This window comes from Coregonus lavaretus, assembly GCF_964263955.1.
Source record: "Coregonus lavaretus genome assembly, chromosome: 26".
In the NCBI taxonomy this organism is placed as follows: Eukaryota; Metazoa; Chordata; class Actinopteri; order Salmoniformes; family Salmonidae; genus Coregonus; species Coregonus lavaretus.
This window is the reverse complement of record NC_140013.1, coordinates 22,543,795-22,666,413: the sequence shown is the minus strand read 5'-3', so window position 1 is coordinate 22,666,413 and position 122,619 is coordinate 22,543,795. Positions and strand designations below refer to the sequence as shown.

The 122,619-nt window shown below is 42.5% G+C and overlaps 7 protein-coding genes across 8 annotated transcripts; all 7 read right to left on the bottom strand.

Annotated features, from left to right (window-relative positions):
* Window positions 1–10,433: 10,433 nt before the first annotated feature.
* Window positions 10,434–11,604, bottom strand: LOC311101944 (heat shock protein beta-1-like; the record flags this gene model as incomplete). The annotated part of the gene is made up of 3 exons (XM_084143185.1): window positions 10,434–10,584; window positions 10,816–10,879; window positions 11,262–11,604. 3 exons carry the CDS (start codon window positions 11,602–11,604, stop codon window positions 10,434–10,436), a joined length of 558 nt encoding a protein of 185 aa, XP_083999311.1.
* Window positions 11,605–17,669: 6,065 nt separating this feature from the next.
* LOC311101279 (calcium/calmodulin-dependent protein kinase kinase 1-like) lies at window positions 17,670–42,133 on the bottom strand (the record flags this gene model as incomplete). Its single annotated transcript, XM_084142409.1, has 16 exons — window positions 17,670–17,754; window positions 22,815–22,859; window positions 37,140–37,243; window positions 37,656–37,784; window positions 37,949–38,036; window positions 38,273–38,346; window positions 38,598–38,651; window positions 38,825–39,024; window positions 39,419–39,507; window positions 39,907–39,928; window positions 40,096–40,132; window positions 40,224–40,357; window positions 41,204–41,255; window positions 41,401–41,454; window positions 41,613–41,660; window positions 41,879–42,133. The coding sequence occupies 16 exons, from the start codon at window positions 42,131–42,133 to the stop codon at window positions 17,670–17,672; spliced, it is 1,470 nt and encodes a 489-aa protein (XP_083998535.1).
* A 17,988-nt stretch (window positions 42,134–60,121) lies between these two features.
* Window positions 60,122–62,862, bottom strand: LOC311101402 (dicarboxylate carrier UCP2-like). The gene is made up of 8 exons (XM_084142535.1): window positions 62,764–62,862; window positions 62,417–62,532; window positions 62,085–62,302; window positions 61,595–61,802; window positions 61,219–61,422; window positions 61,000–61,101; window positions 60,693–60,873; window positions 60,122–60,547 (listed from the first exon to the last, which is right to left on the bottom strand). Exons 3-8 carry the CDS (start codon window positions 62,208–62,210, stop codon window positions 60,433–60,435), a joined length of 936 nt encoding a protein of 311 aa, XP_083998661.1. The 5' UTR covers window positions 62,211–62,302; window positions 62,417–62,532; window positions 62,764–62,862; the 3' UTR covers window positions 60,122–60,432.
* Window positions 62,863–63,049: 187 nt separating this feature from the next.
* c2cd3 (C2 domain containing 3 centriole elongation regulator) lies at window positions 63,050–87,320 on the bottom strand. Its single transcript, XM_084143092.1, has 35 exons — window positions 87,166–87,320; window positions 86,338–86,607; window positions 86,074–86,231; window positions 85,720–85,922; window positions 85,453–85,619; window positions 85,204–85,336; window positions 84,805–84,957; window positions 84,017–84,155; window positions 83,674–83,789; window positions 83,350–83,553; window positions 82,839–82,948; window positions 82,517–82,635; window positions 79,272–79,403; window positions 78,788–79,031; window positions 78,431–78,675; window positions 77,897–78,048; window positions 77,509–77,752; window positions 77,167–77,350; window positions 75,206–75,389; window positions 74,705–74,877; window positions 74,426–74,558; window positions 73,477–73,651; window positions 73,280–73,373; window positions 72,883–72,963; window positions 72,125–72,772; window positions 71,541–71,882; window positions 71,184–71,322; window positions 70,436–70,500; window positions 70,104–70,309; window positions 69,748–69,881; window positions 69,318–69,464; window positions 68,958–69,154; window positions 67,821–68,721; window positions 67,543–67,651; window positions 63,050–64,299 (listed from the first exon to the last, which is right to left on the bottom strand). Exons 1-35 carry the CDS (start codon window positions 87,215–87,217, stop codon window positions 64,165–64,167), a joined length of 6,888 nt encoding a protein of 2,295 aa, XP_083999218.1. The 5' UTR covers window positions 87,218–87,320; the 3' UTR covers window positions 63,050–64,164.
* A 1,895-nt stretch (window positions 87,321–89,215) lies between these two features.
* LOC311101809 (prolyl 4-hydroxylase subunit alpha-3-like) lies at window positions 89,216–100,402 on the bottom strand. Its single transcript, XM_084143009.1, has 13 exons — window positions 99,688–100,402; window positions 99,040–99,194; window positions 98,670–98,899; window positions 97,043–97,192; window positions 96,833–96,884; window positions 96,166–96,329; window positions 95,659–95,835; window positions 93,815–93,879; window positions 93,165–93,324; window positions 92,648–92,710; window positions 92,259–92,327; window positions 91,305–91,401; window positions 89,216–90,831 (listed from the first exon to the last, which is right to left on the bottom strand). The coding sequence occupies exons 1-13, from the start codon at window positions 99,876–99,878 to the stop codon at window positions 90,761–90,763; spliced, it is 1,644 nt and encodes a 547-aa protein (XP_083999135.1). The 5' UTR covers window positions 99,879–100,402; the 3' UTR covers window positions 89,216–90,760.
* Window positions 100,403–100,638: 236 nt separating this feature from the next.
* Window positions 100,639–103,226, bottom strand: or95a1 (odorant receptor, family 95, subfamily A, member 1). Of its 2 annotated transcripts, none has more exons than XM_084143008.1 (2): window positions 101,642–101,718; window positions 100,639–101,564 (listed from the first exon to the last, which is right to left on the bottom strand). In XM_084143008.1, exon 2 carries the CDS (start codon window positions 101,522–101,524, stop codon window positions 100,745–100,747), a length of 780 nt encoding a protein of 259 aa, XP_083999134.1. In that variant the 5' UTR covers window positions 101,525–101,564; window positions 101,642–101,718; the 3' UTR covers window positions 100,639–100,744. The 2 variants fall into 2 exon arrangements, with proteins under 2 accessions (XP_083999134.1, XP_083999133.1); XM_084143007.1 differs by adding an exon at window positions 102,987–103,226 and having other exon boundaries at window positions 100,640–101,753.
* Window positions 103,227–103,663: 437 nt separating this feature from the next.
* LOC311101296 (odorant receptor 131-2-like) lies at window positions 103,664–105,719 on the bottom strand. Its single transcript, XM_084142424.1, has 2 exons — window positions 105,275–105,719; window positions 103,664–105,088 (listed from the first exon to the last, which is right to left on the bottom strand). The coding sequence occupies exon 2, from the start codon at window positions 105,078–105,080 to the stop codon at window positions 104,073–104,075; it is 1,008 nt and encodes a 335-aa protein (XP_083998550.1). The 5' UTR covers window positions 105,081–105,088; window positions 105,275–105,719; the 3' UTR covers window positions 103,664–104,072.
* Window positions 105,720–122,619: the final 16,900 nt, after the last annotated feature.

The following is a 122,619-nucleotide window of genomic DNA, read 5'->3' as shown; positions in this document are numbered from 1 at the left end:
GAGTGCCTCACAAAAATAGCTTGCAATGGTTCCAGTACTAGCTTAAAGGGCAACTCCGCCACTTTTCAACCTCATATTCATTATCTCCAGCACCAAACCAGTGTCTACATATGTGAAAACAGCGCGTTTCTATGATCTGTGGTCATACTACTAAAGGTCCTACAAAATGCTTCTCTGTGACATCACAGGGTAGTTTTAAAAGTAAGAAAAACTGATTTTCAAAACCTGCAACGAGTTTCTAGCAGGAGGGAGGGTATTTTCTTGCTCCCCACGTCACCGCAAATCTCATAGTGTTTGAAAATCACTGTTTTAAAATGTTTGAACTTTTGTAGACATTGGTTTGGTGCTGGAGATAATTAATATGAGGTTGAAAAGTTGCAGAGTTGCCCTTTATGATATATAATATCACTCACTCTTGAAGGGAGTGCAGGAAAGCCAAGAAAACACAAATAGTATTAATCTCACCAAATCGACTAGGAAAAGTAAAATGCAGATGTTTTGTTAAAATGTTGGATGTTTATTGTAAAGTTAATGCCAATCATGGCAATGAGGTAAGGAGAAAATACTGTTATCAATTTCCTCTTTCACACGACTTCTAGTTTTAGGTATATTCGGCGTTAAATCCAATTTGACTGTCCTCTGACTGCTCTAAATATGATACTGGAACCATAGACTCTATTGGAGGTTAAGCTATCTAAAGGCAGAGACTCTATTGGAGGTTAAGCTATCTAAAGGCAGAGACTCTATTGGAGGTTAAGCTATCTAAAGGCAGAGACTCTATTGGAGGTTAAGCTATCTAAAGGCAGAGACTCTATTGGAGGTTAAGCTATCTAAAGGCAGAGACTCTATTGGAGGTTAAGCTATCTAAAGGCAGAGACTCTATTGGAGGTTAAGCTATCTAAAGGCAGAGACTCTATTGGAGGTTAAGCTATCTAAAGGCAGAGACTCTATTGGAGGTTAAGCTATCTAAAGGCAGAGACTCTATTGGAGGTTAAGCTATCTAAAGGCAGAGACTCTATTGGAGGTTAAGCTATCTAAAGGCAGAGACTCTATTGGAGGTTAAGCTATCTAAAGGCAGAGACTCTATTGGAGGTTAAGCTATCTAAAGGCAGAGACTCTACTGGAGGTTAAGCTATCTAAAGGCAGAGACTCTATTGGAGGTTAAGCTATCTAAAGGCAGAGACTCTACTGGAGGTTAAGCTATCTAAAGGCAGAGACTCTATTGGAGGTTAAGCTATCTAAAGGCAGAGACTCTATTGGAGGTTAAGCTATCTAAAGGCAGAGACTCTATTGGAGGTTAAGCTATCTAAAGGCAGAGACTCTATTGGAGGTTAAGCTATCTAAAGGCAGAGACTCTATTGGAGGTTAAGCTATCTAAAGGCAGAGACTCTATTGGAGGTTAAGCTATCTAAAGGCAGAGACTCTATTGGAGGTTAAGCTATCTAAAGGCAGAGACTCTATTGGAGGTTAAGCTATCTAAAGGCAGAGACTCTATTGGAGGTTAAGCTATCTAAAGGCAGAGACTCTATTGGAGGTTAAGCTATCTAAAGGCAGAGACTCTATTGGAGGTTAAGCTATCTAAAGGCAGAGACTTTGTTTAAAACAGAGAAATTATCTTAAAGCAGCTTCAGAGTTTGTGGTTTACTTCTGTGTTTGTTTTATTAAATGCACTTGCCTACTATACTGTTTCTTCAGTGTAAGATGATTACTACAATAATATCGATTATTCAATATTGTGCATGCTTGTGATGTATTGAAACATACAGTAGCTTGACTTTATTAACTTATACTGTGGGTGTTAAGTATTCATATGATTGAGAAAACATAGGCTTTGTCTGATTATTTCTTATTTATAACTTATTCTTATTTTGTTTATATTTGCTATACCAAAATGGTAATCGTAAAAAAAAAATGTTAACGTTATGAGCATTGCTATAGTGGCATGCAATATGTATATTTAATTTGTTAATGGAAGAAAAAATTTGGGGAAATACACACCAGTGATTGCTAAATCTTACCTGCTGGTGTTTGTCATGTTAAATTATAATAATGGCTTTGTCACATTAAATTATAATAATGGCATTGTAAAACAAATACTTTGTTCTTTGAACTATATTTGAGTACTTCTTTTGTCATGTTATTAACCAGTTTGAACAATGGTGAAGTTTTCAGAATCAGTGTTTCTGTTATGAATTCACAACATGGACCACAATTTATTTCTGACAGTATAATTTTTTTTGTTTGTTTTTGTACCTTTTAGCTGTTCCTGAGTGACAAATATCTTGAATGTGAGTTATTATGTAGGAGTTGCACAAGAAACGAGATAACTATGATAATAAAAAGATAATATGACAAAATGGTAAATGCACCATTTCCACGGTGGTCGAGTGTATTGTTGTGATGTCACTAATAAGTCAACTTTTGCTTTTTAAAGAAAAGTTTTTAAGATAGAATGTTGTAACCTCTTGTTGTGTGCTGCTAATATTCTATTATTGTGTGTGCCTCCTTTGCCACTTGAAATAGTTGATTCAGCGTCCTCCATAGGCATCCTCCATAACCATGTATGCAAAAAGAGAATCATAACTATAGTAAAAACCCACTTGTGCTTTTAGATCTACACAAACTTGTATGACATGTCTGCTCATGCAATATAATGCAAATGGTAGTCAAATAATAGCTGGCGATTAGGACTTCAGGTTGAAGTAAACAGGGAGAGTAATTTGTCATTGTTAACATCATTTACCACAGAGGGCTGAATGTCCCAACTGAATGATTCCCACGAGGACAAAATAATGGATCTAAATGATCTAGGACTTTAACAGCGTCCCAAATGCCACCCTATTCCCTATATAGTGCACTACCTTTGACCAGAGCCCTATGGGCCTTGGTCAAAAGTAATGCACTATAGGTAATAGGGTGGCATTTGGGACGCCACTCTGCCATTTGGGACGCCACTCTGCCACTTGGGACGCCACTCTGCCATTTGGGACGCCACTCTGCCATTTGGGACGCCACTCTGCCATTTGGGACGCCACTCTGCCACTTGGGACGCCACTCTGCCATTTGGGACGCCACTCTGCCACTTGGGACGCCACTCTGCCATTTGGGACGCCACTCTGCCACTTGGGACGCCACTCTGCCATTTGGGACGCCACTCTGCCATTTGGGACGCCACTCTACCATTTGGGACGCCACTTTAACCCACTCTGTACATCTCACATCCTCTGAGCTAACCATGTATGCAAATATATATTGCTGAGGATGTTGTTCTCCATCTTGCTGCAATGCTTTCTAGATTTTATTAGATGTATTATCTTGATCGTAATGGGCTAAAACTTAGCAAATTGTATTTTGGGGTCTCAGATATTATCACTTGCCCTGGCAAATCTTGAGGTGTGTCAGATTTAGATATGTATATTCTTAAGCATAGGGCGTTACTTTTTGCCATTCATCTAGTGCCATCACCAGAGAGACACTGTTATACGTTACATTTTTGCCATGCTAATCTAAGAGCAGTTAACACATGTCATTTAGTAAGTACAGTTAACACATGTAATTAAACCTGGTCCTTCATTAATATACATAGTCCCTTCTGAGACACAAGGCCACTGTATGTTACTTTTTCCATCTGTATGTCAACGTAGGTAGCGAGAGTGAACGATTCAGATGACTTTGCATCTGAAATAAACTTTAAACTCTTTTATCATTTGTTTTGTTTTGTTTTTTGGACACATATCAGAAGGGATGGTTCATTCATTAAGAACAGTTCATTCATTGTTTTGATATACAGTAATGCTTGATTTTATTTCGTTTTTTTGGGCTGTTTTGTTTGTGTTTATTTATTTAATTTTCAATTTGTTTGACACAGATCCTTGTGTCTGTGAGTCTATGTAGAACACTACTGTAACATGTATGCTCTCTTTGCTCTGAAATGGAATTCAACTTAAATTGAATCAAGTAAAGGGTTGGCACCATGGTTATACAACATAAAAAATTTAGACTGAAGGCGCATAATCTTATCAACAAATCGATTACCATTACAATTTAGGATAAAAATGGGTTTAATGAATCACGTACAGTATGTTTTTAGGACATTTTGTTGCCATCTGTTGCTCATTCAAGCTATTTGTTTGTTAGTATATACAGTAGATGATTTATTACAGTATATATCTATTATTGTCATTCTGAACTACCAGCTCATTCACTATACTTCATCCTATAAACTCAATGCTACAATGTTTCCTGTCCTCTCCAGTATTTTACTCAGTGCTACAATGTTTCCAGTATTTTACTCATAGACATTTAAAAAAGGAAGAGTGTAGTGCACCATAGACATTTAAAAAATGAGTGTAGTGCACCATTGGACAGTGTGACAAAGAAAGCCATTTGGGACACTGTGCTCTCATTTGAAACACTCATGTGCTGTTCATGTCCTGGGTCAGAGATGCTGGGTCAGAGGTCATAGTTCAAACATGTTGTAGGTATCTGTGGAAACTGTGTATACAGTGGGGAAAAAAAGAATTTAGTCAGCCACCAATTGTGCAAGTTCTCCCACTTAAAAAGATGAGAGAGGCCTGTAATTTTCATCATAGGTACACGTCAACTATGACAGACAAAATGAGAAAAAAATTCCAGAAAATCACATTGTAGGATTTTTAATGAATTTATTTGCAAATTATGGTGGAAAATTAGTATTTGGTCAATAACAAAAGTTTCTCAATACTTTGTTATATACCCTTTGTTGGCAATGACACAGGTCAAACGTTTTCTGTAAGTCTTCACAAGGTTTTCACACACTGTTGCTGGTATTTTGGCCCATTCCTCCATGCAGATCTCATCTAGAGCAGTGATGTTTTGGGGCTGTCGCTGGGCAACACGGACTTTCAACTCCCTCCAAAGATTTTCTATGGGGTTGAGATCTGGAGACTGGCTAGGCCACTCCAGGACCTTGAAATGCTTCTTACGAAGCCACTCCTTCGTTGCCCGGGCGGTGTGTTTGGGATCACTGTCATGCTGAAAGACCCAGCCACGTTTCACCTTCAATGCCCTTGCTGATGGAAGGAGGTTTTCACTCAAAATCTCATGATACATGGCCCCATTCATTCTTTCCTTTACACGGATCAGTCGTCCTGGTCACTTTGCAGAAAAACAGCCCCAAAGCATGATGTTTCCACCCCCATGCTTCGCAGTAGGTATGGTGTTCTTTGGATGCAACTCAGCATTCTTTGTCCTCCAAACACGACGAGTTGAGTTTTTACCAAAAAGTTATATTTTGGTTTCATCTGACCATATGACATGGTCCTCTGTAGCTCAGCTGGTAGAGCACGGCGCTTGTAACGCCAAGGTAGTGGGTTCGATCCCCGGGACCACCCATACACAAAAAATGTATGCACACATGACTGTAAGTCGCTTTGGATAAAAGCGTCTGCTAAATGGCATATTATTATTATTATTATTATTATTATTATATTATTATTTACTGGCTTAAGCAGGGGGACACGTCTGGCACTGCAGGATTTGAGTCCCTGGCGGCGTAGTGTGTTACTGATGGTAGGCTTTGTTACTTTGGTCCCAGCTCTCTGCAGGTCATTCACTAGGTCCCCCCGTGTGGTTCTGGGATTTTTGCTCACCGTTCTTGTGATCATTTTGACCCCACGGGGTGAGATCTTGCGTGGAGCCCCAGATCGAGGGAGATTATCAGTGGTCTTGTATGTCTTCCATTTCCTAATAATTGCTCCCACAGTTGATTTCTTCAAACCAAGCTGCTTACCTATTGCAGATTCAGTCTTCCCAGCCTGGTGCAGGTCTACAATTTTGTTTCTGGTGTCCTTTGACAGCTCTTTGGTCTTGGCCATAGTGGGGTTTGGAGTGTGACTGTTTGAGGTTGTGGACAGGTGTCTTTTATAATGATAACAAGTTCAAACAGGTGCCATTAATACAGGTAACGAGTGGAGGACAGAGGAGCCTCTTAAAGAAGAAGTTACAGGTCTGTGAGAGCCATAAATCTTGCTTGTTTGTAGGTGACCAAATACTAATTTTCCACCATAATTTGCAAATAAATTCATTAAAAATCCTACAATGTGATTTTCTGGATTTTTTTTCCTTAATTTGTCTGTCATAGTTGACGTGTACGTATGATGAAAATTACAGGCCTCTCTCATCTTTTTAAGTGGGAGAACTTGCACAATTGGTGGCTGACTAAATACTTTTTTTCCCCACTGTATGTGCATGTGCGTGTGTATGAGAGAAAGAGTGAGAGAGAGAGACAGAGAGCGAGATAAGGTGCTTTGCACATCATCATCTACAAAATCACCATATGGATCAAAGCATACTTCTAGGCTATAACAATTTGTAAATCGCTCTGGATAAGAGAGTCTGCTAAATGACTTAAATGTAAATAACAATAGAGACCACATATACTGTACTCTCTTCCTATGGGTGAAATATAGTATTCTTACTCAAAACCTCAATTTCATTCATATCATTTGAAAGAAACTGATAAGCTTGTTGGACAATAAATCTCTGTCATGTGGATGCTATAAGCCAATGCTATCTGCCATTCCCCGACAGTAGTTTCACACACACACACACACACACACACACACACACACACACACACAAATTATTCACGTGGATCTGTTTATTCCAATATGGAAACAGAACCCCACACTGACTGATAAACTGAAGTGGCATGCTGTTGGATCCCCCAACCCTAGACTGCAGTCTCTTGCTGTAGCCTGCTGTACTGAAGCTTTCATGAGATGAATTTCTGTGCTTGGAACGATCTCCCTTGCCAGCCAATAGCTGATAGGCTTACCCTGCGCAGCCACCAATCCCGTTCCTGTTGCTAGGGCTATAATAAGCCTCCCGTTATTAGCCCCTGTTCCTTGCTGCACTGCTCAGACACCTATAGCATCCTGCAAAAAAATATGAAAGCTCAAGCAGCAGAGGAAGCATTAGAATTCAGCAGCACCAACCTGTCCCCCATGCTGTGTTGTAGTGCACTACATTATCTGTGCCAAGGATGACAAGACCAACATTCATACAGTGTACAATAGATTGCGAAAGTATCTATGAAGCAATGACAAAATCGTCAAGGAAACACATTGTTGCAAAATGATTTATCTGCTGACATTGGTCTTTTTTTCTGACCTTCTGAGCATCTGATGGTTTCCTGGATTGTGGCAACATAAACTAGACAGCAGTCAACTACGATACTACAGTATAATCAAGTTAACCAGATACGTTCTCTCTATGTATAAATCACTGATAAATCATGTCAAACCTATTCTATCGTCTCTATTCACATGGTAACACTTTAAAGGGTTTATATTGCATTTACAAATGATTAAATAACCAATAACGTAATTATAAACCTTTAAGAGGATGTAAGGTCAGTGTTCTTCCTCTGGTCAAAGTGTAGTAACAAGGTCTGGGGTTTTAAAGCAGCCCACTGACAGCCTCAAGCCGGAGTTAAAACATTGCTAGCCAATATCCGAGCTAAAAGGCTCTCAGACCCCTCCCTGTTTTGTGTGTCTGATATTGAGCCCATTGAGATGTTGTAGAGCTGTTTTCTTTCATCAAACTCACAGGGGGGTTGTTAAAGGGCTGGAAACACAGGACAGGAGTGGAAGCTCCATAGGTGGACACTGGATGGCCCTTTGAAAAATGTTTGCACTCACTAAAACTGTAAGTCGCTCTGGATAAGAGCATCTGTTAAATGACTAAAATGTAAATGTATGATGGGCGACCAACCGGAGGTCTACAGTACTGTTGTCAAATGAGACACTGATGAAATTGCATCACTCACAGACTCCAACTCTCTGATTTACAAACGTGAATCAAGTACTTGTTCGACCTCTCTATGTTTCTTTGATGAATGATCAGATCAAATTGAAGAAGAAATATGTGTAATCTGTTTCAATTGGTAGATTTTCCAGACCAACCAATCAGAATCACCTTTATTCGCCAAGTACATTTACATGTACCAGGGATTTCTGGTGGGATTTGTCCTGGTGAAATGGTGCTGACAACAATAAACTTCTCGACCATCTATAATAATATATAATATGCCATTTAGCAGACGCTTTTATCCAAAGCGACTTACAGTCATGTGTGCATACATTGTTACATATGGGTGGTCGCGGGGATCGAACCCACTACCCTGGCGTTACAAGCACCATGCTCTACCAATTGAGCAGGAAGAGGACCACATCTAGTTTGGAGTTTAGTTTCAAAGGCAGGCCTGCTAAAGGTGTTGACAGATAATAAAGGAAAATAATGTATGATTCATTACCTGAAAAAATACCAAAGCTACAGTAATAACCAAGCCATATATAAACTTAATTCAAGACAATACATGTTTGTGTTTTCATTCATCCCTGACAAACAGTTGTGTGTATATAGAGAGGAAATCTCATGGGCACGATCTGAACCATGCACTACATGTGTTAACAGTCTTTGACAGAATGAATCATGCTATTGTATTCTTTTTTATTTTTCTCCCCAATTTCAATCTTATCTCATCGCTGCAACTCCCCAACGGGCTCGGGAGGCGAAGGTCGAGTCATGCGTCCTCCGAAACATGACCCGCCAAACCGCGCTTCTTAACACCTGCCTGCTTAACCCAGAAGCCAGCCACACCAATGTGTCAGAGGAAACACTGTTCAACTGACAACCGAGGTCAGCCTGCAGGCGCCCGGCCCGCCACAAGGAGTCGCTAGAGCGCGATGAGCCAAGTAAAGTCCCCTATGGGACTCCCCATCACGATACAGCCCGGGATCGAACCCGGGTCTGTAGTGACGCCTCTAGCACTGCGATGAAGTGCCTTAGACCACTGCACCACTCGGGTAGGCCCAGTGCTATTGTATTCTATTCTTACAGTAATGTTATAATTATTACATAATTTGCCTGCTATGTCCACAGTGGAATCTGAAGCAAGCCTGCTGTGCTACAAAGGATTTCTTTATAGTGTAAATGACTATCATAACTTAGCCGGGACAGAGGGAGATGGTGTGCTAAATTTGGCTCAGAGTTTTTTGCTTGTTATGCAAGAGTATGTTGATCTCTGATGCACTGACTACACAGTAGCTGAGTCTCTGTGGTGGGCTGTCACATTGATGTACCCATTCTACTCAGTGTCTACTCACAGGCTGCAGGAAGAGAGTACTATTATTAGAACTGTCTGTGTACTCAGCTTCTACAGTACTACTAGCTTTTTAATAGGATGATATTTCTGGAGATCCACTGGGGGGGGGGGGGGGGGGGGTTTGGGGGTGATCATGAATAACAAAATGCATGGTGATCTAATGCATCTACTTGTCTTCCGGCATCTTTTACATACAGTAAGTTACGAGTTCCAAAGTTACGAGTACACAAGTATTATGTAAGTTAGGAGTACCAAAACAAAGTAGCTTCATAGTTCCATGTTGGTATACACATAACCACATCTTGCAGGGTTGGCAAGGCACTGTATCAAAAGAACCAGAATGTTCAGCGGAAGGTTTTAAGAAACCTCCCATAAGTCCAACCGCACAGAGAACTATCCTTAGCCACTCCTCTTCCTATAATTCACTGGAAATGTCCACTACATTGAAAATACATTTTAAAAAGCACTGTACAGTATTTCGATTTGAAATCAGAAGATTGAAACATGAGACTGCAGAAATACTGATTTCCAGGTGGAAACGTATCTCCCAACTCACTTGCATACAGCATCAAGTGTACAGACATGGTCAGTTACAGTATATAATAAAAAGGGTCTCACACTTTATTTGGATAGTCTATCTGTAGATGATCTACAGATGGTCATGCTATCAATGAACTATCTTTTGATAAGCAACTGACTATCTGTTTATAAGCAACTGTTTCTAAGGTTACAGTTAGGGTTGGGGTAAGGTTTAGAATAAGGGTTCGGGTAAGGGTTAGGGCTAGCGTAAGGGTTAAGTTTAGGGTTAGGATAAATGTTAAGGTTAGGGTTAGTAGATAGTTAGTTGAAATGTTACTAATAGTCTGTGAGTGCTTCTGTCCAGTTGACCAATATCTACTGCAGATGATCTGTACGCTTGACTCTTCTTGCTATGATTGGTTGTTAGCTATTAGTCGCTAGTCACAAACATCATCCCTGTTAATTAAAAATAACATATTAGATGTCTGTCAGTTCTCCTGTCAGTTTTTCAAAGTCAACCACTAGAGGGAATAGAGAAAGGGTTGGCGCTACAGGACCAATAAAATATATAAAAATGCAATTTTGCAGAAACAGGCAGTACATTCAACGAGTTGATTGACAGTGACTACAAGAAGTGACACTAACAATGCAATTTAAGGTATAAAATACAAGCCACTGAAGAAGATGTCAAGTATTATCCATGAATTGCACTTCAGAACTGGTGCCTGCAAAATTACACAATGTTGGAAGCTTACTCATGAGGAGTTTACCTCTTGCTGATGGCCATGGAGTGGCCTCCTTCCTGGATGGCTGGCATGGGCAGTGGGGCCTCGACATTGAGCACACCCTCTGGAGAAAGAGAGGAGGTCACCTTCTCAGCCAGAAGACAGAATAAGTTTGTATCAGAGGAGAGTACTCTCATGTGGCAGAAGTTATTATTGTCCAAATCGGCATCCCAAATTGCACCCTATTCCCTCTATACTGTAGTGTGCTTCTTTTGACCAAGGTCTAAGGGGCTCTGGTCAAAAGTTGTGCACCATATAAGGAATAGTGTGCCATTTGGGACGTATCATTGCAATCAACACCCAAGGGATGTTACTTTAGATTTACAGTTTTATAACTATTGACATTTTCTGCTTTGTACTCACGTGTACTTCCTGGTGAAGTTTCTGGACACGTAGCAGTGTTCATCTCTTCTCTCCTCATGCTTTCCTGTTGATATTACAGACACATTGGGGTTAGGAGTGTATCTTCAGTGTGTACAGTATGTGTATGACTCTCAGTACACAGATTGAGTTCCGTCTACAGTATATGCTGTAGAGTGCACCTGGCTGTAGTATATTGTATGGGTATTGGGTTGCTATTTTGAAAGACTCCCTCCTGAAGCTGCTCTGGGATACAATGTTTACCAACAAAGATTTGGCATTGACCCTTAACTATAGGCTGACTAAGAAATGTAGCATATCTTCTAGCTTTGTCTATCCAGTAGGTAAGCAACTTTTTTTTATTATACAAGAAAGATCAATCTTGATTGCATGAGAATTGAGAGAGAAATACTGAATCATGTATATCATCTAATTCAAGGAATACTCACCGATAATCTCTATCACTCCGCCCTTAGCCTTGACCACCAGCTCCTCAGAGGCGAACTGGTTGACGTCCAGGCTGATCCTCCAGGAGTCATGGGTCTGCTTCCTCTCAGACAGGCCAGATCTGAGCTGGCGGGACATTGTGCAGGCGTAGGGTTTGCCCATCAGGCAGGGGAAGTAGAAGCCTACATCCACGGAGGAGCCTGGGGGGCGCATGTAGCCGGGCCAGTGGGTGCCTGGCCAGTGGGACCACTCGTCTGGGATCTGGGGCATCCCGAAGGACTGGTCGAAGAGCCGTGTGTCGTGGTGCCAGTTGCAGAAGGGGTCAAAGTCTGGCTCCCGGAGCATAGTAAAAGGGACATGGTTTCAGTTAGAGGTTCTCCTCGTTCTCTCTGAACTGGAGGATGCTTGAGGGTTTAGACTTTATAAACCTCTCCATCCTCCAAATGATAAAGGCATTCTCAAGGAAACTTAAATGTACAGATCAACTATTTTCTTGGACTGTTAGGAAACAAAGACAAGCTCATGTGTCCAAAGACATATATATGAGATATACTGTACCAACCACCCACCCCGGGAAAAATGACAAGTAGCAGGACCATGGACATTAGAGGTAATCTCCCTCTGCTGGGTGTGACATATTGAGGGCCCACATAGCAGGAACTTAAATAACATACAGTACCTACTGCACAGACCTCATGGTACAAAAGCAACAGCAAACACGCCCATAGGATTACACTGTAAAACACAGCGGTAGCAACAAAGTCTCGTCATTTTATTTTCTGTTGTTGCACTTTTTGATCATGTAAATCATGCACTTTTTGATTGAAACGTGTAATTGTGTATTTCTTGTTTTGCTATCTATTGTTGGTTCTGGTTGGTTAGTATCCACGTACTGAGGGAGAGACAGAGAGAGAGACAGAGAGCAGACCCAACAGAGACAGTATACAGCTGTGGAGATTTGTCAAGACCTTGCAAATGAAAACAGATACTTTGAGAAGACTGTCTGTGTAATCTGCAGTTATTCACATTGAGTTTCAAAAACAATTCCACGTAACGTTTTTTTATTAAGAATCATGAAGAGGGACTGTGAAAACAGTCTACCAATGAGTATACCCGAGAGATGAGCTCTCTGCCACATTGGCAGTTCTGAAAGTGATTGTTTAATTTGTTGGTTTAGGACTTGATTGCATGTCAGTGACACCAGCATGGTCTTTGTGTGAAAATCAACCGGGACCTTAACGTGTGTCTAGGCCAGGTTTTGCAAACCAGTCAGTTATATAAAGCTCAGAGAGAAAGAGACATGGGCAACATGACTGCTAGCATGATGGAGTTGTGAGTGACTTGGAACAGACTGACAGAGTTGGGGATGGGAAATGGACTCTGAGAAAACCAAGCCTATGATGAAGCTGACTGGGTTGTAACAGCTGTAGTGGGTTTAGCTGGGCCGGGGGAGTCCCGCTGGGCCTCTGCATTGGCCTGGCTGGCTTAGCCTGTTGCTGAGGCTGTCATGGCAGATGTCGCTGACAAGGGAGCAGAGAATGATCAGCTATACAGCATACAGTTCTCCCAAAGAACACAGGCTGTGCTGGAGGGTTGGTGGTCTCTGGAGCACACAGGGGAGGTGTGCTCTACCATACACAGGTATGTACTTCACACTGGCTTAGGGAGCTCGTTTTTTTATCAGTTACAATACAACACATTTTCTGTTTCCTGTGCAGCCTATTTTATGTAAGGAATCATAACAATCTATTTTTAACTGAATTTTACCCCTATCAATAGACCAATGGATATTTATATATAATGTGGAGAAACAAGTCAGTTTTATGCATTCCATTTCTAAGGTGTGGTCTGATCAAAAACAGAGCACTATTATGCTGTTGCTTGGCAACTGTTTCCACAGTAACCTTTGCTCAGAAACATTCCACTGTGGATTTCGAGGAGTGCCATGTACAGCAATGGGAAAACAAACTGATCACAAAAAAGCCAACTAACATGAAGAATGATTAAATATGGTCCAAAGTGATGTGCATGTTTCAATAAATTCATGGACATGTAATGAACATGCCTTTTTTTATTTAGTTACAGCTCACATGGAGGCTGTGCATTTAGCATGTACCCCTAACACCTGTGCAGTAAGTCACTCACTTCAGTATAGGGAAACTTAACTCCTGGAGTGTTTCTTTTAGATAAAGGGACTGTGTGTAATTCCAAATCCCCTTTCATAACACATATGACTGCCCCTTGAGATAAATGGCTCTATAGTACTCAGTCACAGGATAAACACACCTATTTGTACCTCCTCTTGCTGAGGAGTGCATTACTTTCTTATCAAGAGTGGGCACACCTTTACATGCATTGTGTGACAATAAAGCATTCCTTGACTATTGAAAGAAAAAAAGCATGGGACAAATGGCATGATGTTTCATTGTGGATGTTGGCAAGTGGTATTAGATCATTCTACAGAAATACACTATAATATGTCTGAAGCAAGCCTAATGTAGCCTCTGTATGAAGAACAATGGATTTTAAAAAAACGGACCTGAGGCACAATAGATTATACAGTTAGACACAAGGGTGCCATCTAGTGGTATTTTTACAAAGAAACAGGGACATTGAACATTAGGTCTATGACTATTTGTCTGTCAATTTTGAATAAACAAACACTGATAATCAAAGTAAACACATACCTTAGTACAATTGACCACACCCCAAACATTTCTTCAAAACAGCATGGTTCTCAAAATGGTTCTCAGACACAGTCTCCATCAACATCAGGTACAAAATCTCTTACCTAAACACATCATAGGGGCGCTTTGATACTTATGACCTGTCCCATCCTAATTAAGGTCCCAGGGGAAACTGTCACGCTCGTCGGGAACAGAGGAGGACCAAGGCGCAGCGTTGCAGGCAAACATACTCTTTATTTAGCGATATTACGACAAAATAAACAAACGATAACGTGACAGATAACGTGACAGGGAAAACAGCCTCTATAAGTATGGCTCCCAATCAGAGACAACCAGCCACAGCTGACACTCGTTGCCTCCGATTGGGAACCACTCTGGCCAACACAGAAATATAATACATAGATCTACACACCCTGGCTCAACATAACAGTGTCCCCAGAGCCAGGGCGTGACAGTACCCCCCCCCCTAAAGGCGTGGACTCCGACCGCGTCAACCAAATACCACAGGGGAGGGACCGGGTGGGCACTCCGCCTAGGCGGCGGATCCGGCTCCGGGCCTGATCCCCGCTCCCTCTCCAACCCCCCAAAGTACCCCTGGTCCGGTCTGACCCCGCTGGCCGGAGCTGGACTGCACACTGGTGGAGCGGATTGCTCTAGCTCCGGCGTGAAGCATCTGATCTGTGCCGGACCAGGCACCGGTGGAACAGGCACGGGACGTGCCGGACTGACGACGCACACCACTGGCTTGGTGTGGGGAGCAGGAGCGGGCCGGACCGGGCTGGCGACGCGCCCCATTGGCTTGGTGCGGGGAGCAGGAGCGGGCCGGACCGGGCTGGCGACGCGCACCATTGGCTTGGTGCGGGGAGCAGGAAAGGGCCGGACCGGGCTGGCGACGCGCACCATTGGCTTGGTGCGGGGAGCAGGAAAGGGCCGGACCGGGCTGGCGACGCGCACCATTGACCTGGTGCGGAGAGCAGGAACAGAACGGGCCGGGCTGGCGACGCGCACCATTGGCCTGGTGCGGGGAACAGGACGGGCCGGGCTGGCGACGCGCACCATTGGCCTGGTGCGGGGAGCAGGAACAGGCCGGGCCGGGCTGGCGACGCGCACCATAGGCTTGGTGCGGGGAGCAGGAACAGGCCGGGCCGACGACACGCACCACAGGCTCGATGCGAGGAACAGGGACAGGCCGGACCGTACTGGGGACACACACCACTGGCCCTATGCAGGGATCAGGAACGGGCCGGACCGGACTGGTAACACACCCCAGTACCTCTCGCCGTGCCTCCACACTTTCCTTCCCCTTTAACACCAGTGGCCCCCGTAACCTGGCGGCCTCCTCTGTCAACCCGCTGGACCGCTCTATCGCGGCCTCCTGCTGCCCCGACGTCCACGTCGTGAGCCCCCCCCTAAAAAAATTCTGGGTGTCTCTCCTCCCCGTGGACCAGGCCTCCCTAGTTCTCGCCAGACTCTCACCCCACTGCTCCAAAGTCCAACCACTCTGCTCTTCACTTGGCTTGGCCCAGTCGAGACTCTTAATCCATTGCTCCATAGACCAGCCTCTCTGCTCTTCACTTGGCTGGGCCCAGTCGAGACTCCTACTCCACTGATCCCAGGTCCATCCTCTCTCCTCTTCACGCTGCTTGGTCCTGTCTTGGTGGGATCTTCTGTCACGCTCGTCGGGAACAGAGGAGGACGAAGGCGCAGCGTTGCAGGCAAACATACTCTTTATTTAGCGATATTACGACAAAATAAACAAACGATAACGTGACAGTTCACGGTCTAACACAAACCACCTAGAAACAAGATCCCACAACTAATGTGGGAAAACAGCCTCTATAAGTATGGCTCCCAATCAGAGACAACCAGCCACAGCTGACACTCGTTGCCTCTGATTGGGAACCACTCTGGCCAACACAGAAATATAATACATAGATCTACACACCCTGGCTCAACATAACAGTGTCCCCAGAGCCAGGGCGTGACAGAAACACTGACCAGGGCCCAGATTCACAAAACACTTATTACGCAAAAACTTAAGAAGCTTCTTAAGAAAGTTCTTAAGTGCAATTCTTCAACAATATCTTAAGATTTAAGGATTTTCTTATGAACTTCTCAAATATCTTCTTACAAATCTTCTTAAGATGTTTGTTGCTAGGCAACCGTTTTAGGTAGCTATCTAGCTAGCAAAGGTAATCATGTTAGCATATTTCTTACTGAGATTACTGTTCTAAAACATGTTCTTGGGTTTAAAATAATCAATACTGAAACTTTCAGATGACGTTTGTGAGTGAATTAAACATGTTCAATTGCTTTCATGAGCTTTTTCTCTCACTGCCCTGAGTTTAAGACAAGGTTGAGCTATCTTGAAATTAAGAACATTTCCAATAACTTTCTTTTCAAGAATCTAATTTCTTCTTACATAAGAAAACATAAGAAAATAGGGCAATAAATTTTCCAATGACCGTTTTGAGGAATAGGAACTTTGCTTAACTTTCTTCTTAAGTCTACATTTAAGGGAAAAAATGGCAGTTATGAAGGCATTTCTTCTTAAGAAGGTTTTGTGAATCTGGGCCCAGGTTCCTACCCTGTCACAATAATATACTGTTATTCCAGTTAGTTTTTTACAAACATATGTGGATGGTGTCAGAGAGCCATACTTGAATAGCCTACTGGGCTGTGACATGAGGGAATATCAATATGAACTATTGAACAAATAGGTGGCCATATTGTTGAAAAGTACGTGGTATACTTCAGCATTTCAGAAATACCCATGAAAAAAGTCAACCGAAAACGAAAACAGGGGATTGTTTTTTGTCTTATTCAAGTGTTTACATTGTGATATTATATGACTTCAAACTTTCATGTCAGCTGAGATGATTCAGAATAAGCTACACTTTTTAGATCCTCCAATGCAGACTTTGTGTCGACACAACTTGTTTTTCCCTCTTAAGTCTGTATGTTGTCCTAAAAGCTGTGGTCAGGCTATTCTGACATGTTCCAGAAGTCCATTTGACATCTTGATGGAGTTCTAAATGTGATATCACTCACTTCAATTTGTAAATCAGTAAAACAATTGTAATAAAGCCTTTAGTCCTACTCTTTCGTTTGAAACGGCCCCAGATGAAAGACTGCTTGCACTATAGGACGTTAAAAACACCTGCGTGCAACAGTCAACACATCCTGTTAGAGAGAGCCATACAGAGAACAAACAAGAATGTTAATTTGCTAACTTTAATTATCTTCAACTGTATGAAAGCATTCAAAAATTACTTATTTAGAATGGTACATATTTACATTGTAACAACCACATTTCAGTTCAGCACACAGGTGTAATATTTGGAGAAACACAGAGCTAATAGTACAAAAGGCATGGGCATTCAGACTATTATGAGTAATATAGTACAGTACATCATGAATAGACAATGAAACCCTATGTTAACAACAGACACAAACATCATGCAGATGGGATAAGACAAAAGTTAAAAACCTTACACATGGTTTATACTGTAATTATATGATCTATAAGGTTGATCACACATCTTTCTAAAAGACTGTATCAGGGTGAGCTCTTTCATTTGGATCTCTCTTCAAATACATTACATTAATATTACATATTATGTGAAGATACAGCGAAGAGTTTTCTTTGAACAGGTCTGTCCCTTAATTTAAACAGGTCAATCAGAAAAGAAAAATTGTGTGTGAGCAGGTTAACCAGCAGGCCTATGCAAATGCACCTTCATCTTCATTAAGGTCCTCCAACTCTCCTTCTCCGCTTCCATCCAACTGTCCTTCTCTGCTTGATTTCCTGCGGGCAACACATGTTTTATTGTCCCCCATGATGAAATTGGGGCAAGCGGGACAACTACTGTATGGATCGGTCTCCGTACGTTCGTACATACAGTTGAAGTCGGAAGTTTACATACACTTAGGTTGGAGCCATTAAAACTTGTTTTTCAACCACTCCACAAATTTCTTGTTAACAAACTATAGTTTTCTTTTTTAATCTTCAGCATAGGAATGCTACCAAAAATAATTTACTGAAACTGGTTACAAATGTCACCCATGATTCACCAAATGATATTTTGAAGGAGGAAACAAAGTACTTTAAGCATATGTTTTCGTTTCAGTCGCCTCCATCTCCTCTAACTGAAGCTAATTGTAGAGATTATTTTTTATTGATAATGTAAAATTAACAGCCATACAGAAAGACTCATGTGAAGGTGAAATTACAGAGGATGAAATTCTGGATGCAATTAAAGACTTTAAGTCCGGGAAAACTCCAGATTTGGATGGCATACCAGTCAAGGTATACAAAACCTTTTTTGATATACTCAGAGGACCGTTATTAGCATGTTTTAACCACTCCTATGTAAATTGTAGATTATCAGACACTCAAGAAGAAGGTCTGATCTCATTATTACTGAAACAGGATACAACTGGAAAATACAAAGATCCAGTCCATTTAAAAAAATTGGAGGCCCCTTACACTTCAGTGGCCAACAGATACTTTGTCGGACATTATTCATTCTAATCAGACAGGTTTTTTACATGGAAGATACATTGGAGATAATATAAGGCAAGTACTGGAAACAATAGAACACTATGAAAAATCTGGGAAACCAGGTCTGCTATTCATAGCAGACTTCGAAAAGGCATTTGATAAAGTACGACTGGGGTTTATATATAAATGTCTGGAGCATTTCAATTTTGGAGAATCTCTTATAAAAAATCATGTATTGTAACCCTAGGTGTAAAATAGTAAATAATGGCTATTTCTCAGAAAGTTTTAAACTGTCAAGAGGAGTGAAACAAGGTTGTCCACTATCGGCATATCTATTTATCATGGCCAACGAGATGTTAGCTATTAAAATCAGATCCAACAATAATATCAAAGGATTAGAAATCCAGGGCTTAAAAACAAAGGTGTCATTTGTACGCTGATGATTCATGTTTTCTTTTAAATCCACAACTTGAATCCCTCCACAGCCTCATACAGGATCTAGATACATTTTCTAACCTCTCTGGATTACAACCAAATTATGATAAATGTACTATATTATGTAAAAATGTTACATTACCATGTAGTTTACCAATAAAATGGTCTGATGGTGATGTGGATATACTCGGAATACATATCCCAAATGAAATAAATGATCTCACTCAATAAATGTTAATAGAAAGTTAGCAAAAATAGATAAGATCTTGCTACCATGGAAAGGTAAATACCTGTCAATTTGTGGAAAAATCACCTTGATTAACTCTTTAGTATTATCCCAGTTGACCTATTTGCTTATGGTCTTGCCTACGCCTAGTGAACAGTTTTTTAAATTATATGTAATGAATATGAATTTGGAGGACAGAAATGATTAAATATTAAAGCATTAGACCTATCACTAAAAACTTCAGTCATACAAAAGTTATACTTAAATCCGAACTGGTTCTCTAGCAAATGATTAAGATTGTCTCACCCAATTTTCAAGAATGGCCTTTTTCCCTTTATTCAGATTACAACTTCACACTTTCAGTTATTTGAAAAGGAAATCATCTCCCAAATATCACTATTTCTAAAACAAGCCATAGAAGGTTGGTTGCAATTTCAATTTAATCCTCCAGAAACGACAGAACAAATAATGCAACAAATATTGTGGTTAAACTCAAATATACTAATTGATAAAAAACAAAACAAAATTTAAGTTAAAAAAGGTATAATCTTCGTAAATGATAACATCGGTAGGATTGGTGGAGTTATGTCGCACATGCAGCTAACAAAAACATATGGAAATGTCCCCAAACCATCACACCACAACCACCATGCTTGACCTTTGGTATGATGTTCTTACTGTGGAATGCAGAGTTTGGTTTTCGCCAGGCATTACTGGAACCATGTTGTCCAAAAAGTTATACTTTTGAATCATCTGTCCATAGAACGTTCTTCCAAGAGTATTGATGATCATCCAGGTGCTTTTTGGCAAACTTGAGTCAACTTTTTGGATGAGATGAGTCCCATTATGCCTGGCGAAAACCAAACACTGCATTCCACAGTAAGAACATCATACCAAAGGTCAAGCATGGTGGTGGTGGTGTGATGGTTTGGGGATGCTTTGCTGCCTCAGGACCTGGACGACTTGCCTTAATAGAAGGAACCATGAATTTTGCTCTGTATCAGAGAATTCTACAGGAGAATGTCAGACCATCCGTCTGTGAGCTGAAGCTAAAGCGCAGCTGGGTCATGCAGCAAGACAATGATCCAAAACACACAATCAAGTCTACATGAAAATTGCTAAAAAGCAACAAATTGGAAGTTTTGGAATGGCCTAGTCAAAGTCTAGACCTAATCACAATTGAGATGTTGTGGCAGGACTTGAAACAAGCAGTTTATGCTTGAAACCCCACACGTCACTGAGTTAAAGCAGTGCTGCATGGAAGAGTGGGCCAAAATTCCCCCACAGCGACGTGAGAGACTGATCAACAACTACAGGAAGCATTTGGTTGGAGTCATTGCAGCTAAAGGTGGCACAACCAGTTATTGAGTGTAAGGGGACAATTACTTTTTCACACAGGGGAATTGGGTGTTGCATAACTTTGTTTATGAAATAAATGAAATAAATATGTAATTGTTGTGTTATTTGTTCACTTATGTTCCCTTTATCTAATATTAGGTTTTGGTTGAAGATCTGATAACATTCAGTATCACAAATATGCAAAAGTAGAGAAAATTAGAAAGGGGGAAAATACTTTTTCATAGCACTGTATATATATTTGCGAGAAAAAAACATATGGGGGATTGGAAGTGATGCAGACAATTACATTGATGGAAGTTACAATCTATCTGCAATATTAAAGCTGATCTACCCCCCATTTTTTTTTTTACAATTGTTTACAGAGCTTATTTCACTTATATTTTTCCAACAATTGTTTACAGAGCTTATTTCACTTATAATTTACTGTATCACAATTACAGTGGCTCAGAAGTTTACATACACTAAGTTGACTGTGCCTTTAAACAGCTTGGAAAATTCCAGAAAATGATGTCATGGCTTTAGAAGCTTCTGATAGGCTAATTGACATCATTTGAGTCAATTGGAGGTGTACCTGTGGATGTATTTCAAGGCCTACCTTCAAACTCAGGGCCTCTTTTCTTGACATCATGGGAAAATCAAAAGAAATCAGCCAAGACCTTGTAGACCTCCAAGTCTGATTCATCCTTGGGAGCAATTTCCAAACTCCTGAAGGTACCACGTTCATCTGTACAAACAATAGTACGCAAGTATAAACACCATGGGACCATGCAGCCGTCATACCGCTCAGGAAGGAGACGCATTCTGTCTCCTATATATTAACGTACTTTGGTGCGAAAAATGCAAATCAATCCCAGAACAACAGCAAAGGACCTTGTGAAGATGCTGGAGGAAACAGGTACAAAAGTATCTATATCCACAGTAAAACGAGTCCTGTATCAACATAACCTGAAAGGCCGCTCAGCAAGGAAGAATCCACTGCTCCAAAACCGCCATAAAAAACCCAGACTAAGGTTTGCAACTGCACATGGGGACAAAGATAGTACTTTTTGGAGAAATGTCCTCTGGTCTGATGAAACAAACATAGAACTGTTTGGCCATAATGACCATCGTTATGTTTGGAGGAAAAAGGGGGTAGCTTGCAAGCCGAAGAACACCATCCCAACCGTGAAGCACGGGGGTGGCAGCATCATGCTGTGGGGGTGCTTTGCTGCAGGAGGGACTGGTGCACTTCACAAAATAGATGGCATCATGAGGAAGAAAAATGATGTGGATATATTGAAGCAACATCTCAAGACATCAGTCAGGAAGTTAAAGCTTGCATACTTCCAAAGTTGTGGCAAAATGGCTTAAGGACAACAAAGTCAAGGTATTGGAGTGGCCATCACAAAGCCCGGACCTCAATCCTATAAATAAATTGTGAGCAGAACTGAAAAAGCATGTGCAAGCAATTTAAAGCAATGCTACCAAATACTAATTGAGTGTATGTAAACTTATGACCCACTGGGAATGTGATGAAATAAATAAAAGCTGAAATAAATCATTCTCTCTACTATTATTCTGACATTTCACATTCTTAAAATAAAGTGGTGATCATAACTGACCTAAAACAGGGAATTTTTACTAGGATTAAATGTCAGGAATTGTGAAAAACTGAGTTTAAATGTATATGGCTAAGGTATATGTAAACTTCCGACTTCAACTGTACACTACCGGTCAAAAGTTTTAGAACACCTACTCATTCAAGGGTTTTTCTTTATTTTTACTATTTTCTACTTTGTCCCCCAACAAATTTTGAACAAGCATATCTCCTGTCCCTTTTTATCTACAGTCATGGCATTTTGTACATATATGCATCTCCTCATGATCCTGTTTTATATCAATGCATCTCCCTATGAGGCAGTGGAGTCCATAGTCTGACATCCCGTCCATTGTGAGCTATCAAGTTTGGATTTCCAGCTTTTGTTTTTTATCTTTCTCATTAATCCACAGAACAAAAAAGTGAATAATTGTCACTCATTGGCCCAATGGGGGTGCTGCATCATTTGTGGGGGACAACATGCTTACTGTTGCCATGTTACTGTGTGTTGTTAAAGGCAACTAGAAGGGGGAAGGGTCATGACAAGAACAACAATGCATTAAATGCCATGCATGTCAGGAACAGCATTACCCATCAGGTCCAATACACATCAACTCTCAGCAGTTGAGATAGTACTGAGATCATAGAAATATAATGCCATAGAGTAGAATGACAGTGATCAAACTTCAGAAGAAAACCTGTTAGCACAAGACTGAGATTGCGTCCCAATTTCAAATCGCACCATATTCTCTATATATGGGCACTTACCTCAACGAAGGATGAACCTTGGATTCCAATCGCCCCCAAGAGTCCCTGCAATGGGTAACAGATAGACAAGAAAATGACAATATCAGCAAATATGTGCTTGTTAAAGACTGCACGTCAATGGTAAATAAGCAATTTAATCATACATTTACATTACATGATGGAGATAGATAAACAACCCATATCACAATATTCTAAAATACAATCGTGGGAAAACAGTTTGGAAAGCAAATGACTATTGCTGTAAACAGAAGACAAAGACAATACTTTAATCTGCCTTTTAGTTATAAACATTCTCAACTTAATTGAGAGAACAGTATAGCCTATCTTATTGGCGCCAGCGGAGAGCATCGGCCATATGCGTTGAGACAATGACTTATCAATGACCCAAGCCCAGCCCATTTAATCCCTACCATTGTGTCGCTGAGTTGTCATAATGCTTCAGCAAATGTACATTATCCCAGGGGCGTTGGAAGACACAATGTAAGTAACCTAATTGATGTCCCTCTTACTGCCCTGAATGCCTCTGCTGATTCTACAGCTATTGGATGCAGTAATCATATGCCTATGAACCATAGTTATACTGTTAGCACTGAGGTGGTGTGCCCTAGCAGGAAGTCCACTGTGTGCAGCTCACCCTGCACTAACATAAATAACTTGAGCATGTCTACCTCTGCTAAGCTTCCCAGTAAAGCAAGGAAAACAATCAAGAATCCCAGAAAAGTGTTAAAAATAGCCCACGTTAACATACTGTATGTAGCTTAAGAAACAAGGTTCATGAAATCAATAATTTGTTAGTAACAGATGACGTTCATATTCTGACAATCTCTGAAACTCACTTAGATAATACCTTTGATGATACAGTGGTAGCAATACATGGTTATTAGATCTACAGAAAATACAGAAATGCCAAAGGTGGAGGTGTAGCTGTTTATATTCAGAACCACATTCCAGTAAAGCTTAGAGAGGATCTCATGTTAAATACTGTTGAAGTAATATGGCTACAGGTTCATCTGCCTCACCTAAAGTCCATTCTGGTGGGAAGCTGCTATAGACCACCAAGTGCTAACAGTCAGTATCTGGATAACGTGTGAAATGCTTGATAATGTATGTGATGTCAATAGAGAGGTATATTTTCTGGGTGATTTGAATATTGACTGGCTTTCATCAGGCTGCCCACTCAAGATAACGCTTCAAACTGTAACTAGTGCCTGCAGCCTGGTTCAGGTTATCAATCAACCTACCAGGGTAGTTACAAACAGCACAGGAATGAAATCATCAACATGTCTTGATCACATCCTTACTAATGCTGCAGAAATTAGTTTGAAGGCAGTATCCAAATCCATTGGATGTAGTAGCCATATCTGGGAAAACCAAAGTTCCAAAGGCTCGGCCTAATATAGTGTATAAGAGGTCATACAATAAGTTTTGTAGCGATTCCTATGTTGTTGATGTAAATAATATTTGTTGGACAGTGGTGTGTAATGAGGAGCAACCAGACGCTGCACTTGACACATTTATGAAATTGCTTATCCCAGTTACTAATAAGCATGCACCTATTAAGAAAATGACGTTAAAAACTGTTAAATCCCCGTGGATTGATGAGGATTTGAAAAACTGTGTGGTTGAGAGGGATGAGGCAAAATAAATGGCAAATAGGTCTGGCTGTACGACCAATTGGCAAACGCACTGCAAATTGAGTAATCATGTGACTAAACTGAATCAAAAGAAGAAGAAACTACACTATGAAACAAATATAAATGACATAAAGAATTATGTGAGCACCTTAAATGAAATTTTGGGCAGAAAGGCAAACCCTGCTCCATCATTCATTGAATCAGATGTCTCATTCATCACAAAACCCACTGATATTGCCAACTACTTTAATGATTTTTTCATTGGCAAGATTAGCAAACTTAGGCACAACATGCCAGCAACAAAACGCTGACACTACACATCCAAGTATATCTGACCAAATTCTGAAAGACAAGCATTGGAATTTTGAATTCCGTAAAGTAAGTGTGGAAAAGGTGAAAATATTATTGTTGTCTATCAACAATGACAAGCCACCGGGGTCTGACAACTTGGTTGTAAAATTACTGAGGATAATAGCGGATGATATTGCCACTCCTATTTGCCATGTCTTCAATTTAAGCCTACTAGAAAGTGTGTGCCCTCAGGCCTGGAGGGAAGCAAAAGTTATTCCCCTACCTAAGGATAGTTAAGCCCCCTTTACTGGCTCAAATAGCAGACCAATCAGCCTGTTACCAACCCTTTGTAAACTTTTGGAAAAAATGGTGTTTGACCAGATACAATGCTACTTTACAGTAAACAAATTGACAACAGACTTTCAGCACGCTTATAGGGAAGTACATTCAACAAGCACAGCACTTACACAAATGACTGATGAATTTATAATTTAAAAAAGATTGTGGGGGCTGTTTTGTTAGACCAGTGTGGCTTTTGACATTATCGACCATAGTCTGTTGCTGGAAAAACGTATGTGTTATGGCTTTACACCCCCTACTATAATTGTGGATAAAGAGTTACCTGTCTAACAGAACACAGTGTGTGTTCTTTAATGGAAGTCTCTCCAACAAAATCCAGGTAGAATCACAATTTCTCCAGGGCAGCTATCTAGGCCCCTTACTTTTTTCAATCTTTACTAACGACATGCCGACGCCGCTGGCTTTGAGTAAAGCCAGTGTGTCTATGTATGCGGATGACTCAACACTATTAACGTCAGCTACCACAGCGACTGAAATGACTGCAACACTTAACAAAGAGCTGCAGTTAGTTTCAGAATGGGTGGCAAGGAATAAGTTAGTCCTAAATATTTCAAAAACTAAAAGCATTGTATTTGGGACAAATCATTCACTAAACCCTAAATCTTAACTAAATCTTGTAATGAATAATGTGGGAATTGAGCAAGTTGAGGAGACTAAACTGCTTGGAGTAACCCTGGATTGTAAACTGTCATGGTCAAAACATATTGATACAACAGTAGCTAGGATGGGGAGAAGTCTGTCCATAATAAAGCGCTGTTCTGCATTCTTAACAGCACTATCAACAAGACAGGTCCTACAGGCCCTATTTTTGTCGCACTTGGACTACTGTTCAGTCGTGTGGTCAGGTGCCACAAAGAGGGACTTAGGAAAATTGCAATTGGCTCAGAACAGGGCAGCACGACTGGCCCTTGGATGTACACAGAGAGCAACCATAAATAATATGCATGTCAATCTCTCCTGGCTCAAAGTGGAGGAGAGATTGACTTCATCACTACTTGTATTTGTGAGAGGTATTGACATGTTGAATGCACCGAGCTGTCTCTTTGAACTACTGGCACACAGCTCGGACACCCATGCATACCCCAAAAGACATGCCACCAGAGGCCTCCTCACAGTTCCCATGTCCAGAACAGACTATGGGAAGCGCACTGTACTACATAGAACCATGACTACATGGAACTCTATTCCACATCAAGTAACTCATGCAAGCAGTAAAATTAGATTTAAAAAACAGATAAAAATACACCTCATGGAACAGCGGGGACTGTGAAGCAACACAAACGTAGGCACAGACACATGCAATCAAACACATGATAACATACGCACTATACACACACGCACACGTGGATTTTGTGTTGTGGATATGTGGTAGTAGAGTAGGGGCCTGAGGGCACACACTTAATATGTTGTGAAATCTGTTGTGAATGTATTTTAATGTTTGAAATATGTATAACTGCCTTAATTTTTATGGACCCCAATGGGGATCCATAATAAATACAAATACAAATGAGTGAGCATATTCACTCTTTATCATTGTTGGGTCAGTTTTTGGACAATCATTTTGTCCTCCAGGTTAGATGGACGTCATATTGTATTTGTGTCTCCCCTTGTCATAGGAATATTAGATGGATCAACATCATATTTATTGATCTGTTTGTCAGCGTCAGCAGAGTAGGCTACCCTGTAATTTTTGTTGTATTAAAAAATATGATGCTAATATCTCCAGTCATATAAAGTGTAGAGTTGCATACAGTGAGGGAAAAAAGTATATGATCCCCTGCTGATTTTGTACGTTTGCCCACTGACAAAGACATGATCAGTCTATAATTTTAATGGTAGGTTTATTTCAACAGTGAGAGGCAGAATAACAACAAATAAATCAAGAAAAACACAGGTAAAAAATGTTATAAATTTATTTGCATTTTAATGAGGGAAATAAGTATTTGACCCCTCTGAAAAACATGACTTAGTACTTGGTGGCAAAACCCTTGTTGGCAATCACAGAGGTCAGACGTTTCTTGTAGTTGGCCACAAGGTTTGCACACATCTCAGGAGGGATTTTGTCCCACTCCTCTTTGCAGATCTTCTCCAAGTCATTAAGGTTTCAAGGCTGACGTTTGGCAACTCGAACCTTCAGCTCCCTCCACAGATTTTCTATGGAATTAAGGTCTGGAGACTGGCAAGGCCACTCCAGGACCTTAATGTGCTTTTCTTGAGCCACTCCTTTGTTGCCTTGGCCGTGTGTTTTGGGTCATTGTCATGCTGGAATACCCATCCACGACCCATTTTCAATGCCCTGGCTGAGGGAAGGAGGTTCTCACCCAAGATTTGACGGTACATGGCCCCGTCCATCGTCCCTTTGATGCGGTGAAGTTGTCCTGTCCCCTTAGCAGAAAAACACCCCCAAAGGATAATGTTTCCACCTCCATGTTTGACGGTGGAGATTGTGTTCTTGGGGTCATAGGCAGCATTCCTCCTCCTCCAAACACGGCGAGTTGAGTTGATGCCAAAGAGCTCGATTTTGGTCTCATCTGACCACAACACTTTCACCCAGTTCTCCTCTGAATCATTCAGATGTTCATTGGCAAACTTCAGATGGGCCTGTATATGTGCTTTCTTGAGCAGGGGGACCTTGCGGGTGCTGCAGGATTTCAGTCCTTCACAGCGTCGTGTGTTACAAATTGTTTTCTTGGTGACTATGGTCCCAGCTGCCTTGAGATCATTGACAAGATCCTCCCTTGTAGTTCTGGGCTGATTCCTCACCGTTCTCATGATCATTGCAACTCCACGAGGTGAGATCTTGCATGGAGCCCCAGGCCGAGGGAGATTGACAGTTCTTTTGTGTTTCTTCCATTTGCGAATAATCGCACCAACTGTTGTCACCTTCTCACCAAGCTGCTTGGCGATGGTCTTGTAGCCCATTCCAGCCTTGTGTAGGTCTACAATCTTGTCCCTGACACCTGGGAGCCAGAAATCTTTCTGATTGAGAGGGGGTCAAATACTTATTTCCCTCATTAAAATAAAAAATCAATTTATAACATTTTTGACATTCGTTTTTTCTGGATTTTTTTGTTGTTATTCTGTCTCTCACTGTTCAAATAAACCTACCATTAAAATTATAGACTGATCATGTCTTTGTCAGTGGGTAAACGTACAAAATCAGGAGGGGATCAAATACTTTTTTCCCTCACTGTAAAAGGCAAACATTTTCCAGAGCAAAGAAAGGAGAAGAAACATATCTGATATAGCCTATAGCCTAAGCCTACTCTACGGACTACATGCTCAGCCAAGCATTTAACAGTCCTTTTTGCGAACAGTGACTGAGTTATATTATTAGCATAAATTATGACTATCCAATCTACTCATCACATTAGGAATAATAGGCTCTGACATAAGTCTGCAAATGTGATGATGGATGGAATAATTAATTTAGAATTCAAGGCACACTTAACCAGCATGGCTACCACAGCATTCTGCAGCGATATGCCATCCCATCTGGTTTGGGCTTAGTGGGACTATCATTTGTTTTTCAACAGAACAATGACCCAACACACCTCCAGACTGTGTAAGGGCTATTTTACCAAGAAGGAGAGTGATGGAGTGCTGCATCAGATGACCTGGCCTCCACAATCCCCCGACCTCAACCAAATTGAGATGATTTGGGATGAGTCGGACCGCAGAGTGAAGGAAAATTAGCCAACAAGTGCTAAGCATATGTGGGAACTCCTTCAAGACTGTTGGAAAAGGATTCCAGGTGAAGATGGTTGAGAGAATGCCAAGAGTGTGCAAAGCTGTCATCAAGGCAAAGGGTGGCTATTTGAAGAATCTCAAATATAAAATATATTTTGATTTGTTTAACACTTTTTTGGTTACTACATGATTCCATATGTGTTATTTCATAGTGTTGATGTCTTCACTATTATTATACAATGTAGAAAATAGTAAAAAATAAACAAAAACCCTTGAATGAGTAGGTGTTCTAAAACTTTTGACCAGTAGTGTATGTCTAACTGTCTTAGCTGGCATGCCTACTGGCAAGGTTGGTAGACTTTAGAAAAGCAAGAAATAACTAAATGTACTGAATAAGACTCACATTCCTTTCAATATTTTACCCAGATCTTAACAGAGATGCAGAGAAACAAACAGCTCAAGAGGTATGCTTAGATACAGTTGAAGTTGGAAGTTTACATACACTTAGGTTGGAGTTATTAAAACTCGTTTTTCAACCACTCCACAAATTTCTTGTTAACAAACTATAGTTTTGGCAAGTCGGTTAGGACATCTACTTTGTGCATGACACAAGTAATTTTTCCAATAATTGTTTACAGACAGATTATTTCATTTATAATTCACTGTATCACAATTCCAGTGGGTCAGAAGTTTACATACACTAGGTTGACTGTGCCTTTAAACAGCTTGGAAAATTCCAGAAAATGATGTCATAGCTTTAGAAGCTTCTGATAGGCTAATTTAACCTTGATTTAACCAGGTAAGCTAGTTGAGAACAAGTTCTCATTGACATCATTTGAGTCAATTGGAGGTGTACCTGTGGATGTATTTCAAGGCCTTTCAAACTCAGTGCCTTTTTGCTTGACATCATGGGAAAATCAAAAGAAATCAGCCAAAAAATTGTAGACCTCCAGAAGTCTGGTTCATCTGCCTGAAGGTACCACGTTCATCTGTACCAACAATAGTACGCAAGTATAAACACCATGGGACCACGCAGCCGTCATACCGCTCAGGAAGGAGACGCGTTCTGTCTCCTAGAGATGAACGTACTTTGGTGCGAAAAGTACAACTCAATCCCAGAACAACAACAAAGGACCTTGTGAAGATGCTGGAAGAAACAGGTACAAAAGTATCTATATCCACAGTAAAACGAGTCCTATATCGACATAACCTGAAAGGCCGCTCAGCAAGGAAGAAGCTACTGCTCCAAAACTGCCATGAATAAGCCAAACTATGCTTTGCAACTGCACATGGGGACAAAGATCGTACTTTTTGGAGAAATGTCCTCTGGTCTGATGAAACAAAAATAGAACTGTTTGGCCATAATGACCATCGTTATGTTTGGATGAAAAAGTGGGTACCTTGCAAGCCGAAGAACACCATCCCAACCGTGAAGCACGGGGGTGGCAGCATCATGCTGTGGGGGTGCTTTGCTGCAGGAGGGACTGGTGCACTTCACAAAATAGATAGCATCAGGAGGAAGGAAAATGATGTGGATATATTGAAGCAACATCTCAAGACATCAGTCAGGAAGTTAAAGCTTCGTCGCAAATGGGTCTTCCAAATGGACAATGACCACAAGCATATTTCCAAAGTTGTGGCAAAATGGCTTAAGGACAACAAAATCAAGGTATTGGAGTGGCCATCACAAAGCCCTGACCACAATCCTATAGAAAATGTGTGGGCAGAACTGAAAAGGCGTGTGTGAGCAAGGAGGCCTAGAAACCTGACTCAGTTACACCAGCTCTGTCAGGAGGAATGGGCCAAAATGCACCCAACTTATTGTGGGAAGCTTGTGGAAGGCTACCCAAAACGTTTGACCCAAGTTAAACAATTTAAAGGCAATGCTACCAAATACTAATTGAGTGTATGTACATTTCTGACCTACTGGGAATGTGATGAAAGCTTAAATAAATAATTCTCTCTACTATTATTCTGACATTTCACATTCTTAAAATAAAGTGGTGATCCTAACTGACCTAAGACAGGGAATTTTTACTAGGATTAAATGTCAGGAATGATAAAAAACGTAGTTTAAATGTATTTGGCTAAGGTGTATTTTATTTTTTTATTTCACCTTTATTTAACCAGGTAAGCCAGTTGAGAACAGGTTCTCATTTACAACTGCGACCTGGCCAAGATAAAGCAAAGTAGTGCAATAAAAACAACACAGAGTTACATATGGGGTAAAAAAACATAAAGTCAGAAATACAACAGAAAATATATATACAGTGTGTGCAAATGTAGCAAGTTATGGAGGTAAGGCAATAAATAGGCTATAGTGCAGAATAATTACAATAGTATTAACACTGGAATGCTAGATGTGCAAGAGATTATGTGCAAATAGAGATACTGGGGTGCGAAAGAGCAAAATAAATAACAATATAGGGATGAGGTAGTTGGGTGGGCTAATTTCAGATGGGCTGTGTACAGGTGCAGTGATCGGTAAGGTGCTCTGACAACTGATGCTTAAAGTTATTGAGGGAGATAAGAGTCTCCAGCTTCAGAGATTTTTGCAATTCGTTCCAGTCATTGGCAGCAGAGAACTGGAAGGAATGGCGGCCAAAGGAGGTGTTGGCTTTGGGAATGACCAGTGAGATATACCTGCTGGAGCGCAGACTACGGGTGGGTGCTGCTATGGTGACCAATGAGCTAAGATAAGGCGGGGATTTGCCTAGCAGTGATTTATAGATGGCCTGGAGCCAGTGGGTTTGACGACGAACATATAGTGAGGACCAGCCAACAAGAGCGTACAGGTCACAGTGGTGGGTAGTGTATGGGGCTTTGGAGACAAAACGGATGGCACTGTGATAGACTACATCCAATTTGCTGAGTAGAGTGTTGGAGGCTATTTTGTAAATGACATCGCCGAAGTCAAGGATCGGTAGGATAGTCAGTTTTACGAAGGCATGTTTGGCAGCATGAGTGAAGGAGGCTTTGTTGCGAAATAGGAAGCCGATTCTAGATTTAACTTTGGATTGGAGATTCTTTATGTGAGTCTGGAAGTTGAGTTTACAGTCTAACCAGACACCTAGATATTTGTAGTTGTCCACATACTCTAGGTCAGACCCGTCGAGAGTGGTGATTCTAGTCGGGTGGGCGGGTGTTAGCAGCGTTCGATTGAAAAGCATGCATTTAGTTTTACTAGTGTTTAAGAGCAGTTGAAGGCTACTGAAGGATTGTTGTATGGCATTGAAGCTCGTTTGGAGGTTTGTTAACACAGTGTCCAATGAAGGGCCAGATGTATACAAAATGGTGTCGTCTGCGTAGAGGTGGATCTGAGAGTCACCAGCAGCAAGAGCGACATCATTGATATACACGGAGAAAAGTGTCGGCCCAAGAATTGAACCCTGTGGCACCCCCATAGAGACTGCCATAGGTCCAGACAACAGGCCCTCCGATTTGACACACTGAACTCTATCTGAGAAGTAGTTGGTGAACCAGGCGAGGCAGTCATTTGAGAAACCAAGGCTATTTAGTCTGCCAATAAGAATGCGGTGGTTGACAGAGTCGAAAGCCTTGTCCAGGTCGATGAAGACGGCTGCACAGTACTGTCTATTATCAATCGCGGTTATAATATCGTTTAGGACCTTGAGCGTGGCTGAAGTGCACCCGTGACCAGCTCGGAAACCGGATTGCATAGCGGAGAAGGTACGGTGGTATTCGAAATGGTCGATGATCTGTTTGTTAACTTGGCTTTCGAATACTTTCGAAAGGCAGGGCAGGATGGATATAGGTCTGTAGCAGTTTGGATCTAGAGTGTCACCCCCTTTGAAGAGGGGGATGACCGCGGCAGCTTTCCAATCTCTGGGGATCTCAGACGTTATGAAAGAGAGGTTGAACAGACTAGTAATAGGGGTTGCGACAATTTCGGCGGCTAGTTTTAGAAAGAAAGGGTCCAGATTGTCTAGCCCAGCTGATTTGTAGGGGTCCAGATTTTGCAGCGCTTTCAAAACATCAGCTGTCTGAATTTGTGTGAAGGAGAAGCGGGGGGGGGGGCATGGGCAAGTTGCAGCAGAGGGTGCAGAGTTGGTGGCCGGGTTAGTGGTAGCCAGATGGAAAGCATGGCCAGCTGTAGCAAAATGCTTGTTGAAATTCTCGATTATTGTAGATTTATCGGTGGTGATAGTGTTTCCTAGCCTCAGTGCAGTGGGCAGCTGGGAGGAAGTGCTCTTATTCTCCATGGACTTTACAGTGTCCCAAAACTTTTTGGAGTTAGTGCTACAGGATGCAAATTTCTGTTTGAAAAAGTTAGCCTTTGCTTTCCTGACTGCTTGTGTATATTGGTTCCTAACTTCCCTGAAAAGTTGCATATCGCGGGGGCTATTTGATGCTAATGCTGTACGCCACAGGATGTTTTTGTGCTGGTCAAGGGCAGTCAAGTCTGAGGAGAACCAGGGGCTATATCGGTTCTTAGTTCTGTATTTTTTGAATGGGGCATGTTTATTTAAGATTGAGAGGAAATTACTTTTAAGGAACAACCAGGCATCCTCTACTGACGGAATGAGATCTATATCCATCCAGGATACCTGGGCCAGGTCAATTAGGAAGGCCTCCTCGCTAAAGTGTTTTAGGGAGCGTTTGACAGTGATGAGGGGTGGTCGTTTGACCGCGGACCCGTTACGGACGCAGGCAATAAGGCAGTGATCGCTGAGATCCTGGTTGAAGACAGCTGAGGTGTATTTAGAGGGTATGTTAGTCAGGATGATATCTATGAGGGTACCCATGTTTACGGATTTAGGGTTGTACCTGGTAGGTTCGTTGATAATTTGCGTGAGGTTGAGGGCATCTAGCTTGGATTGTAGGATGGCTGGGGTATTAAGCATATCCCAATTTAGGTCACCAAGCAGTACAAACTCTGAGGATAAATGGGGGGCAATCAATTCACATATGGTGTCCAGGGCACAGCTGGGGGCTGAGGGGGGTCTGTAGCAAGCGGCAACAGTGAGAGACTTATTTCTGGAAAGGTGGATTTTTAGAAGTAGAAGCTCAAACTGTTTGGGCACAGACCTGGATAGTATGATAGAGCTCTGCAGGCTATCTCTACAGTAGATTGCAACTCCACCCCCTTTGGCAGTTCTATCTAGACGGAAAATGTTATAGTTGGGGATGGAAATTTCAGAATTTTTGGTGGCCTTCCTGAGCCAGGATTCAGACACTGCTAGAACATCAGGGTTGGCAGAGTGTGCTAACGCAGTGAATAACTCAAACTTAGGAAGTAGACTTCTGATATTTATGTGCAAGAAACCAAGACTTTTGCGATTACAGAAGTCAACAAATGATAGCTCCTGGGGAGTAGGAGTGATACTGGGGGCTACAGGGCCTGGGTTAGCCTCTACATCACCAGAGGAACAGAGGAGGACTAGAATAAGGATACGGCTAAAGGCTTTAAGAACTGGTCTTCTAGTGCGTTGGGTACATAGAATAAAGGGGGCAGATTTCCGGGTGTTATAGAAAAGATTCAGGGCATTATGTACAGACAAGGATATGGAAGGATATGAGTAAAGTGGAGGTAAACCTAAGCGTTGGGTAACAATGAAAGAGATAGTATCTCTAGAGGCATCAATTGAGTCGGTCTCTGAGTGTATGGGGGGAGGGACAAAGGAGCTATCTAAGGCAGGTTTAGCTAGGCTGGGGGGTCTACAGTGATATAGTACAATTAGAAATAACCGAAACAACAATAAACTAACCATGTTTGGGCTGAGGCTAAACATAAACAGGATGTAGTACCGTAAAAAGGAACAGTCCAGCAGATATCAGCTGTATAGCTGAGTTATCATAAGGTCCGGTGGTGAAGCGCTAGTGAGTAAGAGGCCACGGCTAGCGTGTGCTAACGGGCCAGGGCTAGCAGATGGATGGAATCTTCGTGGTTAACGTCGTAACCACATCAGACGATTTCGTCGGCAGACCAGTCGTGTAGGATCGGCGGGGCTTCGTGTCAACACTAGGTGGTCCCGTCCGGTTGACAGAGAGGTAGATAGCCGGGAGATGGGCCTAGCTCAGGATGATTAGCCAGACCACAGCGTCCGTTTTGTTGTAGCCAGCTGGTAGCGATGAATCCGGAGTTAAAGGTCCAGTGATTCAGTGATTCCGGCGGAAAAACTGATATGTTCTGGGTCGATAACGCGCTGTGCAGACTGGCCGAGTATCCGGTGATCAATGTCCAGTGATTAAAATTAATCCCACTGAAAAAAATCCAATGTTCTGGGTGAAACACCGCTAGCTGTGGCTAATAGCAAGTAGCTAGTTCAGTAGCTAGTTCAGTTTAGTGAGTAAGAGGCCACGGATAGCGTGTGCTAACGGGCCAGGGCTAGCAGATGGATGGAATCTTCGTGGTTAACGTCGTAACCACATCAGACGATTTCGTCGGCAGACCAGTCGTGTAGGAACGGCGGGGCTCCGTGTCAACACTAGGTGGTCCCGTCCGGTTGACAGAGAGGTAGATAGCCGGGAGATGGGCCTAGCTCAGGATGATTAGCCAGACCACAGCGTCCGTTTTGTTGTAGCCAGCTGGTAGCGATGAATCCGGAGTTAAAGGTCCAGTGATTCAGTGATTCCGGCGGAAAAACTGATATGTTCTGGGTCGATAACGCGCTGTGCAGACTGGCCGAATATCTGGTGATCAATGTCCAGTGATTAAAATTAATCCCGCGGAAAAAATCCAATGTTCTGGGTGAAACACCGCTAGCTGTGGCTAATAGCAAGTAGCTAGTTAGCTGGCTAGCTAGTTTCAACTGGAGATTCTAGATTCTAGATAAAAGGTAAGTCAATAATAGAATCCGTTCCACATTGAGTGAGGCGGGTTGCAGGAAAGTATATTTTGTAGAAGGATGAAAAGTCTGATAGGGAAATATGTACGAAAAATACAAAAAACAGGGTATTTACAGGCTATTTACAGACACACGACAGAAACAGGACTGCACTACTTCGCCATCTTGGACAGCATAATCTTGGACAGCATAATCCCAAAAAAAAAATAATAATAATAAAATAAAATAAAAATTGTGCCCCCTAAAATGTTTGGGGTGCATGACGCCCCTGTGTGGTGTGGAATATAGAGATCATATAACTCACAAATGAAGTGAATTAGTAAATATAGGATCTCTATGGTTTGGAAGAAGAGAGCTAACTATACCACAGCGCTACATCACTTCCAGAGCGTTACATGCAACTTGTTGACTCTGCACCTTCCTACAGCCAAGCAGTACGTAACACACTGGACCAGAACTAGCTAATTAGCTCAGAGCTACATCACTTCACAAGGAGGTATAATTAGTTGTTGCAGAGGCACCCCACAGCTCCACGCAGGTCCCAGTGCACTTACTGTACACCCAGCCTGACTTTATGGAAAACAAACACAGCTGGCAGCACACCATTAGCTCTGCTTTCCTCTGGGCTTTCCTCTTAGCTTTTTAGGAGGGGCCAAATGCTTCTGCTACAGAAACAGGTAACTGCCAAAATAAAGGAAACACCAACACACCAAATAAAGGAAACACCAACATAAAGTCTTATTAGGGCATTGGGCCACTACGAGCCGCCAGAACAGCTTCAATGCGCCTTGGCATAGATTCTACAAGTGTCTGGAACTCTATTGGAAGATTGCGACACCATTCTTCTACGAGAAATTCCATAATTTTGTGTTTTGTTGATGGTGGTGGAAAACACTCTCAGGCGCCGCTCCAGAATCTCCCAGAAGTGTTCAATTGGGTTCAGATCTGGTGACTGAGACGGCCATGGCATATGGTTTACATCAGAGTTCCCCAACTGGCGGCCCACGGGTGGTTTTATTTGGCCCACTAAGTTTTCTGAGCAAAACCCTTTTTTAAATTTTCATTGTTGGATATAAAAGACTGTAAAAACATTCATGTTATTTTAATTTTGGAAATCTGTTCCCATTTATTCCCATGCACAATAGAGAGACACATGATCGTATACAAATGTATGCAAGGTTTGAAATTATTATGTTTTAGTCAAATATTAGATCTGTTTGGGCTTCTTGCGGTTAATTTGCAGTCTACAAATTATTTGTAATTATGTTCCTGCTCCCCAACCATCCAATCAAGAAATAATCGGCCCACGGCTGAATCTAGTTGATGATCCCGGGTTTACATCATTTTCATGTTTATCAAACCATCCAGTGACCACTCGTGCCCTGTGGATGGGGGAATTGTCATCCTATGTTAATCCCATTTACAGTAGCCTATATAGCTAACCAACTCTGTGTATTTCTGTCACTTTTATTTTGTTTGTTTCCTAATCCCAAAGTCGGCAGATAGAGAAACCAGATAAGGAGGATTTCTAGGGGACTTACGCAAGGAGACCTCCTGGAGCAGACATGGACCTCTCTGCCCTCCTGTTCTGATACACAAAGGGGTTACTGAAGGACCTCTTCCTTAGCATGGACTTCACCAGGATCTAACGTGGGGAGAGAGAGTGTCACAGGGTGTGTCCCAAATGGCACCATATTGTCTATATAGTGCACTACTTTTGACCAGAGGCCCTGGTCAAAAGTTGTGCACTATATTGGGAATAGAGTGCCATTTAGGACAGAGCAATACAGAGCAATAATCAATCTGCCTTATGACTTAACTTTTCCCTGACCATGTGTCTTGACCTGGAAAACTCTGGGTCCTCAAGTTTTTCCTGGTGTAGGTCCCAGACTTTTTCCCATATTAAGACACAGATGTTCAGGAAAAACTCCTGGCCCTATTTGTGATAGATGAGTAAATAAGTAAGTAAGTAAGTCTTGTCCAAGCCAGAACGGCTCATAGGGCAGGAGCCTATCTCCTGTATATCCCCTGGACAGGACGCTAGTGAACTGACTCACCACAGCAGACAGACTGGGGATGAGCTTGATGGAGTTCTGGACCTCCTCCGCAGTGACCTCCACCACGGTGCAGTGTTCCTCCTCCAGGGGTAGAAGGTCAGTGCCATCCTCCGTCACCCACGGGTGCTCCTGGCAACACACAGGACAGGGAGGACAACAGTCACACAACACACGAGACAGCTCTACTGGGACAACACTACTACTGTAACATTTCATTTGAAGTGTCAAAATGGTTTCATGAAGGATTGGTTTTTTTTAAGCACCATCGAAGGTCTAGCTCTGCCCCCTTTCACCTTGATTTCAGGAATGGTGATCCTTGTATAAGGATTTTTATCCAGCATCCTTACAATAAGCTCCTTCAACTCCTTGCATACTTCAGGCCTGTGGGACCAAAGAGGGACTGAGATGAATACCCACCAAATAGAAAATAACCATCTACAGTACAGTAACTACGGTAGCAGTGAATGGCTAAGAACAATAATACAATACTATTACTATGTTATTATCACGTGCTATAACATGCTATATTGTGAAGTTCTACCCATATTTTAGAGTGGTGCATATAGTCCTGACTAAATATTCAGACATTGCTTTTACTGTCCCTTAGTGGAACTCACGTGTCTGGGAACTCCACAGGCCTGTTCCTGATCTTATTGTGCAGGCCGATGATGTATTCATCGATGAAAGGACACTAAGATAGGAAGAAAAAAACATTAAAATGCTGCTATAAAGAGATAGGCTACATGCATATACATGCTGTCTGTTTCCCACATAAATCATTACATTGGTTTATTTTGAAAGCATTAATATGCGAGATGCAACCTTTGATCAAACAATATTTGTGGTCATCAGCATAATGGACACACTAAATCAGATGAGAAACCAGTGGGCCAAAACAATCCATGGCAGAATACCGTACATTATGATAATAACAGAACCTACCTTCCCATAGACAAAGCAGTACAGGGTGACTCCCATGGCCCACACATCCAAGGCCTAACAAACATGAACATTGACCATTACTTTCCAAAGAGAGCTTGCTGTATATTTTACAGTACAGTAAGTATTTTTGATACCAGTCAATACAATACATTTTCATGGGGTAAATATTATTTCTAGGATATAATCAACGATGATCTGATTAGATAAATTAGCGATTAGTGTCTAACCTTGCCAGTAAAGCTCTGTACATGGTCAGTTATCATCTCTGGGGCCATGAAGGCTGGAGTCCCTGCTGAGCTGGACAGGAGAGCATCACTCCCCTCAAACTGGTTACTGACACCAAAGTCTGCAATCTTCACATGCCCATTGTCTCCCAGCAACAAGTTGGAAGGCTTGATGTCTCTGTGGATGATCTTCTGGTAGTGCACTGGGACAGAGGAAGAGAGAGGGTGACCAGGGAAAAAGGACAGGAGACACTGATTTAGCTCTTTTTTTAGATCAACTTTTATACGTCTATAAACAGCATTGACCGAGTGATTTAGGTCTTGATATTCAGCTGTCAATGCACCAATTGATCCTGTCTTTTCAGAACATATCAGACTAGTGACTTTTAAACCAATGTTTTACTAAAGCGTGAGCAGGGTTAGCAGTATGCTGCAGGTCTCTGAACAGAAGGCTAGTAAGTCCTACGTCCCAAATGACACTCTATTCCCTATTTAGTGCACTACTTTTGACCATGGCCCTTAGGGCTCAGGTCTAAAGTAGTGCACTATATTTGGAATAGAGTGCCATTTGGGACAAAATCCAGGTGGAGGACTCACAGTATTCAATCCCCAGGATGATGTCTCTGAAGTAGAAGCGGGCTTGTTCATCTGTGAAGGGAGTGTCTGAGGGCACCTCCATCACTGGGCTAGGGCCCAGGAAAAGCAACAGAGACAGACAAAGGTAAGCAAGCATCACCACCATAATCTTCCAAACAGTGGTTTTCCTGAACCTTGTCATTGGTATCTTATATCCCTTAAAAATGGATACCTTATATTCACCAAATTCAGTAACTGGATGAGTTATATATAAATAACAAAATTCATCCTTTCAGTGTTATATATAATAAAAATATAAGCCATTTAGCAGACGCTTTTATCCAAAGTGAATTGCAGTCATGCGTGCATACATTTTACATATGGGTGGTCCCGGAAATCAAACCCACTACCCTGGCGTTACAAGCGCCATGCTCTACCAACTGAGCTACAAAGGACCAGCGTTATAATGTAATGTAATACAGTATATTTCAGAAAGGGGTCAAACTTACCCTTTTGGCATTAACTCAAAGGCTAGAAAATAAACAAACAGAGAATGAGTCAGAGCTCACATTAGTTTCTATGTAATAAATTAACTGGACAGACTGTATTATACTCTACTAACTATGGAACTAGTACAAGGAGATACAACAGAAAACATCCATTTACCACGTAACACCACATGATGAATGCATACTTACCCATGTGGAGATTGTCTTCAGCAGGATCATCAAGAACCTACAATTGGAAAGTGTAAATCTATTAAATTAATAAAACTACATGTAATAGACCTTTTAAATCTTCCACTTATGTATGTCAGTGTGTTCACCTCCACCAGATGGACAATGTTAAGGTGATCTAGTTTCTTCAGGATGGCAATCTCTTGGTAGACTCTCTCCAGTGGCCCCAGGGGTTTGGGTGGCAGTCCCTGTTCTGTGCTTGCTCCTCGAGGAGGGGGACGCCCTATAACCAACCGCCATTATATATAGTGGTGATCATCACCAGTTCATGTTCATACCGGTACAAGAACACATACTAAAAACTTCAAAGGAAACATTTCACCTACGAGGAAATCCACACATCTTCATCAGCTTCTTTTTTGAAAAACATTTCATTGCCTATGGGAAGGGTTGGCTAACATGCTAAGTAGTTACAAAGTAGCTAAAAAGTAGTTGCAAAATGTCTAATTAGCTCAAATGCTAAAGTTGTCCATGATGAGATTCAAACACGCAACCTTTGTGTTGCTAGACGATCGCATTATACGCCTACCCATCCACCCCTACCAATCACCATACTTTTGTTTTTGCCTTAAGTAACCTTTTGTCTTATGCACCATGCCAAACATAACATATCATACTAATTTGAGTGTCCCGGATTTTCATTTACTATGTTACGTCTAGTCTATGAGATCAGGCTGCGAAAGACCCTTCCATTGCATTTGTCTCACAGTGCTATGTCATTAATCCAGAGACCGATGTGGATGCATTCTCGATGTGGATGCATTCTCCTGTCACCCATTCCCTGACTGCCTGAGCGGTGAGGTTTGCGATAATCAGATTTAATAACTTGTTGTGACAGCAACATATCAAACTAGAATAGACATGACAAGTTCATTTCCAACAAGCCCAGTCACATTTTGCAATAATTTAAGCTATAGCTATTTACATGTATTATTATTAGTTTTCTTATTCTTAACTGAACTGGTTTAGGCAATACATTATATACTGTACAGTTGTGATCATCACCAGTTCATGTTCATACCGGTACAAGAACTCATACTAAAGACTTAAAAGGAAAAATGTAACCTACGAGGAAATCCACACATCTTCATCAGCTTCTTTTTTGAAAAAACTTTCATTGCCTATGAAAGGAAAGACATGATCAGTTTGCTCCTATGGTATAAGAGTCAATAAGGCCAAAACAAAGAGTTGAGGAACTGTACATTTCTCTGCTCCCACAAAGGAGATGATAAAGAATGGAATGTGCAGAGTTTAAGAGATGCTTACATAGTATTGTTCATCATCTTCATTGTAAGCTAATCTCACCACCCCATATGAGCCCTAGAAGAGAAAAAGAAGAAAGTCTGACAGAATCGTTTTTTACTTATTACACAAGAATGCTTTACGAAATAATGTTTTCTCTTGTCAGACAAATTCAGCATCTAGTTTTGATATACGGTTTTGTACCAGACTGAGTATTCAAACTTTTATTTTCTTACCTTTCCAATCTCATCCTTCAGCTTGTATTGGTTGAGCTGGATACAATCCTAGGGAGAAACAAAGTGAAGGGTATTTGGTGGTGGGATATTGCACATTGACTACACATTATTTAGGCTCATGCCTATTTCTTCCCCCATATTCTGCATCCTGAATGGCACCCTATTCCCCATGGGCCCTTGTCAAAAGTAGTACACTATATAAGGAAGAGGGTGCCATTTGGGACACAGCCCTGGCCTCCATTTGGGACACAGCCTTGACCTCTGACCTGGGAATCTGAGATGGACACCCGCTTGGACTCGATGGTGGGCTGTCGGGCCTCTCGCGGCTGGGTCGATCGCTCCTGCAATGATAGCTTCCTGTCTGACAATGACAGTTTCCGGCGCGCTGGTGCAGGGGGCCTTCGGTGGCCGTTGGGAGGGGTCATCCGGTTGGATGCCACGCTCATGGCGGCCACCATGTCAGCCAGCTCTGCATTGTGCTCAGAGTCCAGCTCTGCCAATCCATCAGTGTCTTCACTCATGGCTGTCCCTGTCCCTGTCCCTGTCCCTGTCCCAGTCCCGGTTCAATCACAGAGAAAGGTCAGAGAAGTCACAGGGGCCAGCTAATTAGATAATTAACATTAAATTGTTACTAGCGTTCTGTACTTGTACAGTGAGGGAAAAATGTATTTGATCCCCTGCTGATTTTGTAAGTTTGCCCACTGACAAAGAAATGATCAGTCTATAATTTTAATGGTAGGTTTATTTGAACAGTGAGAGACAGAATAACAACAAAAAAATCCAGAAAAACACATGTAAAATTTTTTATAAATTGATTTTGCATTTTAATGAGGGAAATAAGTATTTGACCCCCTTTCAATCAGAATGATTTCTGGCTCCCAGGTGTCTTTTATACAGGTAACGAGCTGAGATTAGGAGCACACTCTTAAAGGGAGCGCTCCTAATCTCAGCTTGTTACCTGTATAAAAGACACCTGTCCACAGAAGCAATCAATCAATCAGATTACAAACTCTCCACCATGGCCAAGACCAAAGAGCTCTCCAAGGATGTCAGGGACAAGATTGTAGACCTACACAAGGCTGGAATGGGCTACAAGACCATCGCCAAGCAGCTTGGTGAGAAGGTGACAACAGTTGGTGTGATTATTCGCAAATGGAAGAAACACAAAATAACTGTCAATCTCCCTCGGCCTGGGGCTCCATGCAAGATCTCACCTCGTGGAGTTGCAATGATCATGAGAACGGTGAGGAATCAGCCCAGAACTACACGGGAGGATCTTGTCAATGATCTCAAGGCAGCTGGGACCATAGTCACCAAGAAGACAATTGGTAACACACTACGCCGTGAAGGACTGAAATCCTGCAGCGCCCGCAAGGTCTCCCTGCTCAAGAAAGCACATATACAGGGCCGTCTGAAGTTTGCCAATTAACATCTGAAAGATTCAGAGGAGAACTGGGTGAAAGTGTTGTGGTCAGATGAGACCAAAATCGAGCTCTTTGGCATCAACTCAACTCGCGTGTTTGGAGGAGGAGGAATGCTGCCTATGACCCCAAGATCACCATCCCCACCGTCAAACATGGAGGTGGAAACATTATGCTTTGTGGGTGTTTTTCTGCTAAGGGGACAGGACAACTTCACTGCATCAAAGGGACGATGGACGGGGCCATGTACCGTCAAATCTTGAATGAGAACCTCCTTCCCTCAGCCAGGGCATTGAAAATGGGTCGTGGATGGGTATTCCAGCATGACAATGACCCAAAACACACGGCCAAGGCAACAAAGGAGTGGCTCAAGAAGAAGCACATTAAGGTCCTGGAGTGGCCTAGCCAGTCTCCAGACCTTAATCCCATAGAAAATCTGTGGTGGGAGCTGAAGGTTCGAGTTGCCAAACGTCAGCCTCGAAACCTTAATGACTTGGAGAAGATCTGCAAAGAGGAGTGGAACAAAATCCCTCCTGAGATGTGTGCAAACCTGGTGGCCAACTACAAGAAACGTCTGACCTCTGTGATTGCCAACAAGAGTTTTGCCACCAAGTACTAAGTCATGTTTTGCAGAGGGGTCAAATACTTATTTCCCTCATTAAAATGCAAATCAATTTATAACATTTTTGACATGCGTTTTTCTGGATTTTTGTTGTTGTTATTCTGTCTCTCACTGTTGAAATAAACCTACCATTAAAATTATAGACTGATCATGTCTTTGTCAGTGGGCAAACATACAAAATCAGCAGGGGATCAAATACTTTTTTCCCTCATCAAGCTGCTTCATGCTACAGAAACAGGAGATTCTGCTGTAGAGATTCTGCCCTCAGACAAGGCTTACTTACTTAACCAACATTCAACTGTAACATCTCCCTGATATGGGAGACTACACTAACCTGGCTTTCCAACTTTGAATATTGAAAATATTTTCCAAATGCAATTTTGTAGAATTAAGGCATGCACATGAACTAGAAATAGCTTATTATTTAACAGGGTAAGTCAGAAAAAAAACGGTGGTTATTTGAATTAACTGTAATTGGCTTGTACATTTCTACATGTACAATACAAAACAAAATGACTATGACTTTTATTGGAAATAATAAGTCTAAACGCATCATAGATGACAACTGCCTACCGATTCCTGTCAACACAAACAGCACTAACTGCTAATCCCTCCCAAATCCACCACTAAAACGTTCACACCTACACAAATCAGATTTTCAGCAGCAAATTCATTCAACATAGCAAATTACATAAAGGAAGCATATTCATATTATGGTCATTTTACTTACATACAGCTTGAGGATCCTACATTGCCTGTCAGTGTGGATAAGCTGCATGGTCTGTCCTGCTGATGTTTAAGTGAGAAAACCCCTTTGTGTCTCAGGTCGGGACTTTCACTGCTGAGCCAAAGACTACAGGATTACTCCAGCCTTGAGGATAAACCCTGGCCGTATTTAGCCTCGTTAAGGTTATTCTGAGGGTAGCAATCAGTGTTTACATTGATAAACTTCACCCCTGGGCCAAAGCAACAGGGGAAAAAGGTAAGTGATTGGACATTACGAGTCATGGGGACATTAGGGGTGTGTCCCAAATGGCACCCTATTCCCTACATAGTGCACTACTTTTGACCAAACACCTATGGGCTCTGGTTAAAAGTAGTGCACTATATAGAGAATATGGTACAATTTGGGACACATACTAGGAGTTACGGCCAGGAAACTGTTAGATCTAATGGAGACAGGAGATTGTTAGGAAAACCACTGGAAGGGAAGGAGGAGCAGTGGTTGTGGAACAACCTTCTAATCTGTCTGTGATTTCTCAATGGACAATGCTATAGACATAATGGGAGTTAGCCGAGTTGAGTGTCCCAGTTCTTAAGCTTGCTGTTTACCTCAGAGCAAATTGGCTCAAGTGTTACATAAAACCCCTGGAAAGAAGTTTCCAACACTGAACATAGAATACCAATCAACCAGAAATTGTTGAAGATATTGTTTGTTTGGATAACTTCTAATACAAAACAATAAAATTGTAACAAAATATTTGAAATACAAAATAGCTATTGGATAATTGCAATCAATCCTGTTTATGCCAAAATAAAACTGCAGGTGTAACCTATTCCCAAATACTATATTATCACCATCACAGCCAATGCAATGTTAATCACAGAGTCTACAGGTAACTACAAAGGCAGATGAACCAAAATAACTGACTTTGCTGATAACTACTTAATTGAGGGAAAATATACTTGATACGACTGTGATACGATATGTGGTTCACCCAGCTATCACACATGATTGTGGCTAATGTTAGCAAGGTGGCTAACGTTAGCTAAGTTAGGGTTAGGAGTTACGTTAAAGAGTTAAGGTTAGGGTTAGGGGAAGGGTTGGCTAACATGCTAAGTAGTTACAAAGTAGCTAAAAAGTAGTAAGTAGTTGCAAAATTGCTAATTAGCTCAAATGATAAAGTCCGTGATGAGATTCAAACACGCAACCTTTGTGTTGCTAGACGATCGCGTTATACGCCTACCTATCCACCCCTACCAATCACCATACTTTTGTTTTTGCCTTAAGTAACCTTTTGTCTTATGTACCATACCAAACATAACATATCATACTAATTTGAGTGTCCCGGATTTTTAATTACTATGTTACGTCTAGTCCATGAGACCAGGCTGCAAAATACCCTTCATTTTACATTTAAGTCATTTAGCAGACACCCTTATCCAGAGCGACTTACAGTTAGTGAGTGCATACATTTTTCATACTGGCCCCCAGTGTGAATCGAACCCACAACCCTGGTGTTGCAAGTGCCATGCTCTACCAACTGAGCTACAGGAGGCCCTCCATTGCATTTGTCTTACAGTGCTATGTCATTAATCCAGAGACCGATGTGGATGCATTCTCCTGTCACCCCTTCTCTGATCGACTGCCTGAGCGGTGAGGTTTGCGATAATCAGATTTAATAACTTGTTGTGACAGCAACATATCAAACTAGAATAGACATGACAAGTTCATTTCCAACAAGCCCAGTCACATTTTGCAATAATTTAAGATATAGCTATTTACATGTATTATTATTAGTTTTCTTATTCTTAACTGAACTGGTTTAGGTAATACTGTGTACAGTGTTTTTGTAGTAGGTAGACTGACCTGTGTGAGGCTAGCTACAATAAGGATTAGTCACATTAGTGGAATTTGCTGTTTGCCTTCAAAATAAATGTCCCCCTTTGAAAATGATTCAAACAGATACAACTAGTGGAATCATGCCATATTTGGACTAGATCATGCTAAACAAGGTCGGAATGTTGTTATATAAATTCAACAAAATACAATAATTTGAAAAAATCTGTTGAAATCGCACTGTGGATGTATTAGACTTTATAATTGCATTGGGGGCATACTTACGTGTACTGTACAGCCTTACCTATGGATTGTGGGTCCATGAATTGGGGTATCAGCCTACTCAGTGACACCAACAGATTACAATTCTGAAGAGTTTACACAAATATTAGTGTCGTAGCACTTATTGCGGGACTTTGAAACCGGTCTGAAATGAACCACATTAAGCTCACCAGTCAACCTACTATAGGGATATTGAACATTCATATTGCAATGTACAGCATTACCTATAGATCTTGGGTCCATGAAATGGGTTCTCAGCCTACTTTGTGACAGGATTTAAGATACCCAATAATGACAAATTGCAATTAATCAGTATTTATCTAAAGAAACAATTTTCCAGAGGGAAGCAGAAAACAGCAACCAAATTGAGCCAATATAGGATCAACTGAAAAATTCTTCCCTGATCTCTCTTTAACACGACAACCGAGCAAGCTTCTGGAAAATACACAAATCATTAACAAACTATTTACAAGAAAAAGTAGATTGACCTATCAGGGCAGCCCCCAACCTGATCTTTAAAAACCCCTAAGGTTGATGTCCTTGCCCCCGCGGAAATCTAATTAGCATAATTGGATGCATGTCAATCCATCGCATCCGCCTATATCGCACTGCGGTGAAAGGTGACAGAGCTAGAGTGGTGTTTGTCAGACAATGAGAAAATCGGTCTTCTCTGTTTTGCTCTACGACCCCCACAAGCGTTTTGGGACTCGTCTGAAGTCGGTACAGCCGATCATGTCGGTTGTTTTTCTCTAGGAAGCCCAGGCCTCACAAGACTCGTCTGAAGGTCCCCGTTACCAGTTGAAAAAATTAATGGAAGTATATATGGAGACTGTTTAGTGCCAAAAATAATTAGTTAAATACATGTAAAAAAAAAAAAAAAAAAAAGTTTCCTAATCTTTCTTATATCTCTCTGATATAGGACAGACACTTCAGAACAAACTTCCTTTTGATTTTTTGGGGGGGACTATCTGTTGTTCCATGTCGTGAGTCTGTTATTCAATGCGTTTGTATGGGCTAATAGCAGTAAGGCCCAAAATACTTTTAAATCTTTTACATTTTTTGATACTTCAAGGGTTCTTAAAATTCAAAATCCCCCGGCTTAGACAGGGCTTGAGCCACATGCTGTTCAGGCTTTTGTTACAGACCAGTCCAACCACACCTGATTCTACTACTCTTGGTCATTTTGAGCAATTGATTAATAAAATAGGTGTGGTAGAATGGTGATTGAACAAAAGCCTGCTCATCCTGTGGCTCTGAGAGCAGGGTTAGCCACCCATGACAAATACTGTAAGATATGACATACTGTTAGGAAAATACCAGTCATAAGATGTGCTTATGAATATAAACACTATATTTAAAAGAAGATCAACACAACTTCCACTTTGTTCTCTCTTTGTGATTTCAGCTAATTCCAATGGTGAGGAGCATCACGTCTCAAAGGTTCCAGACTTTCAGCTCCTGAAAGACAAAGTTAAACCTCTGAGATTCAAGCACCATCTAAATGTCATTAGATGACTTCATTCATGTAATGATTCATTCAAAAATGATGATTTCACAACAGGCATATCATGAAATGATATCACTCAGCTAGATCTTTCTAAACAAGTACTTTGTTTTCTGTCAATTTATACACGTTTTTTGAAAACTCTTCAGAATTGTAATCTGTTGGTGTCACTGAGTAAGCTGATACCCCATTTCACGGACCCAATATCCATAGGTAAGGCTGTACAGTGCATATACACTACTGTTCAAAAGTTTGGGGTCACTTAGACATTTCCTTGTTTTCCATGAAAACATACATGAAATGAGTTTGAATAGGAAATATAGTAAAATGCATAGGAAATGTAGTCATTGACAAGGTTATAAATCCTCCATTTGCAGCAATTACAGCCTTGCAGACTTTTGGCATTCTAGTTGTCAATTTGTTGAGGTAATCTGAAGAGATTTCACCCCATGCTTCCTGAAGCACATCACACAAATTGGATTGGCTTGATGTGCACTTCTTACGTATCATACGGTCAAGCTGCTCCCACAACAGCTCAATAGGGTTGAGAGCCGGTGACTGTGCTGGCCACTCCATTATAGACAGAATGCCAGCGGACTGCTTCTTCCCTAAATAGTTATTGCATAGTTTGGAGCTGTGCTTTGGGTCATTTTCCTGTTGTAGGAGGAAATTAGCTCCAATCAAATGCCATCCACAGGGTATGGCAGGGTTCTTCAATTCCGGTCCTGGAGGGCCGAAACACTTCTGTTTTTTATTTCTACCTGGTAGTTAATTGCACTCACCTGGTGTCCCAGGTCTGAATTAGCCCCTGATTAGAAGGAGAGGATGAAAAACAGAGGTGTTTCGGCCCTCCAGGACCGGAATTGAAGAACCCTGGGGTATGGCATGGCGTTGCAAAATGGAGTGATAGCCTTCCTTCTTCAAGATCCCTTTTACCCTGTACAAATCTCCCACTTTACCACCACGAAAGCACCCCCAGACCATCACATTGCCTCCACCATGCTTGACAGATGGCATCAAGCACTCCTCCAGCATCTTTTAATTTGGTCTGCGTCTCACAAATGTTCTTCTTTGTGATCCGAACACCTCAAACTTCGATTTGTCTGTCCATAACACTTTTTTCCAATCTTCCTCTGTCCAGTCTGTGTTCTTTTGCCCATCTTAATCTTTTATTTTTATTGGCCAGTCTGAGATATGGCTTTTTCTTTGCAACTCTGCCTAGAAGGTCAGCATCCCAGAGTCGCCTCTTCACTGTTGACGTTGAGACTGGTGTTTTGCGGGTACTATTTAATGAAGCTGCCAGTTGAGAACCTGTGAGGCGTCTGTTTCTCAAACTAGACACTCTAATGTATTTGTCCTCTTGCTCAGTTGTGCACCGGGGCCTCCCACTCCTCTTTCTATTCTGGCTAGAGCCAGTTTGCGCTGTTCTGTGAAGGGTGTAGTACACAGCGTTGTACGAGATCTTCAGTTTCCTAGCAATTTCTCGCATGGAATAGCCTTCATTTCTCAGAACAAGAATAGACTGACGGGATTCAGAAGAAAGCTATTTGTTTCTGGCCATTTTGTTTCTGTAATTGAACCCACAATTGCTGATGCTCCAGATACTCAACTAGTCTCAAGAAGGCCAGTTGAATTGCTTCTTTAATCAGCACAACAGTATTCAGCTGTGCTAACATAATTGCAAAAGGGTTTTCTAATGATCAATTAGCCTTTTAAAATGATAAACTTGGATTAGCAAACACAACGTGCCATTGGAACACAGGACTGATGGTTGCTGATAATGGGCCTCTGTACGCCTATGTAGATATTCCATTACAAATCAGCCGTTTCCAGCTACAATAGCCATTTACAACATTAACAATGTCTACACTGTATTTCTGATCAATTTGATGATATTTTAATGGACAAAAAAAAATGATTTTCTTTCGAAAACAAGGACATTTCTAAGTGACCCCAAACGTTTGATTGGTAGTGTACAGTGAGGGAAAAAAGTATTTGATCCCCTGCTGATTTTGTACGTTTGCCCACTGACAAAGAAATGATCTGTCTATAATTTTAATGGTAGGTTTATTTGAACAGTTAGAGACAGAATAACAAAAGAATCCAGAAAAACGCATGTCAAAAATGTTATAAATTGATTTGCATTTTAATGAGAGAAATAAGTATTTGACCCCCTCACAATCAGAAAGATTTTGGCTCCCAGGTGTCTTTTATACAGGTAACGAGCTGAGATTAGGAGCACACTCTTGAAGGGAGTGCTCCTAATCTAAGTTTGTTACCTACAGAGGGGGAAAAAAAGTATTTAGTCAGCCACCAATTGTGCAAGTTCTCCCACTTAAAAAGATGAGAGAGGCCTGTAATTTTCATCATAGGTACACGTCAACTATGACAGACAAAATGAGAGAAAAAAAATCCAGAAAATCACATTGTAGGATTTTTTATGAATTTATTTGCAAATTATGGTGGAAAATAAGTATTTGGTCAATAACAAAAGTTTCTCAATACTTTGTTATATACCCTTTGTTGGCAATGACACAGGTCAAACGTTTTCTGTAAGTCTTCACAAGGTTTTCACACACTATTTTGGCCCATTCCTCCATGCAGATCTCCTCTAGAGCAGTGATGTTTTGGGGCTGTCGCTGGGCAACACAGATTTTCAACTCCCTCCAAAGATTTTCTATGGGGTTGAGATCTGGAGACTGGCTAGGCCACTCCAGGACCTTGAAATGCTTCTTACGAAGCCACTCCTTCGTTGCCTGGGCGGTGTGTTTGGGATCATTGTCATGCTGAAAGACCCAGCCACGTTTCATCTTCAATGCCCTTGCTGATGGAAGGAGGTTTTCACTCAAAATCTCACGATACATGGCCCCATTCATTATTTCCTTTACACGGATCAGTCGTCCTGGTCCCTTTGCAGAAAAACAGCCCCAAAGCATGATGTTTACACCCCCATGCTTCACAGTAGGTATGGTGTTCTTTGGATGCAACTCAGCATTCTTTGTCCTCCAAACACGACGAGTTGAGTTTTTACCAAAAAGTTCTATTTTGGTTTCATCTGACCATATAACATTCTCCCAATCCTCTTCTGGATCATCCAAATGCACTCTAGCAAACTTCAGACGGGCCAGGACATGTACTGGCTTAAGCAGGGGGACACGTCTGGAACTGCAGGATTTGAGTCCCTGGCGGCGTAGTGTGTTACTGATGGTAGGCTTTGTTACTTTGGTCCCAGCTCTCTGCAGGTCATTCACTAGGTCCCCCTGTGTGGTTCTGGGATTTTTGCTCACCGTTCTTGTGATCATTTTGACCCCACGGGGTGAGATCTTGCGTGGAGCCCCAGATCGAGGGAGATTATCAGTGGACTTGTATGTCTTCCATTTCCTAATAATTGCTCCCACAGTTGATTTCTTCAAACCAAGCTGCTCACCTATTGCAGATTCAGTCTTCCCAGCCTGGTGCAGGTCTACAATTTTGTTTCTGGTGTCCTTTGACAGCTCTTTGGTCTTGGCCATACTGGAGTTTGGAGTGTGACTGTTTGAGGTTGTGGACAGGTGTCTTTTATACTGATAACAAGTTCAAACAGGTGCTATTAATACAGGTAACGAGTGGAGGACAGAGGAGCCTCTTAAAGAAGAAGTTACAGGTCTGTGAGAGCCAGAAATCTTGCTTGTTTGTAGGTGACCAAATACTTATTTTCCACCATAATTTGCAAATAAATTCATTAAAAATCCTACAGTGTGATTTTCTGGATTTTTTTTTCTTAATTTGTCTGTCATAGTTGACGTGTACCTATGATGAAAATTACAGGCCTCTCTCATCTTTTTAAGTGGGAGAACTTGCACAATTGGTGGCTGACTAAATACTTTTTTTCCCCACTGTATATAAAAGACACCTGTCCACAGAAGCAATCAATCAATCAGATTCCAAACTCTCCACCATGGCCAAGACCAAAGAGCTCTCCAAGGATGTCAGGGACAAGATTGTAGACCTACACAAGGCTGGAATGGGCTACAAGACCATCGCCAAGCAGCTTGGTGAGAAGGTGACAACAGTTGGTGTGATTATTCGCAAATGGAAGAAACACAAATTAACTGTCAATCTCCCTCGGCCTGGGGCTCCATGCAAGATCTCACCTTGTGGAGTTGCAATGATCATGAGAACAGTGAGGAATCAGCCCAGAACTACACGGGAGGATCTTGTCAATGATCTCAAGGCAGCTGGGACCATAGTCACCAAGAAAAACATTTGGTAGCACACTACGCCGTGAAACTGAAATCCTGCAGCGCCCGCAAGGTCCCCCTGCTCAAGAAAGCACATATACAGGGCCGTCTGAAGTTTGCCAATGAACATCTGAATGATTCAGAGGAGAACTGGGTGAAAGTGTTGTGGTCAGATGAGACCAAAATCGAGCTTTTTGGCATCAACTCAACTCGCTGTGTTTGGAGGAGGAGGAGGAATGCTGCCTATGACCCCAAGAACACCATCCCCACCGTCAAACATGGAGGTGGAAACATTATGCTTTGGGGGTGTTTTTCTGCTAAGGGGACAGGACAACTTCACCGCATCAAAGGGACGATGGACGGGGCCATGTACCGTCAAATCTTGGGTGAGAACCTCCTTCCTTCAGCCAGGGCATTGAAAATGGGTCGTGGATGGGTATTCCAGTATGACAATGACCCAAAACACACGGACAAGGCAACAAAGGAGTGGCTCAAGAAGAAGCACATTAAGGTCCTGGAGTGGCCTAGCCAGTCTCCAGACCTTAATCCCATAGAAAATCTGTGGAGGGAGCTGAAGGTTCGAGTTGCCAAACGTCAGTCTCAAAACCTTAATGACTTGGAGAAGATCTGCAAAGAGGAGTGGAACAAAATCCCTCCTGAGATGTGTGCAAACCTGGTGGCCAACTACAAGAAACGTCTGACCTCTGTGATTGCCAACAAGGGTTTTGCCACCAAGTACTAAGTCATGTTTTGCAGAGGGGTCAAATACTTATTTCCCTCATTAAAATGCAAATCAATTTATAACATTTTTGACATGCGTTTTTCTGGATTATTTTGTTGTTATTCTGTCTCTCACTGTTCAAATAAATCTACCATTAAAATTATAGACTGATCATGTCTTTGTCAGTGGGCAAACGTACAAAATCAACAGGGGATCAAATACTTTTTTCCCTCACTGTAAGTATGTGCGATTTCAACTGATTTTGACTTTTATTGTGCCAAATTAACTAATTGTCTTTTGTTTAATTTATATAACAACATTCCAAACTTGTTTAGCATTATCTAATCCAAATATGGCATTATTCCACTATTTGTATCACTTTCAATGGGGACTGCAAATTCCACTACTGTGGTTAGCTTCACACAGCTACACTAAACCCTAACCATTTAAATTGTATTTTTATTTAAACCAGGTATGTTGACTGAGAAAACATTGTAATTTAAAGCAATGACCATGGAAATAATTACAGGGGAGACGAGATGAATGAGCCAATTGGAAGCTGGGGATGATTAGGTGGCCATGATGGTATGAGAGCCAGATTGGAAATTTAGCCAGGACACCAGGGTTAACACCCCTACTCTTACAATAAGTGCCATAGGATCTTTAGTGACCAGAGAGAGTCAGGACACCTGTTCAGCAACCCATTCGAAAGACCCTACACAGAGAAATGTACCCAATCACTGCCCTGGGGCATTGGGATATTTTTTTGGACCAGAGAGAAGAGTGCCTCCTACTGGCCCTCCAAAACAATCTGTTCTCCCATCCAGGGACTGACCAGGACCCACCCTTCTCAGCTTCAGTGGAAAGCCAGCAGTGGGATGCAGGGTGTTATCAACTTCAATGCGGTAGGGATGTCCCAATGATACCGGATAGCATGGACCATATAGGAGACGGAGTGTTCTGATTGGCCCTGACGCCTTCAGAGCGAGTCTGAAAGCTCCCCCTGTAAAAATAGGTGGGGTTTATGACTTTGTGGTAACTAGTGACGACCCTCCCGCGACGTTCCAGTAATACAGTACTCAATATAATCTCAGAAACACGTGTTCTTCTCAAAACCTACAGCAGAGGTCGACACTTTCCATTTTTATTTTAGAGCGTGGTCTATGTTGCTCTTCATTGGAAGGGTAAACTGCAGTTTGATGGTGAAGATAATGACACTGTCATGTCATTACGGGTTACTGGGGTGATGATCGTTCGTAATTAAGCACCCGGTGCGCACCATGGGGACCAAATAAAGGAACATTTCCAGATAAAAAGTATGTTGCTTGGACATGATGCTCAGGCATTGCGACTCAAAGTTGGTATCTGACCAATTAAGGGTTTTGAGAACTGTTGAATTGCGGGAGCTTCTGCAGGATGAGAAAAAAATTAGCCAGATCATCAGATTCAGCCAAAAGGTATTTTCCCTTTATTTACTGAAAATCTTATACACAGTTTGATGTTACTGTGTGTATAACGAGTATTTTGTTTCTTGTTTTTTAGTGATGCAACTTTCTATTCACTTTAGAATGGGTATATTTTGAGGGTCAGCAAATATTGTAATATAGTTATTAGTTCCTGTAAAATATGACAAAATACAGGATATTATTAGGATCATTAGTAAGAAATGACAAAAACTGTTTTTGGGAAAGTCATTATCCTGTCCAGTTTCAGGGGCTTCAGGGGGCAAAGGAGACTGTGTTGGTCTCCAACAGTAGATTGGCAGAGACCAGTCTCTCTCATGAGCCAGAGCTGAGTACTGGTAAGCTATGGTTAGCCAAGAAGTACCAGGAACTGGAGAAACTTACCAATATCATCCAAGCCTAAGAGAACCAACTTGGTGAGTTTGAAAGTCAAATTGTTTAATATTATTTGGGGGAACATCAAAGTTCCAGAATGCTTGTCATTCTCTCCAACTGCTTCTGCAATTTTGTCAGTTAGTCACAACCGTGTTTATGCCCCTTTTATTATACAAATCTACTGTTGCCTTTCTAGTAGTTTTACTAGATAAACGTAGCCTTGACATGGTCCAGTGGCTTCTCCTGAACAAGCTGGCCCACTCTGAAGAAGAATGTGCAGTAAGGCTGGAATAATTGTGTAACACAAAGGATCAATTAAGCAATCATATTCTTATCACAAACCACAAAGGCCCACTGAGAATCACAATAGTAGGGAGCCTCCGTCAGTTGACTTCCCCCTGAGCCCCCCTCCCAATATCTGCCATGTTTTCTATGGCCTCATCCCTGCTATTATTCTGCCTAATGTCTACCACTCCTTCAGCTCTACTCCGGTCACCTGCCGGATAGGACCACATCATCAACAGTGCTCAACTTATGAGGCCTGTAGCCTCACCTTTTGACACTGGCCAGCCTGTAGGCCTTAGAGCGTATGGAAAGGGACATGCTCCCAGGTGGCCAGCCAGGCCTGTACGTCTGCAGTGACTCAACAACATACAGCCCAGACATCATCAGCAGGACACACCGCCGCATTGACACTGTTGGGTAGAAAGGGCATCAACTGTTACTCTCTGGACTATAATGAATTTGTGTACTTTATGATTGTGTCTGTAAAATAGCACCACAGAGTTGAAACAAGTTGATTGACAAAATAAACAAGTTGATTAAGAAGGTTGAATAAACACAACACATTGTGAATTTTGTTTTATATCCAGGCTCCCCTCAAACATGTCATTGTAACATCATACTGTAGGCATCAATGCTTTCTTGGGTTAGGAAAACCCTGATCTCACTGTGCCTCAGTGCAGTAGGTCTCAAGGTGAACTTGAACTCTTCAACTAGCTACACTTGATAGCTCAGATCATCCTCTCTCCACAGAGACTCCTGCTAAGGTCAGCCAAGGACCACGTCTGGAACTGTCAAACTGCGAGCTTCTTCAAGACTCAAAATTACACATTCACTATACTTTTTATTACATCCAAACCTAATGTTGATTAATTGTTCAGAAAATTCATAATAAAAGCACAGCTGCCTGACTCCATTGAATGACAGGAAAATTACTTCTCACTCAACATCTACAAAACAAAGGAGATGATCGTGGACTTCAGGAAACAGGCTGAAGAAATTTGGCTTATCACCTAAAACCCTCACAAACTTTTACAGATGCACAATTGAAAGCATCCTGTCGGGCTGTATCACCGCCTGGTGCGGTAACTGCACTGCCCACAACCGCAGGGCTCTCCAGAGGGTGGTGCGGTCTGCCGTACGCATTACCGGGGGCAAACTACCCGCCCTCCAAGACACATACAGCCAGGGGCGGTGTGTTCAATAGGGCGATATGGGCGACGCACTGCCAAACGGGAAAAGGAAGGGATTTTTTTTCTAATCAATTATATCACGGCAACAGTAGTTATCAGTGTTCTAATCTGATCTGACTGCCACTAAATGTCAAATCAGGCTAAAGTCGTGCTTCAAATGGCCCCGCCCGTTTTTGGGGCGATTTCAGTCATGTTGAAAATCGCCCAGAAGTCTGTCATAGACTCCCATGTAAAATCTATTTTTTTCAAATTTCAAAGCTTTCAATACAATCTCTATGGGTGTCTGTGGGCTTGCACTTACGCGCTTTCGTCATACGTGACGTAACCATGAACGTAACTAAGAAAATAGCGGCTAGCAGCGTCTCTGTTGCGACCTGCAGTGTGGCGTTATCTTATGTTTTTAATTTGTACACTTAGTGGCGTTATTTTATGTTTTTAATTTGTACACTTAGTTTACAAACATTCTGCCAACCATGGATTTCCAGTGGTGGGTTTTGGACTGATCTTGTTGATCGTGTACATACCCGCTACGAACGGACTAAATAATGAAAACGCTGCTGGCAGCGGAATCCAATACAGCTGGGAGACTTGGCTGGATGACAGAGTCCCGGACAGAGAAGTGGAGCCGGCCGGCTTCACCCTGGTCAGAGCGGACCGCGATCTGACACAGTCACAGGGAAAATCGATCCTGGTAAGAGAGCGACTCTGTACCCCCGACATTGAACTGCTTTCTGTGTCACTGCGACCTTACTATCTGCCCCGTGAGTTCCCCCAATTGTTTGTTACCGTTGTGTACTGTTGATAATCACAAGTTTACTGGAGAACTGAGACCAAGTAGAGACTTTGGACAGGGTGGATATGGTATAATAAAGGCAGTTTATTCAGAGGTAAAGATATCTGGAATCGCGTGCACGGACTCGTTCGTCAAACTCTTAGGGAGCTATCTGAAGAGAGCCCCGAAAACATTGTGTGCAGACATTTTATACAATAAATGATGTAGGTTGAATCTAGTAGTTCTGATCTTCTGATTGGTCCTGATGAGTTGGGCGAGGTCCCCTCCACTGTTGCATTGGCTCTGAGTCGGGTTCTCTGTCTTCAAATGTTCAGCCTAAAGAGAGGGGATTTTTTTGTGTGTGTGTGTGTGTGTTTAACAGTGATGATGTGTGTGTGTGTGTGTGTTATCAGTGATGATGTGTGTGTGTGTGTGTGTGTGTGTGTGTGTGTGTGTGTGTGTCCTCAGAGCAAGAACTCGTGAGTTGGAAGAACTGAGAGACCTATGGCGTGGGTGTTGTCCTTGGCCACCTGCTGACAAGGCTGACAAGATAGGACTCTTTTGTCCATTGTTATAGGATAGGAACAGCATTGATTGAAAACAAACGCCCAACACAAAATGGGTCATGCACAAGATTTTAGTCAGACCAAGCTATAACATTATATATTTACTACGACAGTACATTCAACCAAAAGCTAATATAACAAAGGCATCAGAGATTATTTATAATCTGTCACAGAAACTGGAATCCATCTCCCCAGATCAGTCAATAAATGCTTCTGGTATTGACTTATATGCTGCCCCTGTCTTCATGTTGTTGCTGGACATATCTTTTTTTAAATGTGTGTAGGTCACCTAAATCATCAGAAAAATTGCCCCTCCTGAGAATTTTTTCAGGAGCCGCCACTGCATACAGCACCTGATGTCACAGGAAGGCCAAAAATATCATCAAGTACATCAACCACCCGAGCCACTGCCTGTTCACACCACTATCATCCAGAAGGCGAGGTCAGTACAGGTGCATCAAAGCTGGGACCGAGAGAATGAAAAACAGCTTCTATCGCAAGGCCTTCAGACTGTTAAATAGCCATCACTAGCACATTAGAGGCTGCTGCTGCCTGTTGAAATCACTGGCCACTTTAAGAAATGGAACACTAGTCACTTTAATAATGTTTACATATCTTGCATTACTCATCTCATATGTATATACTGCATTCTATTCTATAATATTCTTCTGTATCTTAGTCCATGCCGCTCTGTCATTGCTTGTCCATATGTGAATAAATTCTTAAATCCCATTCCTTACTTTTTTGTGTGTATTGGGTACATGTTGTGAAATTGTTAGATATTACTGCACTGTCGGAGCTAGAAGCACAAGCATTTCGCTATAACATCTGCTAAACACGTGTATGTGACACTAACACTCTGCCTACCGTACTCAATGATGGTCATTTGTTCCCACAGTTATGTGGATCACCAGGCCAAGGATTCATCAGCCATAGGGTTAGCCAGACTGCCATCTAACCTAATCAAGGTCACTGCACTAATTAGCTGTCAGAGAGGCCAGTGAGTTTACAGGAGCTGATTAGTGATGCGGTGGATGTGAAGGCCTTTGTCAGACAGCTTACTTCTGTTACAGCTATGTCAGCAGCCCCTATTGACCTAAGTGGCTCAAATTGGTCAATTTTCTCATCTGTCAGCTAATCATCACGCGCCTGTCATCTCCACATCTCTGCGTCTCTCCTTTCTCGGTTGAAGTTAATGGGCTCCAATTCTTTTATTTCAATAAGTGAGCACTATACAATTTGCAGGCCACAAATGACCCTACAAATGAGTTTGGATTCAATGACACTATCCCATCACTGAAAGGAACCTCAATGCACAGCAATACCAAATAAGGCTATCACTCAGGAATACATCTTCATGAGGGTGTTTATATTTCCTTCCTAGAACAACTAGCTATGAGTATTGGGATTGTGGTGTATCAGTGTCACTATCCGTTGGTATAGTAGGTATTAGGTGACTCTTAGAGGGGTTTAAGAATACATGTGGGACAGCTTTGGCTGACCTAGTTCTGTAAATGTTCTTTAACTAACAAGCGCCTGTGGGTTGCATTCCAAATGGCACCCTATTCCCCATGGGCCCTGGTCAAAAGTAGTGCACCCCTGCACATCAACTCGGCACTGGTACTCCCTGCATTTAGCCATGTTATTTATTTTTTTACTTGTTATTCACTGTGTATTTATTCCTCGTGTCACTATTTCTATTTTAAAAATATATTTTTTTACTCTGCATTGTTGGAAAAGGACCCGTAAGTAAGCATTTCACTGTCAGTCTACATCTGTTATTTTTTTAAAGTTATTTTTTTAAACCTTTATTTAACTAGGCAAGTCAGTTAAGAACAAATTATTATTTACAATGATGGCCTACACCAGCCAAACCTGGACGACGCTGGACCAATTGTGCGCCGCCTTATGGGACTCCCAATCACAGCCGGTTGTGATACAGTCTGGAATCGAACCAGGTCTGTAGTGACGCCTCAAGCACTGAGATGCAGTGCCTTAGACCGCTGCGCCACTCGTTTTCTAAGTATGTGACAAATAAATGTTATTTGAATAGGAAATACGGTGTCATTTGGGACGCACCTCTGAACACTAAACAGAAAAAGGCTACCACAGACAGCCATTCTGAAATTCAGTTATTTTACTAATAATAAATAATATTTTACTTCTAAAATAGCATAACAGGACATAATAAATAACATATTTAGGACATCCTACATTCATAATTCTTTTGGACTCTTCAAGGCTTGGTCCAAAATTGCAGTTACTGCATACCAGCAGTAAAAAAGTAATATCAAACAACTTAAAGTTCTCATACGTTACAAATAGGCATTATAAACAACACAACTTAAATAACATTTGATGGTCACATTATGCAACTTATCGACCAGCGAGGAAGCATAATACAGTATCCCTAACCTAAACGTAAGCTAGATAAACCACTATCACTAGTATATCAGGCCATTCATTCCATTATTGAGTCACAAAGTTGTATCAATAGTCTCTGTGTGTGGCTCATGGTCTCGCTGTCTGGTACAAGGCGACATAGAGTCGCGTGGGGTCACATCCCTGCAGGGGGCGTACTTTCCTGTCCAGAAGTCAGACTCGTAGCCTGAGTGCCAGTCTGTTTGTGCCATCATGCCAACTCCTTGTCACTCATTGTCAAGGCTTGACAAGGACATCAATGGAGTTGGCAAGAGCACAAACAGATCTGGGACCAGGCTAATACTTGTGTGGTTCCTCCTTTAGATGAAGATGTGCTCTGCCTATACAGGCGGTCATGGCTTTGAACATCAAAGTCAGTAGGAGAAATCCACATAGCAGTCAGTCAGGATGAGACAGGTTAGATAGGAGACTCCCAGGACTGCTGTGCTCTCATCACGTGTTTCTTGATTTGCTCATATGTGACAAACATTACAATGTTCCAGGATCCAAGGCGAAGGAAAGAAGGCATGAACCTGGAGGGGAAGGAGAACCAGATTATTTAACCAAGCTGAACGATTTCCTTAATTCACTGTTGATATCTAGGAATGATCTTGATTCAGCCAAAGATTATTTGAAAGCAATTGGAATTTAGAAATGTGGCTTTTCATTACTCCACACCCTTTATAGAAGGCTTTGGGTCCCTCATTTCTCATCATCGTAACAGCACAGTTAATAGCACTGTTGTATTTTCCAGCTGAAGAGTTCATGAACCGGGTCTTCACTACATCTACAGGAGACGCCACAATAGTGGTGATGAAACCGGCACTGAAGGCTGCCGTGAAATGGCAGGGCAGGTTATCTGAAACCCCCCCCCAAAAAAACATAAAACATTGAAATTATTGTATTACTTAATATACACTTCGAAGTACTTGAAACTATTCAAATGTACCCTGTGTGGTGTAAAACAAATCACATGCCTGCTTACCAGTCATTATGTTATACTTAAGGATAAGTTCCTTGATGATGTCATAAGTCACCAGCTCCGAACAGTTCACTATGGCGTTACGAGTTATGTTTGGGCCACAACCTGGAAGAGAAATGATGAATGAAACTGGTCATTACAATTTCAGAATCATCTTTGTATGCATGCAAAGCAAATGTAATGTACCAAATTGGACTGAAATTCAAACTGCATTAGGCCTACCTTTCCAGAGCCCTCTGATGCCCTCAGTCCTGGCGATGGTCCTGTAGGCATCCATGGTGCCGCTATATCTCTTCACCCCCTCCCCTTCTGCTCCCCTGACTTGAGCCTGGAACCGTACTTTCACCACGTCTGTTGGCTGAGCAAAGGCTACTGCCATGGCCCCGGTCGTACAGCCTGCCATCAGCCGACTCCCAATGCCTGCATCTATGAGTAGAGAGGAGTAGCGAGGATGAGAGATGCAGTCATAAAACACCCAAGCCACATTATTTCAGCCACATTCATGATCTTCTACTTCCACTAACTCAGATAAAAATGTGATTGAGAGATAAATAAACAGGTATTTTATACTGAAAATGTCTGTTAGGAGGTAACGTACTGTCTGTGCCCCGGGTGTAGAACTGCTTCATGGAGTCATAGAGGCCGATGCGGACCGAGGCGAAGCTCATCTGTCTCTGGAGACCCGCCACCAGGCCGTTATAGAGGCTCCTGGGCCCCTCTGTTTTCACCATGGTGTTAATGGTGCCAAACACACCTCTGTACTTCACCACCATCTTCCCTTCAGAGGACTTGGACTCGCCCTGGATCTAAGACAAACACAAGTTTTATTAATCTTTGTATTGAAAGTAATCCTAGTAACACAATTCAATCAAGACAGGATACCTTTACATAATCATTATATAAAACATGGCTACATTGCAATGACCATACTAGCATACCACTTAAGAGTACATGGCCAATACGTTGCATCATTCTAAATAGTATACCGTACTAGTGAAGATAATGGAACAAACAATTACTTACTTTTTTAGCATAATCATGGTTACAAAAATCATTGTACTGTATGTAAAGCATGTGCACCCTCTCACCTGCAACCTAACTTTAGCTGTGTCCAAGGGGAAGGTGATCAGGTCAGCAATACAGGCTGCAGTTCCAGCACCAAAGAACTTAACAGCTGCTGTAGGGGCCAAGTCTGTGGGCTTCACTCCAACCATGACTGAGATGGTGCAGATAATCTCCCAAAGAGAGTACTGAAGGTCTTACAAGTACAGTAGATAGACTGTAGTTAAATAAGTTCTGTCCGTTCCTAAAGAGAATAGAGCAAATAGTAAGTAATCAGGATGAATCAAAGAACAAATAAAGACAGCTTTTTGGTCAGTATCAATGAATAATTATTGTAAGCAGCCCAAATCACACTTACTTGGACAGATGCAAGTGATATTCAAGTTTCAGGTATTGGAAAGTTGTCTTTATGAATGTAAGATCCTCTTGTCTTTTGTTGTTCCATAAAATTGCTCCAAAAAAGCATACCACTGCCTGTGAAACATATGAACATGAAACAAACCAATATGAAAAAAATACTTTGGCAAGCCCTATAAGCATGCGTAAAATTAAAATACGCTTTTAAAATTTGTCGTACAATTTAGGCCCGATCTCAAATTCTAAATTAAAGCAGTAGATAAATGTTAAGCAGACATTAGACAGGCAAAATGGATCTTGAACAAACTAGCAATAAAACAACAAATATTGGTATAACATTAGGCTTACCTGATTGGAATAAAAAGTACTGTAATCCAAAATGTGTTCTATAGAGGAGCACTGGTTTGAGAGAGTTAGGATTTGATTTTCACGCCCAGGGGTGGGTGTGGGTTATTATAGCTTGCCCGTCCCTTGTCACACATATTTCCATGACATAAGTTGACCTGAAAAGTATGCGTAAGCCTGTGTCGTACATGAGATATGTTGACACATGGCTGGCTCAATGATTTGTCTAGTATGCGATGACAATGATCCGATTTTGATATCGATTCAAACCAAATGATGAGTCAAGATTCCACACTTTCAACTGCATTTAGTTCCTTTTTTTGGTAAAAAACATTACTCCAAAAATGTATATTCTAATCATGTTAACAAAAGGTTAATATAATCAATGTATCCCTTTTGGGAGTATAAGACATTATGCAACATTATGTCAGTCAGTCTCACAGTTTACAACAGTCAATGTTCTGTTGAACCTTAAAAAAACATGCATTTAATTATATCTGTGGAAAAATGCAAGACTCTTTCATACATCATTTATTATGTAATTGGTCATTTTCAGTAACACTGACCAACCGATATGCAAGATACAGTAGAGTTGTCCTAAACTCAAAAGGTCTCACATCCAATGAATTTCATTGCAGCAGGGAGCCAAGGCAATAAGACTTGTTGAAATAGTGCTGACCTAAATTAGACTATAATAACTATGTAACACTCCATAATTATATATTTTTCTAAAACACCCATGCACCCATCCACTCAGCCAATCCATACATGTCCCTGAGAGGCTGTGTGCCTGAGCTAGTGCATGTTTTCAGTCAGAAGTTCCTACAGTCTCCTGGTTTCAGGAAAATAAGTGTCTCGTGAATAGTGTGTGACTGCCTGGTGACGCAGAGAATAGAACAATGTAGCCCTATTACATACATTTCCTAACACTAGCCCACTAACCCTGACAGCTGCTGAAATCCAAACAAAGGTGACGTCACTAAGAACAAACTGTTCATCACTTTGTTGGAAAAACAAGGACAACTGCTAAATGACTTAAATCTTAAACTGGGCAGGTGTCAACACTTGATACCCTGTTGACTACTTGACAAAATGTTTTCCCCGTGACAATAATCCTTAAAAGGCTATGGGAGTCTCCCACATCAGTGATCATTGGTGCACACAGTAATAATACATTTAAAAAAACATCAGTTACACTGGCAAACCATTTAATTTATAAAAACAATAGAAAAACAGTATTTAAATTAAATGTACATATTCTTTACATAATTAGAAAGCACTGTCCATGAGCTGCCACTTATGTAATCAAGATGTGGTCATTCATAAACCTTTAGAAAACATACACTCAACCTTATATACAGCACGACACACAATATCAAATAGCATTTAGAGAAAGTGCTAATGTTAGTCTTTAAAATGAGATGCAAATATCTTTGCTATTCTCTTGGTCTCTTCTTTCTTCATGGACGACGGTGGTATATTGGGCCTGGGACGAGGAACGCGCCGACAGAGAATCCCATGTCTAAGAGAGCTCTTTTTCTGTAAATATGAGATTCAATCTATTGTTTAGCATAGAAACTGGCATATTGTTCTTAGTTTGCAAGCAAACAACATTCACCATTAAGCTTTAAATGGAGATAAAAAAAACATGATAATGCAAATAATTAAATGTCTACCATTGTGTGTCAATGAGTCAGTCCTTTCTCCATCAAAACGGAACCAGCCCCACATTGGTCAAATACGTACAAATATGTGATCAATCACGCTGAGCTCTACACTTAAAAGGGCTGGTCAGATGTTTGTTTTAATATTAGCACAGAGTGACTAGCAGGAACCAGTTTTCTCTGACATGTCCTGCGAACTCTGTAGTCCCATTGCGTGATAAACAACTGCACCTCCACACCCCCTTCTTGAAACTGGATACATGCCAGTCTGACGCAGGGGCCCGGACAGGCAGGCATACCTCCCTATCACCACAGTTACCCTTTAGTTATTTAAGCTGTTGAACTGAGTTATGAGACAAAACCGAATGATTATTCTCATTAGAACAACAACTCCTGAGCTATTAATGATAAATGTTGATTTCTCACAAATAGTAGACCTAAATCTCCCATAGCCAGACTGCCCAGTGACTGTGACCTCACAGTTAAAGTTCAACACATCGTTGAGACAGAAAGACACTCAGGGGTTCTTGTTTTATGATATTTCAGCCAATGACATGCGGAGCGCCCTGAGTCTCTCCCTCTCTCTAGAGATGAGCCTAATGGTTATTTTCTCCTTAGCTCAATAGCAACGCAAACAATTTGAGAGAGATCCCCCCCACTGCTAAATAGTTGGGTCAATCCTCAGGGCAGAAAGGACAGTTCCTCTCATGATAAAAGCCCCCACCCCAGAACTATATTTTAAGGCAGGCAGTGGCCTCTTATACTATTAGCTGCTGCACTGGCTCAGTTCGTGCAGTCACTAGACTGGTCTAGACTGGCTCAGTTCGTGCAGTCACTAGACTGGCTCAGTTCGTGCAGTCACTAGACTGGCTCAGTTCGTGCAGTCACTAGACTGGCTCAGTTCGTGCAGTCACTAGACTGGCTCAGTTCGTGCAGTCACTAGACTGGCTCAGTTCGTGCAGTCACTAGACTGGCTCAGTTCGTGCAGTCACTAGACTGGCTCAGTTCGTGCAGTCACTAGACTGGTCTAGACTGGCTCAGTTCGTGCAGTCACTAGACTGGTCTAGACTGGTGCACTCTGTGTGACTCCTATACTGGTCCCCTTTACTTGTCTAGAGCCAAGCTGGACGAGGAATGGCACATAGTGACCTACTAGTAACTACACTGCTCAAAAAAATAAAGGGAACACTTAAACAACACAATGTAACTCCAAGTCAATCACATTTCTGTGAAATCAAACTGTCCACTTAGGAAGCAACACTGATTGACAATACATTTTACATGCTGTTGTGCAAATGGAATAGACAACAGGTGGAAATTATAGGCAATTAGCAAGACACCCCCAATAAAGGACTGGTTTCGCAGGTGGTGACCACAGACCACTTCTCAGTTCCTATGCTTCCTGGCTGATGTTTTGGTCACTTTTGAATGCTGGCGGTGCTTTCACTCTAGTGGTAGCATGAGACGGAGTCTACAACCCACACAAGTGGCTCAGGTAGTGCAGCTCATCCAGGATGGCACATCAATGCGAGCTGTGGCAAGAAGGTTTGCTGTGTCTGTCAGCGTAGTGTCCAGAGCATGGAGGCGCTACCAGGAGACAGGCCAGTACATCAGGAGACGTGGAGGAGGCCGTAGGAGGGCAACAACCCAGCAGCAGGACCGCTACATCCGCCTTTGTGCAAGGAGGAGCAGGAGGAGCACTGCCAGAGCCCTGCAAAATGACCTCCAGCAGGCCACAAATGTGCATGTGTCTGCTCAAACGGTCAGAAACAGAGTCCATGAGGGTGGTATGAGGGCCCGACGTCCACAGGTGGGGGTTGTGCTTACAGCCCAACACCGTGCAGGACGTTTGGCATTTGCCAGAGAACACCAAGATTGGCAAATTCGCCACTGGCGCCCTGTGCTCTTCACAGATGAAAGCAGGTTCACACTGAGCACATGTGACAGACGTGACAGAGTCTGGAGACGCCGTGGAGAACGTTCTGCTGCCTGCAACATCCTCCAGCATGACCGGTTTGGCGGTGGGTCAGTCATGGTGTGGGGTGGCATTTCTTTGGGGGGCCGCACAGCCCTCCATGTGCTCGCCAGAGGTAGCCTGACTGCCATTAGGTACCGAGATGAGATCCTCAGACCCCTTGTGAGACCATGTGCTGGTGCGGTTGGCCCTGGGTTCCTCCTAATGCAAGACAATGCTAGACCTCATGTGGCTGGAGTGTGTCAGCAGTTCCTGCAAGAGGAAGGCATTGATGCTATGGACCGCCCGTTCCCCAGACCTGAATCCAATTGAGCACATCTGGGACATCATGTCTCGCTCCATCCACCAACGCCACGTTGCACCACAGACTGTCCAGGAGTTGGCGGATGCTTTAGTCCAGGTCTGGGAGGAGATCCCTCAGGAGACCATCCGCCACCTCATCAGGAGCATGCCCAGGCGTTGTAGGGAGGTCATACAGGCACGTGGAGGCCACACACACTACTGAGCCTCATTTTTACTTGTTTTAAGGACATTACATCAAAGTTGGATCAGCCTGTAGTGTGGTTTTCCACTTTAATTTTGAGGGTGACTCCAAATCCAGACCTCCATGGGTTGATAAATTTGATTTCCATTGATAATTTTTGTGTGATTTTGTTGTCAGCACATTCAACTATGTAAAGAAAAAAGTATTTAATAAAATTATTTCATTCATTCAGATCTAGGATGTGTTATTTTAGTGTTCCCTTTATTTTTTTGAGCAGTGTATGTCCTCCTTTAGCATTGGTATGACAGGATATTAGCACTGGAAGATGATGACTTGGCAATTTCAAGACTGTAGAGCAACGCTGGCAGTTTCCTTATTAGTCAGCAGTGTGCTCCATACACGTGCCTGATAGAATGAATGACTCAATATTCTGTAACCCATGGCTCGAAAATGCAACGAGAGTGAATAAGTCTTACGATCGATCATCTTACAGCATAATTTGCTACTACTCTAAATGTTGATCTGTGTCTCAGTTACTCATGTCTAGACTTGCAAAAACCTGCTATAATAGCATATTCAGGCTCATCCCATAAGCAGAAGAAAAAGGCGATTGAGGCAGAGAGAGAAAGAGGAGGGGAGAGGGCTGGTACTGTACTTACTGGGTCAGAAGAGGCCAGGGGGAAAACGGGTGCTATGCGTAGAGCTCTCATAGAAGCCTCCATGTGGTGAGATGAGAGGAAGAAATTAGGGATCTCCACAGGGTCAGAGCTGGACAAGAGGCAGTTAAGGAACAAGCAAAAACCAAGCATGCACGTACTGTATTTATTCTTGGGTCCATGTTAAAACTGTAAACATTATATCAATGAAACTCAGCTTCAGCTAAACAGTTAGAATAACAAAGAGAGGTAAGAAAACAATGCTGACAATGTAAGGATACTGTTTCGACTTCCTGTTGTCTTCTCTGTGTAGGAATGTTTCTGGCTGATATATGTCAGACATGCCAACGACATGTTCTGTGTCATCTTCTGAGAAAGCAGCTGTGTCGTACAACAACCCGGGGATCTCATCCTCTGACAGAGCATCTCTGTCAACAGGAACCCTGCTAGCAGTCTCTCCACTACACAATAAGGACTGTTCATGTAGAGGAGCAGTGATGGACTCCTGATGTAGTGCTGCCTCATGGTCAGAGGTTTGGAGTGTCCTCTCACCATCATTAACCGTGTCTTCCTCCTCGTCTGTGTCTGGTCCATGAGAGAACTCAGAGTTAACATGTTGATCCCTCTCCTCTAGTCTGCTGCCTATGGGCTCACCAAAGCTCCAAGCCTGCAGGGTGTCAGTCTGCAGACCTAACCTCTCCCTCTCCTGTTGGGTGAGGCTGGGCTGGTAGGAGTAGTCCGAGGCTTGGTGCTCCTCTGGTGCCTCCAGACTCTCCAGAGAGGCTAGGTCTGGGTCTGACAGCAGGCTGGTCCAGGGGCTGGTTCTGTCTGTTAGAGATGTAACCTCATTCAGAGGCCTGGGCTCCACCACTGTCTCCTCATAATCTCCATCCTCCTCCTCCTCTCTGGGACCTCCCCCTTCATCATCTTCAGATGCAGGGGCCTTGTCATCCTCTTCATCAGCCTGAGAATCACTGTGTTCCTGACACGTACATGGTACAGGTGAAGGGACAGGAGACAAGTCCTCCTGGGGGGAGCCGGATGCTTTATGGGAACATGGAGCACTCTGGGGGAATGTTTCAGAGCCCTCAGGCAGAAGGTGGTCATCTGGAACAGGGGGAGTTGTTGAGCTGCTTTGGGGGCTAGAAGGTATTGTCTCCAAGCAATGATGTCCCTGTAGACCTGGAGAAAGGAAAGGGATGTGTTGAGTGGCCTGACTGTAATAATAGTATAATAACAATGTATTAACAAGGCAATCTCCAAGACTTAGACATGAAGGAACATATTTTGGACACCCTTTGAATAGGTATGCAACCCAAATCGGATCCTATTCCCTATATAGTGCACTACTTTTGAACAGAGCCCTATGGGAATAGGGTGCCATTTGGGACCAATCAGGAGAAGTATGAGCATCTCACCACTGATGAGGTTGTTAGCCTCCCCTACCAGGCGGGTGGACTTGAGGAGGAGCTGGGAGGAGTCTGTGTCTGAGTCCCTGTGCTCGTCCAGTCTGGAGCGCTGGCCCTGGCCCTGCTCACTCAGAGAGGGGAAGGTAGGGGTGGACAGTTTACGGCTGAAGTACCTCTGGATATCATCCAACTCACTTAGGTTTTTCCTGGAAAAAACACAACAAGCATATTCCTTATTGAAAAGTTACATTGGTGACACTTTCTGTGTGGGCATACAGTAAACACAGTCCTGCCCTATGGGCCCTGGTCAAAAGTAGTGCACTACATAGGGAATAGGGTGCCAGATTCTTATGGATGGAGGCACAGTACCTGAGTGCTGAGAACAGAACAGAGCTGGAGGGATGGGCGTCCCCTGCAGCAGCACTGGTGGGTCGGCCCACTCCCCCCTCATGAAGACTCTGGTGGTACAGTCGCACCTTGTCCATGTGCACATCATGCCGGTCACCCTCACTGGACCTGAGACATTGGGGAGGAGGGGAAGAGCAGGAGGAGAAGGAGAGCAGGAGGATTAGGGGGAGAGCAGAAAGGGGGAGAGTGGGGGGGAGGAGGAGGAGGAGGGGGATAGCAGGAAGAAAAAAAGGTAACACCATTACATTTGTTGAAGTGGTTCTCCAAAGTGAATTTCAGGTAGGTTTGTATGATACCATACACTTTATGTTGCATCTCATTGAAACTGATTTCTTGCATGTTAAAGAAAGAATTGTGAGGGACAGAGCTAGAGAGACAAGCCCTAGAGTACCTTTCTGACAGCAGCCTGTCTAGACGGTCGGGTGTGGAGTTGATTTTCTGCTCTGTGTAGCGGCTGATGTGGGAGGGGAAGCTGCTGTATGTGGCTGTGGTGTGGTAGTAGAGGGGGAGAGTCTGGAACAGAGCCTGCCAAATAAACACACGCACCACGGCTGTTAAACCCACAAAGATATTGAAGTAGTACAAAACACTGATGCACTCAAATCCTTTTGTGACTGCTATGAGCCATTCTGGCTCAGAGAAGGCTACTTACCTACATACTAAATGCTAAGTTGCTTTAGGAAGAACCTAATACAGTTTTGCTCATCTCAGGGTCAGACTAACAGTAACAGCCACTGCTGTACTCACTGAGGAGTCTTTGTTGCCATCTTCACACACAGCTTGTCTCTGACCCCGCAGCTCCTGGACTCCCTTCAGTGGGGAGACAGACACTTTGAGCTGGCCCTGGCACTGGCCATTGAAGTCAGTGATGTTGTACCAGCCACACACTGACTGGAAGCCTGACAGGAGAGGGGACAGGTCTACTGAGGCAAACCCAATCACCCGCTCCACATCTAACAAGACACAGGACCAATGTAGAAGTGCATTAAACATTAAAACAACACTAACTTTATCCCCTTCAAGAATTGTTGGCTGTTAGCTAGAGTATTACTGTGTGTTACTACATTGCTGCACTGTACCTCCTTTGTGCCAGACTTTGAACACCAGGGACTGTTGTGGATCCAGAAGAAGTTGCTTTGACAGCCTGTGATTATCAAACAGTATATTAGTTCAGCGTGACATGGTCTGACTGAGGGTGTTCTCAACTAAGCATGTTCCAATAATCTCAACAGCACATTTGTTCATAATCATCCAAACAACCATTAATATGGATTGATAACCTTTACATCTTTGGGCCCATTAAGCCTGAATATTACATAAACAGTATGTGTTGCAGGGGTTAAAACAAAAATAAATACCATGAGCAGAGCTGGGCGATATCCCCCCAAAAAATCAATTTTGCGATAAATTGCCTGAATTGATGTGATAATGATAAATAGAACAATACATTTATAACATTAATGTGCACCACAGTTTATTACAATAATCCTTTATTATCGAACTTCACATTTCTCTAGTATAGTCTACTTATCGTAATGAACGATATCAGCTAAATGCCTGCGATAAAGTGATTGGTATGGTTGGTGTTAATCATTTTTGATTTATCGTCCCAGCTCTACCCATGACAAGTCGATCTCAGATCGATTGTCTGAGACCATCAGGGTTTTATGGAAAGAGGATATTTTGTACATGTATTAAACTGAGTTTTGACCAAATGTTTTAAAAGAATCCATATGACGGAAATCCATCTCAGTGACGGAGAACTTTAACCCCTGTGTGTTGTCTAAAACTCTGAAGTAAGCTATAGATGGTACAAAGGTAGTCTACCTGCACTCCTGCTGGTGGTCCCAGACGGGGCAGTGACTGTCTGCTATGAGAGCTGTGGTGACTGGTTCAGCAGAGTCAGCCGTGATGTAGGACACACAACAACTAGGCAGCCCTCCACTACGCTCAGCTAGAGGACAGCCTGCCAAGGAGACAACACAACACTCACAACCATCAGACTCATCAACAAGATGTTAAAGGAAACAATCAAAATGGATGACCCTACTGGAAGGGATGCGTCCCAAATGGCACCCTATTCCCTATATAGTGAACTACTTTTGATCAGAGCCCTACACAATAGTCAAAAGTAGTGCACTAAATAGGGAATAGGATGCCATTTGGGAAGTAGCCTATGTGTACCTTTAAGACTGAGGTGCATGGCTCTGTCCACAGTGATGGTGACAGTGAAAGTGTCCTCCATGCTGACCTCACAGGGCTGTGAAGGCTCTACACTCATGGAGGACTTGGTCTGGTGCCTGCTGGGTGTTCCAGACTGTCTGGACACAGCTGCTGTGGATGAGGGGCCTCCCTGCCCTCCCTCCTCCTCCTCCTCTCTCTGGCTGTCACAGTCCTCCTGGTCCTGGCTGTCCCCTCCTCCAGGTGTCTGCTCCTCTGGGAGGGATCCAGGGGTCAGGGTGATGTGAACCCTCAGAGCAGCTCCACTCAGATCTGGGGCGGAGCGCCTGAACAGGGGGTACACACCTACACAAACAAAACACAGGTGTGTTACTGACGACCCTTATGTAACATTATATTACAACATAGCATTTACAAAGGCTAGATAGTCATTGATTAGTTCGAGGTCGTCATTGACTGTTAGTTATATCAATACTGTGCTATTTAGTACTTTTTTTCTATTTAACTCTGCTAGTGTCCTTGAGTATCTTGAAAGGAGCAAATAAAATGTATTATTTTTTATTAAATGTATTATTAGTATTACGTACCACTGAGATTCAGCTTGTGCCTTGCCATCTTGGCCAGGGAGGAGAGGTCCACAAAGGCTGAGCCCACCAGCCGGTCCATGTCATGAGGCCTAGGTCTCCTGACCTTCCCAAAGGCCACCCACACCTGCACCTCCAGCTTCTCCTCCCGGAGGTACCACAGCAGGGGCTGGCTGCTCCTCAGCTCCACTGTCCTGCTTCCTCTGAAGGCCACCGTGGCCAGGCCCTCCTCCCCTCCACCTCCATCCTCCTCCACAGACAGACCAGGGTGTCTGAGCTGGGAGCAGAAGGCCTCTCCGTCGTAGAGTTTATATCTAAAGTAGCAGTAGGTGGAGCGCTGCAGCTCGCTGTGTCCAGGCAGGAGGAGACAGTGGACAGGCAGCCAGGCTCTGGGCATAGACACGGTGAGGGACACGGTCCTCCGAGTCTCAGCCCACGCCTCTCCCTCGTTGGGTGGCTCCTCTTCCTCCTCCTCCACCCCCTCCTCCCTGCCCACCTCCCAGCCCAGGCCCCGGGCGGCAGTGATGACCCTCTCTCTATCTGCATGGTGGGCAAAGTAGATGGAGACGTCCAGGCCGCCCACGAATATGTGATGTCTGGGAGATGAGGTCAGGTCCTGAGGCAGAGACACTCCAAACCACCCACTGATACCTGGGAATTCACAACACATACTGTACTGTTAAGCAGTCTGTTGGTTGGTAAAGACTGTCCCACTGACCTTATAACAGCACTGACTGACTGTATTACACAGCATACTGGACCTGTTCTTTTATGGATGAGATCAGCCAGCTGAATTCTCACTGTACCCAACAGAGTATTCTTTGATCTTGGGCTGACCATCACTGCAGTAATAAAACAAAATGCATAAATACATAAATCACATTGGATCAAGTTTCCATCAGTGTTACATTAGGAAGATGAGCAAACGGTGAAATTACATTGTATAATAACATTTCCTTGTAACAATTGACGTTAATATACAACTTGTAGGATCGAGTACTTGAGCTGCAGTGAACCAATGATTGTCAATTGGATATATTAATGTCTGATATGGCTTTTGTTTACAATTGCACCCAATAAATACATTTATAAATAAAATAATTCATGCAGACAGTATTCTGATTGTATGACTAAACCCCATTGAAGCTGCTTCCTCACCCTTGCGACTGTCTCTATTCCAGACAGTGAAGACAGCTGTGGCCTCCTGCAGGAGCTCAGCCAGGCTGCAGGTCTCCCCAGAGCCCCTCTGGACCTGCATGAACCAATGAATGAATTCATTCATGTTTTATTGTTCCATAGGAAAACATGTGTGACAACAATACAAGCATTCATCTACATCTTGTGAGCTCCATCACCTGCAGTTCACAGGGGAACTCGGTGTGGTGGTCAAACTCTGGGCAGAAGGTCCTGGCGGACACACGGGTACTGCGCCTCTCACTCTCAGGCAGGAAGGAGAGCTGGGCAGTAACGTACACGTTCACCCCAACATCAGCATAGTACTGGAACATTTCATCTTGCTCTGACAAAGCCCTGTAGGAGTGTATGTTTGTTAGAAACAAATTGAGTGTGAATGCAAATGTATTGTAAAGCACTAGGCCGGGTTACTGTAAAGCACTTTGTGACAACTGCTGATATAAAAAGGGCTTTATAAAACAAATTTGATTGAAATGCAGTGAATATTTATCATAGTGCAGCTCCTACTACTCTTAAACCTTTGGATGCCATCTACCATAGTGCCCTTCGTTTTGTTAAAGGTGACAGTTTTCATACTCATCACTGCATCAAAACGTTGGCTGGACTTACTCCTTTTTTATTTACAAGGCCCTACTTCATAAACTTCCGTCTTATCTAATTTTGCTGTTGAAGTATAGACACTTGAGTTGCCTAACCCATTCACAGGATTGGTTAACTCAAGGTTCCTAGGTTCTCCACTGAGCTAGGAAAATCTGCTTTTAGTTTTAATTCACTGTATTTCTTGAACAAAATTAAAAATACATTTAATCTTGATGGTCTGGTGCCGTTCGGGCAATTTAAAGTATTGATTGTGAACTTATTTGTGGAGGAATGTAACTGTTTTCTGGGTGATTTGTGAAGTTTTATTTGTGCTCACCATGACTGTGTTTTTGTATTTTAATGTGTGTGTGAGGGGGGTATAATGTGTATTTATTTATATTGTATTTAACAGGGCGTACTTGGAAAAGAGACCTAGGTCTCAATACGTCATCCCTGTTTAAAATAAAGTTAAAATTAAACAAAATATTCAGAATAGAGATGATTGGAATAGAGAGGGAGACATGGAGGTACCTTGCTGCTGCCTGTAGTCCTGCTGCCCTGTGCACCTGAACCACCATGGTCACCACCCGAGAGACAACCGCCCCCCTCCTTACATCAGAGCTCAACGGACGTTGTTTGTAATGAACATACACATCAAGCAATCCTTGGAGAGTACATACAACAAAGTTAACTGATCAAATACTGAACAAATGTAAGAAATCTGAAAAGTGTCTTGATTTCAGGTTCTGTAACTACAGTATAGCATTGCCAAAAGGAGTGCCTTTGATAAACGGTGTGCGTGTGTGTTACCTGAGGGCTGAGGTTGGCGTCCAGCAGGGCTGTCAGTCCTGGGCATCAGCGGAAGGGAGAAGACCTGGGCTTCAGTGGGCTGTTGTCTCTGCATGGTCACCATGGCACACAGCTTGGACAGGGGCAGCATCCCTTTAGCCACCAGCTGGTCGCGGACATTTGGGTAATAGTACCTGCAAAGGTGGGTCAAATAAATTATATTAAGCCACCACTAAATTGTGTTAAAGTGTTAAAGTGAAGTCTAAAATAAACAATGGAAGCTTGAGTGCCAATCTGTTTGTGCTATCATGTCAACTTGTCACTCATTGTCATGCCAAACATGGCTTGACAATGACAGCAATTGAGTTGACAAGAACAGAAACAGATCTGGACAAGGCAAAAACAATGTTACATTGTGTATACTGGCCTCTAGTGGTCAGGAAAGACATCACAGATGATGTCCCAAATGGCACACTATTCCTTATATAGTGCACTACTTTTGAACAGGGCTCACAAACTGACCTGCACCACACTTCAAACAGGATGCCTCCTCCGTTGGTCAGTCCCTGGCTGGAGAAGGAGCTGAGGAGCAGTCTCTGGACTGGGACTCCTACAGGAGCCAGCAGCACATGGCTCTCACTGTGGCCAAACACTGGGTCAGGAACACACAGGGTAGTGGTGGTACGGAACTGCCTCAGATTCACACCTAGAGAGGAGAGAAACGGACAGTACATTAGCAGAGGACAAACAGACAACCTCAAACCCTCATGTCAAACGTGATAAATGTGTATTCAAGGCTAGAACAAGAAACATATTAGTGCAGTGCTAACTATTATAACATTGAGACAAAGGGCCCTGGTCAAACGCAGTGCACTATATAGGGTATACAGTGAGGGGAAAAAAGTATTTGATCCCCTGCTGATTTTGTACGTTTGCCCACTGACAAAGAAATGATCAGTCTATAATTTTAATGGTAGGTTTATTTGAACAATGAGAGACAGAATAACAACAAAAAAATCCAGAAAAACGCATGTAAAAAATGTTATAAATTGATTTGCATTTTAATGAGGGAAATAAGTATTTGACCCCCTCTCAATCAGAAAGATTTCTGGCTCCCTGGTGTCTTTTATACAGGTAACGAGCTGAGATTAGGAGCACACTCTTAAAGGGAGTGCTCCTAATCTCACCTTGTTACCTGTATAAAAGACACTTGTCCACAGAAGCAATCAATCAATCAGATTCTTAACTCTCCACCATGGCCAAGACCAAAGAGCTCTCCAAGGATGTCAGGGACAAGATTGTAGACCTACACAAGGCTGGAATGGGCTACAAGACCATCGCCAAGCAGCTTGGTGAGAAGGTGACAACAGTTGGTGCGATTATTCGCAAATGGAAGAAACACAAAATAACTGTCAATCTCCCTCGGCCTGAGGCTCCATGCAAGATCTCACCTCGTGGAGTTGCAATGATCATGAGAACGGTGAGGAATCAGCCCAGAACTACACGGGAGGATCTTGTCAATGATCTCAAGGCAGCTGGGACCATAGTCACCAAGAAAACAATTGGTAACACACTACGCTGTGAAGGACTGAAATCCTGCAGCGCCCGCAAGGTCCCCCTGCTCAAGAAAGCACATATACAGGCCTGTCTGGTTTGCCAATGAACATCTGAATGATTCAGAGGAGAACTGGGTGAAAGTGTTGTGGTCAGATGAGACCAAAATTGAGCTCTTTGGCATCAACTCAACTCGCCGTGTTTGGAGGAGGAGGAATGCTGCCTATGACCCCAAGAACACCATCCCCACCGTCAAACATGGAGGTGGAAACATTATGCTTTGGGGGTGTTTTTCTGCTAAGGGGACAGGACAACTTCACTGCATCAAAGGGACGATGGACGGGGCCATGTACCGTCAAATCTTGGGTGAGAACCTCCTTCCCTCAGCCAGGGCCTTGAAAATGGGTCGTGGATGGGTATTCCAGCATGACAATGACCCAAAACACACGGCCAAGGCAACAAAGGAGTGGCTCAAGAAGAAGCACATTAAGGTCTTTGAGTCTCCAGACCTTAATCCCAGAGTTGCCAAACGTCAGCCTCGAAACCTTAATGACTTGGAGAAGATCTGCAAAGAGGAGTGGGACAAAATCCCTCCTGAGATGTGTGCAAACCTGGTGGCCAACTACAGGAAACGTCTGACCTCTGTGATTGCCAACAAGGGTTTTGCCACCAAGTACTAAGTCATGTTTTGCAGAGGGGTCAAATACTTATTTCCCTCATTAAAATGCAAATTAATTTATAACATTTTTGACATGCGTTTTTTTGCCTCTCACTGTTCAAATAAACCTACCATTAAAATTATAGACTGATCATTTCTTTGTCAGTGGGCAAACGTACAAAATCAGCAGGAGATCAAATACTTTTCCCCCCTCACTGTATGGTGGGACACAGACAAAGACAAGAAATGTAAACATGAGCTATTTGCTTACTGCACTCTAAAAGATTTGGGTCCAGACTTTGAGCAGGAGGCTCCTCCTGAGTAGGGAAGGTGTACTGGACATAACAGTCAGCCTCCCCCCAGACTGTAGACTGTAGTGGTGTCAGCCCCTTCACGCTCTCCACTTTCACCACAAATAGGTGCTCTCTCATAGACTCCTCGGGAGACAGCTTCACCTGGAGGATAACAAGGATCAAACTGTTACAAGGACCTCTGTAATTGAATTTAACCTGAAATCCTGGACTTGTATGAATAACATTGAGCAGCGAAATCCTGAAACAACTTGATTAAAAACAACATTTTAAAGACAAAAAAAAAAAGAATAGTTAATAACATTTTGTTCCTTATGTGGTTGGTGATCCAGCAAATGGGCAGGTCTTGGGAGATGAGACACAGAGTCAAGTTCTTCCTCCCGCATACGCTGCAGAGATACTATTTGGCCAGATAGGCCCATGGCTAGAAGCACCCGGAGGTTGCCCTTGATAATGCCTGAAAACACGTCAATGACTGGCATGTAGCTGTCCACCCCTAACACTGGGTACTGAGCTTGCAGCAGAAGGTGGGAAATCTTGGGGTCTCTGAAAAACAAAGAAGAATGAATCAACCAAAAACACATTGCATTGAGTAGTTGTTTCCATAATAACAGGTATTATATGATTTATTTATATACAGTACAAAGGGTGAGTTATAACAATATATTCTTTTTGAAACCCTTCCCTCACCTGAAGGACATGTAGAACTGGTGGAGGGGTAGTTTGACCAGCCCTAGGAGCCGATCCTGCCCTGAGCTTCCTGCTCTCTGCCAAACCTCAATCACCATCACATTGTTCCTCATCCTATCCAACAGCCTCGAGGTCAAGGCCACAGGAGCCACCTGAGAAACACAGTATTTAAACTCAACATCTAACAAGCAGATAGAATCACATTATAAGGGCACCCTATTCCCTTTATAGTGCACTACTTTTGACTAGGCTGAGGGCCCATTTGGGAGGTGTTTTCATTGCCTGTGTTATAAATACCCTTAGCCAGTGGAGGACGGTAGGAGGAGCTATAGGAGGACGGGCTCACTGTAATGGCTGGAATGGAATCAATGGAACGGTATCAAACATATGGAAACGACATGTTTGACTCCGTTCCATTTAGACCATTCCAGCCATTACAATGAGCCCGTCCTCCTATAGCTCACCCCACCAGCCTCCTCTGCCCTTAGCTGCATCACACTGACAGGGTATAAAATTATCTGTTCCTTCAGTTACCTGTACAAAGTTGAACGAGGGGTTTGTCTGGCCCCAGCTGGTCACTGATCTGGACGTCTCATCCTGGCCAAAGAGCTTACAGTTCAGGTAGACATTAGGAGCCTGCATGGGTCCACAGTTAAAGTCCTTTCCATTAGGCACCATGAGCAAAGCATGCAGCAGCACCTCACTGTCCTCCTCCACCACCACCTGATAGGCCTGAGGTCTGTGAGGAGATGTCTGGAGGCTGGTGAGAGGTGAGGGACCTTGTGGGGAAATAAGAAAAATATTTATGTGACTGATTTTTGGTTCCTAGTACTCCTTTTATTTGTTTACACACGAGGATTTGAGTTGAGCATGTTCTCTTCCTTTACTGACCTTGAGGGGCCACAGGTCTTTTTCCCGTCCTGGAATCTCTATTAGTAACAGTAGATAGAGGGATATCCTCCCCTCTTGTGTCCTGATGCTGAGGCCTAATGGTCGTCATGTCCACCCTGGAGGGGCTAGCATCTCTCTGGGGACTGGTCAGGGCACGGGAGGGGGCTCTGGAACCAGCTCCAGCTGACCTTTGACCATTGGCTGATGAGAAATCTTTGTTGTCTGCAGCCAATTCAAGTGACACCTGGAGAAACAAAGAGGGAGATTTATTGAGATAATGAGTAATATTCCAACACTACACTCAACAACATGTCAACAACCTCCTAAATATGATGAACGTAACAAAGGCAGTGTCCCAAATGGTACCCTATTCCCTATGTAACCCTAATCCCTATGGGCCCTGATCAAAAGTATGGCACTATAAAGGGAATAGGGTGCCATTTGGGATGTACACAAAATGGTGGACAGTGGCAGGCAGGCTCACCTTGAGGGAGCCGATGTCCTGGCTCTCACCAGTCCCCTGCAGACTCTGGACAGGGAGAATGATAGTCTGACTCAGCTGTTCCCTCTGCAGAAGACATCGGAGTGGGAACACAGCCTTGCCAATGGCTATAGGCTACAGAACACAACACAGAACACATCCATGAGCATTCAGGTGCAATATACCATCTATATACTATCTATACATACAGTGCATTCGGAAAGAATTCAGACCCCTTGACATTTTATTACGTTACAGCCTTATTCTAAAATTGATTACATTGTTTGTTTTTTCTCCACATCAATCTACACACAATACCCCATAAAGACAAAGCAAAAACTGTTTTTTAAAGACATTTTTGCTAATGTAATACAAATTAGAAATATCACATTTACATAAGTATTCAGACCCTTTACTCAGTACTTTGTTGAAGCACTTTTGGCAGCGATTACAGCCTCGAGTCTTCTTGGGTATGATGCTACAAGCTTGGCACACCTGTATTTGTGGAGTTTCTCCCATTCTTCTCTGCAGATCCTCTCAAGCTCTGTCAGGTTGGATGGGGAGTGTCGCTGCACAGCTATTTTCAGGTCTCACCAGAGATGTTCAAATCGGGTTCAAGTCCGGGCTCTGGCTGGGCCACTCAAGGACATTCAGAGACTTGTCACGAAGCCACTCCTGCGTTGTCTTGGCTGTGTGCTTAGGGTCATTGTCCTGTTGGAAGGTGAACCTTCGCCCCAGTCTGAGGTGCTGAGTGCTCTGGAGCAGGTTTTCATCAAGGATCCCTCTGTACTTTGCTCCGTTTATCTTTCCTTCGATCCTGATTAGTCTCCCAGTCCCTGCCGCTGAAAAACATCACCACAGCATGATGCTGCCACCACCATGCTTCAATGTAGGGATGGTGCCAGGTTTCCTCCAGACGTGACGCTTGGCATTCAGGCCAAAGAGTTCAATCTTGGTTTCATCAGAACAGAGAATCTTGTTTCTCATGGTCTGTCAGAGTGACCATCGGGCTCTTGGTCACCTCCCTGACCAAGGCCCTTCTCCCCCAATTGCTCAGTTTGGCCGGGAGGCCAGCTCTAGGAAGAGTCTTGGTGGTTCCAAACGTCTTCCATTTAAGAATGATGGAGGCCTCTGTGTTCTTGGGGACCTTCGAAGCTGCAGAAAGTTTTTGGTATCCTTCCCCAGATCTGTGCCTCGACACAATCCTGTCTCGGAGCTCTACGGACAATTCCTTCGACCTCATGGCTTGGTTTTTGCTCTGACATGCACTGTCAACTGTGGGACCTTATATAGACAGGTGTGTGCCTTTCAAAATCTTGTCCAACAAATTGAATTTACCACAGCTAGACTCCAATCAGGTTGTAGAAACATCTCAAGGATGATCAATGGAAACAGGATGCACCTGAGCTCAGTTTCAAGTCTCATAGCAAAGGGTCTGAATACTTATGTAAATAAGGTATTTCTGTTTTGTTTGCAATAATTTCTAAAAAAAAAAAACTGTTCGCTTTGTCATTATGGGGTATTGTGTGTAGATTGATGAGGATATACACTACTGTTCAAAAGTTTGAGGTCACTTAGAAATGTCCTTGTTTTCGAAAGAAAAGCAAATTTGTTGTCCATTAAAATAACATCAAATTGATCCGAAATACAGTGTACACATTGTTAATGTTGTAAATGGCTATTGTAGCTGGAAACGGCTGATTTTTAATGGAATATCTACATAGGAGTAGTTTTTGGTATCTCTGCCTAGGTCAGCATCCTGGAGTCGCCTCTTCACTGTTGACGTTGAGACTGTTGTTTTGCGGGTACTATTTAATGAAGCTGCCAGTTGAGGACCTGTGAGGCATCTGTTTCTCAAACTAGACACTAATGTATTTGTCCTCTCGCTTAGTTGTGCACCGGGGCCTCCCACTCCTCTTTCTATTCTGGTTAGAGACAGTTTGCGCTGTTCTGTGAAGGGAGTAGTACACAGCGTTGTACGAGGCGTTGCATGGCGTTGCAAAATGGAGTGATAGCCTTCCTTCTTCAAGATCCCTTTTACCCTGTACAAATCTCCCACTTTACCACCACGAAAGCACCCCCAGACCATCACATTGCCTCCACCATGCTTGACAGATGGCATCAAGCACTCCTCCAGCATCTTTTCATTTGGTCTGCGTCTCACAAATGTTCTTCTTTGTGATCCGAACACCTCAAACTTCGATTTGTCTGTCCATAACACTTTTTTCCAATCTTCCTCTGTCCAGTCTGTTCTTTTGCCCATCTTAATCTTTTATTTTTATTGGCCAGTCTGAGATATGGCTTTTTCTTTGCAACTCTGCCTAGAAGGTCAGCATCCCAGAGTCGCCTCTTCACTGTTGACGTTGAGACTGGTGTTTTGCGGGTACTATTTAATGAAGCTGCCAGTTGAGGACCTGTGAGGCATCTGTTTCTCAAACTAGACACTAATGTATTTGTCCTCTCGCTCAGTTGTGCACCGGGGCCTCCCACTCCTCTTTCTATTCTGGTTAGAGACAGTTTGCGCTGTTCTGTGAAGGGAGTAGTACACAGCGTTGTACGAGATCTTCAGTTTCTTGGCAATTTCTCGCATGGAATAGCCTTCATTCCTCAAAACAAGAATAGACTGACGAGTTTCAGAAGAAAGTTATTTGTTTCTGGCAATTTTGAGGCTGTAATCGAACCCACAATTGCTGATGCTCCAGATACTCAACTAGTCTCAAGGCGGCCAGTTTTATTGCTTCTTTAAATCAGCACAACAGTTTTCAGCTGTGCTAACATAATTGCAAAAGGGTTTTCTAATGATCAGTTAGCCTTTTAAAATGATAAACTTGGATTAGCAAACAACGTGCCATTGGAACACAGGACTGATGGTTGCTGATAATGGGCCTCTGTAGATAATGGGCCTCTATGTAGATATTCCATTACAAATCAGCCGTTTCCAGCTACAATAGCCATTTACAACATTAACAATGTCTACACTGTATTTCTGATCAATTTGATGTTATTTTAATGGACAAAAAAAATGCTTTTCTTTCGAAAACAAGGACATTTCTAAGTGACCCCAAACTTTTGAATGGTAGTGTATATTTTTTAAATCCATTTTAGAATAAGGCTGTAAAAGTCAAGGGGTCTGAATACCTTCCGAATGCACTGCACATAACTTTGGTAAAGCAGCACAGAGACTTGGTTACTGTACAATAAAACATAAAAGAGAGTCGATTTTTGTTGTCATACAAGTGTCCACATACTTTCTTCTGGGAGCTTTTCCTGGAGTAGATGTTAAATGAGAGTTCTGTTCCCCACCACTGCTTAATAGTTGACCCACTGAAGTGGACAGGAAACACACCTCGCCGCTGGAAGTTCACCACTACAATGCAGAGTGAGACAGACATCTTTAACAAAACCTTCATGTTATCATTCCTAATAATGCACAATACAAAATGTAATATCAAACTCTCTGATAATGCTAAAGAAATGGGCATGCGTCCTAAATGGCACCAAAAGTAGTGCACTATATAGGGAATAGGGTGCCATAAGGGACACAATCTTTGACAATGTGAAAAGTCTTACCTCCTCCTGTAACTTTACTAGAGAAGACTTGTGTCACCTCTGCTGCCATGGCCTGACTAGGATCATGCCTGCTGGAAGCTACGGGGAACAGGTACTCCACAAAATAGGAGCTATGAAAAGAGAGACTGACATGTAGCAGGAGCAGACATAGAATAAAATAAATAAATTGGTCATTTAGCAGACGCTCTTATCCAGAGCGACTTACAGGAGCAATTAGGGTTAAGTGCCTTGCTCAAGGGCACATCGACAGATTTTTCACCTAGTCGGCTCGGGGATTAGAACCAGCGACCTTTCGGTTACTGGCACAACGCTCTTAACCACTAAGCTACCTGCCGCCCCTATTAGGACATAGGACTTCTGTATTATAATGGTAATCAAACAAAAGGCGAGACAAACATATTAAACATTGGGCGTGTTAGCTTTGCATCCTAAAGTGAAATCTCCACTCAGCCAGGGAACCAAGTGATGCAAAACGAATGTGCCCATTGGCATGTTTCATTATGGTGCATACCATTTCTTAGAAGAGAGGGGTCGAGGAGGTTTCCCTTTGCCAGAGATCTTCCTAGGTGTGGTGGTGGTGCTGTCTGGAGGCACAGTCAGGGAGTGGATCACCACTCTGGCCAACCGAACCCCACCTAGGACAGTGAGCTGATCCATACTCAGCCCAGGAAGCATATCCTCAGTCCCTGGATTCTGCACATCTTCTAAGTCCAGGCTGACATAGAAGGTTCATTACTGTACAATGACTTACGACATTTTGAAATCTTCAATATATCTTTAGAAAGTAAAGACAGAGACACCAGTAGAGACAACAGCAGAAATGAGGATAACTGACCCTCCACTTTTCTTTGGACCAGAGTGCCTCAGCTCTTCACCATCACCACTCTTCTTGAGATTCTTCTTTGGAGAAGGACCAGCCTTGTCGTCATCACTTGGACCGTTGTTACACATCTGAAGGACACAGAGGTAAAATAGTGACCCTAAAGGCTACAGTATTGCCAACGTAAACATCTATGGTAATATGTAATATCATATTTTCCATGATCCTGCTTTTTCAAACTTATGCACCTATAACTGACAACATTTTGTATTAAGGACTATAAAAAAGTGCAGATGGCCACCTATTGTTTCCTTGGTAAACAGAGGACTAGCGTTACTGACTAATGGCAGACACTCACAGGAGCTTTGTAGAAGAGGTTCTCTAGCAGGCTCTGGTCATACTGTGGGTCATTGAGTTCACTGTCTCCATACACACTGAGGAAAGAATCAGGAGGAGAGCCCTCTCCATCCCAGATAGGGAGAGCAGATCCGTTCAAACTAACAAGAGGAGAGAGAACACAACACACATAGTTACTTATACAACTATACTGCACAGTTACTTATACAGCTACAACGTATAACCAACTTGATACCAATTAAATCAAATCAAATGTTATTTGCCACAAGCGCCGAATACAACAGGTGTAGACCTTACAGTGAAATGCTTACTTACAAGCCCTTAACCAACAATGCAGTTTTAAGAAAAAAAGTGTTAAGTAAAAAATAGATAAGTAAAAAATAGATAAGTAAAAAATAAAAAATAAAAATAATTGAAGAGCAGCAGTAAATTAAAATAACAGTAGGGAGGCTATATACAGGGGGTACCGGTACAGAGTCAATGTGGTCCTCTGTAGCTCAGCTGGTAGAGCACGGCGCTTGTAACGCCAAGGTAGTGGGTTCGATCCCCGGGACCACCCATACACAAAAAATGTATGCACGCATGACTGTAAGTCGCTTTGGATAAAAGCGTCTGCTAAATGGCATATTATATTATTATTATATTATATTATTATATTATATTATTATATTATAATGTGCGGGGGCACCGGTTAGTCGAGGTAATATGTACATGTGGGTAGAGTTACTAGGTAAAGACACAGTTTTGTTTGTTTCTTCATATGCTAAGATGGGGGTAAGGTAAGGCTACCTGCCCAGCAGCAGATCCACTGCCCTGTTCTCAGTGTCAGCAGCAGTACAGTCTGGGCTGAGGTAGTCTGGGGGACTGTGGGGAGACTGCAGGAGATTGGAGTCAGCATGCAGAATGTTCTGCAGTAGCCTTCCACAGGGAGGAATGGACGGCCTAGAGAAACAAAAACAAGACGAGTTCCCTAAGCCATTCATACATCTATGAGAGAGATTTTTAAAAGGCCTGGAGCCATATGTATCAAGCATCTCAGAGTATGTGCACTGATGTAGGATCAGATCCCCCCTATCCATGTAGTCTCATGCCTTATGATTTAAAGGGCAAAACTGATCTTAAATCAGCACTCCTATGTATTCTGAGAAGCTTGAAACATATGGCCCCTGATCTCAGTTTAATACTAACATTGGTGGTGCTCCTATGTTGTCCTTTGGAAGAGGTAGAGGAGTGTCTTTTAAAGCCAGTTCAGTGTTCATGTCAGACTTTAAAGCTGATACCACCATGGCATTTCTAAGCTTGCTTCCACGCTCTAAAAGAACTAAAACAGGAAAGGATACAGTAGGGATGTTAGCAGAAGATAGACAGTTTCTCTATTGTACAAATATATGATCCCTTTTACAGTATGTACATCCTGATGCTGTAGTAGGCTACAACCTGAGAGTATGTCGTTGGCAGCCTGTCCGTGAGGCGATTCCTGCACTGTGGGATTTGCCACTCCCTGTCCATGTTGAGATCTACTATATGTTGGCTTTTGGTTCTCAAGTGCCACGTCAGTCTTTTTTTCCGTCCTGGCATTTTGGAAGTACAAATGGTCTTTCCCTCTGAAAATATTACAAAAGCATGAAAGCATCACTGAAAAACGAGAGAGAGAAGCTGCTTGAACAGAAAGTAGGTCTATAAGATTAGGTAGACTATGTCTACCTTGGCGTATTGCTCCCTGATTCTTTCCCACTGTTGACAGAGAGTGGTCTGGACAAGGAGGGCACCACCAGAATGTTTGGCTGAGATGCTGGCTTCAATGTGGACCCGAATGCAGACACAGCCGTTTCGATACTCATGTCTGTGGTGGGAACTGAGCAGCTGCTGTCGTATGTTTCAGTCAGGGCCTCCAGAGCAAGCGATACCTGGAAAAAAGGTTAATCAAGAACAATCTGTATATAGACTCATCCAATTCACAGATGCCTTTTAACAGAGAATTTGGGAAACGCAAGATAAACCACAAAGCATCTATCAGAATTAAATAACACATTTTCAATTGGGTTGCTGCCTCCCTACCTGTAATTCTCCAAGCTTCTCAGACGTTGGAGACACCAGAGTGAAGAACCCACTGATGGAGTGTGACAGAGAGAGACGAGAAATCCCAGCAACCTGAGCACGAGCAATTGGCAGGTGTTCTGGCTTTGTCAGCACCTCCAGCACCAGAGAGCCCATATCTGTAATACAGACAACACATTTAGGGAAAATCAACATCAGGTCATTTGAATATTTTGAAGCCAGCTTGGATCACACAATGTGGCATACCATGCATGCAAGAGTTACCTGTTAAGTAGGATGTGAACTGCTTCGGTCCACATCGGATGGGAAAGCGAGCTGTGGACTTCACGGTCTTCTGTGCCGTTTGTGACGCATCCCGTGGTTTGAACTGGGTCCCAATGGACGACTCTCCCCACCAGCGCAATCTGATAAAAGTTGTCGGGAAAGGCTTGGGGACTGTCCATAAAACTCTGCTTACTGTCACTCGTAGAAAGCATCGCAGCTGACCCTCAACCAGAGGAGGGAGGCTTGTGGAGGGGGACACATCACTGGGGACTGCGAAACAAAATATTGTCAATGTACCTTACATGATGTTACTTTATATCGTAAAAGTAGTTTATACTACTTGTTTAAAAAATAATTACTAGCTCTGGTCAACGTGCATGAGTCGGATCTGCAATACGACGCATGCGCCTGGACAAAAGGCTGTCTGGCGGTAAAAAGTCGTTTATTTCGTATTTTGGAGAAATGACACCCTGTTCATACTAAGAAAAGTCATTCAGCACCCTAGAAACATCTTTACTTTGGTGTGTTACAAAAGTATATGGAGCCAGTTGAAGTTACTAAACACAATCAGTACAGCAGGTAACGTTAACTGTTGTTTTCGCGCGATGGACCAGAGCTAGCTAGCAGCAACAAACAAGCGACATAAATTGGCTTAGCTACTAGGTCCATCAATTAGCAAGTATTCACTATATCCATTTAATTAGCATGCAACTAACTAGTTAGCAGTAAGCAGCTTCAAATGAGAATCTACATTTTCCACCAGTCACCACACAGCTCGCTAACGTTAGCTAGCTACTGAGATTGACGTTACTAGTCGTAGCTAGCTACCTTTCTTCCTGTTGCTTCCAATTTTGGCAGACTTCAATTTTTTTGTCTTCATTCCTTACCAATCAATGTGATATTTTTGACAATATTAAGCCTAAATTACATTCTGTAAACAAGTTGTCAGTGCAAACTGGCCCTGAGCAACAACGTTCGTTAACTTTCCCCAGTCCCGCCTCTAATCTAAAGACTGCCGCTGTTGTCCCGTGGTGCACTGTGGGAAGTTGAGTCATTGGGACTCCCCAACCTCTCATCACCAGCACCAGTCACCACCAGAGAGCAGCCCTGTTCTGTACAATACTGTAATGTATCAGATCCACCATCATCATAAAGGGTGAAATTAAAATCAACGTTCACAAATCCTAGTCTTCAATTCTTTGTGGCTACTGGGTTTGCAGGCTTTTGTTCCAAACCCTGCGGTAACACACAATTCAGCAATTCAAGATCTTGATGAGCAGCTTATACGTAAATCCAGATGTGCTAGAGCCCTCAAATTCAAATCTGGACCTTGAAGCCAGTTCTACTGCTTTTTTTCATGCTTCCACTCTAATCAGGGACTGATTTAGACCTGGGACACCAGGTGGGTGCAATTCATATTAAGTAGAACAAAAAAACAGCAGTAGTACAGACTTTGTAGGGTAAGATTTGAATACGCCTGTGCTAGAGGCTAGAGCGGGGCTGGAACAAAACCCTGCACACATGCACCCAGTAGCCACCCCCGTTGTACACAGTAGCCTACTGATATAAAGTTCTGGTGCCACATGGCATCAAAGATCCACATTTTAATATCCCATTACTCTAGTTTATTTCCACTTGATCTACCAGACATTGGTTGCAACATATACCATTTTACTTCTCTACAATACAGTGTGTTCTTCTGGTCGTTGTAGGTTGATGATCTACTGTAAGTTTCCTCTCCTGATACAAGTCACATGTCTCAAATAGAGACTGTTTGGACAGTGAAGAAGAAACTATTCTTCTTCTTCTTTGGTATTATGCCAGTCTGCAAACAAACTAGGAAGAAACTATAAAGTGCCTAGCAACTAGGACCTCAGAAGCCATGTGTGTTGTAGTGATTGGGGCAACACTGAGTGCCAATGGATAGGAATTCCCACAGAGCAAAGTAAAGGCCTGTTCCCTGTGAACTGAGGAAATTGCAAGTTTCACTGTTTCACAGCAGTCTAGTGTAAAAGAAAGCCACCACTTTTAGAAGAAACACTTATTGTCTGCCACTTTACTACAGTTGCAATAGTTTACATGTATGCAACAAATTGGTGCTGTAGCATAGCATTTCCCATTTTGTATGTTACATGGTTGGCTAAGACACTATTCAGTGTTCTATGACAATATTTCAGTCACCAAAATTGAGTTAAGCACAATCAGTGTTTCTGCAAAGTAAGCCTGTTCCACAACTTCATCAGTAGGGTTGGTCAGCGCATCTTTTAAATGTTTTATGCCAGATGGAGTATGATGGCATTTAGTCGCATTAAAATGATAATTACCTCCAGCTTTATTCTGCCCACTAATCCTGTTAGCAATTTCTATGTACCACATCAAATCAACCCCTCCCAACTGTGTAATTCTGCATTGACTTATATATTGAATATTATGCATTGAATATTACGACCACTTCTCTTTTCCAACTGCGGTCTGGGATTCCAAATGTAGTGTTAGTTCACCCAGTACCAGATGTCTCAGAGGGAACACCATTGTCATGCACTCGTTGAACTTCCTTGTTGTCATAGATGCAGTAATAGATAAACCTCTTAGCCAGAGTTTGGGAGGGCTCAACAATTAGACAGTACAGTACACTCAAATACAATAACACAATACGTGTCCTGTGCTCTCATATTAGACAGTTACATGGAATCAGACTGTACACTGATTTCCATATGCATTGCTTGGGCCAGTCAGGAATGAACGCAGTGTACGAGAGGAGAAATTCAATTTCCTCAATGTGCAACGTCAACTATAAATAGTCTGCTGAATGTAAGCATAGTAAATATGCTTTTGTGTGTATTTTGTTTTAAATGCTTAGTAATGAGGCAGACATAACTTTAACAAAAATGTGTATTTATTTTAAAACCATATAAAGATTGAGAATTCCAGAGAATACTAATTTTCTTGGTTGGAGAAACTCCAAAGGCTTAACCTCCATCCTCCATGCATTTTATCAAGCATGGGCCTCCTGTCAATCCATTCCAGGGGGAACAATCAAGGTCTACTGTTTATGAATGCAGCTGGGAGCATGCAGCATTCCTGTAGTATATGGCCCCTGTGTATCTGTGTGTGTGTGGTGTGTGTGTGTGTGTGTGTGTCTAAAGGGGAGGCGTGGTATGGGGTTGTGCACTGGAGAGAATACTTCCTTACATCCCAGCAGGCAGAGATATAGTCCCTGTTGAACCCCTCTCCCTTCCTCAACACTCCCTGTCACTCAAAAGGCAGCAGCCCGCCCAAAGAATCACACTCACAGAAAAGCCCCTTGGAGCCTACAGTTCCTATAGTACATTTTACTCCTCACTCTCTCCTCATAGACTAGGTGTGAAAGCTGGCATGCACTCTCTGACCTACATACAGACAAATCTTTTGGCTGGTTGGTATGCAGCTAGACACCCAGGATTTGAGGTAAGAGACTCGGTACTAAAGCAGATGTGTTCCCACTTCCCAATCATCTGGTTTACAGACATATTACATTTTAGTCATTTTAGCAGACGCTCTTATCCAGAGCGACTTACAGTTAGCGAGTGCATACATTTTCATATAGACCATGACTAATGAACGATGCATCTGAATGGGAGTTAGAAGACTAAACAGGTTTGACTCATATCCATCCCATTAGCTACAAGGAGATGAGCAATAGAGAACACACCAAATGACATCAAGCCCCTCAGTGGGAGAGACGGTTACCTCATCTCCTTTGGTTTCCTGAACTGACTGAGCATGAATAGGAAACAGTCACAATAACCCTTTTCCTCAATCACAGCACCGCTCTTAACTACATTCTTAAGGTGTAAGATGGTTACAGAAATATAATTCTAAAACTAAATATTCTGATAAAGATCAGTGCTGCGCTAATGAGATCAGTCTGTGTGAAGAGTATCCTGCCAGATTCAGTGCATCAATTTTCAAAAGGCTGCATTATACGTATTTTTATTTTTTCAAAACAAACTGACACCGGAGGCAAACAGCCTAGCAGAGTTAACTGAAACCAGCCCAGTGTGTGAGGGTAGAGGCCTCTCTCTCTCTCTCTCTCTCTCTCTCTGCTCCAGCAGGGACATACTGGGGAGTTGGAGCAAGAGGCCGCTCTGCCTTTGGGGCCAAATGCCCCCTCCACCCCCTCCTCCTTCCCAAAACCAGCTCAGCCCCCTGCCATTCCAGCCCCCTCCAGCAGTGTCTGTGCTCCTTGTTCCCTTGGGCCTGAAGCTCCAATCACAAGGCTGCTCCTTGGTTGCCTTCCCCTCCCCCAGCTGCTAGCTCTCTCTCATGCCCTCTTGCTCCCTCTCTCGTTCCCTCCCTCTCTCTGCCTGCGTGGTGCGCGCGGCTCCATTGTGGAGGCGGACTCTTGTACTCCAAGTGGTCCCAGCAGCTGCTTTCTCCCCTCTCACTCCTCAGGATTGGGGCTGCAGCGTCTCTGGAACTCCTGGCCGTACTCATGGATCCATTTGTTAGCCACTGGAACAGGGCATGGACAGAGAGTATGTGTTAGTGGTGTATGTCACACAGTAGTCAAACAAACATCAAATATAATATACAGGTCTGTAAAAAGGAGTCGTTAAATACTCACTGACCCCCTAAAAGTGTAGACAAACATTTGTATATTTATATGGATCTCTTGTATAGAACCATCAATAATGGGAAATGGGGCCCCATTTCCTTGTTATAATGATGTGGAATGGAGGCCCACATGTTTAGCATCCCAGAGCAGTGCTCAGTGCCTGACCTCTCTATATCGTACCTAACACTATCTGTGTAATGCAGTGCAGATGTGGCCCCGGGCTCCTGCTGTGACTTCAGTATGACAGACAGGGGCTCCTGGAATAGACGTAGGGTCCTTAGCTTTCCACATCTGACACTGCTCACTGTACCTGTATGTTTTTCTATAGGAACTATGTGGAGTTCTCGGTTGTCTCATTAAAGCCTCTTACCCCATTTGTCCCCAACAAGGACAGGGCAGCCAGCATGCAGAGTGTCCCCATCTCCTTGACCGTTCCTATGGAGGTTCCACCAGAAGAGGGCAGCATTCTAGAACATGAGAGACATTGGAAATGTGTCACTAAAAACATTGGAAATAAACATTTTAAATCGTGCCTGGATTTTGTGTGGGCCACTATCGTGCCTGGAATTTGTATGGTCTACTCCTCTACTTGACAATCCTAAGCCATTGTTCCTCCATTAAAATTCAATTTTGTATACGTGTAAGTTAAAATCCCACGTGCATAGCTGTGCTCCAAGTACAACATATTTGACATGGATATGGGGACATGGAAAGGGTTCCCAGTGAGACATTTTTGCCAACACTTGAGGCAGGAAGTGAAACCTGAATAAAATCCAGGTTGAGAGGTTAAAACCTGGTGAGGTCCTGTGTCTTTTCAACAGCAGCACATTTATTAAACCAAACACTACACTGTGGCTGCGTAACCAAATGGCATCAGATTCCCTATATAATGTACTACTTTTGACCATGGTCCTGATCAAAAGTAGTACACTATAAAGGGAATTGGGTGCCATTTGGGAGACAGCCTTTGGCTCCTCTTTTCTCAACAGGCCTACTGTCATAAGAACAGTACTACTCAACAGTACTACTCAAAACATTTAAAGAAATGATATGACCTTTCTGAGGAAGGAATCTCTCATTATTCTTCATTTAACAGCTGCACAGAGTGAAGGCTTATGAGCGTACGTGTTCTGGCTTGAAGCAATTTCGATGGGTAAACAGAAGAAGATTAAGGCTTTGTCCCAAATAGCACCCTATTCCCTATATAGTGCACTACTTTTGACAAACAGCCTGGTAAAAAAAGTAGTGCACTATGTAGGGAATAGGGTGCCATTTGGGACACATCTTAAGTTTAGCCAGCAGCTGACGTGTGCGGTGCATTTACCTCCACAACAGGAACGCTGAAGTTAGCATGGATGAAGGCTGTGGACCCACCTGCGTCCACAGAGCTGAGCTGTGGAGGATGACAACATTCTCACTGAGTTGTGTCTTGTCTAGCACATGTCATAAAAAAGCCATCCGTGCCGGAATACAGAGTTTTGAGTTTGTCAAAAACTCACAAGCAGACATTATTTTCCATACCGCCTTAACTGGAAGTTTGACATTGGACTAAAGATATCTCATTGCAATTTCACTAAGAACATACTGAATTCTGATGCTGATAGAAGCAATCTAGCGTACAGTATCTCCAAAGATGCTTTTACTGGATTTGCACAAATGAGACAAGCATGCACATATAATAAGATAACAAGATAAAACAAATTATTAACTTACGTATATCATGAAGGTTGCCACTCGATTCCCAGTGTTGAGCCTAAAAAGGGGGCTTGATGCTGACTGGTTACATGTAGGAAATAGTATTCATAAATATATGTCCTTACTTTACCGCCAAAGACAATAGCTACGTCTCAAATGGCACCCTATTCCCTATATAGAGCACTACTTTATCAAAAGTAGTGCACTAGGGCAGTGGTTCCCAAACTGGGGGGCGCGCCCGGCAGGGGGGGGGCGGGAAGCGCGGGTACCCCTCCCCAAAATAAGTTGTAATAGTAGAATGCACAAGGTGCAATTTTGAAATTGGATAGTGCATCATCAGTTTTCCTCGTCATGTCAGTGTGTCTGAGTGAAAAAGTTTAGGAACCCCTGTACTAGGAAATAGGGTGACGTTTGGGACACAGCCCATCACAAACACACAAAATGAGGGTACAGTATTGCATTAAGTGTTTATTAATGTAGTAAATGTAGGGTTTATTCAAGATCTACCGTTCTAAAGATAGAGAAACCCACTCACCGTTGCATGGTCAAAATGGGGTTCATAGTGTCCTCCAATCCCATAGTTCACCACTTGGAGGTACTCTGCATACGGAGGCTGCACATTGAGACCTGTGAGCAAGGTGATTCTCTGGTCCAGCCTCCCAATGATAGGGTGGGCTGTCTCCTTTAACCATGCACTGAAAAACAAACCACAAACTCTCATAATACAGATAATGTTACTGTCTTGGTTTGAGCTCGACCTGATGCTACCAAAGGTTTTAGAAAGGCCCAAATTTGACTCATTGTCTTCTGACAGGTGGCGTCATTCCTACGTGATGTGCAGTCCTCAACCGATCAGTGCTGATACTCGTCGTGCTACCTGATGTAAGACAATGAAGTACACTAACTCTTCCACTGATACTGTAGGTTCCAGAGATGTTCAGCCACTTTCCATTCAAAGGTTAAAGTCTATCCCACAATTAACTATCATACATTACATAAAGCTAATAAGCCTGACAATCATGTGTGCACCATAAAATTAGCCCAAGCATTTTATAGTGCTATACAGTATATTCACTGGTTGCTGTGGTGCATTGTTCTGCTTGGTGCTTTTATTACTGCTGTAAGTGATATGAGAATGAACTGTAAACTATACATTTAATAGTGACATGTTTCTGATAGTAGTACCTCTTGCTGATGCGATACTCTGCAGTAGCCTGTTCCTCTCCAGATGCCACCACAGATCTCCTTAACTTATGGCACAATAAGCAAGAAGACTGTCAATACTCAATCATTTTATACAGCAGTAACGTTTTAGGATCAAACTGCAGGGCTCTGTCTGCCAAGAGAAACATGAATGATGTGAGGATAGAGAAGAGAACATCCAAAAGAACACAGTAAATAACATACAAAAAAGACAACATGTAAAAACTAAACAACTGGCAACCGCAGTCATTTTCCAATGAAGCCGTGTCTGATGGAAATACTTGACTGGCATTTCCATCTACACCCTCGCTAAATACTTTGGACTAGGCAGCTAATACTAAACCCTTGGAGCCAAGCATGAACACACGAATACCATGCTCAGGCAATGATATATGGGTCTATGTGCTCAGGGCAAGGAGTGCTGCATGTGCTCCAGGCTCCAAATTACTAATACTCCAGATGTGATTCCCAAATGACACCCTATTCCCTATATGGTGCACTACTTTTGTAGTGCACTATTGAGGGAATAAGGTGCCATTTGAGACGCAGACCAGGCCTGGTTTTAATCAACCCACCAGAGTGCCATCAAATGTTGACATAATGATGAAATAAGTGGAGGGATTTCCATTTGAAGAAGGGGTGGAAAACCTGTTGAACAGTGCCAAAACCTCACACAATCTAGGAGATCATTTTGGTTACAGCATCTCGCCAGAAAAACTGAGTCAGCATAAACACTATTAGGAGGATAGATCTTTATATGCTGCTGGCACAGGACAGATACAGTATTATTTTCCATTAGCTATTGAGATGAGAAGTCACAGTTTTTACCCATAGAGCCCTCAGCAATTTGGACCGTCTGAGGCACTCTGCCAAGGATCGGAAGTAATGTATCCCTTATTGCTTTAACCTTTGCTTAATGGTTGGAACAATATCAACTATTCCTCCCATGGGTTTTTGAGAGATCCCTAATCCTATCACTATTGTTCCACTTTTCCTAGATTGGGATCAGTACAAAGCAAAGTCAATTCAGTCAGACGTTCTTCTTGCAAACCAGCTTGATGGACATATTTGCGCTCTTTTTGGCATGTATTATCAGATTGTTAATATTTGTTAATATTGTAAAAATTGCAACCAGGTCACAGAACAGAGACTGAGCCTTTCTAAAACCCTTGGTAGATAAAGTATTTGAGATCACAAAACATGCAAGAATAGAAATATTACTATATGATAAAAATCCTATCAATGCCTGCCAATGTAATCCAAGCTGTAACTATTACTCGGGTGAAAAACTAGCACCTCAGTTCAGTGGCAGTCTAAGCGGCCAGACCAAAGGGAAAAAAGATGGCAGTTGGGAAATTTCCTGAAATAACCGTTATCCCAGCAGAGCCAAAACGAACAGTGTTCGGTGTGTAGAGTCACTCTCCTGCACAATCTTTACTGGAGTCATAAAATACAGAAAATAGGCCGTTGACATGTAACGCATTTAATAATCCTTCAGATGAGCAAAAACGAATCATGACACAGGGGGGTCTCTTCTATAAGTTATGTTATTTAAAAGACAGTCCTCATTTTCAATGGACTTGGAATGTGGTAATCAGAATCAATGTTATGACAATGGAATCTGGAGCCATATGTATCAAGCGTCTCAGAGTTAGATGGCTGATTTAGGATCAGTTTTGCCTTTTAGATTACAATGAATAAGACTTGGATGGGGAGGACTTGATCCTAGATCAGCACTTCTTATCCGAGACGTTTGATACATACTGCGCCTGATAGGCCTTTTCTGAGTAAAAGGGTTGACACCATGGCAGTACATAGACACTCACCCCTGTGTGGGCGAGGTCCCTGATACTCTCTGCCTCTGAATCAGTGATGAAGCTGTGGTAGAGGACCACGTACGGCTGCAGGTTCAGCACCTCACGTCTGATTGGCTGCAGTAGCAACCCAGGACTGTCATTGTTGAAATAGTCACAGAACAGCAGGGGGTTTTCATAATGCGTTGGCTGTGAGGAGAGAAGGGCATCTGAAGTCCATTACTGGAGCCGAAACATGGAAAGAAAGCAGCAGTATTTTCTTTTCATCCTCAGAACTTGTAATTTAAAACTCTTTTCTCTCTCTGTGAGCTCCAGACTGTAGCCAAGTCTCAGCACATTATTTGAAAACCACAACTGTTTTCCTCATATGGTGGCTCATATGGTGTCATACATTTAAAAGGACAATATGATTTCTGTTGCTGTTTGGAGCATTTCTAAAAGTTAGCAAATGTATCACTCAATTGCTACCGCATATAACCGGCTGGGTGGACAAGATTATAATATCATAGATGAGTATACCTGAGTGCCCTGTGTCCGACACAGTCTCTCGTAGGTGTTCCTTGTCCGTAGATAGGTGGTGTTGGGCCTCTTCAACCCAGTGTCAGTGCTCAGTAAGGGTGGACTGTCAACAAGCAGTCGCTCATACTTCTCTACATTCTTCAAAACTCTCCCGTTCATCGGATCTTCAGGAAGGGAATCATGTAATTACCATCAATATGATACCATGAGTTTGGAGAAACAAATCACAGCGTCCAGTTGGTAAAATACAAACAAGCGAGCAGTACAGATGTTTTCCTGATCACTTTACAGGAAATGTATTTACTTTTATTAAAAGGTGGCCTGAATTGTAAGGTCCAGGTCCACGTCTGCATTATGCACAGTAAGTATACAGTACTTCAGGGTTCAGCTACTGTATGGGGAAATAGGCTGACATACAAAGCAGATGTTGACCAGGCTGCCTCTATATACTGTGGGACAGTAGTGGGATGTTTTTTTAAGGAGTGGGGCAGTCCCACTCCTTTCATATTTTTATTGTACAGGATAAAGAGAAAGGAAGGAGTAGTGGGTCAGAGTAAAACCCATGCTCGCAACGGTGCATAGTATGTGTGATCCAGAGACAGCTGTTTAGACCGCTGGACCACCCCAGGCCACAGTATAGTGGGATGTTTTAAGTGAATAGGCTTACCATGGTTCAACAACTCCTGAGAGAGACTCAGTGCATAGGAGATGTTTCCTGTCTGAAACAAAACAAAAAAGTTAAATTTGGTCAACAAAATGCAAAAAGAATAAAATCTTCTCTCAAATTTTTTTTTTCAACCAGTAAGTCAATCTATTTTGAAAATAATCATATTCAAAATCAGAATAACTTTAATTTCTATGTGCAAAATAGACATGCCTTGAAGTGAGAGAAGGCCAGGTGATCCAGAGCATCTTCAAGAGTTCCCTCATTCTCTGGGCTCCATTCCCCCCCTGCCCCTCGGAACAGACGCACTGACTCCTCCAGCCACTGCACTGAATGGTAGTAGTCCTCCAGCTCATAGGCAACCTACAATACAACAACAGGATGTTAGCATTCGAAAACAACAGAAAGATTTTATAATGAGAAATTGAGACACATTCTTTTCCTGAACAGTCATACACCCATACTTGGAAATGTTTATCTGTAATCCAAACTTATGTTGGAAGGAAAGAGTAAACACCTTTTTAGCATTGTAAATATTATTATCTCGCATCTAGAGCTGAAGAGAAGAGAGAGCCACGTAAAGTACATGTAGCACTATGATTGTTGATGGTGGCTGCGGCTTTGTACGTGCCCCGGAAACGTGAGAAATAAAGTTAACCCTTAGCTTATCCTGCTGGTTTTAACGACTGGGTTTTAGCCACCATAAAAGTGCAGTTGTAGAACTGTTACTACATGCTGACTCACAACACCCCAAACAGAGCATCTGTTTACACATGGTCACAGTCAGATAATCTTGGTGTTAACACAAGTGAAGGCAAACGCCCCTACTCCACATTCTTAGACTTCCCTAAACAGAGATAATGTATTTTCCACACTGTCCCACACAGTAGGATCCATTGTGGAGTGACTCATTATGAGGTAGACTTCGTCCGTGTCCCAACTGTCACCCTATTCTCTTTATAGTGCACTACTTTTAACCAGGACCCATATGAATCTGGTCAAATGTAGTGCAGTAAATAGGGAATAGGCTGCCATTTGGGATGCATATCATGCACCCTTTTTCAAATTTGTCTGAGAGAACACTCCGGTCTTGTCTCTCTATATGAATCCCCCTGACACACAGGGAGAGGCCTTTACTCCATCTCTAATATCTAACCACAGAGTATGACAGGCTCAGAACAAAACTGTGTTTTATGGTCTTCTGGTATGGGATGCTAATCAGGGATCACAACACCATCTGCCCAGCAGGCTAGCACTCCTCCTGTTACATGCTCCCCCAGTTGACAGTTTAGAGAGTGCAATGTGAGCAGGGATTTCCTTTTGGTCCCCCCCATAGTGAGCTGAGGCCAAAAGGAAATTAACTAAAATGAAGCATTAAAGGCTGCGTCCCTTTTCCAGAAGTGTGCACTTGCACAATCCCCATCATGGATTTAAAAACATGGTATAAGATGAACTTTACGGTCCCCAAGGGGAAAACTGTCTTGAACACACAGTACTGCTGTATACAAAAGACACTGTACATTACACACTCAAAATACATACATTGCACATTACCCTTTTCATCCACACTTCTCATATAGCCACATACCTACATAATACATATTGCACATTCCCTTATTCAGTCAGTGGCGTACTATTGCCGTTCAGGTATGATGGACATGGGAATGAAGGAGTGCTTATACCTGTTCAGTTTACACATGGGATTAGTGTAATCATTGGCTGGAGGGAGTTTCCATCATTGTTAGATCCATGCGAGACAGCGTGCAAGTGCACACTTCAGGAGAAGGGTGGAGAATTAGGCGCAGCCATTGATTAAATGGGTGAGTTATTGGTGGCTTACCTTCCCAACCAGGAAGCAGTCATCCCCAGAAAGAGGAACAGATACTGTGGGACTGTAGATATCAATGGGGTTGCCGTTAGTGATCCTCTGGAAGTGACCTCTCACAAGTCCCCCCACTTGAAGGGCATACACATCCTGTAGCCTCATCAGGCCCTTGGCAGCCCCCTGAAGGTCCTCCAGTTTGGGCAAGCTGCCCTCCTTCTCCACCTCCTTGTAACCAGACCTGAAGGCTGAAACACAACAAGGGGGTAGCGAGTGGGAGTGAGGTGATGACAGGACACAAGAAGCGGGGGATGGACCTTTGACAAACTTGTGATGTCAGTTGTAAGGACCAGATGTGTTTCTAAAGAGAGTCATAAAGGGAAATAACCTTGAGTGTTCTCTTGTGCCTCATCACTGTAGATCAGATTCAGCCACTCGGACTGCAAGCGCTTGATAAGAGTGAACGCCACCAAGGGGTTTGCCATAGCAGTTGATGGTCCACTGTATACCTCATTGTGCAAGTCTGAAACCTTTGCATAAAACCTGCAGAAAGAGTCTATACGTTTAGAGAGAATATATCACCTTAAGGTAATACCATGATAGGGGAGACAACCATGCAATGATATATGCATGAGGCTTTCCATGGAAATCAAACTGCTCCTAAATCAGTATAGAACTCATCTTGAGTTTATGATAGGCTTTAGAAGGAACTTAACATTAGTGAATTAGTCATTATAATGGTAAGTTCCTTCTAAAGTTACCTAAACGGATGGAGGTGATTCATCGATAGCATATGTCCCGCAAGGAATACAAAGGCCAAAGTAAATCGATAACAGTAGCCTTTCATGAGATTGTATGGAACAAAATATAATAAAGGACATATAGCCCAAACTTTGACATAATTATTTATCTATATTTGTTAGCTTTCTCGCTCTAAAACCACCCACTCCAAAGCCTTAATAATTAAGCCTACAATACAAGTGATAGGCTATCAAGCCCACGTGCATCATGACAACATTTCCTGTATGTTACTCACCTTTTGATGTCTTCAAGTCTCTCTGATTCGTGTTCGATGTAAGTTTCTAAATGATCAATAAGTTGTCTTTCAACGTTGATGGCTTGTTTTACGTTCAATAATGACGTATACATCTCACCAAAAGATAATGGCATCAAAATCATACTGAATATAACACAGGCTGAGTAAATGGATTTGAAATAATATAGCATTTTGCGCGCGTATGATACCCTCGATTATGTTCAAAATGTTGCCTGTGCTTGCGCTAGTTTTTTGTCGACTCTAATCTCCAATGGTTATTGCTGTAAATGTATGAAGTGTAGCGCAGTTTCTTGTTTGAAACCACTCAAACCTGCCCTACGGGAAAGCTGTGCTCGGTCCTGCCGTTCTGTGTGATTCTCGTCAATGTTCTTTCTCAACAGTGCTCACACCTGAGAGATCAGCTTTCGCCATTTCACTTGATCTGTCATCCGGAGGAATGGTTCAACAATAGCAATCTCATATATGAAGTTGCATGATTAATGAACAATCATATTACATTAGGTAGTTTAGGAAAACTGTATTTGCTCAAAATGTATTGCAACAGTTTGCCCTTTGGAATTGTGATGCGTAAATGTGCCCAGTACCTGCATTCCACTCATATATTAGTCTCGTTAAATGATTTTATAATAAATCTGAATATCAAATAATCTAACCCTTATTGTTTTAGGAATCAATGTTCTAATTTCGCCAAAGAAACTGAACGTCTTCCTATGTGCGCACATTCATCCAGTGCGGTGACCCAAGTTGCACCCACTTGATACATTTGGAATTATAGTGACATCTAGCGTACGAGTTTACGGTTTCTCAAAGTCTTCTGAAGCAATCTTTTCTATTCCAAAGCAAGCCTCTGTGTATAGTTTTTTTTTTTTAGATAGTAACCAACAAATTTACGTTTTAAAAAGACACCAGCTTTATAATGACATAATGGCTGTCATCCAGCCAGGGCTTTACTCTTTTAATATGTTTTTATTGACTAACATATACAGGCTACTAGTCTGTACATTGATTTGACCAGTGGCTCCGCTTCAGGACCAGTTCATTTGACCCTAGGCTTGGTGGCCGGGGCTCTGGGGCTGATCCTGTGTCTGTGTGAGCAGCACAGGACAGCTCCCCTCATGTAGCCCCTCAGGCTCTCATCTCTCAGGCCGTAGATGAGTGGGCTGAGGAAGCGCGGCAGCAGGATGAAGCAGAAGTAGTTGAAGAAGGAGATGTGCTCGTGCAGCCAGCCAGCGTGCATACTGATGAGGCTCTCTGTGACTGGGTGGGTGAAGGCGATCATGCACAGCAGTAGCTGAAAACCGTGGAGCAGCACTGTGTGCATGGCCTTTCCCGCAGACGCCCGGTCCTGACGCATCTTCCTGGTCTCCAGCAGGATCCTCATGTAGGTGAACATGATGATGGCCGCCACCACAGCGAAGAACAGACCGTTGAGCGACACCTTGAACAGCGTCTGGACGGGGGATGAGTTGAGGACCAGGGTTTTGCAGAGCACCGGGGTGGAGAGGACGTTCACGCCAGGCTTAGTCTCTCCCAGAGAAAAGTCCACGATGGGCAGGAGGCAGCTGACCAGCCACAGGCTCAGGATGATGATCCAGATGCGGTCAGCGCGCCAGGCGGCCGGGCGCTGCAGAGGGTAAAAGATGGCCACGTAGCGCTCCAGGGACATAGCTGCCAGGATCAGAGGGGTGTTCTGGAAGGTGGAGGTGGAGAAGAAGAGTAGAGGGGCACAGTAGACGATGGCGAACTTCACATTGCCCATGACGAAGAGGAAGAGGAGGACAGAGGAGAGGAGCTGGAGAGTGTCGTTGATCAGCATGTAGGCAAACAGGATGTAACGGGAGTTGTCCAGGAACTGTCTGTGGGAGGCAAAGGTGTGCAGCATGACCACGATGCAGTAGAGGAAGATGCAGAAGAAGGGGATCACCACACACACCTTGATTATCACAGACAGGCTCTTCTGTGAGTTGGTGGCATTGCCTGGAAGGTCGGTCAGATTCTGCATTTTTCAGTGTGGCCTGCTTGAGGAATGGTCAATGTCTGCAAATCTGGAATGTTGATGAAAACAAAGACTTGATATGCACACAGAACAATTCATGACAATATACATGATCCCAAAGATGAATAAGATACCATGAACTAACCTCAACTTGTCCTTTGATGGAGAAAGTAAAGGTTTGGGAGGGATGGGTTGTGGATTTTTATACATGTTTCTCCATAACACCACCATGATGCAAAACATCTCTGGGAAGAGGCATTTCCTTATTCTAAATGTTTTGACAGTGTCTTGATTTCTCAAGGGATAAATTAATTTCATGCCATTCTCAATGCATTCTTCATGCATCATGTTCATAATTATTGCTCAAGTTCCTCAACAGGGAAAAGGTCTAATAGGTGCTTAACTTTTACTTAGGGAACTCTTCAAAATAACTAATTAGAATAACTTAATTCTTATTAGAAGTAATGATAGTATGGTCTGACGATTTGAGCCATTATGTGGACCATGCAAGAATCAAACCCACAACTCTGGTGTTGCAAGCACCTTGCTCCAACCAATTTAGCTATTAGAGCCATCTTTACTCAGATTAACTGATAAAAAATTTAAAAAAGCTTTCGCAATAGTGCAAAATCATATAGGCCATTTTGTCACTTTAAAATGGTGATCACATCTGATCAACTATGGGCTCTATTTAATCAACACCAGTTCAAATGTTTCCTGGATAAGTCAAGCACATTATCCCTGTGCAGGGAGAAAGCATGTCTGAATTCACATGCAGGCGAGTTTCTTTTCGTTTGAATTTGGAAAATGGTTTCATTTTGAAAGGGCCCTATGTTTTGAAATTAAGGCTCAACAGGAGTCCTGCTATTTATGAAATTTAACTTAGACCAATCTATATTTCTTCAAATGTGTTTATTTTCCGCAGTACTGTTATGTCAGTATTTTTAATACAGTATAAAAGATATTGGAGTGATCCTTGCTATATGAGGCACGTTACAATTCACACCAAGTGGGTGAACCCTATTGGTGCGATGCGTAGGGTGTTTGCCTTTCACTCCAGCCACCCGGGTTCTCCTCCCTGTCCCGCCATTCGCTACATTGGTGTCAGAAGTTGGAGGGTGGCCGTGAGGTCAACGGGACGTGTAATGGGGCTGAGTAGTCGAAGCACGGGGATGTGGCTTCCCATTCGGAGGGGGCCGTGTAGCGATCCTCTTTATATGAGCCACATTACAATTCCCACCAAGTGGATTAAACCTATTGGTGCGATGCGTAGTGTGTTTACCTTTCACGCCAGCGACTCTGTTTTGCTTCCCTGCCCCGCCGTTCGCTACAATATCTATAAAACCTTGTTCTATTTTTAAAAGGTGTTCTATCAACCCATGGGTGAAATGCATGCAGACCAGGACCTAGAGTAAAAGGCATGTCCTTCTACCAGCGTTTGTTATTGTTTTCAGAGAGAATGATGAAAACGTAAACATTGGCATGGGTTGTTTGTGAGGGGACTTGCATGGACTGCATTTGATGAACAGGGAGGCGTGTTCACTGTGTTGTTGGATGGATATCTCCAGAGGACAGTTAGAGAGAGAGCGTGTCCCCTGTCCCCTGATTAGTAATTAACAGACTGGTTGATTATTAACAGAGAGCTTCTGAGTCTAACCTAATTGTGCAACCTTATGTTTTCTTTTGTTTGGCAAACAAGATGACTCTGTTGAGAGCAGCACACCAGGGCTTGGTCTGATCTTGACGTAAGTCATGCGTCAGTAGTGAAGACAGCTGGGGCCAGGTCCAAACAGTGTGTTCTCCCTGGGCCTCTGGGCCCCAGACAAACCTGATACTCGTTGAACTCCTGTACTGTAAACACCAACTCAGCATTCCCCCAAAATGAAAACTACATGTATTGTTCCAGTCAAACTATCATCAAAAAATGGCCACTAACATCAACTTCTGAAACAACAGAGATAGGGTTTGAAACATTATAGATTTTATTGAACTTTTACAGAGTTTTTATTTTTATAGAGTCAAGGAACCATGACAAAAGCAGCACATAAATGATTGAAGTTTAATAGAAATGTCTAACTGTCACTCAGCAAAGGGGAGTCAAATAGGGGTGTCAAATACTATTTATGTTACTGCAGAGATTAGGAAGGCCAAACATCAGTGAAAAAAAACCAATTGAACTAAATTAACAAAAACTCTGATTTTATATGAATGAAATCAATCTGCAGGCCCTAAATGTTTGACACCCCTGACATAACATAACATAACCATAATAAAACTGGGTCATAAACCGACACCTGAAACATATGATACCTTTTGATCCTCTCACTCACAGATTACAGAAAATTGCCTCAATAAACATAATTCAGTATTACACATGGCCAGCATTTACCTTACAGGTGTGCATGGGAGTTTTTCTTCTTAATTTAGGATTAGGCTTGTCCATATTAAATATAAATACTTTTTTAGAATATCCAAACAGGGCATAATATTTCATAACCACCACAAAATCCTTATCCCTTAATCCATACACAAGTCGACTCAGACATCGAGGGGCAAGAATAAAAAGAATATAGTCAATATACCTACGCTGAATAAACAGATTCAAATTGATCTTCATTATAGCCGATTCTATCATAGGACACCAGAACTGGATCAAACAAAGGAGTAACTGGAAGCCATGGAGAATAACTGTCCTCAGGCCCTTATTGGTGGACTTCTTACTGTCTGATGAGGCAGCTCTGGCAGCCACCATGATCTTCACATAGGTGAAAGCTATGAGTACAGACTTGACCAGGAAGTAGAACTGACACAGAGCCGAGTTGAGGTGGCCCTGCCAGGAAAACACTATCATCTGCTCGAAACTGCAGACTAGAGGAGAGGTGTAGAAGCTCAGAGGTACAGCCGAGAAGAGGATGGAGATCACGATGATCCATTTAACAGAGCTGAGAACCTGGATGAGTAGGATGCAGCGCATGGCCCTCACCGGGGTGGAGAGTTCACTGTGGCGCAAGGGCAGGCAGATTGCCACATAGCGCTCCAGGCTCATGGCTGTCAGTGTCAGCGGTGTGGCAAAGATCACAACCAGAAATATACATAGCCCACCTGGCATTGGTACCCTGGAGTAGCTCATCAGCAGCAATACATCAGTCAGAGCCAGAAACATACTGTCACAGACCAGCGTGTGAGCAGAGAATATGTATCGTGTGTTGGTGAAGAAGGCCTCTTTTTTTAAGAAGGTGAAGATCATGAGGGAGTTGATGCAGAGGAAGATGACAATAAACACTTGGACTATCATCACTTTGTCATTCAGAGGTCTTTGGTATTGCACAGTCGGAAGAACAAGACTTCCCTCACTGCCCTGGCTTGTATTCAGCATTGTATTTCCTGTTTTAGAAAGAGGATAAAAATGTAAAGCAATGTCAATCAGAAAGTTGTCAACGCAAACATTAAATAAAGCCATGTAGTAATTTGTCAGCACCAACATTGACCATCGTAAGACACAAATATTTTTACTACTACAGATAAAGAATGTCAGCAGAATCTGAAATAAAAGTGAGAAGGTGGTCTTACTGTAATCCTTTTAATAACAATTACCCAACAATAACTATTGTAAAATAACTATAACCGATTATGGTATCAATGTGTTTGTCTCTAAAAGGTGCATTGATGTCGATCACGACCCTTGCCCAGTGTCCTCCTCCTTCTGTCCCTAGCTAGGACAACCTTTATAGTAAAAATCAACACTGGCCCGAATTCTCCAGGGATGTGGGTTGAAGTTAAATCATCTAGCAACTTTTGTGTTGATAAACAAGAGCTACGGTAACACCTTTTTCTGGTAGTTGTAAACAGTCATATCAAGTGTCATGAGGGATAAAGACTGCATTTGTCAGAGAAAATGTTGTCATGTTGTCTAGAATACAAAAACAAACTCAAAGATGGACTGTAATATGATGTTTATTAAAATAATGTTATGGTATTTACTGTATTCTAAAGGCAGTTCACCTTCACCTGTCTTATGATCATTTTACACACAGGATTGCTTGAATGACACATGATTTAGAATCGGTTTGTCTGTAGCAAGTGTAGTTCCTGACTGTTGATTTTACGGTTCTCCATCAGCCGAGGGCCCAGTGCCATGACAAAGTAGATGTAGTGTGTACTACTACGCAGGTGTGTGCTTGAATTAATAATGTTATTCTCCTCACTTGTGAAAAGGTGGTGTTAACATTGTTGCATTTGTAGGCTCGGCCCTAAACTATGTGCTCTCTGTCACCTGGGGCTGCATGGCAAATGGCCCAGGAACACAAGGAAGACACAAAATACAATGATTCAAGGGCCCATAGCCGTGGGAAGATGTTTTGAGGAGGGATGGAGAGGGCTCTTCTCAATTTGAGCGAACATTAGCCTATTTTATTGGCACCAGCGGAGAGCATCGTTTATATCCCCGGCGGGTGTGCTGTGCGCATATTCACTCTTCATCATTGGGTCAGTGCCACTTCAAACTTAGTTTTTGGACAATAATTTCCTCCTCCAGGTTAGATGGACATCATATTGTACAATTTGTGTCTCCCCTTTTCATAGGCCTAGATTAGATGGTTGGAGACATGGTTGTTTTTATTGATCTGTTTGTCAATGTCAGCAGTAGCCTATAGGCCTATACTACCTTGTAATTTTTGTCGTACTGAAAAAGATTCTGCTAATGTCTTCAGACATAAAGTGTAGTTTATAAACACAAAAAGAAAGGAGAAGAAACGGATCTGATATAGCCTATATCCTAGGCCTACTCTTCCCTACTACATGCTCAGCCATACAAGGCCCGCGGGTTCGAATAGGACACACAAGCGCTGCTTTCGTGTGTCCTGTTTGCAGAGGGCAGCGTAGGGAAAGTGTACAGACATATGCCACAGTCCTAGCTAGGCTACTAAAAGGTTGCAGTCTGGCTTTGGTTTTAAAGCTTGACAATGAATAACTAAAAAACAAAACCTGCAACAAAACACCATGCAAAGGAGAAACATGTAGGTCTATTACAGCAACATTTGAGCAGTAGCCTAGGTTGGCTACTCATCTACAATACATTTTGAGTCCACCATACAGCAATGCTGCATTCAACCGACTTTTTCCCCCCATATCGTTTTTCGGTGGCTACTGGCTACAGCTAGAGATGCAGGTGTCATTTGGTTAGCTAGCAAGAAATGTGAATCGCTTTGCTAGCAAGGCTGAACTTGAACAACTGTTATCCACAGTTAGCATATCTCTTAGTTTTCAATCAAATGCACACTGAACTAAAATATACTGTAAACGCAACATGTAAAGTGACAGTCCCATGTTTCATGAGCTGAAATAAAAGATCTCAGAAATCTTCCATACGCACAAATATTTCAAAAATGTTGGCCACAATTTTGTTTAGATCCCTGTTATAGAACATTTCTCCTTTGCCAAAATAATCCATCCACCTGACAGGTGTGCCATATCAAGAAGCTGATTCAAAACAGCATGATCATTACACAGGTGCACCTTGTGCTGGGGACAATAAAAGGCCACTCTAAAATGTGCAGTTTTGTCACACAACACAATGCCACAGTTGTCTCAAGTTTTGAGGTAACGTGCAATTGGCATGCTGACTGCAGGAATGTCCACCAGAGCTGTTGCCAGAGAATTGAATGTTAATTTCTCTACCATAAGCCAACAATGTCGTTTTAGAGAATTTAGCAGTACGTCCAACCGGCCTCCCAACCACAGACCACGTGTATGGCGTCATGTGGGTGAGTGGTTTGCTGATGTCAATGTTGTGAACAGAGTGCCCCATCGTGGTAGTGGGGTTATGGTATGGGCTGGTATAAGCTACGGACAATGAACACAATTGCATTTTTTAAATGTATTATTTAGCAGACGCTCTTATCCAGAGCGACTTACTGTTAGTGAGTGCATACATTTTTCATACTGGCCCCCCTTGGGAATCGAACCCACAACCCTGGCGTTGCAAGCGCCATGCTCTACCAACTGAGCTACAGGAGGCCTGTATTGATGGCAATTTGAATACACAGAGATACTGTGACGAGATCCTGAGGCCCATTGTCGTGCCATTCATCTGCTGCCATAACCTCATGTTTCAGCATGATAATGCACGGCCCCATGTCGCAAGGATCTATACAAAATACCTGGAAGCTGAACATTTCCCAGTTCTTCCATGGCCTGCATATTCACCAGACATGTCACCCATTGAGCATGTTTGGGATGCTCTGGATCGACGTGTACGACAGCGTGGTCCAGTTCCCGCCAATATCCAGCAACTTCGCTCAGCCATTGAAGAGGAGTGGGACAACATTCCACAGGCCACAATCAACAGCATGATCAACTCTATGCGAAGGAGATGTGTCACGCTGTATGAGGCAAATGGTGGTCTCACCAGATACTTTTGACGGCCAACTAGCTGAAAAGGTTTGAGAGGGTTTATCTAATGTTCCCTTGTTAGATTTTAGCTCATCTCCTCTGGCTAGCATTAGTTGTTGATCTTGTTAATGTGCATAGGCAACTGAGGGAGATAGCCTACCTTTTCATGGTTGTTTGATCAATAGGACTGTGACATTCCCAACAGCAGCTGCAGCAGAGTTAGCCACAGGTTTGTGCAGGGTGGGTGGTAGCTAACTAGCTGGTCTCCCTCAGCATAAGGGTTGGCTAATGCTAATAAGCTTGCGTTAGAGCTCAGCATCCTTAAGCTATTGGGTGTCAGTCAGAGTTATTTAACAGTATATTTTTGGTTACTACATGATTCCATATGTGTTATTTCATAGTTTTGATGGCTTCACTTGTCAAGGCGTCAGTGTAGGCGAAGTCAGGCGCAGCTAATCAAAAGGCGTACTTTACTCGTAGGTAAAAGAATGAACAACAACCTCCACGCAGGGAGGGAACAAACCCGCACACTAACGACAACCAAAACATGAATAAACACGCACAACACACAGTGAGAGACAGAGGGTTAAATAGGGAAGACATAACTACATGATGGGAAACAGGTGTGACCAATTAAGACAACCAGTCGAACATAGATACATGGATCGGTAGCAGCTAGTACTCCGGTGACGACGAACGCCGAAGCCTGCCCAAGCAAGGAGGAGGGGCAGCCTCGGCTGAATCCGTGACATCACTATTATTCTACAATGTAGAAAATAGTAAAAATAAAGAAACCCTTGAATGAGTAGGTGTGTGCAAACTTTTGACTGGTACTGTATATACATATTTATTAAATTGTTGTAATTATTTAATTGAGCTTTTATTTTTATTACTCTTTTATTCACTTAGCTACTGTAGTATCTGAACATTCCAGAACTTGGCTCTGCTTGCGGAAACATCTGGAAAACATTACTATAGGGGCCCCCTAAAACAGAGGAGAGTCTGCTATGTAGAGGCCAGGGATTGGTCTATTAAAACCACCCATATTATGTTACATAGGATATAAATACCATGTTTTTTAACAAAGGACGGAGAGAATAACATATTGGAGATTGGGTCAGTTGTTCTCCAGATGTCTGCAGGAATCTGTAAATTGATACTGTAATCTTTGATGTAATAAACCATTATAATCAAGGACAGTGTCAGCGGATTTCTTGTCATCACAGCATATCAGCATCGTTGTCTCGACACCACAGAATGGCGACGAGGATTTTTGGGACGTGTTGCGTCTCTCCAGCGTTACATTCATGAGCTACGAAGTGACTCCCGCTCAAGAGGCATGCAGATAAGGTGAGCTTTCTCACAAACTTTGGGCGCTGGTTGGTTCGTGTGCTGTGTGTGTGCGTTGAGGAGATGTACCGTTTAAGAACTTATGTGTGCACCTTGCTCTTATTTGCTGTGTGATGAGAATCCGTTCAAAATTTCAAAATTTGTTTGCGTTAGGAACAACGCAAACAGGGGGGAGTGTCTATAGGAATTGATAACACTGGGCACACGGATATTTGGCTTGAATAAAATTAAAAGGAGTGTCCAGGGATAGCATGAAGGAATAAGGCCAGGAAATAAGGAAAAAGTATACTTTTAGGACGTCGCTGATTTAAGGAAGCCCTCAAACGAGGCGATCATTAGGATGGGCCGAAAATCCTGAAAACTCACTAGGTTGATTTTTAAGGTCAGTTCTGGGAACTGGAGTTTGTGGAAGATACATTCCATTGTAAGTTACCTCTCGACATATAGTTGACGAGGTATGTGTTCGAAGTAACCTCTCATTGAATATCTGCAACTCGAGGTAGCAGAAATTTAGGAAGGAACAATGAGAAATAAGGAGCGACGGTAGCATGCTTAGTGTATTGTATGAACGGATGCATTCCTCTTGAATTGTGTGTGTGTGAGAGGCAGACAGCCTATGTGTGTGTGTGTAAAAGGGGAGGTCTCTGCTGTGTGTCGACTAAGGCTATGACAACAGGGGTATTCGTTTTTTGTAAGGAAATATGTTAGTTAAGGTTAAAATCTTATGAGTCTCCATTAGAGAGTACGTTAATAATTGTTAACTATATATGAGCCCCTGGGAGGACATTAAGGTTAAAACCTTATATGAGTCTCTATAAAAGAGAATGTTTAATAATTGTTTAAAAAACTATGAGCCCCTGGGAGGACGTTAGATGTAATGGATAAGAAAATAAGTCTACAGATTAGAGTAAAAGATGTGAAGATAGAGGAGAGAGAAAATAGATTGTGGTAAAGTTAAGAAACTTCGAAGTAGGATTTGTGTTCTATGTTCTGTGTTGGTTTGTGAGTTTTGTTAAGTGTTACTGTTTGTCTGTGTTGGAAATAACGGAGGGACAGCTGGTCTGTCTGCTTTCTGTTGTTTAGCTTGGAGAGAGCTGCTTGGGAGAGCTCCTCTCGCTTTGAAATCGCACTGGTGAATGAGCTGCGCATGCGTGGGATTTTATGAGTTTAGAGTTACGTAGAGCAAATATGCCACTCCCCTGCCTGCACTGAGCTGCTGTGACACGCAGACTTAGTGCTGCAGACAGAGAAGAAAGGGGGAGATTTTGAATACACACAGATAAAGTATTCTGTTTGATAAGTGGCTGTTGCTTAACTATGAAACTATTTGATTGAGATCTATTGAATTTATAAATGAGAGATATGTTGACGGATTAAAAATAAAAATAATTAAATAAATAAATAAAATAAAACGTTATTGCGCTATTTATAATATTCCTGAGTTAAGCTGTTTGCTTATTTCTTAGCGCGAATGTGAACATAGGTATGCATAAAATACTAAATTGTTGTCCGTTTCCTTTATTCTCCTGTCATGTGAGAGACGAGAAGGAGGAGACAGAGAGAGAGAGAGAGAGAGAGGAGGTGCTGACCAGTGCGTCACACGACAGTGTGTGCTGCCGCAGATCCAGTCCAATCAAGGCCAGTACTGTTCTGTTCACAAACGTACTTTCCCATACAGGATATTGTGTGTGCCTAGCATATTTCATGTTGTGACAATTTAACAGGGACTTGGCAACAGACTGATCAAGTGATGTAATTAAGAATTGCACATTGGAGTTTTTTGTGCATGGGTTGGTTTGATTAGAGTTGTGTTGGAAATCCAGCACTGACATTATTCTGTAAAATTAAGGTAATTGGGTGATTATTAAGCAATTGGTTTGTGAGTGCTGTAGTGTTGCTGGATTACAGGTCTTTCTTTTTTGGATTGCTCTGAAGTTGACTAGTTTCCTTTACTTTTCCTGATCGGATGTGGTAAGATTGCCACTAATCAATAATTTGGTAAAATAAAATAAATTAGCAGATAAATTGATGAATGAATTAATTGATTGGTTAATTAATTGGTTGATTAATTGATTGATTGATTAATTATTTAATTAATTATTTAAAAAATAAAAATAAAAAAAAGGAGGGAAACATAAGCTACATAGTCTAAAGTATTTTTGGTTTACAAATTAATTGGTTTAAAATAATAATAATAATAATAAAATAATTCATAATAAAGGAATATAAAAGAGTTGTTACAATGGGGAAAAAGGACATCAAAACTACAAAAGTAATTACTCCTGTTGATGTAGTACAAAATAGTAATCCTCTAGTTAATGGTATTGCAAGGTTATCTGGAAAATGGAATAAACGTTGGCCTGACATTGAACAACCATGGCCAGTGGAAGGGACTCTTAACCCAGACATCATCAAGATAATGCAAGTGCTTGTGGCCACATATAAGGCAGATCAAAAGAAGGGGAAAAAAGGGGAATAACATAAAGAAAAGAGACAAAGAGAGCTGGGTGTTCTTAAGCTGTTTGAAAATGAAGGACAAAAACTGATAAAAGATACAAAAGATAAAAGAGACAGAGGTATAGAGAAAATGGCAAAAGAGGTGAAGGTGACAGAAAAACTAATGGCAGAAGTCAATACACCTTTCTCACATACGGATACAGCAAAAATACCCCCACCTTATGAGGAAGAAGTAGAGTTTTTAAGGACGTCTATCCTCAGCTTCCAGTGATCATTCAGGAGGGTGATTATTGCATCAGAGATGAAGATGAACGAATAATAGAGAGAGGACAAGCAGAAACGACCATAAAGATAAATCCAAACTCCAAAAGTAAGAAGAAAACGAGATGTCTGGAAACTAAGGGTGGAGTGAGGTTCAGGAGGATGGAACTTGAAGATGATGATGATGATGATGATGATGATCAGAGTGATTCAGAAGAGATCATGGGTGGATATGACCCTGTGATCAGACAGAGGTTGGCCAGAGCGGAAAGAAGGGGTGATGGAAATTGGAAGAAGAAGAATACAAGAGATTCGAGTTCTGATGAAAGTGAAGATGAAGACAGCGATAAATATTTGGAGATTAAAGGTGCTTCATATTCAAGAGGATTTTATCCTACAATGACTAGCACAGAAGAAATAGAAAGAGATATAGACCGATGCATATTATGCTTGGATAAGGCCAATCATTTAGAAGAAGTAAGAGAACTGGAAGAACAACTCAAGAAGCTGAAGATACAGAAGAAAAAACTGCTGAAAAAAGGATCCCTAAGAATTGGAGAAGAGGTATACATTGAGGCCAAGACAAGGGAGCAAAAGTAAGAAGATGATGCCAGTGATAATTCGAGGACAGAACCTGGAGTATAAGCCTTTGCAGAATACCGATATGTCAGATATACTTGAAGCTGCCTACTCTTCAAGATGGAGCATATCATTGGATTTCAAAATTGGAAGAAATTACGGTGGGAACACAGTCTGCCATAGGAGACATTAAGAGACTTTTGGCTAATCTCCTTGGGATTCCAGGTATGGAAGACATTTTTCAGAGAGCTGGACTTATTCGATATGTGGGGACTGCGGTGAATGATCCTGAATTGTCAGCTGCAAGCAGAAATCGGCTGTGGAGAGCACTGAAAGATACGTTTCCAACAAATGTGCATCCTGACAACATTCTGATTGACCCACTAGGACAACAAGAAAATCCGAGAGCCTATGTGTCAACAGTTCATCAAGTTTGGAGAAATATTACCGGAAATTATCCAGATATTGAGCAGTCAATTTTGAGAGCTAAACTGCAGATGGGACTGCCCTCACCAGTAAGGAGCAAACTGGCAGAGGTGGTTGGACTTGGAAGCATGACAAAAGGTGTCTATAAAGATCATATAGCTCATCAAGTGGATCTGTACCGGAAAAAGGAACACAACCAGAAAGAACAGGACCAAGAAACTCTCAGAAAACTCAATCAAATACAACTGGTGGAGAATAAGAAGGAGAAGAAACAAGCTTTGGTTATGCAGAATCAGTGTGCACCAAATCAACAATCACTGCCACAGCTTCAACCGAACCAGTTCCAACCGCAATTGTACCAGCCACCAATAGCGGTACCAGTTGTTTCATATCCACAGCCAGTTTCTGGACAGACACAGAATTGGAGAGGAAGAGGACGAGAAGGCTTAGGAAGAGGAAGAGGAGGAAGATTTAAGCCATACTTCCAGCAATCTTCAGAAGTGTGTTATAATTGTGGACAGGTTGGTCACTTTGCCCGTAAGTGTAATGGGCCAGGAGGAAACACCAGAGGGAATTTCAGAGGAAGATACAGGGGCCAGTCAAGATCATCTGGAGGACCGGTGAACCCTTATAGGGGCCCGGAGCAAGGATTCTAGAGGTGCCCAGAAGATCCGAAAGGGGGGTGTCAGCTGGTAGCATCAGGACCGGAAAAAGATCCAACAATTGAGGTGAAAGTAAACAAACGACCATTGGAAGTGATGGCAGATCGCGGAGCTGCTTTTACCTGTGTTCGGCCTGAAGATGCTACACATCTCCCGATGTCCAATCAACTAATTAGGACAATCGGATTTGAGGGAGTGAAACAGCTGATTCCTCTTACGGAACCGATTGAGCTCTGCTATGAAAATCAGAAAATTATAATACCCATACTGGTATCAGAACATACACCTATTGCGTTGTTGGGAAGAGATGCATTGTGTAAATTGAACTGTACAATAAAATGTACACCAGGCAGCTGTCTGGTAGAAGTGCCAAAGAAAAAGGTTTACCAATTGTTGATGATGACAGAGATGGATTCTTCTTCAGTATTCTGGATTGGAAATCTCAGTGAAGATCTTTTGAAGCAGGCTAAGATATGGGAGAAATTTATTGTGGCAAATATGCCAGATGCGAGGCTTCCGGAATATCCATTTCATTGTACGCTCAAGTATTTCAAGAATGCTGCCCAATCAAACTCAGAGGAATGGTTGAGTCATCAACCAAAGAAAGTTCAACTCAGCTCATGTTGCATAATTTTAGGACCACAAGGAGCAGCTATGAAGATAAACACAGACGATTATCTGGATAAAGAATTTGAGATTGAGAAGAGTGTGCCACATGTGACCTTGTTGGTTTCTGAAGGCTATGAGCAGAAGCAAATAGGAGAAATTATGACAGAAGCAGAGAAAGCTGTTTTCGTACCGATGAAAGATAATTTGGGGATTTGGAGGAGTGAAGATCAGCGATTTCTCAAAATCATGATTTCGGCTCAAGGACAAGGAGAGCCACAAGCTGTACGGATGACACATGAATCTATTTGCAGTGCGAAGATGGATTCAGACCCTATGAAAGAGGAGATGTTGCAACAAGTTCCAGAATGTTTGTGGTCTCAACACAGTACTGATATTGGACTTGTGAAATCAGCCCAATTGAGGTGAAAGTTGAACTTCGACCAGGAGCCAGACCTCCTTGGAAGAATCAGTATCCATTGAAAGATGAAGCAATCCAAGGGATCGAACCACAAATTGAAGGACTTTCGAAAGCAGGTGTTTTGAAGACAATAAAAAATCCTCAGAGTAACAATCCTTTGTTGTCTCTGGAGAAACCATGAGGGGTTGATAGTAGCGCCTCTAGACCTATTAGGTCTGATGATTCACATGGGTTAGCTCATGTTGCAAGGGGGGAGGTTAGGAGAAAGATCACAAAGGAGTATGGTTTTTGGGCACCATATTTGCTTGAACAGGTTGACTATGTCATAGGCAGGTGCACAATCTGTCTGAAAAATAATGTTTGCAGGGGTGTGACTGTTATTCCTGGTTACATTCCTACACCAAGAGGTGCATAAGATGTCCAACTAAGCTAAAAGATGCTCAGTCGGTTGCTAAATTCTTGTGTAAAGAAGTCATAAGCAGGTGGGGACTTCCCATTATCTGAGGATATTTGATCGGGAAGGAATTTGTGGATAAATCAGTGAAATGGATTTGGAAAAAATTGGGGAAAAGTCAGAACAAAAAAAAAAGTTATGAAAACTAGGGTTGAAATAACTCTAGGAAATTTTTTATATCTGATTGTGGGATAATTATATTATTGTGATATTTAGTGTTTTGTTATAAATCAAAGGGGGGAAATGGAATGTGATTATATATATATATATATATATATATATATATATATATATATATATATATATATATATATATATATATTAGGGCTGTCAAAAATAGCGCGTTAACGACGTTAATTAGTTGTTTGCTGTTAATTACGTCAATTTTTTTAACGCATTTCACGCATGCGCAGTGTGACAAATTATTCAGGTCAGGAAAGTGGTTGGGAGCTAGAGGCGAGATGGAGCAAGGTGAGCAAAGTGGGCCTATTGACGGATTCAAATATAAAAAGAATGATGATGGTACAGTTAACAAGTACAAGGTTATTTGCAAGATTTGTAAGAAGGAGTTTCAATTTCACCGGAGCTGTTCAAGCTTGAAGTACCATGTCAACGCCAAACATGCGTTTGCTGGGCCGTCAGATTCAGCAAGTGGTTTGCGCCAGACCACGCTGAATGTTTGCAGGCAATTAACAAAATCAACCTCAGATAATTTGACCAACACAATAGCAAAATGGATTGCAAAGGATTGTAGACCCATTAGCATTGTAGAAGACTCAGGTTTCCTTGATGTTTTGCAAGTGGCGTCTCAAGACTCATTCTATAAGCCACCGTCAAGAGCCACAGTTATGAAGAAAATCCACGAGCTCTATGAAAACGAAAAAGAAAAAAGGAAAGAGGTCTTGGCTCAAGTAAATCATATCGCCCTGACAGGAGACCATTGGACATCAGTGAGTAACAACAATTACCTCGGAGTAACTGCACATTTAATCAGTGACACGTGGGAACTGAAGTCTTTTGCGCTGACTATATTAAAAACTGAGGAGCGTCATTTTGCGGAGGCTTGTAAAGAACAGTTCCTGTCTGTTGCACGTGAGTGGGACATCGAGGGCAAGACTACAACCATTGGGACTGACAGTGCACGCAACATGGTTGCCGCAATTCGACTTACACGCTATGAACACATGAACTGTGTCGCTCACATGGTGCAGAGAAGTGTCACAGTGAGTCTTGCTGACAGCGGACTCACTGAAAATTATGTATCTGTGTCCTGTTATTTATCTTTTGGTATGCATTTCAGAAAAAAAATGGTTAGGATTCAGGTGTAATTGCAAATAGTGATTAATCATGATTAATCCACTGAAAATTCTGATTAATTTGATTAAAAATTTTAATCATTTGACAGCCCTAATATATATATATATATATATATCATTATTATATTATTGTTGATATTGATGTTTTAATTTGCATGTGTTGTTTTGCAAAAGATACTGGTTGGTGTTTTCTTTTCTTCCAGAAGTATATGGGGATGTGTAGAGTGGGATTCAAATACTCAAACATGGACAATATGAATGGACTGGAGGAAGTGGAACAAGGAAGGTGTGGAAATGTTCAGATTCCATCATCGACGTTGCATTAAAAGTCGACACTGCTGAGGAGATGCAGTTTAGTGGACTACATTCCAGTGTCTGCAATGATATATATACATATTTGCATGTGTAATACATAATTTGTGTCATATTCTTTTGTATTAATTTTTGAAGAATTATGTTTTCTGTTGTTGGGTACATGTGGGGACCTCAGATGTTTTTGTTTTTTCGTGGATGCTTAGGGATATTGGGTCTAGACAGGGACAGAGAGAATCCACAGGAGGGTCCGATGGGTCGACCAGCCTGAATGTAGACAAGTTTGATTGTACTTTGTTTTCTGAGGCTTTCATGTGTATTCAATTGCATCATAGTTTAAAATGCATTGATAAAGATTTGTAAATTGATCTGGAGTACTTAGATGGTCGCCTGGGGCAGAGGGTCCATGAGAGAATTTTACTGTCTTGATTGATTGATGGATATTTGGAAAGAAAGCTGCCAGACAGGTTTTTTGCTCTTACACTCCATAACAATTTATTTACACTCCATAACAAATTTATTTACACTCCATACAAAAATGTGTCTATATAAAAATGTGTTTACTCTCCATAAATTTTGGTTTATTGTTAAAGTTACACAAGATTTGTCATAATCCTATTATTTTTGTTTTCGAGACTTAATTAGTCTCGAAGGGGGGAAATATGTAGGATCTGAACATTCCAGAACTTAGCTCTGCTTGCGGAAACATCTGGAAAACATTACTATAGGGGCCCCCTAAAACAGAGGAGAGTCTGCTATGTAGAAGCCAGGGATTGGTCTATTAAATCCACCCATATTATGTTACATAGGATATAAATACCATGTTTTTGAACAAAGGACGGAGAGAATAACATATTAGAGATTGGGTCAGTTGTTCTCCAGATGTCTGCAGGAATCTGTAAATTGATACTGTAATCTTTGATGTAATAAACCATTATAATCAAGGACAGTGTCAGCGGATTTCTTGTCATCACAGCATATCAGCATCGTTGTCTCGACACCACACTACTTACTTTTTCCATTGTTGTTGCATTGCCGAGAGGTTAACCTGCAAGTAAAGCATTTTATTACACTGTGTACTCCATGTATATCATGTGTATATGACAAATAAACAAACTTGAACTAAGAAGGGAAGGGGGAGGGCAGCCAGAAAGAGGGGGGAAAGATGGCCAGCTTTGTGGTTAGATTATGAAAAATATTGAAAATACATAGGCCGTTGAGTTATGTGTCCTCAAATGTTATGTAATCTAAAAATCAAACATTAGCTGGTAGAACTGATTAAATTAATCACAGAGGTCTTATAACTTATTCCATTCTACAGTTTTTTGGGGCGGGCTCATTTCTCTTTATATTCATATAGCCTAGGGGCTATGTAGCTTCAAATTGTAAAGTGGTTATCCCACTGGCTATAGGGTGAACGCACCAATTTGTGAGTCGCTCTGGCTAAGAGCGTCTGCTAAATGACGTTAATGTGCCCTTGAGCAAGGCACTTAACCCTAATTGCTCCTGTAAGTCGCTCTGGATAAGAGCGTCTGCTAAATGACTAAAATGTAAATGTAAATGTAATCTGTCATGTTTGGAGTTGTGTTGCTCTGTTATGTGGACACTTACATTTTTCTTTACAGTTGAAATGCAAAACAATGCAAGAAAATGCTCATCCAGAGGCAGCGCTCCTAGTGGCCGGGGACTTTAATGCAGAGAAACTAAAGTCTGTTTGACCTTATTTCTACCAGCATGTCATATGTGCAACCAGAGGGAAAATAACTCTAGACCACCTTTACTCCACACACAGAAATGTGTACAAAGCTCTCCCTCGCCCTCCATTTGGCAAATCTGACCATAATTATATTCTCCTGATTCCTGCTTACAAGGAAAAACTAAAGCAGGAAGTACCAGTGACTCACTCAATACGGAAGTTGTCAGATGACGCAGATGCTAAGCTACAGGACTGTTTTGCTAGCACAGACTGGAATATGTTCTGGGATTCATCCAATGGCATTGAGGAGTATACCACATCAGTCACCGGCTTCATCAATAAGTGCATCGATGACGTCATCCCCACAGTGACCGTACGTACATACCCCAACCAGAAGCCATGGATTACAGGCAACATCCGCACTGAGCTGAAGGGTAGAGCTGCCGCTTTCAAGGAGCGGGACTCGAACCCGGACGCTTATAAGAAATCTCGCTATGCCCTCCGACGAACCATCAAACAGGCAAAGTGTCAATACAGGAATAAGATTGAATCCTACTACACTGGCTCCGACGCTCGTCGGATGTGACAGGGCTTGCACACTATTACGGACTACGAAGGGAAGCCCAGCTGTGAGCAGCCCAGTAACACAAGCCTAGCAGACGAGCTAAATTACTTCTATGCGCGCTTCGAGGCAAGCAACACTGAAGCATGTATGAGAGCACCTGCTGATCTGGACGACTGTGTGATCACGCTCTCCGTAGCCGATGTGAGTAAGACCTTTAAACAGGGCAACATTCACAAGGCCGCAGGGCCAGACGGATTACCAGGACGTATACTCAGAGTATGCGTTGGCAAACTGGCAAGTTTCTTCACTGAAATGTTCAACCTGTCCCTGACCGAGTCTGTAATACTACATGTTTCAAGCAGACCACCATAGTCCCTGTGCCCAAGAACACCAAGGTAACCTGCCTAAATGACTACCGACTCGTAGCACTCACGTCTGTAGCCATGAAGTGCTTTGAAAGGCTGGTCATGGCTCACATCAACACCATCATCCCAGAAACCCCAGACCCACTCCAATTCACATACCACCCCAACAGATCCACAGATGACGCAATCTCTATTGCACTCCACACTGCCCTTTCCCACCTGGACAAAAGGAACACCTACGTGGTCCTCTGTAGCTCAACTGGTAGAGCACGGCGCTTGTAACGCCAAGGTAGTGGGTTCGATCCCCGGGACCACCCATACACAAAAATGTATGCACACATGACTGTAAGTCGCTTTGGATAAAAGCGTCTGCTAAATGGCATATTATTATTATTATTACGTGAGAATGCTGTTCATTGACTACAGCTCAGCATCACACCATAGTGCCCTCAAAGCTCATCACTAAGCTAAGGACCCTGGGACTAAACACCTCCCTCTGCAACTGGATCCTGGACTTCCTGACAGTCGCCCCCAGGTGGTAAGGGTAAGCAACAACACATCTGCCATACTGATCCTCAACACGGGGGCCCCTCAGGGGTGCGTGCTTAGTCCCCTCCTGTACTCCCTGTTCACACATGTCTGTGTGGCCAAGCACGACTCCAACACCATCATTACATTTGCAGACGACACAACAGTGGCAGGCCTGATCACCGACAACGATGAGACCGCCTATACGGAGGAGGTCAGAGACCTGGCAGTGTGGTGCCAGGACAACAACCTCTCCCTCAACGTGATCAAGACACAGGAGATGATCGTGGACTACAGGAAAAGGACGGCCGAGCATGCCCCCATTCACATCGATGGGGCTGTAGTGGAGCAGGTTGAGAGCTTCAAGTTCCTTGGTGTCCACATCACCACCAAACTACAGTGCCTTGCAAAAGTGTTCATCCCCCTTGGTGTTTTTCCTATTTTGTTGCATTACAACCTGTAATTTAAATAGATTTTTATTTGGATTTCATGTAATGGACATACACAAAATAGTCAAAATTGGTGAAGTGAAATTTAATTTAAAATAACTTTTCAGAAAATTCTACAAAATAAATAACGGAAAAGTGGTGCGTGCATATGAATTCACCCCCTTTGCTATGAAGCCCCTAAATAAGATCTGGTGCAACCAATTACCTTCAGAAGTCACATAATTAGTTAAATAAAGTATACCTGTGTGCAATCTAAGTGTCACATGATCTGTCACATGATCTCAGTGTATATACACACCTGTTCTGAAAGGCCCCAGAGTCTGCAACACCACTAAGCAAGGGGCACCACCAAGCAAGTGGCACCATGAAGACCAAGGAGTTCTCCAAACAGGTCAGGGACAAAGTTGTGGAGAAGTACAGATCAGGGTTGGGTTATAAAAAAATATCAGAAAGTTTGAACATCCCACGGAGCACCATTTTAAAATCCATTATTTAAAAATTGAAAGAATATGGCACCACAACAAACCTGCCAAGAGAGGGCCGCCCACCAAAACACACGGACCAGGCAAGGAGGGCATTGATCAGAGAGGCAACAAAGAGACCAAAGATAACCATGAAGATAGGAGTATCTGTCCATAGGACCACTTTAAGCCGTACACTCCACAGAGCTGGGCTTTACGGAAGAGTGGCCAGAAAAAGCCATTGCTTAAAGAAAAAAATAAGCAAACACGTTTGGTGTTCACCAAAAAGCATGTGGGAGACTCCCCAAACATATGGAAGAAGGTCTCTGGTCAGATGAGACTAAACTTGAGCTTTTTGGCCATCAAGGAAAACGCTATGTCTGGCGCAAACCCAACACCTCTCATCACCCAGAGAACACCATCACCACAGTGAAGCATGGTGGTGGCAGCATCATGCTGTGGGGATGTTTTCATCGGCAGGGACTGGGAAACTGGTCAGAATTGAAGGAATGATGGATGGAGATAAATACAGGGAAATTCTTGAGGGAAACCTGTTTCAGTCTTCCAGAGATTTGAGACTGGGACGGAGGTTCACCTTCCAGCAGGACAATGACCCTAAGCATACTGCTAAAGCAACACTCAAGTGGTTTAAGGGGAAACATTTAAATGTCTTGGAATGGCCTAGTCAAAGCCCAGACCTCAATCCAATTGAGAATCTGTGGTATGACTTAAAGATTGCTGTACACCAGCGGAAGCCATCCAACTTTGAAGGAGCTGGGGCAGTTTTGCCTTGAAGAATGGGCAAATATCCCAGTTTATTTTATTTATTTTTATTTCACCTTTATTTAACCAGGTAAGCCAGTTGAGAACAAGTTCTCATTTACAACTGCGACCTTGCCAAGATAAAGCAAAGCAGTGCGATAAAAACAACAACACAGAGTTATATATGGGGTAAACAAAACAAAGTCAAAAATACAACAGAAAATATATATACAGTGTGTGCGAATGTAGTAAGTTATGGAGTTAAGGCAATAAATGCCAAGCTTATAGAGACATACCCTATGAGACTTGCAGCTGTAATTGCTGCAAAAGGTGGCTCTACAAAGTATTGACTTTGGGGGGGTGAATAGTTATGCACGCTCAAGTTTTCAGTTTTTTTGGTCTTATTTCTTGTTTGTTTCACAAAAAAAATATTTTGCATCTTCAAAGTGGTAGGCATGTTGCGTAAATCAAATGATACAAACCCCCCCAAAATCCATTTAAATTCCAGGTTGTAAGGCAACAAAATAGGAAAAATGCCAAGGGGGGTGAATACTTTCGCAAGCCACTGTATCATGGTCCAAACACTGCAAAACAGTTGTGAAGAGGGCACGACAACGCCTTTTCCCCCTCAGGAGACTGAAAAGATTTGGCATGGGCCCTCAGATCCTCAAAAAGTTATACAGCTGCACCATTGAGAGCATCCTGACCGGTTGCATCACCGCCTGGTATGGCAACTGCTCGGCCTCCAACCGCAAGCTGCTACAGAGGGTAGTGAGTACGGCCCAGTACATCACTGGGGCCAAGCTTCCTGCCATCCAAGACCTCTATACCAGGCATTGTCAGAGGAAGGCCCTA

Coding starts and splice junctions, on each gene's coding strand:
- LOC311101402 (XM_084142535.1), bottom strand. CDS start 62,210: ATGGTTGGAGTGAAGCCCACAGACTTGGCCCCTACAGCAGCTGTTAAG. Junction 61,803..62,084: donor CAGCTAAAGTTAGGTTGCAG/GTGAGAGGGTGC, acceptor TGTTTGTCTTAG/ATCCAGGGCGAGTCCAAGTC. Junction 61,423..61,594: donor CTACACCCGGGGCACAGACA/GTACGTTACCTC, acceptor CTCTACTCATAG/ATGCAGGCATTGGGAGTCGG.
- c2cd3 (XM_084143092.1), bottom strand. CDS start 87,217: ATGAAGACAAAAAAATTGAAGTCTGCCAAAATTGGAAGCAACAGGAAG. Junction 79,032..79,271: donor AGGACATCGGCTCCCTCAAG/GTGAGCCTGCCT, acceptor TTGTTTCTCCAG/GTGTCACTTGAATTGGCTGC. Junction 69,465..69,747: donor GACAGGCTGCTGTCAGAAAG/GTACTCTAGGGC, acceptor CCAATGTCTCAG/GTCCAGTGAGGGTGACCGGC.
- LOC311101809 (XM_084143009.1), bottom strand. CDS start 99,878: ATGCTATATTATTTCAAATCCATTTACTCAGCCTGTGTTATATTCAGT. Junction 97,193..98,669: donor ACTGCTTCCTGGTTGGGAAG/GTAAGCCACCAA, acceptor GTTGTATTGTAG/GTTGCCTATGAGCTGGAGGA. Junction 93,325..93,814: donor GAGTATCGCATCAGCAAGAG/GTACTACTATCA, acceptor TTTGTTTTTCAG/TGCATGGTTAAAGGAGACAG.
- or95a1 (XM_084143007.1), bottom strand. CDS start 101,710: ATGCAGAATCTGACCGACCTTCCAGGCAATGCCACCAACTCACAGAAG.
- LOC311101296 (XM_084142424.1), bottom strand. CDS start 105,080: ATGCTGAATACAAGCCAGGGCAGTGAGGGAAGTCTTGTTCTTCCGACT.